General features: G+C 40.9%; 4 protein-coding genes across 8 annotated transcripts; all 4 read right to left on the bottom strand.

Moving 5' to 3' along the window:
* Window positions 1-26,400: 26,400 nt before the first annotated feature.
* LOC146576216 (suppressor of cytokine signaling 3-like) lies at window positions 26,401-28,925 on the bottom strand. Its single transcript, XM_085271299.1, has 2 exons — window positions 28,753-28,925; window positions 26,401-28,256 (listed from the first exon to the last, which is right to left on the bottom strand). The coding sequence occupies exon 2, from the start codon at window positions 28,122-28,124 to the stop codon at window positions 27,507-27,509; it is 618 nt and encodes a 205-aa protein (XP_085127425.1). The 5' UTR covers window positions 28,125-28,256; window positions 28,753-28,925; the 3' UTR covers window positions 26,401-27,506.
* An 11,474-nt stretch (window positions 28,926-40,399) lies between these two features.
* Window positions 40,400-81,454, bottom strand: cyth1a (cytohesin 1a). 4 transcript variants are annotated; one of them, XM_085271297.1, is made up of 13 exons: window positions 81,135-81,454; window positions 53,903-53,985; window positions 52,011-52,075; window positions 50,689-50,755; window positions 50,473-50,591; window positions 49,460-49,540; window positions 49,106-49,218; window positions 47,866-48,014; window positions 47,672-47,784; window positions 44,032-44,110; window positions 43,878-43,946; window positions 43,579-43,733; window positions 40,400-42,381 (listed from the first exon to the last, which is right to left on the bottom strand). In XM_085271297.1, exons 1-13 carry the CDS (start codon window positions 81,151-81,153, stop codon window positions 42,303-42,305), a joined length of 1,191 nt encoding a protein of 396 aa, XP_085127423.1. In that variant the 5' UTR covers window positions 81,154-81,454; the 3' UTR covers window positions 40,400-42,302. The 4 variants fall into 4 exon arrangements, with proteins under 4 accessions (XP_085127423.1, XP_085127421.1, XP_085127422.1 ...); XM_085271295.1 differs by lacking the exon at window positions 81,135-81,454 and adding an exon at window positions 75,999-76,281 and having other exon boundaries at window positions 44,032-44,108; window positions 47,673-47,784; XM_085271296.1 differs by lacking the exon at window positions 81,135-81,454 and adding an exon at window positions 66,628-66,888.
* A 2,227-nt stretch (window positions 81,455-83,681) lies between these two features.
* Window positions 83,682-100,093, bottom strand: usp36 (ubiquitin specific peptidase 36). Of its 2 annotated transcripts, none has more exons than XM_085271293.1 (20): window positions 99,960-100,093; window positions 96,125-96,390; window positions 95,749-95,970; window positions 95,183-95,293; window positions 92,745-92,847; window positions 92,600-92,667; window positions 91,931-92,001; window positions 91,741-91,823; window positions 91,078-91,189; window positions 90,840-90,980; window positions 90,219-90,319; window positions 89,983-90,121; window positions 89,511-89,873; window positions 88,995-89,219; window positions 88,418-88,533; window positions 87,561-88,256; window positions 87,076-87,287; window positions 86,659-86,844; window positions 86,447-86,562; window positions 83,682-85,847 (listed from the first exon to the last, which is right to left on the bottom strand). In XM_085271293.1, the coding sequence occupies exons 2-20, from the start codon at window positions 96,375-96,377 to the stop codon at window positions 85,716-85,718; spliced, it is 3,450 nt and encodes a 1,149-aa protein (XP_085127419.1). In that variant the 5' UTR covers window positions 96,378-96,390; window positions 99,960-100,093; the 3' UTR covers window positions 83,682-85,715. The 2 variants fall into 2 exon arrangements, with proteins under 2 accessions (XP_085127419.1, XP_085127420.1); XM_085271294.1 differs by having other exon boundaries at window positions 87,076-87,284.
* A 1,224-nt stretch (window positions 100,094-101,317) lies between these two features.
* Window positions 101,318-108,250, bottom strand: timp2b (TIMP metallopeptidase inhibitor 2b). The gene is made up of 5 exons (XM_085271292.1): window positions 107,894-108,250; window positions 102,738-102,838; window positions 102,540-102,648; window positions 102,292-102,416; window positions 101,318-102,151 (listed from the first exon to the last, which is right to left on the bottom strand). Exons 1-5 carry the CDS (start codon window positions 108,021-108,023, stop codon window positions 101,954-101,956), a joined length of 663 nt encoding a protein of 220 aa, XP_085127418.1. The 5' UTR covers window positions 108,024-108,250; the 3' UTR covers window positions 101,318-101,953.
* Between the last annotated feature and the right edge of the window lie 210 nt (window positions 108,251-108,460).

Raw genomic sequence — 108,460 nt, 5'->3', positions numbered from 1 at the left:
TCTGCCATTCATCTTTAAATGTAACACCACAACCTGGAATTTGGATGTGATCACAGTTTTTGTTCAAGGGCAGTAGCCAGGTGTTAAAGCAATCATTTTTCCACCAGCTCTTACTTCATGTGTGCTCTTTATTTCTCTCTACTGATATTACATTCTCTTTTCCACTCTCCCTCTCTCTTCACATAAATCTGACCTGAGCCGTATAATTTGCTTGTTTTTTTTTGGAGGGCTTTGTTCTGTCTGTTCTTTTGAGCATTTGAATGATATAGCTATCGGCAATTATTTCAGAGTGTGGTGCAGTCTGTCTAACAACTCTCTAAAAGTCCAATAGGTAAAGGTCAAAGTTCGGAGAAATTCCACTCACTCTCAGATCGCAGTGATCCCACAGATATTTGTTTAAAGTTAATGATTAATCAGCTGGCTTTCTGTTAAATTCATTTTTGACACGGTGGTAACTTGTCATGCGCTTATACTGAAACACCAGACCTGTTCTTGTCTGGTTACTGGGAAAGAGGAAGCAGTTGAGCTAATCTTTAATATTGTGTCACAGACAAAATTCCATGTTAGTTGGTCTTGTAAAGCAGAAATTCAGAATAAAATATGTAAAGTACAGCTGAAACTGTGCAGGCTTGTTGATCTTGAAATAAGCAGAAATGTGGTTGATAAAATGTCCGTTTAATATCAGTTCCCGATCAAAGGAGTTTCTGAGGAAGTTTTCAGAAAAGAGCATTGTTTATTTCTGCTACATCAGCCCCTGTTGACCGCAAACAGTGTCCAATGTTTAACTTAATAACAGTGTCATACATTATGTATATACCCAATATTATTCACGTAGGAATTTTGCAGGACGGGGGGTTAAGCTTACATTGTGGTAAAGATGCTCCTGTACTTTTAGCTATGCAAAATTGTTATAAAGTAGCTATTTAAACAGCTTGTATAGTGGTTACCTCCATTTAATTTAACCCAGATGTATTTTATTTTATTACAACAGCTAGTTGATAAAAAAAAAATGATTAATGTAAAAAAGAAATTGTTAAATACAACAAATAAATAACAGTTATTTTGAATAATTAGCATGATATAAAAGCTAACACACTACAGAGGATGACCAGAACTGAAAACACTTAAAGACTACCACAGCAGACTGTGGTCTTACACTTAAAGATGTAAAATGTTGCTGCATTGTCCCTTTTTCTCCTTTTGTATAACCAAATCTACAGTTTTTAAATAAAAACTGAGTGGTATGAATGGTATGAATGATTCTATATATAGCATTTAGAGTAGAAAAAGTATTTAACACCCTCCTGTGAGTTGATTAAAAATGGAACTGTCTCCTGCTTGCTTGTCTGGCTGTTACCTGATCCACTCGTGCAGCCTGGTAGCTGCACACTCGATGGCATTACCTCAGACCAGAGGATCTTGGATTTCTCTAGGCAGAGCAAATGGACTCTTGCCCAGTCACTTTGCAACAGCAGAGCTTTCTATCAACTGCATCCCCACACAGTAATTTTAATAACCTTGTACTAAAGAATAGTATGTGGCACTAATGAGACAGTTTTGTTTTTTTTAACTACAGGGTGGGCCATTTATATGGATACACCGTAATAAAATGGTAATGGTTGGTGATATTAAAGTCCTGTTTGTGGCACATTAGTATATGTGAGAGGGCAAACTCCTCAAGATGGGTGGTGACCATGGTGGCCATTTAGAAGTCGGCCATCTTGGATACAACTTTTGTGTTTTCAATAGGAAGAGGGACATGTGACACATCAAACATATACCACACCAAACCATCACTTTTGTTGTTCCAACAGTCTTGGAGGGATCCATCCAATGTGGGTTAGCGTCAGACCAGTGGCGGTGGTTTTGTATGTTAACTTCACCATTCACATAAAAGTTTGCCTCATCACTGAACAAAATCTTCTGCGTGAACTGAGGGTCCTGTTCCAATTTTTGTTTTGCCCATTCTGCAAATTCTGTCTGGGTCATTCTCGTTGAGATGCTGCAGTAGCTGGAGTTTGTAAGGGTGGCATTTGTGAGTAGCTAATATCCGCCGGAGGGATGTTCGACTAATGCCACTCTCCAGTGACATGCGGCTCTTGCTGAATGAAGCTAGGACAGCCACTGATGTTTCTTCATTAGTGACAGTTTTCTTGCATCCACATTTTGGCAAATCCAACACTGAATCCGTTTCACGAAACTTAGCAAGCAGTTTGCTAACTGTAGCATGGGAGATGGGTGGTCTCGTAGGGTGTCTTGCATTGAAATCTGCTGCAATGACCCGGTTATTGCGTTCACCAGATATCAACACAATTTCGATCCGCTCCTCACGTGTTAACCTCTTCGACATGTCAATGGCTGTGAACAAAGAGAAACTTGTGAATAACTCAAAGTTACGTTGAAACCAAGCACACCATTGTTTTTCTTGTGACATTACCAATAAGTTTGATGTGTCACATGACCCTCTTCCTATTGAAAACACAAAAGTTGTATCCAAGATGGCCGACTTCTAAATGGCCACCATGGTCACCACCACCACCATCTTGAGGAGTTTGCCCCCTCACATATACTAATGTGCCAGAAACAGGACTTTAATATCACCAACCATTCCCATGTTATCCATATAAATGGCCCACCCTGTACATACTGAAAAGTAGTGGAAAATTCTGGATGAGTTTTCAGGCAACTATCCAACACTTTGGTATCACACTTTCTCTTTTGTTGCCAAAAGGTGAGCAGGAATAAATAAAATAAAATCCTCTCATCATCCGCTGTGGAATTTACCTATTGTCACTGACCTCAGCCAGCAAGTTTCTGCAGCTACATTCTTACTCTGCATGAAAGTCAATAGAGGTTTGTTTTTACAAAATAAAAAACCAGCCTGACTTATTTTGCGGGAAGAGGAAGCTGTCATCTCAAACAAGTAAAACTAAATTTTCACAGCCTGTTGCAATATTGGTCTTTTGAGTGCAAAAAACAAAACTTGAATAATTTCTCAAATGAATAATACTGCCTGCTGACCCACATATTACTCTCTGCAAGCTAACTCTGGCACAGATCTTTACTTTCACTGCCGGATGCAAAACTACTCTTCACTTCCAAATGTATCTGTGTGCGTAACGGCTGGTGTGCAAGAGTTTGCGTTAGTATAAAAATATATAGAGAGACATTTATAATTTTGCTTATTTCACTGAAAATTCTTAAATTACTCAATCTGGTCTTTAAGTCATCTCTAGGCCATCTCTAGGCCCAAACTCCGCTGCAGGTCCCAAAGTCAAACTGCAGCATTAATTAGAGTTGTAAAACTGTCTAAATTCTTTCATCTGTAATAAAATGATCAGCGTTCTGCTCTACAAGGTGTAACAATTAAGTTTAACATCCACGCATCCGTGAAAACAGAATTTATTAAATTTAACGGAGTTAGAAGTTAGCAGGGAGTTAGCTCGCTAGTTTCCATCTAAATATAATATACCATGTTCTGAAACATGTTCTGTTTCTAAAACTAATTAAGACGTACAGCTCTGCTATCACTTCCGACATAAATGAAGACAGGAAAGTAAACAGCAGTGACGTTTGTAGGGTTACTGAAGTTGGGCTAGCTGGTATATAATGATGTGCTACGTGATTGCTAGCGACACAGCTATGTTAGCATAATATAAACAGTGAAGCTGGAGGGCGAACGCTAACTTTTTTCCACTCGATAAAAGTTAACGTGAGGATTCTCAATAGTTAGGGGCAAATGCAGTCGCATGGTAGGATGCTGTAAACTGGCCAAACTTCAATCAAGAGAACAACTGAGATAATCCATCCACAATACGAGGTTACTCATTAATATACTGCTGCGCGGGCTGGGTTGTAGTTACATCATAAGGTTTTAAAAGCTGAGCTTTAAAATGAATAGCGGTAATAAAAACTGAAAGAGGCCGACAGTGATCACTGACTGTTTTTAGGGGCTTGTTGAGATTAAACAGAGCAAGATACAATTCATTAAAACATCTCTAATAAATGCAGGGTAGTTTGCACCCGAAAGCAGGATTCGTCATGCCATCACTTAAAAACCAGATAACGCTTTCTGGGTGAAAGACACTTTCAACCAGCCAAGTAAAGAATTGTCATCGCTCATCTGTTTTGGTCATGTTTAGGGAGCTGCAGTCTCTATACCCTGTCAGGCTGCCTGACCACTTTGGGCCTATTTGCTCAGCAGATAATCCGCATGCCATGTCACCTGGTTGCTATGGCAACGGTGTGGCCATTCTTTCCTGTAAAGAGCGAAACAGCAGATCCATATCCTGCATTAGAAAAAACAAAAAAAGCCCTAGAGGGTTTGGCTGAGAATAATCTCTTGATGTGCTTTGTCTTCTTTGTCTGTTTTCTCTCGCAGTCGCAGTTTGTCTACCTTGTGCTTCTATTCTCCACATCTATTCATCCATTTTACTTTTATTTCTATGCAGTAATTTGACTACAAGCTGTCCTAACAGACTGAAGTGACAGTTTGCCAGTTGATCTTTTTGGTAGGTCTACACATGTGACATCTGTTTCCTGATGATCTGTATACCTCACACTTCTGTGAGGCTTACGTGGAAAAAGAAGAAAGTGTACCTTTTATGGAACTTTGAGATGCGCTATAAAGCTTTCACTCGTCTGCCGATAAGTGAAATGTACTTTTTTGTCTCTCTTTTAGACACTAGCATACTGATCATTTACTTCCTTATCAGAAAACTCATAGCCACCCTGTTTTGCTGCCTTATCATTTACCATGAAGTAATACTTTGAGCTCGAGAAAATAAACTTCAAAGGAACTGATAACAACTACGACTTCTCAGTAATAAGAGGTTCCTCATAACAGACAATCTCAAGTAAACAGTACTGGCCACTACACTCTATGTTCCACAGAAGATGAGATTTATGATAATGAAGTGAAAGCCAGTGCACACATGTAATGTTTGCGTGCATGAGCTTTTATATCACGAATACTGGCCAAATAACTTCTGAGCTGGGCTGGGCTAGCTGTCCTTAATTAGATGAAATCCTTCTGAAAAAAAGATATGTATTTATCTAAATCCAACCGTGCTGCCAGAGAATGACATACTAGTGCTTGTAATAAATTAAAAGGCAAATAGTCAACACATCACTTAATGCAAAATAAAATCCTCATGATAGCTTTGTAATGCACTGGCAGCTGCTTTTATATATTCCGTGTTATCACCATGTGACGTCACACTTCAGGCTAATGGAAACTTGCTATGATATGCAAACAGCCAAAGATGCTTCAGCTGTTTTATCATCATTCATCATATATCCTTCTCCTTCCCTAAGTTTTTCAGTTCTCTAATTTTCAAGACATTCAGCAAATTTAATTCTTTTTAAAGAATGCTCATGCTGTGCAGGTTTTCTTACAACACGAGTCCAGTCGTCATCTTGTGAGGGAATTTTCTGGCGCTTCTCCATAATTCATTACTCTAAAACAGGCAACTTGGATCTGTTCTCAATCAAGAACATTCAGAGGTAAATTTCCAAACAAGCTACAGACACGTGCACACTATAAATTTAATCTGGCCTCCCCTCACATTCATAAATCAAAGAGACAAATTTGCGCACAGGGGTGCAGATGTCTTGCTGCTGTGCTTTTGCAGATGTGCATGGATGCGCTCTCTAGACGTTTAGAAATGTACGACTGGAATGTGTTTATGCAGATAAAAGCGAGAACTCGCTGACCCCTGTGCGTTACGTAGCATTGGATAGCACCATTCCCACCTACATGATGCATCCACGATTCATATTCTAATGTGGGCGACGAATTAATCCGATGTACGGAAAAAACATAATAATAAAATATCAAATTTTAATTTTTGAAAAGGATGATCGAGTGAGAGATAAGTCAGTGACGGACAAACTGATGACAGGAACTAGTGAATGCAAGTACGCTCGTATCATGTGCAGTGGAGTATAATGAGGCATTTCCCTGTGTCATATCTGAGTTACTGTAATAAATGGACATTTGAATGGCACCTGTGTCATTTGGCTTCCAAATAAGGCCATCCATTTGATTTCCAGGAAGGCCACACAAGGAACATAAAATGTGGCCTAAAGTAATTTTAGGCTATTCAAATACAACAAATTAATTAGTCTATTTCCAGCAAAAAGAAACCTTTCTCTACAACTATTTTTTTTAAATCTGTGCCTTGTTTCTTTTCATGAAAGGTAAGTCGTTTTGTGACATTGCAAACCTGTTTATGGGAAGCTTGTACTTTCTGGTTATCTGATGTGTAAAAGAAGAAAAAAAAGTTTTAGTTTTTTGTGATCGGCTCTTCCAGGAAGCAGGGACAGGGCTTCTTTGACAAAGCTCACCTGAGTCAGATTAGCATAAAGCTATGAGGTTTACACCTTTGATGTCCAAAGCCTCAAATGTTTCACTCTCACCTCCCACAATTTGCAGTGCACGGCAGTTTATCTTGCTGTATCTCTCTTGGCGTCTCCTTTGTGGCGTTTCACTCTTCTGTGCCTCCCTTTACCAAACAGGCACGCAAACACACACACACACCGGATGAAGAAGAAACGCGCATGAGAAAAGAGCAAGTGCTGTCTTTCTTTAATTAAAAGCAACAACAACAAAAGAGATTTAAAAAGAAATTCTAAATCCAGTCAAGCATGGGTTTTGTTCCAATGCAGATCATTTTCCTTTTAGGGTTCACAACACATGCATTGATGTCTCTTCATTGTTTATGCGTGACAGAATCCTTAACTGTGTAATACAGAACATCAGATTAGACACGATCACAAGAAAAGATTACAAATAAGGTGATGAGAAATGAAGCAAAATGTAGTGCTTCCAAAAAGGTTACCAATGTGTTGTCAGTACATATGCTTTTCTATATTTAGTGATGTAGTTAGTCATGGAAAGACTCTGTATTTATAACAAAAAAATCCAAAATTAGTCAAACTGTATCTGAGGGGGCTTCTTTTAAGCTCAGTTCCTGTGTTCATTAAACACCACCGGACTCATATATTCAGTTTGCCCACCCAGAAACCAAAGCAATGGAATCATTCACTCTGACTGGATATCACATTTAACTTTATCTGACTAAACACGACACTCGCACATTTGTGATAAAAGACACAGAGTTTAGAGGAAACAAATCATCTGGGAGTGGGCTTCATGTGTTATCATCACCGCAGCTGAAGCACGGGGGTCCCAGCAGTATCACTTCCTATCACTGCTGTGGGTAAAAAACAAAAAAAGCGAGCGGGGGAGGGCTCTTGGCCTGATGTCACATACCATGAGAGAGTGGGAGCAAAGCAAGGGTTTCACAGCATTTCAACACTGCTGTTTTATTAGAAATAGCCACATGTGTTAGGAATAACATTTGCCTAATTTTCAGAAAAGGAAAAAAAAACATGTAAATGCTGTAAAAGTTTTCTGGTGGGATTTACACAGACAAATCTGTCTTTTTTCTTTGCTGTTGTTTCAACTAATGTGCAGCCGGTAACTCGGCCCGACTGCTCTGTTTGCCCCTGTTATGGGAAGTGGGGAAGTTAACTCATCTGATGTGGCATGTGAAGTTTTGCTTCTGTTTCTGTGTTGCCACTTCCAATCACAAACGTGTCGATAACCTGCTTGAGGTTTTAGAGTAAAACTGCAGCGGGGGAGACTGCGCGGGGGCAGAAAGTGGGGGCTGCCCTACCCACGCACCTGGTCTGTGTGAGTTTTGAGAATGTGAAAGAGTTTTTTTCTTCTTTTTAAAGAGAACGAGAGAGGGGTTAAAAGGAGTGTGATCGCTTTGCATAAAGTGTGGTCACATTTGCTTAAGGCACACAGCTTATGACCAACATCTGAAGGGTTTCCTGATACGCAACAGGGTGAGTCATACTTCTCAGAGGCCGCAATCAATTCCTTGAATTGTTACTAAGAGAGCAACCCCCCCCCCCCCTTCATCCCCCTCCCTTTTCTCCTCCTATTCATCTGTTCCAGTCATTTTCTCATTCACATGAAGTGAATTAGACTGTTCTGATAAGGACTGACCATTCAAGGAAGAAAGAAAGTTTTCACAGGTTTCTAGTCCTTTCTGATTCATTCCTATATTTAATATAAAATGAGCTCCAACAAGTTGGAGTGTGATAACGGCCATTATACCCTCATGAACTATGGTGTAATGCTGTGAGATTATAGTTATATAGATGCCATCATTCAAAGAATCACAATTCTCTAGAACAACACTGAGAAACACACATACTTCACAAGAAATCATCTGAGAACCACACCATTCACATTGCCAAAATCACTCCATTTCATCAGAGTGGAAATGATGCACTGTAAGTTCATCATAACACAATTTGTCCGTTTCCAGTGTATTACAGCCACACAAGGCAGCGGGTGACCATTGTGGAATATTTTTGCCTTCTTTCACCACATCAACTGGAAAACAGATCCACTTCCTCTGTTGGGTGTCGAAAAGTTTCAAAAATGCCAAGTAAACCTCGCGGCCACACACGCGCGTTCAAACGCACGTTTAGTGATAACGAAGTTCCCAGAAATTTAAAAAAAAGACAACAGGCCCAGCTGCAGCTGCATTTCTCAGTACAGTATGCCAACAGCTGTTGAGCTCTCAACGTCACGAGCATCCTTTTTTAACGTTTTAACTGTACAATCAGCCGCTCACACATTTTTCATACATAATAAAGACACCTATACTTCCTCGTATGTAAATTGAGCAAGTGTATTTCTGGTTACATGTATTTTGAAAGTGTGTGCTGCACGTCATGGCGTCTTTCTGACGGGATAACTACTGCGACTGTGTGAAGCAATGTCTTTTTTCTTTTTTTTTTCCTTTTTCTGGCCAGTGTTACAGTTATTACATTATTTCCTGCCCTTCTGGAGTTGCATTTAGAAATAGATGGTTCTTGTAGCCAAAAGGCCTTTCTTAGAAATGATAAGAGACCGCGGTCGCTAGAGAACCACGAAGTTGCATTTGTGCATAGAGACAAACTAATTTGAAGAATCCTTTTGAGATTAAACATTTTTCTGCCAGGATGTGTGCCTATGGGTGTGTGTGTGTGTGTGTGTAAATGATGGGAAGAGTGATCAGTCACTGTGTGTACTTTGTGACTCAACCTGCAGGAACAGACTAATAATCAGCCTTGTTCACTCAACGCTTTTATGAGATATCTCAGCGCTCTGCTTTAGACTTTTCTCACACTGTGGTAGAAAATCACTTGGGCCAGATATACCCACAGATCTATTAAGAACCTCGATAAGGCATTCTTGTATGTTTACTTACTTAGCATACTCTACGTTGATTCCCAAGCTGCTGAAAGGCAAAAAAGCGATTTTGTTCTTTATCTTTGTGACCTACTTGTGCTGCAGTTCAACTGGAACAATCAACAAAGATCAGAAATACAATAACAGTAATTATTTAATTAGAAAGTCGTGTCGTAACTGCAGATGATCCGTGCGCTGAAAATGATGGTTGGAAAAAAAGAAACGATCAAGTGAGATATAGGGGAGGGGTGACTCCAGCTTTCCACCTCTCATGTATTAAACACATGAGTCAGCCCAGCAAAAATGAGCCAGCCTGGATGTTTCCTGTCCTCTTCTGACCCATTAGCTCATTTTTTCAAAAGTTACTTACCATCACAGATGTGGAAAGACCATTTAGCAAAGTTTAAATATTTGAAACATATCACTGAAGCGCATCTCAGTTTGTTACTTAGCAACATTTTGTACTTTTGCAGGACCCTGCCGTTTCCAAACCCGTGAGTCACTTCAGTTTAACTATGAATGCTGCTGTTTTGCAAGACGAGTCGGAGGAGGAGCATCCGCATCTAGACGTCGTCTTTGCTTTGTGAATACACACGGCATCGCTTACTAGGATATGTAGCAACTCAGGTTTTAGTAATTAAATTACAGGCCCAGTTTTTGGGAAGCCTGCTTTGCCATTAAGAACGCAGTAAATTCCTGAGAGCTTACAATCGATGTGGCTCCAAAATAGTTTTGCAAAAGCTTGCTCATCCTCACTCACAAATTTCATTTGAATAGCTCAGTGAAGCTGCAAATTGCCTGTTTTCCACCTCAGCCACAAGGTCAGGGTTAGGCCAGTGGCGAAGTAATCTGTGGTGCCATGGCTGCCCATCTGTTCACCTAACTCAAACAACAGCAAAGCCTGTTGGCAGACTACTGTGGCATTATATCTAGCAACTGTTAGCTTCTTAGCTGACTTTCTCTTTCTTTTTTTCCGAAACCACTTTTTGGTCCCATGTGAATAGATTTTAATAGCACAACTGCACCTGATTCATAAGCCCCAATGTCCACCCAAAGACCTAAGTAGTGAAACTATCACCTCTGCTCACAGCAGTAGTGTTGATTGCATGAGTTCGTAAGGGCTTGGAAGGATATGGACAGAAATGAGTCAGCACTTTTTCACATATCTTATTTCAGTACCTTGGTGATGCTAAAACATGTCTCTAATAGTATTGTGGGTTTGGCACTTTAAAAAAAACAAACCTTAAGTAAGTTAAGGAACCAATAAGCTGACTTGATACATTATATTTCTTAAAAATATTCCCTTGTCTGTCTTCACAAACATATGAACTCGAGTGACATCCCATTCTTAATCCATAGGGTTTAATATGAAGTCAACCCACCCTTTACAGCTATAACAGCTTCAACTCTTGGGAGAAGGCTTTCCACAAGGTTAGGGAGTTTGTTTGTGGGAATTTTGGACGATTTGTGAGGTCGGATACCAATTTAAACGAGAAAGCCTGGCTCAAAGTCTCCGCTCCAGTTCATCACAAAGGGGCTCTATTGGATTCAGGTCAGCCCGTTCTCCCATGCCAAATCCATTCATCCTTATCTTAATGGACCTTGCTTTGTGTACTGGCATGCCGTCATGTCGGAACAGGAAGGGCCCATCCCCAAACTGTTCTCACGAAGTTGGGAGCATGAAATTGTCCAAAATATCTTGGTATGCTGAAACATTAAGAGTTTCTTTCACTGGAACTAAGGGGCAGAGTCCAGCTCCTGAAAAACATCCTCACACCATAGCCCCCCCTCCACCAAACCTGACACCTTCAACACACACTTGGCGCAGTGCAGTCAGAGAAGTAAGCGGCGGTGGGAAGGAAAAACTCCCTTTATACAGGAAGAAACGTCAGGGAGGGGCAGCCATCTGTGCAAACGGTTAGGGATAAAGGAAGGAAGATGATAAAAGATACAGTAAGGAAAAGGAAACCGTCACATGCCTGAATTGTGGGCTATTTTCTCAGGCATGATGTGGAAGGTTTGCATAAAGAGCTCAAAGCATCTGCCAGAACAGTCTCATGTGCTTCATGGTTTGGGTGAGAGGCAGACCTTCACATGCCACACCTCAAGACTGGGCCTTAAAAAAACAAAACAAAAATCATATCATTATTTTTTTTTAAGTGAGAGTTGCATCAAAAGGCTTGTTACATATGTGTCATCGACTTCTGCAGTCGTGGCTGCTTACAGTGGGGCAAAAAAGTATTTAGTCAGCCACCGATTGTGCAAGTTCCCCCACTTAAAATGATGACAGAGGTCAGTAATTTGCACCAGAGGTACACTTCAACTGTGAGAGACAGAATGTGAAAAAAAAATCCATGAATTCACATGGTAGGATTTGTAAAGAATTTATTCGTAAATCAGGGTGGAAAATAAGTATTTGGTCAATAACAAAAATACAACTCAATACTGTGTAACATAACCTTTGTTGGCAATAACAGAGGTCAAACGTTTACTATAGGTCTTTACCAGGTTTGCACACACAGTAGCTGGTATTTTGGCCCATTCCTCCATGCAGATCTTCTCGAGAGCAGTGATGTTTTGGGGCTGTCGCCGAGCAACACGGACTTTCAACTCCCGCCACAGATTTTCTATGGGGTTGAGGTCTGGAGACTGGCTAGGCCACTCCAGGACTTTCAAATGCTTCTTACGGAGCCACTCCTTTGTTGCCCGGGCGGTGTGTTTTGGATCATTGTCATGTTGGAAGACCCAGCCTCGTTTCATCTTCAAAGTTCTCACTGATGGAAGGAGGTTTTGGCTCAAAATCTCACGATACATGGCCCCATTCATTCTGTCCTTAACACGGATCAGTCGTCCTGTCCCCTTGGCAGAAAAACAGCCCCATAGCATGATGTTTCCACCCCCATGCTTCACAGTAGGTATGGTGTTCTTGGGATGCAACTCAGTATTCTTCTTCCTCCAAACACGACGAGTTGAGTTTATACCAAAAAGTTCTACTTTGGTTTCATCTGACCACATGACATTCTCCCAATCCTCTGCTGTATCATCCATGTGCTCTCTGGCAAACTTCAGACGGGCCTGGACATGCACTGGCTTCAGCAGCGGAACACGTCTGGCACTGCGGGATTTGATTCCCTGCCGTTGTAGTGTGTTACTGATGGTGACCTTTGTTACTTTGGTCCCAGCTCTCTGCAGGTCATTCACCAGGTCCCCCCGTGTGGTTCTGGGATCTTTGCTCACCGTTCTCATGATCATTTTGACCCCACGGGATGAGATCTTGCGTGGAGCCCCAGATCGAGGGAGATTATCAGTGGTCTTGTATGTCTTCCATTTTCTGATGATTGCTCCCACAGTTGATTTTTTCACACCAAGCTGCTTGCCTATTGTAGATTCACTCTTCCCAGTCTGGTGCAGGTCTACAATACTTTTCCTGGTGTCCTTCGAAAGCTCTTTGGTCTTGGCCACGGCGGAGTTTGGAGTCTGACTGTTTGAGACTGTGGACAGGTGTCTTTTATACAGATGATGAGTTCAAACAGGTGCCATTCATACAGGTAATGAGTGGGGGACAGAAAAGCTTCTTACAGAAGACGTTACAGGTCTGTGAGAGCCAGAGATTTTCCTTGTTTGAGGTGACCAAATACTTATTTTCCACCCTCATTTACGAATAAATTCTTTACAAATCCTACCATGTGAATTCATGGATTTTTTTTTCACATTCTGTCTCTCACAGTTGAAGTGTACCTCTGGTGCAAATTACTGACCTCTGTCATCATTTTAAGTGGGGGAACTTGCACAATCGGTGGCTGACTAAATACTTTTTTGCCCCACTGTAAGTAAATGGAGGCCAATGGTAAGAGTGAGTGGACACACCCAGTCTCTCCACACTTGTAGAAATCGCTTTCCTTTGCCAGAGTTTTGTGCAATTTCAAAGTCAACTGGCACAAAAAAGAAAAAAAATAACAGATTACTTTACGGGTGGTGACATTGTGGCTATTTGCTGTCACTGTTTAATTAATCACAGCCAAATCTGGGTCATTCATAATCATTCATTTTTCATTTTTTTCTATATAGTTGACAGCACAAAAACACTTTCTGAAGCATTTCCCCTGAAAACTGAACCTGACACCTGCCGAGACTTTTCCTAGTGTTTGTGTTTATATCAAAGTGAGCCGTTGCATGTTGCAACAGATGCTAAATTCTACATTGCTGATCAAGTGTAACCATTCCTTTCACTTTTTGTTCTTCGGGTTAACAGAATAAAAGAAAAAAAACTACCCTTTGACCAACATTTAAAGTTAAAGAAGATCTAACATAATCTTGTACACATTTCCTGTCTTGCCAAAGGGAGGTTGTTTTACAAAGCGCTTCTAGCACAAGGTTTAATTAAGCCCTGTCACTGTACTGCGCAAAACTCACGTCAGACTTAAATGTTCAAAGAAGCTTAGATGCACAATTTACTCGTAAAACTTAACTAAAAGCTGATTCTTCTTGGCCCCTCAATGTCAAACACACTGAATTAAAGTCACCAACAGCAACTATGAAACTCAAAAGACTCTGAGCACATTTACCGTTGATTTTTCCCGTAACCAAAACTGTAGAACCTAAAACATGGCCTGAAAAATTAACAGGTCAGTGAGATTGTTAATAGTGACTGTTATTGCCGTGACGTCCAAGGTTGCGTGGGGAGAGCCAGTAAACAAAAAAAGCTTCCTTTGAAGTTTGTGTGTGGGCTTTGGGAGGCCTGTGGAAAAGCCTCAAACAGCACAGCGATTAATTCTTCTAGGCTTGTTTTTGCTACTGCCATTTTCATGGAACTGCTAAGAGCCGTTTCTGGAGAATTTTCTGAGCAGTGTGTTGTTCTCTGATATGAAAGGTCTGTCTCAAGTCTATATGTCCATGACTGTACAAGTAGAGTGAATGGGGTTCTGTCAACACCCTGCCCCCCTCTTCTGTTGGATCTTCCAATAGAATTAGAAATCTAACACCACTGTATTTTTTCCCTTTTCTCTTCTATGAAATGGGGTTTCATGTGCAGATGTCTCTGATGTGACTTTTGGCTCACTTGTAATCCTGTCTCATAGTACGATGACCTATGGTGCTACAGAAATTTTTGTGACTCAAAACACAAAAGAGAGTTTTGATTTGTAGCGTCAATGCTTCTTCAGAGAACTCCAGAGTTGCACAGAGTTTTGAAGAAAATATACAAGTTAGGACCTGCCATTAAACACATGACAGGGGATTGAAAGCAAAATTCATAATCCACACCCTATAAAGCAGCAGTCTGAAAATAAACCACACTCAGGCTCACTCAGGATGCATTTGCACAAAATCCTTTCTTTGTTGTTGTTGTTTTCTGGGGCGGGGGTGTATTTTTTTATTTTGTTTTTGTGTGTTCTCTTAGGCTTACTACATTTCAGTGCCGTTTAAAAGCTAACCACAGGCTAAAGCAGGGAATGAATCAGTTCTAACTAATGTCCTCCATGACACAGGATATCCATTGTTCCTTTTAATGGAACATGCTTGTTTTTTGACAGAAACACAGCTGTGAGAGTGCCCCCAAAAATAAAAAGCTTAATTTCAATAAAGCTTACACACACACATATGGATAGGCATATACTCAACAAGCTGGCAGCAGTTTTTGATGAAAAATACAAGTAGAAGCACTGCCAGAGAGGAGATATGGAGTTGGGTGTTGTTTGTTGTTTGTTTTTTATCCGGGTGCTCTGTAGTGATCAGCAGTAGGCAGATGGAAATCAAAATCAGCTTTCCATTATAGTTGGAGAGATCACCTGGCTGGTTCAGATAAGATTGTCTAGCTTGCATTTGCAAAAGTCCTCAGGAAAGAACAAACAGATATCAAAGAGGCCCAATCTGGTAGAGAACAGCAGAACTATCCAGCCTTTAAGTACCATGAACTTGATATAACAACAGGATACCCAAAACCATAGCTTTCTAGGATAATGGCAAGCCATAGACTGCCATAATATAATGTCAGTGGCATCATTTGAATTGGAGTGCTGCGTGATAGTTTAAAAGTTGCAGGCATAGACTGTAGGTGAACTAATTTGTGTCTAATTCAAGACTTAGACACAATTTAGTTCAAAGTAAGATACAAATAAATTACAATAACTGACTTAACCAAACGGGAGCACAAACCACTAGTCAATAAATTGTGCGGCACTGGAATTTATTTATCATTAAATTTCAATCTTAAACCTCCTAGGACCTGGTGTCCACATATGTGGACATCACATTTTGGGTTATTTAGACCAAAATACTAAATTTTGCTCTACAAGGGCCTGATATCCACTTACGAGGACATTATACTGCTACTGTTCTACTGAATTTTTAAACGAATATCCTCATATGTTGCTCTCATTTTTCTTAGAAACAAAAATTAGGTAAAAAATAAAATAAAATCTGATAATTCTTTATTTTTACATTCATCAGGTCCCAATCAGCCCAAATATCAAAGAGAAATTAAAAATGCATGCCGTGGAAGAGTTTGGGTCTTAAAAAAGACGAGAAAAAAAGAAAGAAAAGAAAAGGCACAGTGGAGAGGCCCGATCTGGTGACTTGAATTAGGTGATGTGAAATATAGCAGACAGCTTCTGTGTACAACCATCAGGTGTAAGTCAAAGTGGTTACAGTTCCTGCTCAGACCACCCCATTTCCTCTCAGTAGTAAACACTGACGTACTAGATGAGGCAGCAGCAGTAGTGAGGGAAAAAATACTGAGAAAAAAAAATACTGAGAAAAAAGCAGTGTGAGTGGCCCCCGCGTCGGAGACAATAACTGTTGGCCTGTTTGTTGTTCTGAAGAAGTGTGGGGGAGGGGGTGTTAGACAAAACTGTTAAATATCTGCATAACTTCAAAATGCTAACAGTTTGACACATGGTCATGGTCTTGTACAAGTACACACACACACATACACACCACAGTTACTACTAAGGCAGTTACTCAATTCTGCATTAGATGGTGTCCTATAAATACCTTGTGCTGCTTTTCAGTTAACAATCTGACAGGTGACTGTGTTAATCGGGGTAGATATGTGTAACTGAGGTTTCACAAATGTCAATGACCTGGATAAAGGTCTCTTTAACCAGTACACACAGGAGTATGACATCGCATGCTATATATCTATTGTGCCCCAGTCGCCTTCTTCAGGGAACAGAAGTTACAGACATAACATTTATTTTCATTCACTAAGTTTGGAGCTACGGTACACAGACAGTAATTAACAGTGCAGGAAGGTGGTTAGCACTTTTACCTCACATCATTGGGTTATTTTCTTTTATATCCACCCAGGAAGATGAACACATCACTGCCAGCATGTCCCGTGTATGTTACTTTCAAGCACATTTCTCCTTTGCTCTTATAGGATTTATTATTGGCCAGTGTCAGGTGTCACGTCTGATTGGTGTCTGCTGCTCTGAACTGATGTCTTAGCTTCACAAACTACAACGCTTAGCTAAGAGCTTTCAATGGAAAAAAACACACGCATGTGGTCCACAGTATGTTCATGGTTTACCATTGTTCAATTCGTGAGGTTCCTTTTAGTTACAGTGTGCTATTTTACGCTATCTGCTCGACTCATGCACCATGCCTCGGTGATGGAAAGCAGCACACACTTGTTTAAATACTGAATAATAATTCTGATGATGATATATTTATAAATCGAAGCTTTGCTGCTGCATTTAAAATTAGCTGGTCCAGCACTGTTTCCCAGCACTGTGTGGGGTCATGCAGGGTCATCACCATTTCCCTGATAACATCTGTTACAGGAAAAACCTGCTGATTCCACCTGACTGAGCATTAATGTTGGTTGTTTTTGTTCTGTTTTTATAAAAATATTGCCCATGTGTGCAGATTCAGAGTAAATAGTAGAACTTCCAGCTAATTTTTAACATATAATTAGCTGCTTTCAAAAAACTTTTTTTTTTGTTGTTTTTTTAATGTTAACCGCTATAAACCGGAACAGTTCTTGCTGCCAAGGGTGGCACAACCAGTTATTACGTTTAGGGGGCATAATCTGAAACATGAGTGTAACAGATGAGCAAAAAATAAGACGTGAATACTTTTTCACAGGACTGTATTTAATACAATAGAACTTTACACTTACATAGAACTGTTACCCATTGTGTGATATTTGGGCGTGCCGGACAAAACGCCCTACTTTGTCAAAACATCCTACCATGGCGTAAATTTATAGTCATGTCTATCAATCCGTGTTACCTTATCAGAATGTACTACCTTACGTGGTTTATGCCTCCATCGTACATATCTATAGGTAGGACGTTCTGATGGCCAAATCACACTATCAAAACATGCCTCCAGCACACATTGTTTTTACACATTAGGTAAGACGCAACGCACATACAGTAAATAAAACGACCAATGTCAAGGTTAAACAACGTTATCGCTCAGTATGTATACACAAGTATGTAGAGCAATATTACTGTCTTCGACATAACAACAGAGCGTGGTGTCCACTAACTGCAGGAGGACTAAAATTAATTGACAAGGTTTACGCTGAATGCCAGTTTACAGAAGTTTAGAAGTACTAAATCAAGACTTGAAATATGACTTCAATTGAGACTCCAAATTGGAGTATTTTTGCACATAAAACAAAACACACGTTAGCTTGAAAAGTTAACAAATTGACAACAGCTTAACAAAAACAATTGTCAACTATAATAAAGAAGTAAAACATATAATACTAACCTTTTTTCATCGGGGTAGGATCAAATAATATGTACTATTAACACCGAAACCATGGCCTTTTTGAGTTGTGCGCATGCGCAGTAACAATAAGTAGGTTAGCTTGATAGGTAGGGTGTTTTGTCAGAACACCGGCCCACTTTTTAATGGTTTCCAAAATAATAATTATGAATTTTATTGCCATTTCAACGTCATTCATCACTTTAGCTCACGTTTAGCTTATCTCTCTGAACAACACATAAAATAAAACAAATTTCCATTGACTTCAGACTGTCCGTTCAGAATTTGACAATGAGTTGGAAGACAAGGATGAGACTGACCATCAATCAGCTACAATTTTCTTGTGTAATTAATGGCGATCAGGAGATGTTTCTAATCTAAATTCTGTTCTACATCCAATAACAAACAGAGGAAGAGCTGTGTGTGTCCAAAATGATCTGGAAGACACACTATACCTGCCTCGAGCACAATACATAGGAAACACACACAGCAAAACTGCTGTATAGGGCTGTGCAAATAGGCTATTTGTTCAGTGGGGCGAAGTTGTGCAAACATGGTAAATATCTGCTATTAACTATATATGTTTTCTGCATGGCTTGGAATCAGGATAACGTAAACATCTGTTACGCATTTTTACATTAACTGTTATGAGTGTATTGATTTAATAACCCAATAATTCAATTTGACTACCAGACCTGCCAACACTGGCTTCCTGTAAGACCATTGTTGTGCCAAAGGTGAAAGGTTCACATAGTTTTTAATTGAATGCAGAACTTAATTTTTAATGCTTGTGGCTTTTTGACATGCCATTTACAGGGATAGAGGTAATTGTGCTATGACCTGCCAAGGAGAACTCAAGTCTTCAGTCCAGCTGGCAGCCTGAAAGCCTGCAGGCATCTGCTACATGTCTTAACTAAGGATTCGGTGCTGTGGTGAGCGAGTATTCACAGCAGCGGTACAGTGTGAGCAAGATTGACTTAAAATGTCATGCAGTGGCCTTGGTTTTCATATAAAAGTTACATGCTGCTGCAATCTAATTAAGAGCACAACAATACATAATATAGAGCATACAAAGCATGCAAGCAAGTAATAAAAGTAGAGTGGGTGTGTGAATGTGTGTGTGTGTGTGCATAAAAATTTATCTGTGCATCTGTTACGTGCCTCTATAAAAAGTCAAGCTCATAGGAAATTACTGAGAAACGACATTTGTGTTGTGTGTCTGCCAGCTGTTATTTTCTGTTTGATATGGTACACCACAGACAGACAGACAACTGTAGGTGTGTTAGATTCTCCTTCGAGGTGTCATGTATGGTGTTGTCATTTAGAGAGCATTGTTGGTATTTGAGTTTGTGTGTTCACTACACAAGAACCATCAGAGGAAATCCCTGGGATAATAATAATGGAAGTACTGAGTACTTCTCTGGAAAAGGGCTTGGCAGCTCTTGCAAAACTATACAATTTCACTAGAAGAAGGAAGTTGCTGAGTGTTCTTCTCTATTTGGCATGTAAATCTGCTGACTTGGGTGGCAGAGTGGTATTTTGGGAGCACACAATGTTTTTATCAGTGCAATTATGAGAACTAAACCAAGACGTCACTTTTGTCTTTGAATATTAAAGAAGCGGCGCTGTCAGAGCCAGATGAGCGTGAGCAGCATGTGTACTCTGTTTTTACTTTTACAGAGTACAGACTGTACTGTACAGTGTAAGTGTTCATCTCTCGTGCGATGACAGCTTGTGCTGCATTTACCAGCTATGTCTCAGTATGCGAACAAATTTCCTGACGCAACAAAGACACACCCAGTTTCAGTAAAAGGTGATATTATGTCATACAGCAAAAGTTGTCGTGCCATGTGTACATTATTTATAGAACAAATGACTATTGTTAAAGGGTTTCTCAGTAAGAAAAGACTAAAAGCTTAGAGTGTCGCGAGAGTAGTGTACAGTACCAAACTTTTAGGTGACCTCACCACATTTTTCCATCTTACACACTCCATTAGGTGTTATTTGATTGCAGTTTGTGATGCTGTGTAAGTGTGCCTTGTGTTTTTCCATTCTGTAACTAATAAAGACTGTGTTTGCACAGTGTATGGAAGTGTCTTGTAAAGCACTGATATTCAACTTTGAGAGACACATCAGGCTTGTTACAGGGTGCTGCCTGGCCTGTCAGCACCCTCACTCGTAAAATTAAGGGGAAGGCTTTGTCTGCTGTTGGAACTCTTTCAGATGTAACCAAATCATTTTTCTTTTTAACTTCGGCTACTGGATGCTATAAAATAGGTCTGGTGTTGAGTTGTTGCGTGGTAACCATGGACAAGAAATATGTCATTTCATTCAGAGCCAGCTTACTGCTACAACAGAGCACAGATCTTTTCGTAGCAATGACTCAGAGGGTGTTTCCCAGCAGTGCAGGAGGACGTTTAAGGGATTTCTCTTCAGCTGACATTGTTTACATTCTGCACTCACATGACAACATCAGCTAACTGTAACTTGGTACCTGGAAATAGAGAAAAGAAAGAAAAAGTATCGGTGATTTACCTGAACTGGAGGTGTTTCTGTAATTGATTGTGATCATTATTAAATGAAAGCAAAACCTCTTTTTATTCACACAGCATTCTCTCGGTCTCTCTCTGATTAGTTTTTATCACCCATAGAGTATCACATGAATTATGACCGGTGTGATTTGTCGTCTTATTGCCCACCACTGACAGCTCCCTGTGCAGGTGTGTGGTAGCATGCACAGGCATGGCTTAATTCTGGCTGCTGTGTGACTCAAGTTGTCATTTTCACGACAAAAAAAGGACAAAGTCTGTGACTCGAATTAAATTACCAAGGAAATGTAAGAATTTCAGAGTGGCTTGTTGTACTTGTATGACTGGTTTCCAGTAAAACTGTAGACAGATTCTCACACTACCTGTGGAGCTATATTAGGAGTGACACGTTGTTGAGTCAAAGCGCTTCTCTATAACTCCATTTTAAGCATGACCACTACAATCGAAAGAACCACGTGTAGTGGTGGCTCCTCCCGGGAGGTGAACAAAAACAAAATCCCCCTAGACAACCACCTGAGCTTGACTTCATGCGTAAACTAACGCTAAGCTCAATCATCACCTTAAGTAAAATCACAAAATCTATTGGTTAAAACTGTGAAACCTGAAGTAAATCAATATAACTGCTTAGTCATGAATTTTGAATCTAAAAAGGCAATAATAAAGAGCCAGCAAGAGGTTACTGATGGCTATGAAAATGACGAACATGCCATCACTACATAACACTAGCAGAATAGCTTAATAAAGCTATAACTCAAAGGTTTATTACTGTAACTAAACCCTCGCTTATGTACTGATTACATAAAATCCAGGGCATGTGTTAAGAATGAAATGACTGCAGCCCTCAGAGAATGCTCGTATGCAAACCAACCAAAGTCAGTGAATGGTTTATAATCAAGGTCTAATTGTGAAGAATATTCTCGTGGGCTTCTTCAGAATTCCTTCCTAGAATCAAAGCAAAACAGGGAAACCTAAACCTTAACCTGCTGAAGCGACAGAGAGTTCCAGTTCTAGTAAAACCTGAATATACAAGTGCAGATTTACAGTATTTGGCAGTGCAGTAAAGCACATGAGAGTGGAGTGCTAACAGTAAGTCCAGAGGTTTGACGGAAGAAAAGAGCCAGCATACCAGGAGAAGAGACTCAGTGGGAGGGATTTGCGGGCTGCGATGAGTCATAGCTTCTCCCCGGTTGGTTTTGATACCTGGCATCTGGAGATCATTGGCAACAGCTCCATAGAAACGAGCAGTTATGGAATTGTAAACAGACTGAGAGAGTGGAGAGATGAGCGGGAAGCTAACTTTCACTGTTTCTCCACAGAGGCCTCCAGAGCTCCAGCTGAGCAGTCAGCTCGCTGTGTGTATGCGTGCTAAGGCCATGCAGGGAGGCAAAATGACAGCACAGATGCAGAATATAGTATTGAACCTCGAGCTGCACTCAGCAACCAGTGGGGGTATTGTTTTTATTTATTTGTTTCCTTTGTTTGTTTGTTTGTTTTTCATTTTTCTGCAAAATGTTCATTATTTTCTATTCTGTGTCAGCGAGACTGTGAAATCTGAACCTTTTTCTAGGTCTGCCTTGCTCAAGAGCAGAAGATAACTTTATCACAGGAAATGTACATTGTGTACTTTTTGATAGCAGTCTGAGTAGAACTCAGTGGCTTAACTTCTATAAACTCTCATTTGTTGCACAATCTGTACTTAGACAACTAGAGAACAATTCCCTGGGGAATAAGTTTTTTTTTATCACATTTATTTTCTTCCCCATGGGAACCCATAAATTATTTCAGTTCATGTCTCAACATCGCTTTGCTGGTCTCGAGTTCAGTGTGGATGTGTAAAAACACATGAAGTCATTTTTGCTTCAGGAAAACATTAAGCTCCACTACATGTCTGCTTGATGGTTCATCACTTCACTAGTTAGTTGGTTGAATAATATGAGACCATAATACTCTTAATAAAAATGTGTACGTTTAGCCAGTTGGGTTTCAGGGTCCAAGTATGCGTCCTGCTGTCCTGCTGCTTTGTTGTATCTAATTGGCGACAGTCATGCTTTTCCTGCCATGACGAATCAAACCGTGTGAGGAGAAAAGGGACTGCTAAGTTAAATAGCTTAGCAGCTGTGCAACGCACTGAATATTTCAACCCCCCCCCCCCCCACCCACCCACCCACTCATCTCAGTGAGGGGAAACACAGGTGTTGTTACTTATTTTGGCTGATTTGACTTCTTCTTAGAACCAGATGAATAGGCTGGGTGTGATTAGCATATATTTAACTGCAACGTTCATTTTGGACATCTTTATATTTGTTAGTATGTGAGGTTTGGTGACACAGATGGTTGACATTGCCTTACATTGCATTTCAAGTATTAAATTAAAGAATTAAAGCCAGAATATGTGTGCAGGGCCTGTGCTACAAAGAGTATAACCCTAACCTACTAGCTACCCATTTTGATCATTTTTATCACACTGAGGAAATGATTATATCAGATTAAAGCTATTTTTTTAGCATCTCAGATTTAAAATGTGACAATATTTGGAATTCTATTAAGTAACAATAAAGTGTAAAGTAAGTTCAAAGTAAGCTTAATTTTCCATCCATTCACTTCTGCTTAAGATCTGTCATCCTTCTGTAGTATGGGATTAAAAAACCACAGCGCATGTATTCTGATTTATGCCATAAATGGCATTTTATATGTAACTATACACTACAACACAAATTTCAGTGAACACCAGGGGAATTTATTTAATTGATGTGGAAGTGTACACGTCACCTATAGCCCCCAGCTGAAGTACATACCTTCTTCAGACGATATGACATGTTGTCCCAGACAGTCCACAGTCGCTGATTTTTATCACTGGTTTAACAACAGAACACGTCATTCCTCTGTGATAACTCAGTCAGCATCAACATTGTGGACATTGTGTTCAGTGGAGTAGTTTTCTCAGGAACTAGTCTCATTTACCAGTGTACTACTTCAAATTAACATACTGTAAAGGTGGTGGCTGTGGCTCAGGAAACAGAACAGGTTTTCTACTAATTGGAAGGATGGTGGTTCGATCACTGGTTGTTCCAGTCTGTGTACCAAAGTATCCATGGACCTGATACTGAAACTCAAGTATTCACTGGAGTAGTGAATGGGAAAGCACTTCCACATAGCAAAAAAGTGCTTAGTTGACATGGTGTATAAGCGTTATATAAGAACCAGTCCATTTCCCACAATAGGGTAATACTAAAAAAGAATAATAAATAAGAACTATTTCCTGTTCAGTCGGATTATATTGTAATACATTTTATAAAAAGAGGATAAAACAGCTTGTTTAAGCAACACTAATGATGAATATGTTTCATTACATTATTTGTTAGTTTTAAGTTCCTCTTTATTGCACAAGATTTTTTTTTTTTTTTTAAAGAAATGTTGTCTTCCCACTATCTGTTTTTCTAGCGTTTTGTGTCAACTGTATAACAGGTTTGAATACAACTACAGACGACATACGGGTACTTCCTGTGAAAAAAAAAAGTTAATGTGGGAGCTGTAATGGTTTCAGATTGGTGCTTCAGACACAGCAGTTGCCTGGGGGTGTTGCCACTATGACAAATTTACGACTGTGTAAGAGCTTCAGAGCTCGTTCTCTAGAATCACGTGACCATCACTACCAGAGAATTTCTCCCGAGCAGCACGCCAAGCCAGCGTGCTTTTAATAGGACTCTACAGAAGGTCAGGCTGGTTTCAGCTGCCATTCAAGACTGAAATATGCCACGGTCTTTTTAGACAGAAATACATTTTAATGTGTTAACTGCAGTTGTAATTATCAGACAATCAATGGCACATACCAACATGGACCACGGGTTTACTTTGGAAATTATTGTCTCATTTCTTTGTTGCTAAATATATTCGTGGTGATGGCAAAGGTTATGTTCCACACTCTGTATTAACTGTGCTAAAATGAATAAAACCAGAAAATTCAAATATAACATCTACAAACATTCCTTTTGACTGTTTTTGAATATTTGAAGGATTAAAGCCGGTTTCTGAATATTTTACACGTTCCCAGTCTAGTCATGCAGTTTTCTCCAAGATATTAAATTGCATTTCTAAGCAGTGGATGAACAGTGACATGATATCACATCAGTATTATTATTAAAAGTAGTAGTAGTATTAAGAGAAAAACTAAAACAGGGTTCTGTACATATACCACAGAGCACACATCACCTCAGTCACCCTTCATCTCTCTGACATCTCTGCACTCAGCTCCAGAGGCAGCGAGAAAACAGCAAAGTGCTGTTGAAGCAAGCAAAGTAGGAGCTGTAATTATGCTGCACATTGAGGTTATTGCACATTCCTGGTCATTTATCAAGTAGCTGGCTGCAATTGTGTATGTGTTCCTTGCTGTAGTCGCTCTGATATTATGTAGCAGTATACACTGTAAGAGATGGTGTGGCCGTTTTTTCGTGTGGGTGGAAAAAAGCATCTTTTATCTTGCAATACATTCAAATATTTTTTTCATAAACATTTATCCAAGCGGGGATGCGATGGGCCTCAACCCTATCCTGGCTGCAAGGTTCCCCGGTGCAGGACCCGGGTCACAAAGAGAACACAAAGAGAGGGGTAGACGACAACTGATGAATCCGAATCATCTGATGGGGATATATTTAAGTCTCACTTCCTCAATGTTGATGTTCCTACTGACTTTGTATGTGTGTTTTTTCCCCCTTCTGATCTGATTAACTATGCATTAAAAAAATAGAGGTAGCAAAATACAGAACTGATCATAAATCATTGTTAATAATGCCAGGAAGGAAATAGATATGACTGTTGGTTACATAACAGCAATGCTTGTGTTTAGGCCCATTTAAATCCTTTGTCAGCCGAGACAGCCTTCCTTTCCAAAGGAAAGATGGCCCCGGAGCTCAGGATGTGTTGCGCTCATAAATAACCAGCGCAAACAGAACTGCACAAGAAAGTCGATCTAATCTCTCGTGTTTGGGAGAATGGCTCACATCTTTCCTGTTTTGTTTTCAATCCTGCAGCCCTGTAGTACGGCTTGCTGACGCAAAACTGTTGTCTTAGAGCAGAAACGTTTCAGACACGCCGTGGTAAAACTTAAGAACTGACTGTTCTTAAGCGGGCTAGCGGCTTTCCACATTATTTCACGACTGACATCATATGAAACAGTGAATACGTCACCTCTCTGAATTTCTCTGTACTAAACTAAACCTCCCGTGTTGACTTATTTATACATTTGTGCGCAGGGTGTTGAGCATTTCTGAGAACCAGACAGAGAACACGAACACTCATCAGATCCATTCGTGTTATAAGCAGACTGCGGCATCATTATGTCTGTGCATGTGCGAGCGTGTTAAGTCACACCAACACCTACAAAGAATCCAGTGAGTCACGCAAGAATAAAGGACGCAGTCTGTACTTCTCTAGAAGACTAGATTGTTATACAGTTCTGGAGTATTTTGTGTGTGGCAGCTTCTCAGTTAGAGGAAGAAATACTCTTAGGAAATAACACTCAGAAATAACTTTTTTGTTTGAAGTTCAAACCAAGCATGCTGTCTTCTGGGGAAGCTAATCTTTTAAAAGAGAAAGTATAACGCCTTTTATATCTTTGTGTTTAATACATCAAAAAAGAAAAGAAAAAAATAGCGTCAGATATAGAGCTGTGGTTTCCCATCTCGGTTAAAGGTGGCGCTTGGTAAACTCTAAGTGGAAATCATGAGTAGAAATCTTGTGACCTGAATTATGTGGCAAGAAAACTAAACTACATGTGTATGTAACCCTAAGTTAAAGATCCAGGTGTGTCATGTCAGCTTTGTGTCCACCACAACTCCCCATCCACACACAGGCAAAGTAAAATAAAACAATGAGATGTCAGTTTTTAGAAAAAATATCACTCTTTATTATAAATTAGTGAAACGTTTGTACACATATAAATAAGTGCAAAGTTGTATCAGTCTGCTTGCTTCGTCAAACTTCTCAATTATCTTCAAGCATCCCCAGCAAGTGGTTGGGCTGGCAAAAATACATCTTTATGAAAGACGGCGCATACAAGCGCACACACACAAAAAAGATCAACCATTTCATTTTAGCTCATGGTTTTAAGGAAAATGATGTTGACATTCATTTGAATGCAGTAATGATCCTGCCTGTGCCACAAATACTAAGACACCGTTCAGCCAATAAAAGGGTGTCTTTGTATTTGCTTAACTTGGCAGTGGTGCTCCTTTCTCAAGTAAAATCTCTGAGGATTCAGTCTTGTTGACCTTCCAACAAACTGTGGTCTTGTTCTGGCAAAATTTGGCGTAAACATGTTCTATAAATCAAAAATATAAATGTCCACATTTTCCATTCTTTATACATCCCACACAAGCTGTTGCACAAATAAACCCAGAAAACCAATCAGTGTCCATTTATTTGTACTCTGGCTTTTTCCATTTATCGTCTGTGGATTTCCAGCGAACACTAGACCAGAAATCCCAGGATGCTAACACATCCAAGATTCTCATCCAGTAACAAAGCCAGTCCAGCTGTAATTGGTGGATCATTTTCTAAGGCTGATGTGTGAGCTAAACAGCCTCACAGTACACTGGTTAGCAGCAGCAGCGGTGGCAGAGGGAACCTATGTGTCACTGCACTGTAGACAGCTGGCTGTGAACCTCACTTCGGTTTTTACTAAGTTTCACGTCATCGGTGAGGCAGACGAAGATAGTGCCACCAGATCACAGCAGTGCTCTCGTTCTCTTGGCCCTCTTTGTGGATTGGTCCTCAATCCAGTGTCTTTTTAAATGTCTTTTTTGAGAACAACACACATCTTGTCAGTACACATGTGGTCCCCCTTCACAAGCTCAGTCCTGGGCTCGATTCTGTCGACTCTACTGCTTCATTACTCCTCAAATGCAGCTCCCGACTGTGTATAGGTGCTCTGAAACCAACCAGGTTTTTTCCATTACACTCTTAACACAGGGATCAGTCAAATGCCACTAGATAGGAGCGTCATACTCCTGGAGGAAGTCCTTCAAATTATGAGGAAGTTGGTCTCTTTTGGAAGAAATGTTCAAATGTCCATTGACGGTTTTCCTGCACAGGTGCTGCAAAGTGGACATGCAGCAGGAGAGAGGTCGGATGAGCTCCAGAGGGATCTTCTGCCCACTGCAGTAAATGTAGTAGATATTCCCACTTTGAATGTTCCCTTTATTCTGAGCCATGTAGAAATGAACCAGCTTGAGAACGCAGTCAAAGTGGGGAACAGACTGAACGTTCTTAGGGTCAGTTTGCAGGTAAAAAGAGTTTGAATCATATTGGATGCGAAGGTTCTTGGTGCCTGAGGCCGTTTTGACACTGAGGGTGAAAAGGTGTCGGTGGTCAGCGCTGTCACGGATCAGAAACGTGCCCACTTTCTCGGAGGCCAGCATGGCATTGGCCTCCTTGCCGGTGATGGTGCTCCAGTAGAAGCCACTCTCCTGGAGCTTTTGAAAAGTGGACAGGACCATCTGATACTGAGTTTTCGAGGTGAAAGTTTTGTAATGGTAAGACAGCCGCATTTTGGAGTCCAAGGGGCTGCTACTCATCGCGGAGTCAAACTTGCTGTGAGTTACCATGGCGCTATGCCCGCTTTCTTGGCAGCTTGAGGAGCACCGGGTGCCGCACAGACGAAAGAAGAGGTGAGGTGGAGAGGGTTGTTTGAGTAGGCAAGAAGCGGTCTGTTTTCAGCCTTTGCCTGAATGAAACACCTGAAGTAAAGAAAGAAGAGGCTTGGGTTAAAACTCAGTTTTGATCACACAGACATTAAAATTCTGATTTAAACTTTAACTACAAATTCAACTTGAATACTCTTAAAACTCCCAGAGGCACTACTGGAAACTTTTTTTTCCTTCCATAACTGTATGTCATGTTTAAAACTTTGGGGCTACCCAGCCTTACTCTGCTCTCCCTGTTTGACTAATATCCTTCAGCTAACTTCCAGCCGTTTCGGGGAAACTTTGTGTATGAGTGTGTATGTGCGTATGTGTGTGTGTAATCTGCCCTCGGGATTGAGGCACCACGGTCAGTTCCAGTAAAGACAGCATAATATTCATTGCGCAATTTACATGCCACGGTCGGCTTCTCTAAACAGTTTGCCTCAGTTAGTTAAACACCCTTGACATGAATTATACATTCTGGTTATATAATAAGGATTTTATGCTACAGAGAGAGAGTGCAAAAATGAGAAAAGAGACTGGTCCGTACCTGTGATGTTTCTCCAAAGTCGCTCTTTTAAGTTAAATCCAAAAGCTTGCTCAGATAGTGAGTTGTCCTGCCTCCTTTTGGGTGCTTGAGAAAAAACTTCAAAGTTTTTTTTTGTCTTGCCTTTTCTTTTTGGCAGGTTAGTAAAGAGCCTTCTCTGTGCGTAACAAGCTGAGTGCGCCTCTCAGAGAGCGGTGAACCTTTTTATACAGACGAGGCTGAGTCTTCAGACCCCGCCCCCTCACTTCCAGTAAAGCTGCTCTCCTGGCAGATTGACAGGAAGCGTGTGTTTATTTTTTTTAAAGGATTCCTGCTATGAGAAGCGCACTGCCCCCCTCCCCCCGCTGCTGTTCCTCCAAATGAAGTTAGTGAGGAGTTCCAAGCAGTCCTCCTGCACCTTTGTGTTTTTGTTCACACAAAACTTTTAACTTCATTGTAGATTTCGAGCCTCGATGCTTATTGACGCCGACCATAAATCTATATTTGGCTATGTAGTCATTTTTTTCCTATTAAAAGTTCCTCTTTTAGTGATTAGCGTGAGGTAATGATTCAGCTGCGACGCTTTGTGCAATCGGTTTCTGAGAAATTCATAGTAACAGAGGGTTGAATGCTCATCGCTGCCTTCCCATAGAGGGCGACAGATTTTGGCAAACTTGATTTTATTTCTCAACCGGCAACAGCTGGTTTCCAAGGGCAGCGGGTTATTGTTTACTTCTTGTCGTCAGATGGTTTAACAGTTTTCCCGTTTGCGTTTGTGCACTTTTAATGAGCGCCCTGAGATATTTGAGCGCTCTCTTATAAACCTTGATATGCTTTAATGTGACGCGGTGATCATTTGTAAGGTATTTATTATGTCTTGAAGCTACACCTGCATAGTTTGTATAATATTGGACATCAAATAGAGCAGTTTAAGTCCTATGTTAAGCTCTTTATACACGTATTAATACCAGTTTCCATTTTGCTTCTCTACAGAGACTGTGCTGCTGTTTTTCAGCTGAAAAAGTGCCTTTGCAATTGTTTATTTGCCCCCTTTTTGGTGGGTACACATGAATAAAAACGGGTGTAAAGGCAGATTATAAAATAAATGTTTAAAATATGTTTTTAGAGACACTTTGAATGGGTGTTATAAGCCAGTTTGTAGAACTGTTAAACAAGGACTTTTTTAAAAAATTCATCAGAAGTCAGTTGTTCAGTTGTGGAAATGCCTATCTTTGGTAAATTGTGACTGATAGAGTGCTCACACTGTCCACCTCATCTTGTTCCCTGTTGACTCAGCTATGACCATCAGCTTCAGCTGGTTGTTCTGCTGTAGATTAACCCCAGGCTGTTTTTTCATGTCAGGATCTGTATACAGCTTACTCATTAATGCTGAGATCTATTAGGCAGGGCCATGGAATCGTACAGGAATTTGACATTTCTCAACACAAACTGGAATCCATAGAAATAAAGAGAGAAAAACCCAATTTTTTTTCTGTTTTTTTTAACAAACTTCAGGACAAGAGGGGGAGCTTGAGGGAAATAGAGTGACGCCAGAGTGCCTGATGGCCTTTGTTAAAGACCAGCTGTGTCCACAGAGGTGAGTCAGGTGCTGTCTAATACAGGCAAGCAGGATGGGAGAGGATCACTAGGATAGCCCTGTAACAGCGTGCTTGTTTCCAGAAAAACTATGGTGTCATCAATGTAAAGTATTAATTTGGTATTCAAAGGCTCCCCAGGGTCCATACTAGGAATGACTGGAACAAAAATGAACTAGTAAGCTGACTGAAGCTGGGAAAAAGAACCTGCCTTCCCAGTGCTCAACAGGAACAATTATGCACACTATCATGGGATGCTGACTTGGCTGTTTAATGTGTGTACTGTAATTTTACAGGTCGATTACAATAAACTGAGGCTGTGCATACATTTGTCAGTCAAGGTGGCAGGCGAACCAAGTGACCTGTAGCTGAGGCAGCTTTCTTCCCTGTTGCTGTAGCACACTGTGGGACTCCGGTTAAACATCTGTGGCTGGAAGGTTTGGCAATGACACATTTGGTTTTTTAGGCTAAGTGTGTGTGTGCATGTGTGTGTGCCATTCCCTGGCGTATATTTATAGTAGTCTTAGCGAATGAAAATACTACACCAAAAATGAGCATTTGTTCATATTTAAAGGTTCGAATGCATGAGCTACTGACAAACAAATACATCGACAACAACCAAATTTTCTGTGTAGTTCTTCTTAGAATTAGTTCTAAGCGGATTAGACAAGGCATCACATGGCAGCGGATGCTAGCTTTTAGCTATAAACCACTGGTTAGGGAGAAAAAAAGAGACAGCTGTTTAGGTTTTCCCAGACTGACTCGGAAATTTACCCTAGCTCGTGGTTCCCGTAAACCCACTGGGTATGAGGGCAAAATAGCAGACCTATCAACTGGAAAGGGCGGCGAAAAGCAAAAAAATATTATTCAACAAAATATTTTGGAGTTGCTTTTCTTTTTTTCTTTTTGTGTTTGCACAGCTGAATGCACTGATCCTGAATTCCAGTTGAGTCAACAATACTGGTAACAGCGTTTTTCTTTTGTTTTTTCCTTTTAAAATCCTATTATGCACAGAAGAGCCAGAATAAAATCGTTATTTCCTAATGCGCTAACTTACACAGACATTGTATTTCACGAAAGGAAGGACTGTAAAAGGAAATCTCAAAAGTTCCCGTAGAACTGCTAGACACTGATGAACTAAGGTAATCTGGTAGATTCCTGGTATGCCTGTCAGTCTAAAATGTGCTAGTCTTTATAATGAATGAACAATGGCACTTTGTGTCTCTACCTGCCTATTTCCCCTGTTTCTATTTGTCCACTTACCGCCATTTGGAACTAAATTACTGTAAAACTTCCTTTTTTTGATTGGGCAGGGCAACTTCTGTGTTATTACCAATCATTCAGTAATGATTTCCTGGTAACTTTTTCAGTGTCTTTCTTACAGTGTCGCTATCAATGTCGGTCTTTGTGCTTCTGTAAATTATGGGAAGTCTTATGCATGACCACCGCAGCTGAGAATGCCACAAAAACCCAGATGGCAACACTGTTTTTCACAAGCTACTCTTCTGCTTCTTCTTCTTCTTCTTCTTCAAATTTATATGTCCTTGTATATGTTGATGAAAACATATCCATGTATTTTGTGTTTACTGTAACCATTGTGGAGTTGTCTTTCACGACATACGAGGTTAGTCCGGGAAATACTTGGGAATATTCTGTTCATGCGCACTACGAATACCATTCATCACTCTGATTGCGCAACTCTTCTGTTGCAGATGTGTTCCTGTATTTTGACAGAGACGAGTGCTTTCTTATTAATATTTACTCTTTCCTATTAATGAGAACTGACGACACTACATGAGAAGTAAAACGTTTTTTTTCAGGAAAAAGAAAGAAATTCAAAATAAAATTCCAAAACCGAAAACACACCCTCCATTCAAAGCTCACAGACAATCAGACTGTGCAGATTTTTTTCTCTTTTATTGAATATGCATACTGCCACATAGTTGACTGTATTTCTCTGTGCACGGGTGATTAAACGTGCAGGTTTTTTTTTTATAAATGGTTGATTCCCACTTGATGATCTGTAAAGTTGTGAAAGCTGGCACTGACATTGGGTGTCACGTTTTGGCACAGGCAGCATTCCTCGCTTAGTATCACATGGTGTCTATTTATGAATGTCATAGCTGCCTTCTGGGAAGGGCTAAAAGCAGAACGTAGCGCTATTAATTTACTCTTCACACTAAAACTATCATTGCAATGTTTGACAGCACTACCATGGGAGATAAACACAACTCTTTAATCATGTTATGCACCCAGTGCATAGATTATTATCTCTGGACAAAGTGTTAATGTTAGGCTTATTAAATTGCTGGGAAAGCTTCATGAATAAATTATTTTCGATTAACGACTGCAAGCAAACGACCAGCAAACTTATCCAGTCCAAGCAGTGTTGCAATATTTACATTACAACACACTATGGTCCATTTCTGTATAAATGCCAATTATTCTTCTTCCTTCTAGATGAGGAAGTGGAAGTGGAATATACTTGCATTTGCATGTTCACTGTTGGCCTTGAGATCATTTTTCCAGACGCGGGTTTGTTTTCATATTTGCCATCATCATGAGACAAAGGGAGGAGTGCTGTTTTGATCAGTTCAATCTGAAATATGCAAATAGTCATTTTAGAAAATTTCCAGTAAGGATGGAGCTCCTACAAGATTCCTGACATCTTTAAATCATATAAGTCATACAAATCTTAGACCCCCTGGGATTAGTGGCTTTTTCTGACACTGACGTGCATAATAAGCGAAAATTGATTCAGGAAGAGTTGGCTCTGCGATTGTGTGATTCATTCACTCTGATTACTGTCAAAATTAAGGAGGAAAGGGAAAGAAAAGGAACAAATGGCATCAAGAGTTGTCGCCTAGATCCACATAATTTTCCACAGAAAGTGGCTTCGGGTTGGATGTTTTTTGTAGGTACAAGTGAAGCTTTCTCACAACTGATCCATACCAGTACATCCCATTCTTCACTTCAAACAATAACAGGCCAAACATGCCGAATCTAATGCAACTAAAATGCATTTATTGTTAAAGAATAGTTTCAATATTTTGGGAAATATCCTTATTTATTTCTGGCCAGGACTTAGTTTGCGTAGCAGGCCCTGAATATGCGGCTACATAATGAAATTCCTGGCTCTGTCCAAAAGTAACAAACTCTGTGTACCAATGCCTGTAAAGTTCACTAATGAACCCATTCTATTTTGTTTGCTTAATCCATCTAAAAACCAGAGTGTAACAAGAGCACTTTTCTTTTTAGTGGCCTAAAAGTCTGGCACACAACCACACCATGAAATGAAAAATTTGGGTTTTTAGATATCAGTTTTTGTCATTATGTTAAGTCAGGCGGTGGCAACATATTGAGTCGTATAAATCATCCAGCTCTCAGCTGCGGGAGAATATCTGTGTTTTCCACTGATTTCATTCAGATAACTTAATGCATGAGTGATGCACAGCTAATACACAACCTGAAAAAAAAACAAAACAAAAACATCACATTGGGTTTCACAATCTGCACCTCCTTGATCACTGCATAAGTATGTTAGGGCATACAACCGTGCACAGACCATGAGCTGTCTCTGAAGAATGCACACGTGGCGCGTTCCTTGAAATGGCCGGTGTCCAGATGTGATGGGTTGCCTCAAAACATTCAGATCGGTGCAGATAATATGATTGATGTGACGCTGTCCGCCTATCTTGGCTCATCTGCCTCTGCCGCCACCATTCTTTTATCAGTATCGAATGCTTGGGGACAGAGGGAGCTAATGACATAATCGGGATCTTCAAAATGGACTTTGATTCCCACAAATCCCAGAAATAGCTGGCTGATGTCATTCAGGCAGCTGGTAATAAATCTGTCTGCGCCATAATAGCAGGTTTGCTGAGGGATACTGTTAACCGAGAACACCTTGTTTAAATGCACTCAACTGAGGGGACGTGCTGCCAAAACACGCATGATCGCCCTTGTGTTGCGAGGAACACACACATACGTGCATGCAGACATTTATTATATGCAGATGCTAGAATGATGTAGGGCTCATCCAAATGCACCAACATGCAAACACAGAAACGCAAACTTCCTCTATAACGCAGTAGTAGTAATTTGATCCCATGCTTTGCCAGTAAGCGCGATATTTCCGGAAGGATTTATTGTGTATATGTGCAACGCTCACACACAGGTTTTGCGGTTACTGTTGAGATAAAAGTGCTGATGGAGCCTTGTGATACGGACTAGGGACAGGACAGGGACATTTCAGTGGATCAGAGGGGGTTAACCTGGAAGATATTCTCAAACTGTAGATCAACCTCATCTCAAATGAGGATTTTGCATTTACTGACATCATTCTGGACAATCTAAAAGATCCGACTCAGATATGTGAGAATACGTCTCGGGATATATCAGTCACACGCGGGAAAGCTTTGATCGCAACTATTCTCTGTATCTGTAAACATTTCCGTATGTCTGTGAGACCTCATTGACCTTGCACGTGATCTCCGCGGATACAATGAAGTCATATCATGAGACTATAAATGGACTAAATGTCATTCGCTGGATTGAATGGAGCCTATTGTTCCTAGCGCAGGTGTGTTTCTGTCTGACTCTCTTTTAGTGTTAGAGGAACGTTCTTTCATCTTTTCCATCATCATCTGCTAGTGTTTGTTTCCTTGTGTGTCATAAATCAACAGCTCAGGACAGATGCATTTCTTCTCCTTTTGCAGTTCTGTTTTCTCGATAATCCTGTTTTTTGCTGCCCTGCATCAGAGAAATGCAACTCCTACACTTTGAGGTTTGCGGCCTCCGAAAACAGCAGCTCAGTGTTTCCAAGAGGCCCTAACAGAGGGAGGCCCTGTCTGCATGGCCTTTCCTGCGTATTTCAGATATGTTTTGTGATTAATTATTTTACAAAGAAGGACTTTTTACGCTGGCTCCGTGCCTAAAATACAGCAACATTTGACTCATTAGCAAAGACATTAATCACAAAAAAGAACAAGTGTTAACCGGCCCTGAGTTAGAGTTCAGAAAAGTGCTTTGCAACTGCCAGACCTTTCCCGTTCTCTTTCTGCAAGGCATTTCCTTTTGTCCTCTTCTAGTCGGGCACTCCCTATAGACAGGAAATTCTTCTGGACTTGTTCCAAACCACCGCCTCCTTTCCCCTCATTTTCCTGTTCTTAACTAAAAATCTTGGAAGGAAGGTACAGCCTGTTCCAAAACATACGCTTGCATGTAAACAAACAATCTGGCGGTTCCAGAAATTACTCCAGCTTATCCCAGTTTCCTGAAGTTCTAATCTCAGGTTCTTCGAAGTCCTGAGGCTGCAAATTATACAATACGCTTCAATCGACATGAGGTAATCTACAGGACATTTCATTTGGACGTGAGATTAAACCACGCGAAACTCGTAGGGAAGAAAAACAATGTGCTTCTCTTTCTCGGTGCACGCACATACTTACTCACACAAATATTCAGTTTCCCAGAATTAGATCCACCCACAGCTCAATGAATGTGCAGAAAAATTCATAAATTCCTGTTTTCCCACTGAAACAAACAACCTTCTGTCTTTTTTTCCTCCTCTCCATTACTCCATTGCTGTGTGTTAGCAAGTTCTACTCCTACTCAGCTGAGCACTCAAAGCACCACTCTTAGCACTGGTTAACATTTGCACTCTGATATATGCACCGGGGTCAACTCATAGTTCTGTGCGTCGCCCAAGGATACTCCAGAATGAGAGCCTCTGAGCGTCAGCATGTTAGATGCCCTGCTCTATGGGTACAGTCCAAATACATGCATGTTAGGTTAACTGGCGATTCTAAACTGGCTGCTGATGTGAATGTTTCCAGGTGGGTAACAAACTGCTTGGTGCATGGATAATAATAATAACAGCAATCCAATTTCAACCATGAGCCCATGCCACCATTGTTAACTCATACTGAGTAAAACTTTATGCAGAGAGTTGCTAACGCTGCTTTGCTGCTCTCCTCTGCTCTCTGTTTTGCTCTGGAAGCATATATGAAAGTTTGCACTCAAAAAAGTCAATCACAAAATTAAAACCGACCCCTCCGTCACACAAGAATCGTTAGCCCACGCTAAGCCCACTGTCGTGTTGAGTCTCTGATGCGGCTTTGCTGCTCACCTCTGCTTTCTGTTTCAGTTTATGTGAAAATATGAAAGCTTTCAAGAAAAAAAAAAGAAACGAAACAGTCACAACCATTAGTCCGTGCTTGAACACTAAAGGATGCTGAATGGCTGTGATACGCTGCAGAAAGCCCACTGATGCAAAGGCCAAGCCCTTTGACAAGAGTCTGCTCTATAAACCGTCAGGCGAGGAGAGCAGCAAACCCCAGCGCAGAGCTGAAATGGAAAAAAATGGCCCCAGCGCAGGTTTTGCGTTCACTTTAACGCTCTGTATAATTATATCCAGAGCTACCAGTTACAAAGGAAAGAATTCACATGTAGATGAACTCGTTACCAAAACAGAAGTCAGAGAAGTTTTTGTTATGACACGAACAGAAGGAGTGTAACCTCAATTACTCCACTATATCACAACTGTGTGTACAGACAAGTGGCTGTCTCATTTCTCAGCTACAATGCCGGTAACTGCAATCAGCATACTTTCCTTACAGGTACTAATCAGTTACGCATCCTTTAGTGATCTTTACAACTAAATCATAAATCTACCAGTAGACATTGTCACCTTGTTGATTGTTAAGAGGAACCTGTTTGTGAGCACTTTTTATTTCCTCCAAGCTCTCACAACTGGGTCACTATGTCAGCGATAAAGAGGACGTCCTCAAAATGTATGGGAAAAACTATATTGTTCAGGGAAAGTAAGCAACTGTTAGGAAAGAAGAGGGTTTTTAAGCGAACATGTCTGCTGTTTTGATTTTATCAGAAAGGTTTTTTGTCACGTATCTTAAATAAAAGCTGGAACACAGATCTCCTTCAGTTGGTGTTAATTAGACGTTTTCTGAGATTTTTTTGTGCAGGAAACTTTTCAAACGTACACAATTGCATGCTTGAGATAAAAAACACACGCACAAACACTTTGAAAGGAGATGAAGTGAACTTTTTGTTCCATGCAAGCTATGTTTTCCTGCTGTTGACCATCACAGTTTTAAACAGGGCTCCCAACAGCTAGCTTATGCACAACTCACTGCACAGTAAATATGCTGTTTGCATAGTTATAGGGGTATGTCAGGCAGAGTGAGATGTAAGGGGAGAGACAGTTGAGGGTGTGTGTGTGTGTGTGTGAGGGGGGGGGGGGGTTGTGTGGGGGGGGGGAGTCTTGTCTTTGTTGTCTCTTCCTTTTAACTCCCTTTCTCAGAAATCCTGCCCTGAGGTTATATTCATTGTCCTTTACCAGAGAGATTGCTAAAGTGATCTGAGCGGGATCTTTTCTTCCAGTAAACCACCGACACATGTGTCAGCACAGCACCTAAAGTGTACATGCACCTTGAACGCTGCACAATCCTGCATTTGAAAACATGCTTAATTGCCACCTGCAAACGGCTCCAGCCTGTCTGTGTGTCGTGCTTTGTCTCTGTGTGTATTTGTGTTTGCTCAAGCATGATTCTTTTTTTTCTTTTTAGCCATTTGAGATCAGGTTCTTCCCATTGTAGAAGAGCAATGCTGCTTAACATGAATGATGACTTTTAGACTTACTAGATCAGCTTAAAAAATCCCAGACAAACAACACACTCCTGTTTTGGGTTGACTTGGTAATTTTATGCAAACCCGAGGCCCAAGAGAGCAGTCAGAGCAAATGCTGTGCAGCTGTGGATGGGTTTGGGTGAAAACATCCACAATGCTGTGTTGCATCTCTCTTTGCATGTCACAGTGTTTGTATGCGCATGCCTTTCTATGTGTAACATTCTTTGCTTGCATGAACCACTACGAGAGAAAGCCCATTTCATGCCAGCTGAGGTCAGGTCTGGACACCGTGGGGTGCACCCTTCTCCCACAGAGGTGGGCTGAGAGGCAGGGGGAGGATTCCAGTGCTTCTGGGAAATAGTCTGGGCCTAATTGGAGCCTTACTGGTCTCACATGTCTCCACTTACTTGAGAAGACGGAGGATCCTTCTCCCTGGCCTATAAGAGCTGCAGTAGGCCCAGACCTTCCCCCTCCTTCCTCAGCTTAACCACAGAGAAGTGAATCCACCAAGCAAGCCTAAAGTGACAGCACAGCCGAGTGGTGTGTGTTTCAGCGCACAAAGGTCGGCTATGTCATACTGAGCTATGCCATTTATACCGTGCCTTTGTTTTTTTTTTTAAGAATATTTGGCTTTGAATAATATTTGTGAATACAGTTTGTTCCCGGGATCTTCTTTCAGTACAGCCCGTCCACTCCTTTCTCCACTCCTAATGAAGAAAATATCACCTTTCCCTTTGTCACGCACACTCCAACGTCGAGTGAGACATGCGAGAAGCGAAGAAGAGTGCAGAAATGTAAAAAAAACAAAAAAACAAAGACTTCCCTGCTTCTGCCGCCGCTTCGCAACCACCACACGTTCAGTTTTTCACTTTTTTTTGTTCTTTCAGTGGCAGCGTGCCTCTCATTTCCCATCAGTCACGATCACCTCCTCGCTCTTGCTCTGCAATTCTCAAAAATCACCCTGTTTCACAGCACGGGTGCAAAATATTACTTGAATGCGGCTATGCAAAGATGATCGGGGGCCATTTACCAACCACTTTGATTATACAGTAATGCACTTAATAACAGAATGCATTGATGCAACGCAGGAATTCAGGGCTACAAATCTCTTGTCTTTGTCTTCAGTGCACATCTGGAACAAATTGTTGCATAATTTGTACCCATGTTTTCACAAAACACTGCAGGCAATGGCCCAGAGGAAAATATCAAACAAATAAGCAGAGTTTTATTTAGCCTTGATTTTAGACATCGCTTGTTTGAAAGGAAAAAAAAGCAACAAGGTTTTAATCTTCCACAGATCACAGAACTTCTGTTTTTTGAGGGTTTTTTGTGTTTTCAGTTCAGATAAACACGTTTCAACTTTAAAACATTTCGACTATCTACATTAATTAAAGCCCGAGAAGAAACAATATGTAACTTTATCAATCCATGTACTCAGAAACAGCTCGTATGCGCGAGGACAATTTAGCATTTCCTGCAAATATTTAGATGGGATTGATTTGTTTAACTTGTGTTTTTGCAGCTGAAATGTTTACCCAAACTACTTTGAAGGGTCTTGTGTGAAATTACACATGGACTGCTGAACATGATGGAAAGAATAGGGAAGAAATATGCAGACCATTCATCAAAGATGGTGTTTTTTTCCCCCCACAGAAGCAGCAGGATTGTGACTTTTTTTTGCTTCCTATCATTTACTGCTTTACAAAGTCATTAATAATAAGAAACAATCACTTTTCAGCCAGTTCTTTCCCATGACACTATGACACACGGCATCAAAATGGAACACAAATCCAGCTGCATCTTAGCCTTTGTGACCCCAGATGTTCTCCCTTTGCACTGCATCCCAACAGTTACATCCTGCTGGTTCCTGCATGCCTGCTCCATTGAGAAAGTCATTTCTATTGATTTGCCTTTCCAGGCATCACTTAATATGATACATATTCACTTGTGAATATCGACCTTTCCCTGCTGTCCTGACATTTCTGCCATAAATACTTTGAAATCAAGCCCGTGAAAAGATATGAAATGTTATAAGGGTAAATAAGGCCTGGTTTTAAACAGTAACAGAAGGGGAGGGTGGATTTTATAAGGGCAAATGTTCTTTGGGACTTGTGTGTTCGTTCAGGACACAGAGGGCATGATTCAAATTCAAGGCTGCCCTCAAGTGGAAGTTATAGTCACAGCCATATATGTGGCTGACTGGCAACATTTAAACCATAATTTGATTTAGCCATCGATTTGGGGAAAGTGCATTAATTAGCAGCATAAAAGTGCACAATAAACCATTTGCAACGGAAAAAATAGCGCGCCTGTCTTTGCAGCACAATGGCCAGTGATCCTTATCACATACTGCCACCTGGTGGTGTCATGTTAAAACTATGATATGCTTCAGTGCTCTATTTAAACGAAACAGAATACAACAGTCAGCATTGTGACAATTCGGTCTTTATTACAGCTTGGTTAAATGGCATTGATAGAAACCTTAACTCAGTCATTCTAACAGAGTGCCAAAGGAAAATGGCAAAACAAATAAACAAAATTAGAAACACAATACCCACTATACATTTAAATATGTACAACTTTGATAAATAAACCAATACTGTCTAGAATTATGATTGTTTTGCATTTTTGCTTAATCCTCTAGGAGTAGTGCGCTGGGAAGAGCAGAGAGGAGAGGAGGAGACCAGGAAACAGGACGGCTGGGGGTGGGATTAGGGACAGCAGGCACAGATGAGATGAGAGACAACTGTGGAGCAGTCGAGACGATGGCTTGGTGTACAAATCAGACCCTATTTGTTTAACTGTACCCTCAAAACTAGTTTTTGCTTTTTTGGTGCCTCGCTAATCAGCCATTCTGCCCTCTCTCTCTCCATATATATATATATATTTTGGTTCACCACAGTACATTCTTCAGTATTGTTTCACCTGGCACACTGGATCCTGAGACAGGGACTAAGACAAGGATCAGATTGTTTCTATAATACAAACTTTTATTTCTGCTCCTTTAAAGCAATATTCATAAACTACAGTGTGTCTTAAACATAACGATGAATGAGGCTGTGCTGAAAATGTTGTTTAATTATAACAGTAAAAGCAAACCTCTAAAGAAGCGTGACAGGTGGGATGAGTGGAACAAAGGAAGAAAAATATATATCTAAATTACTTTTGCTAACCAGCAGCATTTCTCATCACATTTCATCTAGGGCACCAGGCACTGTGCAGCAGTAAAGTAAGTTTTCTGACATTTCAATGACTTTTGCATGATACGGGAATATAATGATTTGGTTTTAGAGTCGAAATGAGACAACGAGGGGGGAAAAAAATGGGCCGACTTTTTGCTTCTCCCCCCCCCCCCAAATCCTCAGACCTCAAAAGCCCAAAGCGATAGACAGGCCCATAATCCCCGGGATGCATCCCCTCCCAGACAAGCAGACGCCTTCTCTGCAGTTTCACATACAAACACAGCTCAGCCCGGGCCTCCGTCGTGCCTTTGAATGCATCTCTTGAGTTGTTTACATGATCCAAGTCAACCCACCCTGTAAAGTCTCTGAACATGGTAGCAATCTCCTGAGTGGCAACTTTTTTTTCTCCTTTAAAAAAAAAAAAAAAAAAAAGTTTGTTTTCTTTTTTCTATTAAAAAAAGAAAAAAAAATCACTAACAGTTGGCAAATTATAACCCTCCCTCCCTCTCATAGCAGCCCCTTTACAGCTTCTATCTGAACATTTTATTCTACAAAAGCAAACAACAAAAGGCTCGAGAGGACTTGACAGTAAAAGCTGTAAAAATAGACACGTATTACCAAAACATATTAAAGCACGTCAGAAAAGATCTTTGCTTTTCTTCCACACAGTGAGGAATATTCTGGTTGGGGTGCCACACTCGGTCAGACCTGCTGAGTTAAAACAATGTGTGCGACGGGGGAGGACTCCATGAAAGTATGCTTGTTGTGATGTTGCGTATGTATGCAGTGTATATGAGAACTGTGTTGTTTTAACGTGTCTTCAAAAGGGACTCTGAGTTGCACAGTAACACTCCCTTCCGGTCTCATAGACAGAGCACATATAAAAGCTGAGAGAGAAAGCAACACATTCAGACAGGAGGTTAGAGGAGGCGCTCAGCCCAGACTCTTATCTAAAAACCCAGCATGCTTTCCTGTTTTTTGTTTTCTGGCCTGCAGAGTCCAAAAGTCAGACCTGTTGTGTATCCTAGAGAAAAGCCTTGGGGAAGTCAGAGGCAGACCTTGGTCATGACCTCTGCAATGGCCCAGGAAGGGCAAACAGACCCCGCGCCCCTTATTCTGTCAAATGCAACGTCCGGAGAGCCGAGTGCCCCTAATGTCTCTTCATGGATGACACCTTCTTCTTCCTGGCTGCCAGCATCTCGTAAAAGGGGTCCCTGCTGATGGCAGCTCTGTGGGTGCAGAAGCAGAGAAAAATGTCAGCAAAATTTCATAAAATGTGCAAACTGACGCACTCATAAAACACTAATGTTAGACATGGCTCAGCTGTGCAAGAAGGTCAAATTTTTCTCTTTTTTGTCTGGAAAAAAAACATTCTTAGGATGAGTCTAATTAAAGTCATTTGGAAGGCAAAATTCTTCTTCTGTTTAATTCATTCATTTAGGAGCTAGTCAGCATAATCAGACTCAATATACTGTTCTGTACTTTTGAAAGAGCGAGGACAAGAAATCAAAATCTGTTTAGAAAAATATGTGCCTCTGAAAACAAAATATTTTGGGAGAATTAAAAGAAATGTGAAAAACGGACAAAGATTTTACACAAATATGTTCAGATTTAGCAGCTTTAAAAGTCGTTTCATTGCTTTGCATGGCTTTCACAGATATCAGCAGAAAATAATCCACCCAGTAGCGGTTTTTGATATGGGCGACACGGGCGGTTGCCCGGGGCGGCATCACGGGCATCGGAAAAATTTTTTTTTTTAAATTTGCAAAATTAAAACCAAGAGGAGGAGAAACGAAAGATACAGGTAAGCAGATGTGTCATTGGATAATGGCGGGTTATGTATCCTGAAACAATCAGAATAATACTTTTTTAATCCCTAAGGAAATAATGTGGGTTACAGTTGCTCCAAGAAGAATTGGTAAAAATAGTAACAAACAATACATTATGTTACAGATTTTAATTACAGCCAAACAGGCTAGGACCGCCACTGAATCCACCAATAGTGTTTTTGTACATTTCAGGGCACCTTACAACTGAAAGGTAAAAACTGATTTGTTCTCACTCTGTGGTTGGGTCACTCTTCCACTCTTTAACACCTCTGGGTGTTAAACCCTTATTTCTATTTTCTGAAGAGAGCAGTTTCTGTCACATTTAAGGACTGCAGACTCCAGAACAAATGAGTTTCAATCAGAAGTTAGTGAGGGTGTTTTCTGCCTATACAGCTTACTAGGACTACTCTTGGAAAAACCCTAAACCTTTATTTATATAAACGGAGCTGTCAAAATGTATCATTCAGGAGATCAAATGTTGACTTTAATGGGAGAAAGAGTCAAAAACTCATGTTTTGACATGTGGTGACATTCACTGCCATCACTGAAATTAAGCTACCTCAAAAGAGGTAAAGTAATTAAAAACATATAAATTACTTGATGCTTTTCATCCAATCTTCTTTCTCCTCAGCTGTGGGGGCTGAGATGCGGTAGAAGGTGTGGTTGCCCTCCACGACCCGTCCGTCAGCCTCAGTTTTGCATGCCTTTATCACCTGGTCCTTGCTGTCAGGTATGAAAAGCTCAAAGCAGTTCTACAGAAGTGATGATGATTTAAGTTAGAAATGACAATGCCACAAAAATAACTATTTTAAAAATAACTGTTGATTAAAAATGCTATTTTGAGTCTCTAACTGTGGGTAATCCACAGATGAACCACTAGAGGGAGCTGTACGTACAGGCTTCTTGTCCTCCACCTCCTTGATACTCAGGTTCTCCAGTGGGATGATTCCTCTTGGCTCTTTGTCCTGCACAAATATAAAATGAGAGCACTGCACGAAGGAGCAACAACAGCAAAGGAGGGTACTCTAACAGAAAAACAACTGTACTCACTGTGGTGTACTCGAAGTAGTACAGACAGTTGTCTGTGAGAATGAACCACCTCCTCTTCCAAGTTTTAACTCGTCCCCCTGTTGAGCACACAGCAAGCATCAGAAATGCTCAGCAAGAGAAAGCGATATGGAAAGAGAAACGAGCACCAAAGCACCGTATCAAGCAGCAGACAGGCAGACAGATGTATGAGCAGACAGACAGATGACGGCTCCAGAGGACTCCCTTTACCTAAGGAACCCCACAATCCACGTCCATGCCATGTGCTCCCCATCACCACACCACTTGTAGCTATAATAACTATTTTATCATTTTGCTTGTATTTGTTGATTTATGGGCCTGATTGCTATTTTCCAGTCTGATATACTGTTCATATGATAAAGAAACTCCTTATAGGTGATAAATGCATATAAAAACTACCCAGAGTTTACATCTGGGGATTGAGTTGAAAGCTGTTTGCTACTTTTCAATCATATTTTGACATGACTGAAAAAACTGGCATCTCCTCTCTTGGCTCAACACCATTTTACTCAGAGGGCTAGAGAGCCAGAATCAATAGGGAGCATACAGATCTATATGCTCTGCATTCACTAAGCTTGATGAACCATGTATGTTACTGGGCAACAGTTAAAAAGCTGCAAAATCCATATATAAGGGCTGAACATAGAAAGTGAGGAGGGACTGTGGATTAAGTTCTCTTCTTCATTTTAAAGTGCAGCAGGGGCTCATTACTTGACTCTGCTCTTGTTGATCTCTAGCTGAACTCTTACCCCCTTTGTCACCCTGCTTCCTGTGAGGGGAAACATGATCGCAGTACCAGATGGCAGCCACACTCTGGGAGGATAGGATGCCAACGAAGAGAGAGGCAGGAAGCTCAGTGCCTGAAGTTATGCTTAGTCTCTCCACAGGCATTTCAATCTTAAATATCCTGTTTGGGCTTAGTTAAGCAATTTTGCATCTATATAGAAACAGTATTTAGTTATTGGGGAGGGGTCCTTCTAACGATGACAGTCATAAGCCTACTAAGCCAAGTCTAGACTAGGTTTTCCCACCACCAATGTTAGTAAAAAGCTGCATTTTGAAACCCATTTACCAAAAGCAAGGGTTTGAAGATGTTTCTATTGACATGTAGAACACACTTGTATTATCATATAGCAGCAGACACGCTGTATATGATATCCCATCATATTACAGACATCATGACAGGCACAACACTTCAGTCTACGTTTAGTAGCTACAGAAACTGTCGACACGCCTGAACTGGCACACGGAAATGGAGATATAGGGCTCTTCGCCGCACCTTGACTCGTCAGCATGTTGCAACAGCAAAAAAAAAGAAAAAGAAAAAAGAAAAAAAGACAAAAGCAGACCGACAGAGACCACAGACGCGATGGCAGAATCACACAGCTGACGGGCTTAAAAGTTGATTGGGTTGGCTAAAAGTAGCGATTGGTCTGATGGCCGTGTCAGTTCCTGTCACTCTGAGAAAAATAAAGAGTTCACTGCCTCCTGTGCAAGAATGTCTGGGACGAGGCGGGACGTCCCAGCAGATTGTTGCAGAGAGGTGTGTGGACGGTGCAAGGCCCGAGTGGGGCTGAGTGGAGTGAGTCACCCATGCAAGATGGGACTGTGAGAGGCTGGACGAGAGGAGGTTAAGAGGTGGTTGTTTATTTGAGGATGATTTTTCTCATTCTGGTCAATTAGCAATTGATGATTAACAAACCCCGAGTTGAATTTAGTTACCCCCTTTTTTGTAATTTAAAGAAAACATGCACCACTAACACCAATATATAAATTTATCATTAAAACAACGTCTGGCTCCTTTCAGCACACTCCTCTGTCCATGCCATCTTCCCACAGCTTGGTCCAGGCCAGGCCAGCACCACACCAACCTGAGCCACAACGTTAACCTTCAGATCCACGTGTAGGAATTATACAAGGAGATAAGGAAAGCTGCATTGATGAAAAGGTGCAGTATTCCCTTTCCATTCAATCAGAGAGCAAACAACAGCTTCCAATGTGTACACTGGTTCATGATCAATTTTTCAAAGCTAAGTCCTTTGTTGCGCTCGCTGTATGGAAAAAAGGTATAATGCAGCTTCCAAAAAACAGGAGATCAAAGAGAGTGACCACCACAGTGCAAAGAGAGAAAAAAAAAAAAAAAGGCCAAATTGCTCAGTAGTGTGGTCACAAAGCAGTAGCTCCCCGAGTCGAGTCCACAGGGTGACAAATGCACCTGGCGACTGCCCGACAAAGATAAAAGAGCATGGACAAAACCACCAGCTCCATGAGAGACTGAACAGACAAACAAACATCTGAAGTTCAAATGAGTCAATGGGGAGACAAAAAAAAAAAAAAAAAATCTACACACAAAATAACTCTGTATGAATGTAATAAACGAGGAAGAGAACGAAAGCATGGCAGGCCACCGAAAGCACCTGAGAGCTGAGAGACGGACTAGCGTTGGGGAAGAGCAGGTGTACATACCTCCTGAGGAAAGACAACAGCCAAAATCATGGGAACAAACAAACAAACGAAGAGGAAAAGAAAACAAAAATAATCAAATTAAATGATAAAGAAATATACCACCACAGTCCTTTTAATCTGGTCGCAGTGAGGCTTCAATGCACTGCTTCACAGCTTTCGCCATCAGCAAACTTTCCCATCTGCTGATATCAAGCCAATCCACAAGAGGGCGATCTAGTCTATGTGGACTTAAGAAAGCTACTGTGAAGCACTACATGAAATATATCCCTCACTGGGTTCTCACCTTATTATATCAGGTAATTTTTTGACCTTCCACCCTGATTATTTTACTCAAATCTGCCATTTAGGAGGAATTGGAAAGAGATGATTTCTGACTCCCTTAGTACAGTCTGTTGTAAAGATTCACAGTGACTGAAGGTCTTCACTCTATACATTCATGCATTCTTTTGTGAATTTATACAACAGAGAGAGATATGTCAGAGGAAACAGAAGATGAAGAATTGGCATCCAGGAGTGATTTGAATGTGACCACTGAAAGGTTCGTTACCATCCTGTAAACATTTCTAATGATACAGGTTATGCCTTTGCTTATGTCAAACTATACAGTTGATTTACACATGAGGGACAAAAAGGCCATAGAAATGTCACTAACATTTTCAGATTGTCCCAATCTACACATCTCAAATATCAAATTCAGTTATAAAATGCACAGAAAATGAGAACAGCTTCCTGAAAATGTCTGAACTTCAGAGTGTGTTTTGTGTGTGTGTGTGTGTGTGTGTGTGTGTGTGTGTGTGTGTGTTGACTTGATTTACAAGTTTTGAAACGCAGTATTTGTGTGCATGTCAGGCGTGTCCATATGCATCATCGTAAATAATTCAAAGATCTCCACATGTGGTGGTCTGATCTCAAGACCACATTTATAATACATTAAAGCGGGGAGACGTGTCTCTAGCCATTCGCGTGTGTTCACAGTAACCTTTAACACACACCCACACGCACGCACTCAGAGGCGATTTACCTCGGGGGGAGACACTGGTTATCGGGTTATGCAAAAATATGTGCAGCTTTAATGACACAACAAAGTCATCTATGGGAGCAGTCATGAGGGTGAAAATAGCCTCTCTATGTTCTCGTGTAGCTGTGTACACACTCACCCAGTTTTAGCAGCCAGCCCTCTCTGTCCGGGTTGAAGAAAGTGTGTGTGAGGTCATTGCCGTCGTCTTCTGGTATTTTGAAAGGCTCGTTCTTGATGCTCTCATACAAATTCTAAAACAAAGAGTAAAGAATGTGTGAGATTAAGGAAAGAAGGGTGATTTCAGGGAACAAAGTTTGGGAAGGGCTACCCACCCTGAGCAGATCTTCAGGCAAGTCACCTCCATCGTTTATGCCTCTGTTCATGGAGATAAACCGTTCCACGGTCGGCTTGTCCTTTACATTTGGATTGTGGAGGCTGGTGTTTAGCATGATGATGGCGAATGACAGAATGTAGCATGTGTCTGTAAGAAAAAAAAACCCAAACAAAACAAAAGTGGGATCGCACTATGAGAGGGGGTGAGGTTCGAAAGGCAGTGAAAGGTTGCCGTTTACCATAAAAATGGTGTGGGTGTTTAATGTTGCGTTTAAATATGAATGTAAATTAGTCGAGCTGAAAGGACTGCACTTAGGGGACTGCAGTCAAACTGGGAGGAAAAAGGCAGATGTAGCTTCATTAGGGCGCAGAGTGGGCAGGAGAGGAGGACTGCATGTGGGCAACCAAGTATGCATGTGCTGTCTAATGTATGAGTGTGTATACATGCATAAGCTAAAAGACATTGAGGCGAAGCACATGGCTGAAACAGCAGCACTTTATAAAAACCTGTTAAGGAAGTCCCGTGCATTATTTACATCCACCAGCATCCATACTGGATGGAGTTGTCTGTCTGCTAGTGTCATTATTTCCCAAAAGCCAGACACTTCCTGACACAGTTCACCACAACAGACTTTGTGTCTGCTAAATGATCCAGCTTTTACATGACTTCCATTGACCTGTCACTGGATTGCAGCTCAACATGAAAAGGTATGAGTTTAAAGAGATACTACTGATTAATTGGGGTTGCTGTGGCTCAGGAGTAGTGCAAATCGTCTACTTATTGAAAGATGGATGGTTGGATCCCAGGCTGCTCTAGTCCACACGTCAAAGCATCCTTGTGCATGATGCTGAACCTCAAATTGCTCCTGTTTATCATACTGTGAATGTTAAATAGAAAGCCCTTATATGCAGAAATAAGTGAAAGTATGAATGAATGAGACACATTGCATAAAGTGCTTTGAGTGTTCAAGAAGAGTAGAAAGGTACTACATAAGAGCCAGTCCATTTAATCAGGGTAACACAGAAGACATTTGAGGAAATTTACATTCACCAACTCCGTTGGCAGATAATGATCTATTCAACAGGCCAAGTTTAACATCTAAATCTGTATTAAGATATTTTATTAGGAGAAAGTATGAAGTGAAGTCATTTTGTTCTGTTTCACTGCTCTAACATTTATGGTTATTTCTGTTTTTATGACAGCACTAAAAGCTGGGCTAGAAGACACGACGGCTATACCTGTAGACTGGAAAACACCAGGGTTGCAATGGCAGTAGCGCTGAGCAAAGGTTTCCATCATGCGGTCGATCTTCTGGGCTTCTCCCGGCAACCGAAAGCTCCATAGGAACTGTCTGTCAAGGGACACAACTCTGCAGTGAGCAACAGACTTCCTTCAAGTGTCAAAGAATTTATTTATTTATTTCCTTTTCTTTTCCTCCTCGAGACTGAAACTGGCAGCTGCATCCTTACAAACTGCAAATGAGGCTGTTCGTGAAAACTGATGTTAGTGCAGGTGATTTACATAAACCTGCAAGGAAGCAACAGTATGAGGAGTCAGCCGGGTGGCTAACAGATGTTAGGAGGATATCTTACCTTAACGCCTGAACCAGGTTGAGGTCTGTGAACTCATGAAGCTCCACAAAGGCTTGGAGTACTTTGATATTGAAATCATCTCTAAGGTAGATAAAAAAGGGTAAATTGTCCTGTCAGTGAAAATGTCCATATTATATTCTGCTAATAAGTCTTAAAATAATAAAATGGTAGTATGCGTTTGATAAAATTTAGCATTAAATGGGGGGGGGGGGGGGGGGGGGGGGTTAATCTGATAAGCAAGAGGTTGTGACGATACAATGGATGCTCCCAGCAAACCCCACATAACGGACCACACACACTTCCCAGCCCTCTTCACTTATCTAAACTAGAGCATGACATCATCCCCGACCTTTATGCCCTTCACAGAAAACAATCTGCCCCCTGGGATCACAGCAAGGCTTTAAAGAGCTCAGAGTCATATCCACTCAACACCATCTCAAGTGGACAAATGACCAATCGTGTCTTAAGACTAGCATGCTGCCACAGCCCCTCCTTACAGAACCAGATAGCTTGATAACAACCAAAAAGCATACGTCAACAGCACTCCAGTCCCCGCTATGGCCTTACAGACCACACCCTGCCTGTAACACTGCCATCCCTACAGTCCCCGAGCAGTGCATACCGTACATTAAGCCCATCAATATTTCCTGTATTATGTGTTCACTCTAACACGGATGATCTCTTCACTCGAGTGAAATCTTTAATTGCTTTCAAACACACACATTCCAAAATTGTGAGTCTATTGACCAAGTTACTTGTGAGTAAGATAATCAAGCACAGATGTTGGCTTTAGAGTAACGATCATTGTCTTGAGAGGAAGGTCTAAATGTGGAACCAATAACCTGTGTTTGGGAAAGGATGGGCGTGAGCTTGACCAAGAGGAAATACAGCAATAAGGAAACTATGTGTTCTCTATTTGATACTTTTATCAACCACGTGTATGGTTGCTGACTAATGGGCCAGCATGAATGGAAGACAGTTAGAGAGAGAGTGGATAAAATCTTCTTTCTGACCTCTCTCCGAGATAATCTCCGATGGCTGTTTTGTTGAGGCCCTCTCCTTTGTAGAGGAACTGAGCAATGTCGTCGCTGGTATTCTTCAGTAAGTCATTCTCAATCAGAAACTGGATCCCCTGAGAAAGAAAGTGAACCCCAGGTTATATCCTGATTACGAAAACCACAACAAACAAATCATATTTCTAATTGAGCCACGGTATCTTTTTTACCTACCTTTTTGGGGTCCATGTTAAACTTCTTACGGCCCATGGCCACCTGTTTATTCCTCTGCATATTTTTCCTTTAAAAGAGAGAGTTTGTGTTGTTATTTATACTAACATGAACATAATGCAGAATAGTTATACTATGATAACCTGGTGACACAATGACAATGATGGACATAACAGATATTACTTCATTATCAGTTATTTGGTAATTATTTACTGATCAATCAACAGTCTTGTATGCAAAAACAACAATCAACTGATCTGAGGAGAATCAGGCAGAGCTTAAATGAGTAAATCATGACTACAAAATAAATTAGATTTAAATTGCATTGTAATATGTTAATAAGGACCCAGAGCTGCACATATCAAATGTTAAGGAAATCTCTACGTTTTGTATGTTTGAAAGAATAAAATACATATATTGAATTTATACATCAGTTAATATCGGTATCTGTCAGGCTCTATCACCTATATTAGAAGATGGTGAAAAATGCTTGATCAATAAATAATAATCAACTAAAGCAGTATTTTTCAGATCTAGTATATATGAAGCAGTGACAAGAATTTGAAGCTCAGAGTTTTAGATAAACTGAAACACACTCAATTTACTGCTCAATTCACCTATCTCAGTGTCTGTCTCTTTTTAAAAAGGTCTGTCAGGAGCTTTCCCATACTCCGTCTCAACTGTGATGACAAGGTGTTGGTCAGACACAGTTGTTAAAGGTTAGCATGGATATGGGAATGTGTGGTTTCTCAGGCTTTGAGTAATTTCAGGGTCAAAGTGCAATCCTAGAGTCCGCAGTCACCATGGTTACATTTCCATCTCTCCCCACCGATTCAGTCACACTAGCATTCCTTTGGCTTTTGTCAGCAAAAGTCCAGCACTCATGTGAAGAGCAATAACACACACTAACTACTATGTACCATCTCCAATCAATGGATCACAGAAATATCTGATCATAAGCACCCCTAATGGGGTTTTAGGTACCACTGAGAGCGTTTCAGAGATTTCCAGCAGCTGATGGAATCCCTATCCACTAGAGTAGACCAAACCCAAGCACTCCCTCCCCTGAGACCACCTATTGTCTGCTTCTGCCCGAACACCCACTGCATTATTCAATGAGGCCTCCCATCATGAGGGTGTGCCTGATGAAACATTTAAACGGCTTTAAAAGCATAGCCAATTTGGTGAGATGGGAGGCCCAACTTAGCCATCAAACATGAATAATTGACAGCTTCATTTGCTAAGTTAATAGAAAGCAAGCAACTTAGACACAACAGAGAAAGAAATGTGTTTGCAGGGGAGGAAAGTCACTCCAGTTCTCTTACCTCTCCTCAGTGGAACCCAGGTTCTCAATTTCACTAGTAACTTCTGCTATCTCATTCTTCAGCCGCTGCAAAGGAAAAATATATATATATATTAGCCTTGTTGGGAGTCAGGAACAGGTTAGACATATGTCCATCAACTTCCCTCGAAGAGGCGTGGAAAGGGATAACCGATGCAAATAACATGCAAAGCATTTGTATTTACAACCCCCCCCTGTCTGTAAGTCAGGTGGCCTTTTGTTGCATAAATACTCACATCAGAGCAAACAGTTTAACAAAGAGAGAAAAGTCACTTTTTGGCCTCTTCAGATAATGCTGCACATGCAACACTGTGGAAAAGGATTATATTTTGTGTGGTATTTTACCGATTAATGGTCTCAGAGGCAGATTTAGTTGCCAGACCTGCTGGTGCCAGACTGGCACAGTAAAGGCAGAGGATGCAGAGGATGAGATCAGCTTGATCAAAGCATGGGAGAACAGACAGTAGCATAAGAGAAGTCAAATATAGATCTCGTTTGCCTACTAACAGTAATCATCAAGCCTCTTCCTTTACCATGCGTGACAATGCAATATTTCTTGTACACAATGCCAACTTACCAACTGTGAAACCACAAAGACAACATCTGTCCATTCAAGGCCTGCGCAATCACAACGCATTCCTCAGATGCTTATCTGCACAAACAAAGGCTGTGCTCATACAGAAAGTAGAGTGGGTGTGGTGCTGAGGCCTTCACATGCGGGGCCAGCAGAGGAGAGTGTGGGAGCCAGTGAGGAGGAGAGGGGTCAGTGTGCAGAGCACCGAGAAAGAGACGAGGACAGGATAGAGGCAGCGCCGGCAGCCATAGAGGGGGAAGGGCAGTGATGGTGGCCTAAGCTCATAAAAGAAAGGGTGACAGATCACACCTCAAACATCCACTGGGGTCAGCAGAAGCCAATTTGCCCACTGGGAATTCAGGACACCATCATAATTCATTTCAGGGCATGACAGTCTCTCACCTTTGTTGCGAGCTATTTGCTTATTATCGCTGCTTACTGAGTGAGAGGACTGACCTACAGATAGAGCTAGATTCACGAGCTATGCCCTGGTCTCAAGTTTGAAGCCAACAAACATCATCGTGGGCCATGGACAGGAATCAAATAAACCACTTTATGGAAATTCAGCAGAGCTGCTTTGAATCCTGGCTCTGCTTGTAAATCAGGAGGGATATGCTACTAGCTTCCTGCAAACGTGCAGTCATAAGAACATAATCACCTTTTATCTGTGTGTGGAGCCGTTTTTGTCAGATTGAGATTAAGATAACTTTATTTATCCCCAAGAAGGGAAGCTTACCCACTCAACCTAGTCATACAACATACAGTCTTTAAGCTGTGGTCACAAACACTGTTGCACTGTTAGCACAGATCAACAAACAATCAGGATAAAAATAAATAAATAAAAAGAATAAAAAGGACAAGTCTAAAAACGAACAACGCCAGAAAATAATGAAACTAAAATAAACCCTGTTCAGGTTTGATGATCTAATAACTGAGGGAATGAAGGATCCATTTGTTCTACACTCGGGGTATAAGGTAGTGACGAGCAGAAAACAACTTCCTGAACTCAGATGACAGCACATGGTCAGGATGGTTGATGTTTTTTGCCTTCCTTGTCACCTGATTTCCCCAGAGTGAACGCAAATCTCTCTGTTTGAATACCAAGGTTTTCAAGCATGAGTTAAGAATGCTGCTGAAGGAGTTTCTATCCTTGAAAGATAAAACACTAAACTGGCAGATAAAAGAAAATGTTAAAATGTTAACACTTTCAATAAATGAACAATAAAAACGACATCCAATTTCCTTACTAACATTAAAAGAGTCTCTTTTGACGCTGCCTACATATCCTCCTCTAGGATTACCTGAATGTCCTCCAGCAGTTCTTGCTTACGCCGGCGGATATTCTCCAGCTCCTGCTGCTCCTCTGGAGTGAGGTCGTCCGGCACTAGAGACACAAGAGAAAGAAGATGAAGGGTTAGAATAACCAGTGAAATACTGTCCCAGTGTGTGAGGGCTGGTAATGATCCACTAGGGTTAAAGTAACAGCAAAGTCATGATCCAAGTGTGTACATAAGGCTGTACGCAGACAGAGGCATACCATGCAGACGTGCCTGCACAGACACAATACAAGTGCCCTGAATGTGCATCAGTCCTCCACAAGGAAAAGAAACAATACAATAATGGCAAGTTGTCAGCATGCATAGATGACCATGTGCACGTCCACTATGTAGCACAATCCCTGCCATTTTCTATAAATAAATGTCCCTGAAGCATTTCTTCAACATTCCAAAAAGTGATTACACACATAGCAAGGAATGTGGAAGATGGTACGAGGAACAATGAAAACCAGCGGTGATTTATGAGAAGACATTTTCAACTGCAGGGGCTACCGTAAGTCGTAAGACAATACAGTGAAAGTCCTTCTTTGTTAAAGTGTTAGTGATGGCTCAAATAAGCCTTTGCATTACAAACACTAAAGAGTTCAAAACGCCTACACCAACAGAGTGACCTAATCAGCAGCGGTCACATGCGGATCAAACAGGAAATCAGCTATTGTGGAACTACAATATTTTTTAAAAAAATGTCTGGTCAGCCAATCAGCACTGAGCATCAGTGCATAAGAAGCACAAATGTGACAGGTATCAAAGTGCTGACAGTCCTCCTGTCACTCACACCTTAGTTATTATTAGCCTGTTTGATGGACAACGTGCCTGCTTGTCCACTTGAGCGAAAACTAGATGCGTGGACACAGAGCACTGTAAGCACAGCAGCACTCCAAACAGTGCGTTTCATTTGCTTTACATTTGAACAAGAAAGTTTACATTTTCTCTTTAAAAAACAGTGACAGTTTCTTAATAAAGCAATCAGGCTATTCTGTCAGCAGCCCTATTAAGACCAAGCATAACTTTAAAAATATGCTAATAATGACTTAGCTGCATCTTGTGTGTTTGTGTAATTTATATATTTAACATAGTCAATTTCTAAAAACAAGTATTGATTAACTGGTTTACTTGATAAACAAAATGTATGCTATACCATGTAAAATAACAAAAACTAATGGTATGGAGTAAGGGAAGTAGTCACAAAGTGTAGTAGTAGTAGTAAATGTCATTAATCTGCATTGTTCGTAAGGTGGATTCCCGATGGGAAACAACACATAATGACATTTCAATATAAAACAAATAAGACATTGATGTTGACGTTGCTATTCAAATTGTTTCAGTGGCTTCTCTCATAATTAAAATTTTTTCCAAGAAAAAGGTGTGTGCCCAAAACTGTCTGCTCTGCTGTAAAGTGTTGCTTGATAATCAGCTGCCTTTAAATACTTGCATTAAAAAGACAGAAGATACATTATTTGGCATGCGAGGCCATTTCTCCAGTTCCTGCAGTGGCTCAGCACAAGATCTGTTCTGTAACCTCCTCGTTTCATTTCCTCAGCAGAGTTTAAAGGTTAAAGGGGGTCAAAGGTTGGATGACTCTATGGATCTCAGTGAGTCTTCAGCAGTTAACAAAGTAACAGATATAAAGAGACGAAAGCTGAGGACAGAGGACTCAACATAACTGTAGAGGTAAAATTCTTGATTCAATGAGACTGGGTAACACACAGTGTACCACATGTAGAGCTGGGCGATATGAGATTTTTTCATATCACGATATGTTTTTTTCATTTCAGGCGATAACGATATCTATCATGATATAAGCCAAATAACTATATTTGTAAGATTTAAATGTGCCGTTGCTCATAAGTAAAATGTGAAATAATCAGCAGCTTGTTTTTATTTAAATATTTATTTCCCATAATAAGTTCAACAGGGTAGATGTACTTAAGGAACATGAGACTTTTTCAGATAAATAAAGGCAAATATTGCAAACTACACAAAAGGCAGCCGCTAAAGCGTTTAAGTTTCAAAATAGAACAAACAAAACAGACTAAATTGTCAATTCCACTTAGAAACAAAATATTAATTCTAAAAATAAATCTTAGTTTGTTTTACAGAAGAACAGACAAAACTGACTAACTTTTGTCAATATCAAATAAACTGAGAACTAAAAGGAAATTCTCAATCTCTCCTTGTTGTATAGCTGAGCTTTTCAAACAGTTTTAACAGTTACTTTAGTCTGACAAAAGCCGAATGACGAATTAGCGCTTCCAGTCAGAGACTGAGGCTAAACTGAGATTTTCCGTTTTCGTTTTAAAAAATAATCCCGTCCACACATAAAGGCAGAAATGAAGGAAAATGCTGCTATGAACATGCCAAAGCAGCAGGTGGCGCTAGATTCCTAACCGTGCAGAAATGTTGGCCAATCAGAAGTCTAGAAGCCTTGGTGGGGAAAAAGTAAACAAAGCTGGGGCATAGAAGCAGAACCGAGTCGTATGTGTGGAGGGACAGTAACTGTGTGTATTTGTAAGCATTTAAACACTGCAGAGTAGAATTAACAGTAACAGTATTGTAGAAATTCATTTCACCGAAACAATAACGTGGCGCACAGTGTGACGCATGCACCAGTTTATTGTATTTCCAGACTTGCTTTCGGCACAATTTACAGTGCACGCTACTCTGTTTTTTGTCAGACTTGAAATAGCCGAAATACCTTCCCACTACGGAACTTCTATGGCTCTTCCGTTCGACAATCTCTCCGGCATTGGAACCATCATCTGTTTTCTCTTCGGTCACGCTCGGTTGATTTTTCTAGTCGGCACACTCATGTCCTCCATTATGCGCTGGCTCCATTACCCGCTGGCTGCTTCCCAAACAAACACGTGCGGCTTGGCACTTGTGCTGTACCTAACAAGTCACGCGACGTGACGCTGCGGCTGTGATTGGTTGGGCTCTGCGCTACTTAATTTGGATTGGCTGACCTTTTTTTTTTTTTTTTTTTTTTTTTTGAGGACAAGAGCGGCGAGGTCTATCGCGATAGCTTAATTTCTCTATCGAGTAAAAGTTATATCGCGATACATATCGTTATCGTTCTATCGCCCAGCTCTAACCACATGTAAAAGTGTTAGTGGAATGATGATGGTTTTATATTAAAAAAAAAAAAAAAAAAAAAGAGAAGCAAGCAATCGAAGGATACAACTGACATTCAGAAATTATCCTAAGCATGTCACTCATAAATGACGAGACACAAACATACAAAAAGCAAAAAAAGAAGAAAAAAAAAAATCCAACTTTAAATATATAACCAGCAGAAAGAAATCTGTATAACTGAGGATGCTTATTTTAATAAAAGAAGCGAGTAAACCTAAAGACATTGGGGTAAATAACTATGGCATTTCCCAGAATTTCTGATAATATTTAACACAGGGATGATAGACGATGAAAGTTAAAAAACAGGGACTGCTTTAGAGCAGACTGAAGGAGCACCAAAACAATGCCATGCTGTCTTCCTGTTTTGCTTTCAGACAGCTGGGGGAAAATGGGAGTCCACATGAAGCTGACCTTTCACACATCAAACCTCGACACCTTAAGTAATTCTGGCATACCGGACATATACATACCGAGCATTCTGCTATTTAAAGTCACAGTGGGGTCTGAATAAATTTTGTTTATAAGCGGGAGCTGACAGGATGATACTGAGCAAAGACAAACCCAAATATATATGTGCATTTTTTTAAAAATCTGGTCACAATTCCTCCTCGCAGATGCACAAGAAGGCACCACCTAACACACAAACAAAGTGGTGATAGGTCTGAGAATATATGGCCCTCCTTGCATTTAATGACCTTATCTCCTGATTGCCTGGATGAGTTAGTGTCACAATGATGAAATCCAGAGCAGGGGCTTGTGTTCAACAGCCTAAAAAAATAACAACAGGGAGGATGATCTCAAAGACGAAAATTCAATTGTCTTTCTAGAAACACGATGTCAAGTAGGGGGCCTGGCAGACCCTAAAAAAAATGAACAGGACACAGCACAGGACAGCAGGTCCCAATATGAAACAGCCACATTGCTCCAGGCCTTAGAGGAGGACTGACATTAGAGAAGAGCTGCATACAGGACTGTAATTTCACTCCAAGGAGAAAACTGAAAAAATTAGCAAACTAATAATTTTAAGGAAGGAAACTGTTTATACACTTTCCTCTTTTGAGAGCACATAAAAATAGTTTGTGCAAAATCCATATGACAGATGCACGATGGCACCCAGATCCTGCAATCAAAACGTACACTGCATCCCGACATGTCATCTGAATCCGCATAATCACGGAGCAACGTGGTTGAAACCATCGATGCTTTCCTTGCTCCACCCAAAATAACCATAACCACAGCACAGCAGGGAAAGGCCCTAAACATGCTTGCTTCAGAGGTGGGCACCAAGTGGGTGTAATTTCCCAGAAACCAGCAGATGAAGAGGGAGTTCATCAACGTAAGAAAATGCTTGGAGCACTGCTTGGCTCGCATTCAGCAAACCTCTGCACTGACACAGCCGATGAAATGTGGCTGTCATCAGAAATAGGCAGGACGTTAAAAAGAGAGTCAGAGAGGGTAGAGGAAGAATGAAGGGACTATTTGTTTTTGGAACAATGAAAATAAATGGTCTTATTAAAAGATACTTTGTGATAACCACCTACTATCCATATTTTATTGTTGGCATTACAATATTATAGAAAAGGGATAAATTAGGCATTTCCTTCCACGCACACCACGCCTCCTCATCTGTCTGAATTCTTACTCTCTCACATGCAAAAAGGGCAGGGTCGAACCTGTGATGACCACAGGCTCCACAGACTGTTTCACAAGTAAAACACATGACGCCCACATCTCACTGCTTTCGGAATTGCAATGCGTGAAAAATAAGTCATCTAGGGGAATTACATGCAAACGCACATGGGGGCGTGTTTGCACATAGTGCCGTCATGCAGAGAGACCAGGGACAAGTAACATGGACTTGCACACCCACATATAAACTAATGATCAGCACTCTTGCAACTTGCTTTTTGTTTCATTTTACAGCACTAACACCATCTGACTGTCATTTCCAGCACATCATTACGAAACTGTCACTCCCAAAGTGTGTTCACCTCTATTCAGAGGTCAGTATTACAAAGTACTAAATTTATTTTATTTTAAACCAAAGATAATGCTTTCCATTTATATACCTTGCTGAAAAAGATGACAGTGTGAAGCAATTGGTTAATGGTACTGACATAAGTGCTCTTTTGCTAAATCTGGCATATTACAATCAGAGCTCTGTCCTGCAGTGGCCTGGCCCTCATTACTCCTGGGTGCAGTTCAACCCAAATGCATGACTTGAAACACTCAATGCACTCTGCAAGAATAATCATGGCACTTACTCCTGAACTGGTACATCCCACTTCTTGTCAAATACATTCTGTACTTTAGGTAAAGTGCTTAAGAAGTTTTTTTTTTAGTTTCCCCAAAGCTTCATTTGAGCCCTAAATCAGGTATAAGAATAATACCTTGTCTCGGTGCACCCTTACTTTTTTAATCTAAGAGTGCAGACTTCCTAGATGGGTGAAGCATTTTTTTTTAGTGAAGGCTGGGTCAGCAGAGCGCACCAGGGAGGTGGCATCAAGAGAGATACCAATTATAGATCACTCTCCCAGGGCAGCAGAAGCCACTAATACTCATCCTGATTGCCATCCTGGCAAAAGAAGCAGACGTCTCATTTCCACCCAGATCACTGAAGAACTCTCCTTGGAAAATACGGAAATTAGAATTCCGAGTGCTCGTAAGATCTTTTAGCTCACCCTCCCTGCTGATGTGACCCAATTTAGGGAGCTCCTCCAAGCACACAAGGACCAAGAGAAAAAAATTATTAACTAGGTAATTTCCTTACTCAGGCTGCTCCAGCAACACAGATACTAGACATACGTACGTATTGCATGTAAGGAAGAAACTAATGCTGAGTGATCTTTATAGTAAAATGACAGTTTAGTAGACATGTGTATTGGTGTTTTACAGCAGCAGATGAAGACGTCAGGAATATATTTACACCTACAATTTGCTGAGTGAGGGAATATGCGAAGACACACAGATCACTGTTTTTATTTTGATGAAGTGCACACAGTGATGGAGGTAAACAAATGACACTGTCAGCAGCAATCATTCTTTGCACAAGGTTTTGTTGTTGTTTGTGTCTGCAGGTTTTCTCCTTCATGCACCATCCTTCTGGTCTGACCAACTCCTATCTAGGCTTTGCACTCCCTTCTTATTCCAGCCGATCTCATTTGAACTGAGAACATCAGTTTTCTCGAGTCAACATCTACCTGCTCCTCTCCCCCCATTCCATCAGGTTTCTGTTGCTGCTGTTCAACATTTGACCTTATATTTACACTGACATTCCTCCCTTTAAAACCTGGCCACTGGCCTCAAGAGCCACGTAGGCTCCAATCAATTGACCCCTAGCCAATACCAATAAGACAATGGTCAAAAGAAGCAGTCCACTTCTTGATAAGGTTTAATTAATTCAGCACAGGACACACACAATCGATTATGGTGCTGATTTTCAGTCTAATAAATAACTCTAAGCTTTCTGATTCTTGCTGTGGTCTGCTTAAACAGAAAGTGATTTAAAATGTGACTATCTCATCCACATATCTCAGACTGAATCTCATTACTTTAGCAAATCCCACGGGTACCCTCTCTCATTTATATCTAAAAGCGCACACACACACACACACACACACACACACACACACACACACACACACACAGGAATAGACATTCTATAACAAAGCAGATCAAAGGCAACAAAGCTAAGGCTGTTTTGAATGTGGTCACCAAAAGGAGAAAAAAAATCATTCATCTCTGACCTCCTCCTCTAGAGCACACAAAGAAACAGAATCCACACACCGGACTGAAAAGGACCACCAGTTATGGATTAATAAGAAGAAAAAGGCCCAAATCCATTCATTCTGACCTGTTGGTATGAAATGTGAAGGGGGACTGGCAGAGGAGAGACAACAGGAGAAGAAGCCCTGTGTTTAGCCAGGGAAGCGTGGGACAGCAAATGGCAGAAGAACACAGAAACTGTGAGAAGAGAGGTGGGATGATCACAGCTCTCTCTTTGTGTCGACAAGTAGCTTCATTCCTTAACAAGGCCCAAACACATGGGCTGATGATAAGGAATCGCCTTTACTTTTACCAGCTTGATCCTTGTCAATTTTGTTGAATGGACCTATCCCATGTGCGCCATACAGACCCCTGATGATGTGGTGTTTAAGTCCAACTTCTACATACATCCGTCATCAAAAGGGCTTCATTCATACCAACAAACTCACCACTGCTGACATCACTCTGTTACCCAGTTTTGGGGCTCCAGCTCTGGTATACAGTCAACACAACAGGCCAGCCAGGAGATTTAAAACACATAAATATTCATATATATGAATCATCTCCCAGCAGTTTATTTATAAAGCATGCATTTTTTCCAGCTTCATTGATTTTACCCTCAAAACTGTCAAAGGGCAACTGCAGGCACAGACTCAATGAAACGTGACCAAAGTCCCACATGACAGCAACATGACAGCAAGCAACAGAAAACAGCCTTGCAATTAATTAATCAGCTAAACACAGAAGCATCATCAAGATTTGGTGCTAACCTGAACAAGAAAATCTCCCAAGTGTTACTTTTCTGGGTTTCTGAAGAACTCCACTTCTTCACTCCACCTTGTTGTACACAAACAGGCTCACCAGCCCTGGCTCCTGTCAGATTCTACCGCTTAATTCTGGCGATTCAAAACATCCACACGTCAAGTAACAGAAGGAAGAGTCCTGCTCCTCCTGACAGGGAGAGAGACACTGCCTGATTTCCTCAGCACAACTATCAGCTGCCAGCCGGCTCAAGGCACACAGCCACTGATACAGTCCATTTGGGAAGGAGCCTTACTCACTAGCTCACCACCTCCTCGCCCTCCCTCTTTCTCTCTCTCTCTCTCTCTCCACATGCTTTCCTGTCTCCACGACAAACATGGTGGCTCCACCCGGTGGTCATTCCTTTAGCTGCTGCCCCTTCTCCCAAAAATATGCTGCATACACACCTGTAGGCATACGTTCAACCCATGCTTATAACTCAACATGCTGAGTCCTAGTTAGAGGATGAAATACTTTTCAGGTAGTAATCAAATTACTCCCCCCCCCCTCCATTTCAGATTTTTTAAGTGTGGAAATTTGCCCTATTTGTATCAGGAATAATGAAATTAAAAAGCCCAGAACCATAAGACTGAAAAAGAAAAAAAAAAAATCCAGCCTTTCTTATGTTCGTAATGATGATTAATAGTTAAATTACCAAATAACTACATGATGATTGGTTCCTCCTCTGCCGTCATCTCCCACAGAGACAGCGATGATATATTCTACTATGAGCTGGTGTTGTGAGTAAGCAATTCAAGCCAGTTCTTCATTCTCCTGACCAGTCATGCAGCCAAAATTACCACCTCCAAACTCCACTTTAACAACGGACTCTGTGCTGGAGGCGAGTATGTGTTTATTGTTAAGTCTAGGCCATGAGTATTATCCTGAGTCTAATGATCTTTTAAGAGAATGGTTCTCAGCACTGCTCCTCACTGTGTGTGTTTTTACAGTATGAGTGTACACTTGCCCCGGGTACGTCTGCAGCACAGAGCAGACATGAGCGCTTGTCTGGTGTCTGTATAAAGACGAATGAGTCATCCTGGAGCCCTCTGCCGTGCTGAGTGCACTCTGCAGCCTCGAAGTGACTGAGCTTCTTCTGATAGCTGTCAGGATGGGATCCATGTGCTGGTGAAGTTACACCCATTTTTCACATAATCCCATCTTAGACAAGAATGGAATAGCAACAGTAAATTCACTTGTAGCATGCCTCAGGATTACAATGATCTATGTTGGAGAGTCAAAGGTGTTATTCTCCTAATGAATGTTCCAATAAAACATAATGCAATACAAATGTAAAGTGATCTGAGAAAGCAATAAGACTGACAGATCCCTTTCTTCTGCTTGTGCCATCAGTGCCAATCTCATTATTATTATTATTAAATTCCTAAAAACATCAGTATTGATTTTAAATAAAATTCTAAATTTGAGGGGCTTCAGATGTCACCTACTGGTCACTGAAGTCCTGTGGTGAAGCCAATGGAAACTTGACAAAAGTCTAACCCTGAAGCATATGCTGCTTTATCAACATTCTCGACATTAATGGGGAAATAATTTAATACATACACACCATATTGTACTAATATACTTGAAAATAGTGACTGTGCCCATAAATACATGAGGAAAGGGCTTAATTAGGTCACAGACAACTGATCTGAGGAAACATCATCTCATGGACTTCTCTGCATCTGGGGTTTGTTTTGCAATCAGAGGACACCCTGACGTTTATTAGAAGGAATGCCACTTTAAGGAGGAGCACTAGTTTCACTTTTCAGTGGATTTTTCCCCTCTCATGTAGTCCAACTTGGTTGTCTTCCAGAGCTCTCAACAGGTGAAAGTGCAAAGCATTTTGTGTTTGTGTGAGTTTTTGTGTTAAGAGAAGATGTTTTACACCCTTTAAAAAGGCACATTAAAAAGTCAATGCCATCGCAAAAGAAGACTGGTCAAACAGAAACGACCCCGTCACTCCCCTGACAGCCCAGACATAGTTCACAGTGGGTTGGCTAGCTTTGTTGACGCTGCTGTGCAGGAATGTAGAGACCCAAGGATGTGAGGGGGTGGGAACTGAGCCTGAAGAATGTATAGCAAGGCCTGCCACCCTACACACTGTGTCAGCGTCAGATTCAGTGTAAAGCAAACATGCAGAGTGCCCAACAGCAGCATAGCAGCTGCATGCACATACATAGACATAATCCACGGTAGCAAACACAAAAGATGAGCTTTTTTTTACATAATCCCTGCTCTGTTTTATTGACATTAACTTGTTTTTAGAAGCAACCGAGGAGGCAACTCTGTGTTTTCCCTCAAAAGCGGAAGTGCTATTTCTTCCCACAATACATGCCTTTGTCCTCTGATGCCGTTAGCCTTGATTCTAATCAGGGCTTTCCCACTAACAACATCCTGCCTTCCCAGTATAACACACACGTTCTGAAAAACATGTGGTGGAAAAGCTGGAAGAGCCAAAAATCTTTATCTTTTAGCACCTTTATTTTTGCCTCAGTGTTGCTTTTTCTGCTGTAGAAGAGTGAAAAAATGGACCCATCACACAAATTGTAGGATGCCTCTTCCTGCCAAGCATATCATCAAACCCTTAGTTTCCTGTTTGGGAGCTGCTCTAACAGATCGGCGGAGGAGTGAAAACTGCGGCGAAACCCTCCCATCCTGTTGGGAAGGGAATAAAATAGGCATTGGTTCACTGTGCTCTGAACAGTGGAGAAACACCAGGAGTAGACCAAGTATGCACAGCTCAAATCCTGAGCTGCTGCACAGCTGCTTGATTGGCAAATCAGCATACTCCTTTAAAAAGGCATCTATCAAGAAGTTCCTCCCAGCCGCCATTTTGGATTCTTTCACATTACCAGCAGAAGTCAGACTTTTTTTTCCTCCCCTTCCCGTAATAAGACAGCAACTCCAGGCATGTCTCTACCTGTTGCAGACGAAGCTGAGTGTCACTAAAAGTCAGTAACTTTGAGAGAGGTGAGGAATAACAAACTGCTAAGCTTTGAGATTGCAGTGTGATTTCCACTCCTAGAGAAAGAATAAAGGAAAAAAAAAAGAGAACTTGACACATTTCTTTCTGAGAAACCGAGAAGGAAGTGAAAACAGCAGTTCAAGTCTTGCTACACCCTTATCTGCACTCTCAGCATCATGACAAGATGTCACGAAATGTGGACAAGAACACAATACTTTTCTTGATTAATCTGCGAAATTTTTAAAAGGAGCTCAATTTATGATTAATAAATGTAAACTACGATAGCTGAAATGCTTGGCCAGAAAGACTTGGACTTCATTTATCTGGGATTATAATAATGACCTGACCGCAAGACATGACAGACTTCCCCAACTAATCATAGCTCGCCATCGTGACGTTACGAAATCATGATGTGCGTCACATGATGTCACATGAAGACCAAGCCCAGTACCAAATAGAAAGTCAGTTGTAGTTGACCATAATAACAATGCAGGTAAATGACAATCCAAAACAAACTCCCCCCCCCCCCCTTGCCTTGACTAATTAGAAAGAAAAAAAAAAGTTTGTTCAGCACAGACTCTCATGAAACCATTGCAATATTAATGTGACAGGTCATAGTTTTAAATCTGCACACCCTTCATTTTCTCTCCTCTTTCAGTTGCGAGATCACTATCAACATCAGCGAAAACAGCCAACCAAGTGCTGCTGAGCTACCAAACAGACTTTCAACAACACCTCACTAGTGCTCTCTGCTCTAAACACATTTTCCATTTCAGCACCAACAACGCAGAGTGAACGATGGTCTGAGTGGAAAGGAGCGCTGCAACTGATGCAGAAAGAGAGCTAAAATATGATTATGGCGAGATGATGACGATTATCAAACCACGGGGGCATTAGTGCCAGGGAGGGTACACTGTACCAGAGGCCCCATTAGAGCTCTCAGCGCCACTCATTAGGGAACCATTAGTGACAACTACTTTAATTTCCCAGACCACCCACCGCTAAGTGGCAGAGACAAATGGACTCAAAAGGAATCGAATGGACCTCTCGCTCACCTCGCTGCCTCCAAAAAACAATGCAGCTGTGTGTGCCAGCCAGGTTCAGCCAAGGCTATGGAAGGAAAAGAGAGAGGGGGGCAAAGTGTGCAAGTTCCCAAGAACAATAAAGGAGCAGCAGCATATAACAGGATCAGCCACTGTTCTCTAACAGGATTATTAGTGACGCAAGGCAAAGTTCCTGATTAATGCTGCCAGGCTAACCAAGTCAAAGAGAAAAGATGAAAGAATGATGCTCAGCAACAAAGGCTTTCTGTCTCACACCAAAGGCTGCACACTGGCTCATTATGACTGCACATCATCAAACTGATGTAAAGGAATTACAGCCACAAATGTAATTTGCAACAGTTAGCAAGGCTTCTCTGGCATAATTTCAACTAAAGGTGGCCCATCCAAAGGCTGGAATGATGAAGTATGACTCATGTAAAGCTTGCTGGAGGAGTGCGCGGTCTGCTCTCACACCTGTTGCTGAGTATTCAGTGAAAAATGACACCGACGATATTTACTCTGACCGTGTTAGAGTCTGCATTAAGTCTACAGAGTGTTACTACTAAAGTGCTTGATAATGTTGACACCAGCACTGCTCAAAACTAAATGTGAAAATACAGCCAGCTCTTTGATTTAGTGTACAAATATGTGGTAATGTGCTGAATTTTGTAGACAAGGATCAGTCAATATGATATGGATAAACAAAAATAGACTTTAAAAAAAACCCCAAATGATTGTGTATACATATTTTTTATTTGCTATATAAGGCTCAGAAAAGTGCCGCGCTTACACAAGCAGCAAAGCAACAATAGGAGAATAAACAATGTCGCCAAGGACAGTTACAGTCCACTGAGATTTTCCATTTTCATACCGTCAAGTTATTATCTCTGATATATATATGTATATTTTAAAGGCCATGTGGTGCCATTTAAATTACTTTCACACGAAGTAAAACGTCTCTCCCTGAGTAGCTCACTCACCTACGCCGTCTTCCGACTTTAACACCATGATGTCTGTGCCTCAAGGTTTCGAGTCCGAAAAGTTTCTAGAAGATTTCCGAGAGTCAAACCTTTCGCCGAATACAATTAACGACAGCTTTATTGGCTTTTCAACTCTCAATTGGCGAGTTAAAAGTTACTCCGAGGATTGACTTCTAGCCTAAAACAAGACTGTTTCGGTCCACGACTCAAGGGAGTGGTTTGAAGTGACGGACTTTGACCAACCAGCTTTTGCTCCTGAGAGCGAGAAAGTAGCAAGAGGAGCAGGCTTGGCACAGAGGAGCGCTTCCGGTTGTGCCTTTCAAATTAAAACACGTTTTAAAGAATGTTTACAAAAAACTTTATTTGGATTACACAGTTACAAATTTTTGTTGTTTCGACTCTTTCTGTGATTTGGTATTCATAAAGGCACCATTAGCCAAACCAGTTATCTTCAGGACAGTACAAAACTTAATATAAATTCAAGAAAACACTACTCTTAAATTACAAGAACTTTATATTGATTTGAATATTGAGGTGTATAATGAGACTGACTCAAGACATTGTGGCACCCAAACAAGCATTCAACTGGCTAAATCCCCGTCATCCTCACATCCAAATAATTTCAAAGAATAACTGTCAGTTATTAGTTTGGAATTGCCCTGCAGCATTGCCACATAAACTTGGAGAGGTATACCAATTTACAGAGCTCAAAACTCCTGTTTGCATATGTGTTGGTGCTGGTATAATCAGACCATAACTTTCAGCACATAACTTTCTTCTTTTTTTTTTTTCAAATTAGGCTTATCCTGCAGGATCCTACAGGTTTATGTTTTATACAACAGTTTTGATTTGTGTCTTTACGATGCCAGTGAGTAGATGAGAAAAAATAAACAAATATATAAATATATACATGTGCATATAAATATATAATGTACATATTACATTTTTAAATGATTCAGTTCTTCAGCATAAACGACTTCCCGTTTGGATTACTGCATTGGTCTTTTTACTTGTTTTAACAAATTAGCTTTGCATAGTCTTCAGACTTAGTTTTAACCTTTAGGGCCCTACATGGTCAAGCTCCCCAGTATATATCTGACCTGCTGAAACCACATTCATCTTTCCAAGCTCTAAGGTCATCAGCTCAGAGACTGCTGGTGGCCCCACGCGCTGGATTTAAAACTCATGGAGATCGGGCCTTTCTAACCCTGAAGACTAGATTTCAACTAATTTATTGTTTTATGTTGTATTTTACTGTTTTACATTGTTATTTGCTGTATTTCCATTCTTTTTCATTTTCTTTCTCTTTATTGTGAAGCACTGTGTGATTTTTATGTGTGAAAAGTGCTATATAAATAAATTTTACTTACTTACAAAAAGTAAGGTAGGTGTCAGTAGTTCATATACTGGACTTTGTAATTGTAAGTGAGACTCTTATTTTGAAAGGAATTCGTTGCCTATCTCCGTCTCCTGATTATGCAAACTGATTAGAGCGCAGCGAACGTGCCCTATGACGCGTCTGCCCCACTGTGTTGCCACCCTGTTGCCTTCGGCTCTCTCCCACACACGCACACACACACATGTGTTGGGGTTTGAGTGGGGGCAGGGAGTGAGTTAGACTCACCGAGGCAGAGCAGTTTACTGCTGCTGATCTTGCTCTTTTTAAGGCTTTTGATTCACCACATCCGCCGAGAGTAGACGTGTGTGTGCAGTCAAACGTTTACCTCAGAAACAAATGTTAAACCGTTCTTTTAAAAAATAGCAACAACACCTGCACAGACAAACACTTGTGAACACCTGTTGGATATTCAAACTCGCTGCACAGCCTATTCTCACATGATATTATTGCAATAAATAAACAAATAAATCAAAATGTTTCAGTCTAGTGCTTTAATGGCTCTGGATTTATTTCCCACATTATCCTGTATAATCTTTTGTTGTTGTTGTTGTTGTTATTATTATTATTGGGGATGATTGAGTGATTCTGAAAAACAGCTGATTTTCATTGCACTCTTATGATTACACCACAACAATGCAGGGGCCTACCAGTAACGATGAAACAGGTTTGGCTACATCTTGGTGATACTCACCAGAATGTTTGTGCCTAATGCAGCTTTACAGTTTTGATGTCATGACCTTCACCTTTTCCCCCCCCTGTGATCAAAGGCTGATCAAAGGTTTGTTGAAAGGTCGTTTTTTCCTAGTAGAGAGATATTTCTTGGCGGCATTTTTTAAGGAAACTATGAGGGATTTACAGCCCCCTGTTGAAAGTGAGTAAATTAGTCTTCTGTTTGTGTAACACCTGCACAGCCATACTGCTGTCAGATAGCAGAGGATTGAGCCTGTCCTTGCCTGTTGATGAATACCTGAGAGCCAAGAGGAATGCTCCACTCACAGCCAATGACAGAGGCCAGGTAAGGGGAGAAAACAGCTCATCTGTTTTGTTTATCTGACGTACGGTAGAAAAATGTGTATGAGCTGTCCAGCTGCATTTTAAAAAGATTCTGAGCACCGACCCAGGAATCAGGACACAGCTACTAAGAAGACTACGGTAAAGTGCTACAGTCTGCACTGAATCTTCATTTAGGGGGGATCTCAACTTCATTCTGTGACCCATGAATGCTTCAGCTGTGTCGCGCAAACTCAACAGCTGACAATGCAGCCTGTGTGTAGCGACCCCCGTACACACAAAGTTTCAACTCATTGTTAGAAGTGCATCCATTCCCCCAAGCAATGCTGTAAATCTGTGCTCAAGGACCCAGAACAAGAGCACACAGGCAGCTGCCTGACCTTTAAATGAAAAGATTATGAGATGACATAGACACATGAAGATTACAGTTATCCACAGCTTCCTGAACGAGCTAAAGTAGAACGGATCAGCAGATAAATGGAGGATTTATGCAAACTTTAAATCAAGACCAAAAAAAGAATAAAGACTGTGCTAAAAGGTGCAGCAGATTTTGAGTTTCAAAGGAAAAGAGAAATTCCTCAAATAGACAAAGGTCTGCTCGTCTTAGAATCTGTAGGACGTTAGTTCTTTTTTTCAGTTTTAAAATTAAAATACCATTACCGCAAAACCTTTAACTATGACCTATAAAAGTCTCAACTATGAGGTCAGCCACAACCAAATGGGGAAACTAGGTTTACCTGTGTAACGCAATATTATTTTCCAGTAAATGCAATAAGATTTATATGAATTGGTGTTGATGATATGACACATTTACTGAGGATATCTTTTTATTACAATTTTATTCATATATTATTTAGAGCATGTATGTATGAAGACCACAAGACAATATTAATTTGTCTTCATGTCAGTAAGTTTGTGTGAAGTTGTTGGCTTTGTCCAAGAAACTGCATGGTGTCTGTAACAGTGCTGCTACAGCAAAGGTAAACATTTACTTTAACACTGCTTAATTATTTATAACTTCTAGATATCCCACGCATGCGTTATTGCTGCAGGCATAAGATTACATTTTATGCAGCATTTTGCAAGATGTACATGCAGGACACATTATATATAAATCAGGCTGTGTTGGATTTGTAGCAAAGCTTTTTCTGACAGCTTTCTGGTATCACCCTCTAAGTCTACATAAGGTGACTGTAGCTCTCTAGCCTCTAGGAATGTTCTGACCTCACACAAGTCTGGCTCGTATTGTGAAATAGCTGTTGTTCAGTCTTACGGTGCTATGTTAAGAATGTGGATTTCAGGTGTGATTGCAAGTGCGAGTCTCAAAAAAGCTTGTGGTTTTAAAAGGTGCCCTCAGCTGAGTGTAATGAACACATGATTGAATGTTTTGACTTCGATCATTAGCACTCATTACTGATGTGCAGGTCACTACCAGGTTTTTAGTATTCAGCGACACCATATAAAGTTTCGTAAGTAGTGATTTCAAAATATGAATCAAGGTTGCAGGATGTGAAAGAAAACGATTGTCAAGATAATTCCAACAGAGGGGCGAATTTTATTTTATGTCTGACCGAGCTCCAAAACACTCCACTTCACAAAAACTACAATTTGCGACTCCCTGGAAGAGGCCCAAAACCAAAGTCCTAGTTTATAAGGCAGGCTTGCCATAAAAATATAGCCTCCTAATCCAAGAAACACTGATGCAATACGTTTTCAAACATCAAAAAAAGTCTTCAAAAACACAGAAGTTGGAAAGCAAAATAATGTTTTGCTTTTTGTGTTTCTGTGTGTGTATATATGTGTAAAATCGGTTGTGGGTGTGCCGGGGCTATTATAAGTGAAACCACAGAGTCAAAACAATATCCTGGCAGCTCCTGAACTAAAAATACATCTTTATTTTAGGCTTTAAATTGCCTGAATTAGATGGAAAATTGCTGTGTGAGAGAAAATAATCCCCATCATTAAGACAAAAGGTACCAAGAGTGACTCCTGCTGATCATTTGTATTAATTACAGCTGCAGGAGGGGAGAAAGAAACCCACAAAGGAAAATTTTAGAGAAATTTATCTTTATTATCAAACAGCAATGATTTCAACCAAAAGCATTTCAAAATTAACTACACTGCGTCATATTGAAGTTGGGTCACTGTACAGAGTCATGTTGCTTTTTTCTAACTTACAAAACATGCAAACAGGAGGTTTATTGAGAAACAGGAGGTTAATATCCACAGACGAGCTCGAAACAAGGCATGAAAAATGGTTCTGCCACCACGACAATTACAAACCTGCACGGCAAATATTCTTTGGCATTAGACATGGCTCTGCTGATCTGCTGCTCGACGCATGAGTCACTGCACAAGTTGACTTTGAAACCACTGCTTTCCTTTTACAGGTGCAATCACAGGTAATGAGACCTTTGGTTCTATGCACTCTGTAATTTTCTGGGTTAGACGGAATTCAGGACTGAACGATTAATTACTGACATGAGTCATGTGCAAAACAAAAAAAAAAAAAAAAAAAGCAGAATACATCTAACTCTGGTGCTATTTTTCTGATGTTTGCATGTCAGAAAGAACTCTGTGGGCGGCCAATCAATTTGCAATTAAAATAGAGAACTCTACACAGCTTACAGCAGGACCCACCTACACGCAGTAATACTGCTGCCAGAAACTGTTTCAGGAGGAGCATGCAAAATTTCCAGAGCTTCTGATAAAACATGACAGTTGAGAACCTGTTTGCATAAGAAAACGTACTCATCTCATGCTAGTCGTGCAGCGTTCTGCACCGCACAAAGTTTTGACATTTACATGGTGACCCCAACAAGAGATGGCACACGGTGACAAAGCGACTGCTTATCTTTGCTGAAAAATTCATGAGTTTGACTAATAAGCACTCCAGAGAAATAACTAAATATACATTTTGCTCTTTATAAACAGGATTCTATCTGAGTCATAAAAACTAAAAGATCGAGGGCAGCAGGTGCATGCTGCTAAGCAGTTAGCGTTAAAGGTGAAAACTGACGGTCATGTCAGATATAGCCAAAATAGCACAATTATGAACATCAATTCTTTACTGTCCTATCCGTTGCTTGTTCTTTCCTAGAGCATTTATCAAGACATAAAAAATATCTTGAGACATATCCTCCCATAACACCAAAAGGAACCCACTTAGTTAGGTTTTGTGAGTCTCTCTATGTTTTCATACACTCTTCCCTGAAGGAACTTCCTGTCAGACTTCTCACTGTCAAACTCATTCAGCATAAACACTCACAGGACACTTTATTGGGTACTCTGTGCAACCCATGCTTTTGCTTCCAGAAATGCCTTATTTCTTTTTCACACAGATTTAACAAACACTGGAAACACTCCTCACAGATATTAATCCATATAGATATGATAGCATCACGCGGTTGCTGCACATTTGTCGGCTGAGAATATCCTGTCCACCACATCCTCCGGGTGCTCTATTAGACTGAGATCTGGTGACTGTGGATGCCATTTGAGTGCAGTGAACTGTACATGATGTGAATTTTGTGACATTGCGCGTTATCCTATTGGAAGCAGCCATCAGAAGGTGGGTACACTGGGGTCATAAAGGGATGGACATGGATGGACAGCATTACTTGTGTTTCTAGGCTGTGGTATTTAAAAGATGCTCAACTGGTACTAAGTCCTCCAACGCGTACCAAGAACATTTTGCACCATTACACTGCTGCCTGCCTGAAACAGGGCCTATATGCACCGAGTGGCTGCCATGTGATTGGCTGATTAGATATTTGTGTTAACAAACAGCTGAATAGGTGTACCTAATGAAGTGGCTGATGACAGCATTTATAGCTCTAGCTCAAAAAGAGCTCAACCTGTAGTGGTTCTGGATGTTGTTCATTGTACCTTTTTTTTCCGTCAAAAAAACTATTGATTTTATCTGACTTGTGAAATATCTCATTATTTTAATAATCAATAATAAACTGATATAAAAGCTGTTAAAATAGATAACAGTACAGTGTAAGGCTCCCAAACCAAAAAAGGCTGGTAACTGCTGCCATCACTACAGTCTCATATATAACAAGCTGATAGGGCAAATATTCTCAAACACACGCTGTTGCTGACGGCCTTGTTGTGCTTTCGCACAGATCAGTGTGTCCTCAGCTGTCCCTGGAGCCCACGAGAGTAATTTCCGCGTCAGAGAGCCTCGGCAAATCCGGGGCACACCTGGCTCTCTGCACAGATGACTGATGGAGCTGTGCTGATATCACTCGGAGAAAATTTCTATCATGTCTTCTATAAACAACACAGTACTTGGGATCGCTGTCATTCTGTGGGCTATGATGATTATTTAAGCATGCCGACTCACAGTGACTGTCACTGTGAGCGTTTGGTTAACAATAACAATTACATTGTGAAAGGTGCAAAACAGTGTGCGTGTGACTCAGTAATTTAGATGCAAAAGGGAACTGAAGAAAATAAATGATAAAATAAAAGTCTGTATTTACTTTGGAGTCTGATATTACTACATGAGAACAGACTAAGAAGGAAGTAATTTCTTTTTACTTCTTCAAAAGACAAGACTAGTTTAATTTCAATATACATTCTCCTCTTAAATAAAAGCATTAAGTATTATTAACATGTCTTATTAGAAAAATCTGATGTAAACAGTTATTGTGGGCAGAATACACTCATTAACCACTTTCTTAGATACACCTGTTAGATACACAGCCATTTGTCGAGTGGCAGTTCTCTGGGTCAAAATGCCTTGCTGATGTCAGAGGTCAGAGGAGAATGGACTGATTCAAGCCACAACAACAGAAGACCACACCAGGTGATATTCCTTTCAGTTAAAAAAAAAGAAAACTGTGGCTACAATTTGCATGGGCAGCATGTTTGGAAAACAGAAGACTGGAAAAATGTTGCTTGGTCTAATGAGTCTCCATTTTCACTGCAACCTTTGAATGGTGCGGTCAGGAGTTAGAGTAAACAACATGAAAACATGGATCCATCCTGCCTTCTTTCAGGCAGGTAGTAGTAGCTCCATCAACCGGGGTTTAATGGTCCGGGAAATATTTTCTTGGCACACTTTGGACCACTTGGTACCAACAAAGCATCATCTAAACACCATCTACCTGAGTGTTGTTGCTGCTGACCGTGTCCATCCCTTTATGACCGCAGTGTACCATTTTCTGATGGCGGCTTCGTGTCACAAAACTCAAATCATCTTAAACATGACATTGAGTTCACTGTATTCAAATGAACTCCACAATCACCAGATCTCATTCCAATACAGCACCTTTGGGATGCAGTGGAATGGCAGATGCGCATCATGGATGTGCAGCTGATAAATCTACATCAACTTTGTGATGCCGTGATTTCAATGTGGACCAAAACTCTGAGGAATGTTCCAAGCAACTTGTTGAACTGTGAAGGTAAAAGGAGTGTAACCCAGTACTAGAAAGGTTTAACTGACAATGTGACCAGTGAGTCAGTAGATAAATTATAGTTTCCGTCAAGCAGTTTTTAAGAGCTTTATATGTTGTGTGTGCAAGAGAGTAAAGCCACCAGATAAAAGTACACCATTTCCTACTGAGATGTCATAACAGCGAAATGTGATGCAATTTGTACGCAAGTACAGAAATCAAATAATTCCCCAACTTATTTCAGGAGTGGTTTACAGTGATAGCTTAGATGACACAACGTGAACTTGCCTAACAACAGTTGGATGAGACACACATGAGTCATTCGTGATTCACCATTAAAAGCAGAAATACCAACACTAACAGTATCAGCCAATGTCATTACATCACAAGTGGCCCAAACTCTTAACGGTTGCCATCACAACACAAACTTCGTTTTATTGCCGTTTAATCAAAAAACGTGACACAAGGCAGGCAGTTGGCAGCTTTGGTAATACGCTGCCCACAAATTGCAGGGAAGGCTGAATGTACAAATGCAAGCCAGTGTTTTATCTAAGTGACTAGAAACACCCAACATGCCATTCAGTTCTGTTGGCCTGACAAAAAATAAAATAAAATGAGCAAAAGTCTGCTGTCATCACATTTAGTACCAGAACAATCCAGATTACTTCCTCGTTGAATATCCAAATCGACAGGCAGAGCCCTGGTGCTGATGTGGATATTTTGAAATGACTGAGGCAGCAACGCTTCCACATGCTTCGCACAAAGTCAGCTGATTCACTGCCACCCAACAAAGCTTTTTAAGTCATGTCAACACGCAGTTTAAACACCCCCAATGGGAACCTGCACACCATCCTGCAGTGCAATGTCATCGCGGCGCTTAGCAACCAATCCAAAACAACAAACACGCGCACATCAGCTCCATCGCTGTCCAGATGGTGAGTAGCAAACTTCTAAAGAAACCAACATCTTAATCTGTGTCTCTCTGTGTGTAATTAAACCGAGAAACACAGAAAATTCATTTTACCCAGCTTTAGGAGGCGATCACCAGTAAGCACAACACTGCCAGTCCTCTTTGTTAAAGGACGGAAACACAAGTCTTTGGCAGAGCTGAGAAAGTCTGGCTCGCAAGCTGAGATTTCACATGTTGTCGGCCAACATAAGGATTTTATGTACATGTGTGAAAAAGGAATGTGAAGTCATCAAGAAGGAGGCAGCCCTGCTGCAGATTCGATCAGCTGAGTGAGTAATAACATTAGCTCACGCTCTATTAGAGTGCGTGCACGCACAGGGCAGAGGTTTAAGCTGTGCTAAATGAGAGCCTCCCTGAGCCTCGAGAAGCTCCTTCTATTTCTGTCCGACTGTTTGTTTTCATCTCTGGTTTAGTCATGTGTTCGTGCCAGTGGTCACAGAAGCACACATGACCACGCTCACAGGTTGAAAACACATTCAAAAAACAAATGCTCGTGATAGTTTCAACACTGTAGGTTTATAGTAATGATGCCAAAAGCCAGCAAAATGAAAAATGATCTTCCTGAAAACAACTTTTACTTTACCTGGAGCTTCCTCGAGTGGCTTCACAGCAGGGCACAAGAAGGTCTGAAAACTGGACACACATAGTTCACCGACTGTCCCCATAGCTCCGGCGTGTTAATCTCCGTATCTGAGTGTATGTCTCAGACTGCAGCTGTGTATCGTCCTGAGTTCCTCCCTCCTTATGACTGTGATGTGAAAGAAAAGTTGTGAAGATCCCAGTCTCCCCAGTGCACCTGTCACTCCTTGCTCCCAGCTGTTCCCTCCATGGAAGGATTCCAACTGTAAGATCCTGCACTGTGTCACTTTGCTTCACCTAATCCCCCCCCACCCCAAGTTGGATGACGCTCCTCGGCCAATGTCTTACACTAACCTACTTTCTCTTCCCCTTTGTTGAGAATGTGCAACTTGCTATCGGATGCTAAAATCACTTCTGCTTTCTCCCCCGTTCCCCTTTTCCGTTGGTATCTGAACCTCGCTCTTATCCTCCTCTGCTCCCTCTCTCTCCCTTTCTCTTTCTCTCCCACTAGCTACCTCACATACTAATTCTTGACAGGCTGCACACAAAATATATTAACGTATCTGCGACTGCTGCAGCAACCGCGTACGACTGGTCCAATCTGAAAAGTCGCTTGAAGAAGGGATGGAGTTCTGTTGTTTTCATGGAAATTATGGCAAAAATAAATAAATAGATGAAAGTCAGCAGTATGCTTTTTTTTTGTCCACTCCAGATTTTTATTTCCATCTCCACCCTCTGCTGCTTTTAGCTTTTAGTCACTCTTGGTTTTTGGCTTGAAAAGCATTTAAAAAAGAGACAAGATTTCATTGTTGCTTGGCAACAGGATAGAAGAAATAACTAGCTCCTGGGCCAAACACTGTGAGCCATTTGTTTTGATTAGATTATTCTCACACTCGGTGAGGGTTATTCGCAGTGACACGATCGCATTTTGGGGCTGTATAACGCACATGGGTTTCACAACAACAACAACAGCAACGAAAATGTGCTCGTCAACGATCTGTTTCAGATTCTCGCTTCCTCTCGTGGAACAAAATGCAAACGATTAGCTTCCCTCTTGAACTCGTGTCACCTGCCACTCTGCATTACCCCACTTGTCAGTCACTCCTTAATTACTCCTTCTCTGCGAGTCATTCATTAATCCTTCAACTCCGCCCGCTCTGTCAATCATGTTTCCATTGAAAAGCAATATAGGGGTGACTTGATAAGGAATGCAATAAAGTAAGACGTGCTTCGTGGTTATGGAAATCATTATGATCTAACAAGCACTGCCTAGTTCATTATCTGAGGGCACAGTGCTTCAACTTGACCTCTGTATGAACTGCAAAGTCAGTTCTGGGTACTTTAAATGCTGCAGCTGCACATCACCTAGACAGAACAGCTCTGTCACCAGAGGAACGGCACACAGTGAAGTCAGCACAAATCTTCCGCCTCTTTTTTTTTCTTTTTCTAAATGCATATTCCTCCCCCCTCGCTCGACAGCACAACACAAACACACTGAAAATGTTTAAATCTGTGTATTCCACTGAACTTTTATGGAGCTATTCTAGTCCACAGAGCAAACTTTAAGTGCTCTAATGAAACTCATAAAAGCCAATTAGCCAAATCGACAACAGTTCATTTGAATTAATTATTTTTGCACTGCAGTTTATTATGGACTAACGAGGACGTCAAGTGCAACACGCAATTAAGCTGCAAATGCAGTCATTCAAAGAGAGATCCCCAAGATGCCCAAACTGTCACAGTTTAAATGCTAATACTGATTTGTTATATAACACACTTTAGATTGCTTTAGTCAAAAAGGCACATGGTAAGTCACTGATTGATTCCTCATGAACCCCAAATGGGAGAAAACATCTAATGACCCTCAAATATGTGAGTAAACTAAAAATCTACAGCAATGCATTGATTACAAAGTAAACTGCACTTTTTCTGCAATATGTAGGATGGCATCGCAAAAGAATTCCCTAAACAAATCAAAAGAGTTTAAATTATACAAATAATTTAATGCATCCATTCCTAAGTGATTAAACCACTAGGAGGCTAACGACTATACTCTGTCACACCCGATCCAACCCCTACTTGTCTTATAGTGACGGTGCAAGAGTCTGGGTGTTGTCAAGGCTTAATTGCTTATTGTGTTCATCCAACAAAGTATGGATGCCACTTCTTGGCCTCATGCTCTCTGGGCTGTCATTTTTAGCTGAAGTCAATCAAAATAATACCAAATAAAACCAGATCTGGTGTCAGTCTCCACTTTATGTTGTGCTATTGAGCCAGTTCGTAACAGCTGAAGCAGTTTGCTTTGATATGTAAGTCTTGCCACGTACAGCATGAAGGCCTTTTGCGTTTAACTGGCCCCAGATGAACCACTTCCTTGAGCATGGCATGCCATCATGTGGACACTGCATGCAACAACAACTCTTATTTTCACCTCCCCAAGCAGGCTACAAGTCTTCTGGAGTTAGCAGACCCAGATTTAATCTAACTATGAAATCTATGTGGGCTGAGTGCAACAGTCATGAGTAAAAATTGCAATAAGAAAACCGATAACTTCCCCAGAAGATTACACGATTCTGATGTGAATCAGTCATCAGTAAACGAGTAGACAGCTACGGAGGTGAACGTGTTTTCTTTTTCGATACAATCATTTCCCAGGTGGAAGATAAAATCTACAGGAAGCTTCCTGATCTGTGTTGGTGGAACTCCTACATGGCAGCCTAATGATAGCATCACCTCTGGTGACTAATAACTGGCTGAGTGGGGGCAGAGCCAGTGTCTCTGCTGATACAACCAGAGTGAATATGAAGGCTAGAGCTTCTACACCTGAACAGGCTGAATGAGCTTCACAATATCTCCACAATAGCAACATGCAGCACTCGTTGCTCAGCTTTGAGCACTTCTCTTCATCTGCGTCTCTTTTTGATCGGTGCAAATGAAATCCCATTAAACAAACCATTAAATTCATTTCGCTTCTTATTTCTGGAGTTATTACACGATCAAGAAAGTAGAACAGCTGTAGCATCTTTGGTGTGATTTTTATGTAACTACTTATTTCTTGTTATTAAGAACAAGTTGTGTCTGCATAAGCCCGCTGAGAGTTTGCTGCTTCCGTGACAGTGTCAGTATGCTTTGAACATGAGAGGAGCTTAGAGCTGGAGTAAATGTGTCACATGGCTGAAGAGTGACAGTTTAAGGGAAAAAAACTACAAAGAGAAAACAAGAAAAAATACACACACACACGCAGCATTAAGACCAGCAGAAGCATCTCTATTTCTCAGACGAAATCACTCAGATAAAGAGGAGAGGTCAAACTGACAGAGAGAAAGATGACACCCATAACCACAGAAACCACATATACCTGTCACCCTAGAGCACCAGCGCACCACACCTATGAGCAGTTGCACTGTTTCCTTTGTGCACATTTTATTATGCAAAGAGAAACCGAACTGCGCTGACAGGTGCAAGTAGATGGGAGGGGGTGCACACAAAAGAAAAAAAACATTTTGACACCCTGCAGCTCAAAGCCTTTTAAGTAAGTCTTGAAACCCAGCCACGCCTCGTGAATCCCCAGGTAGTTGATTTAGGGCGCCAGCACCTAGCAACATCACTGGAACACAGTTCAGAAACCTGTTTCAATGATAATCCTGCTGTAAATGTAAGAAGGCAGCTACGCAGGTGAAGCCACGACGCAATAAATTATACAAATTACATTAGAAATATAGGCAGCCTCCAGACGAATGTTGTGTTTTGTTATATAAGTCCAGACTAATAATAAACTGCAGTGGGGGGAAAAAAATTGTGCCAAAATAAAACGACATCTCCACTTTTACTTCCATCTGCTTCCCGTCTTCTTGCTCACAGAGGAGATGATATGCTTTGCACTTCTTCATTCAGATTCTCAAGCTGTCGATTTGACTAAGAAGGTGTCGGGGACAGCGAGAGTGTTATCTGAATGCGCTGGGTGCTTCAGCGTGTCTCTTTTCTTATGCCTCACACTTCAGCAGATAATTACATAATCACCAACTGATTCTTTCAGCTCCTTTGCAAATAGGAAGTCGCTGACGGCATATCATTATCCTGTTCTGGGGCTGACAGGAAAACACCCTGCACGGGCTACCCAAAGTCACCACCTATGGACTCTTTATAGCAATTGCTCCTTTGTTAGGAGCTGTGATACTTCCATTAGACTAAAACTTCCCCTCATTTTTGGAAAAGAGATGAGAAGCATCATCCCCCTCCTTCTCCCTTCAGCAGAGCATCAGTAGAATTTTTTGCAATGAGGCCATTGCTGGAGGTTCTATTTTGAGATGCATTAAGCTCACTAAAAAAAAAAAAAAAAAAACTAAACTACTAAATAATTGAGACGAAGGCTCTATCATATTCTAAGCTGAGCCACCAGCTAGCTCATCCCGGTCTGACATCATCAGGGATGTCACCATACACTTGATGACATGATGCTGAATTTCCAGTAAATATGGCTCACATTTTTTTCAACACAAGTAGTTGTATAAGAAGGCATTCTGTAAAAAAAAGAAAAAAGAAAAGAAAAACTATGTCAGCCTCAAAATAGATCCCAGCCTGATATCCTATAAATAAATCAGTCCGGATCATGTAAACTCCCAAAAGAGCAGGAACTTTTCTGTTTCTCCCTGCTGTTGTTTTTGAGTGTAAAAATCCGATTTATTATTATTATTATTGTTTTCACAGCTGTCACCCTGCTGTCATAGCTGCAGTGAGATGCTAAATCATTAATTGCGTCGACCTTTTTATATGTGTGCATACCACAGAGACCACCTGTTTTAAAGCTGGCTTTAGATTGCATCCTTCTTCCTGTTCCTGTGTATGCGCTTAGACTACATAAACACGGGCAAGTGTAGGATGAAAACAACACGGCATACAGGCCTGCTGCGGACTAGGACTTACTTTGAAGTGTGACACGTTGTCATTTTTTAACACTTTCACCAAACAGACAGGTAGTAGTGTGGACATAGCTCAGTGGGCTGCATTTTTTTTTTTAATCTCTTGGCACAGCAGGAACACGGACACGCTACGGCAGTGCTGAAAAGCATGCGCTCATGCAGTGTCAGGCTTTGGATCAAAGCGTCTGCTACATGCGTGAAACAGTGCGATGAGGACAAACCGTAATTCTCCCCCTCCATCCCGGTGGTGCTGATGCTGCTGCTGCTTCTGCGGCTGATGAATGCGTCTCTGTCCGGGGATGTCTCTCTCGAAGCGCCCGCAGCAACTCCGTTACCTGCCGCCCTCCTTCCCTCCCTTTCTCGTCTCTTCTCTGGCTTCGCCTCACCTCCCAGCTCTCAACTTGAAAGCAGGCGTAAGCTTACTTTTTTTTTTTTTGTTTTCTTAGCTTGTTGCTTTTCTGTTTGTCCCTTTCTTTTTGCCGTTTCAGAGGTGTGTGCTGCCGATGCCTGGCTGCTCCGCTGTTATGTAGCTCTCCAGAAAAGCCGGTGCACATGCTGGCCCCTCCCATCCCAGATGTGATGTCACGCTCTAACTTAGCTTCAAGTTTACTAAATGTCCTGCTGCTAGGTTTTATAACTTGCTGCTTATTTGACGGGCCCTGTAACGTGTGCATACAACTATTCATATAATCCATTAAATACAACATCCAGTGAAAATATGAGAAAATTACTAAATGTAATGCGAGAAGCAAAACAGACTTAGGTGATCCTCTGTTTATTGGAGCGTTATTCAGTCTCTTTTAGCTCCAAGACGTAAATAAATCTTCCTTTTGAGCTAATGAATAGACTTCAGTTGCTCACCAGAGCAACTTCATCCCTGTTTTCCAAGAGAAAAACACAGATGGAGTAGAACAAACTCAGTGGCCGCTGCTAACGATAGTCCTTTGTGGCATAAAGTGAACACGGTGCAGAAGTGGCACCTGGTGTGGTCTTCTGCTGCTGTAGTCCATCTGCTAACATGCTCTACATGTTGTGCAATTAAAGATGCTCCTCTGGAGCTAATGAGTGGTTATTTGAATTACTGTTGCCTTCCTATCAGCTTGAAGCAGTCCTTTTCCTCTTACTTCTTCCACTCATAAATATTTGCTGTTTTTCTGACCGTTCTCTGTGAACCTTGGACCCCTGGTCTGACCCCAACATGCCATGTTCGAAATTACTTAAATCACATTTCAATAAGGAGAGAGCTAAACATGATTTACTGAGATAAAGAAATTAGCGTATTGGGCGATTAGACACCAAATGACCCATCATGGCAGAACAGAATCCCAGCAGTGATAGGATTTAAGACAGGACCTCCACAAATGGTGGTAAAGATGAAGACTGAGGCTTGAATAGAGCTGTGGCTGAGGTAACTGAAGTGGAGATGGGGAGGAGGTGGGTTGCATGAAAGAGAATCTGAAAGGGAGAATGGCAGGGAGCACAGATTTAAACCATGCAAAGCCGAGGCTTTTGGCTCAAAGAAGGCAGGCGAGAATTGATTGGACTAGAGTAATGATGTCAGAAATGAGATTGACAGCATGGGAAAGCAGTAGTCCTGTAAACAACAGAAAAGCAGCTGAATACACAGGAAAACAGACAGATGAGTGACTACAGATACCTCCTTATTGAACTTACACTTAAGCTTAATTTCTGCCTCATTCTGATGCTTACCTTGTTTCTCAGCAGGTGATCTTGACCATCTCTACATGGCTAAATGCATTGGGTTACTGCTATGTGATTATATGATGTTGGCATTAAGAAGCTGCTGAACCACTCAAAACACTATACTGCAGCAACATTACCTTTGCCACACATATTCACACAGCACTTTATTCTGTACTTGCATGCTTCATCTACCTTGCATTTACACCTGCAGCCAACTGAGAATCACCAGTTGACATATTTTTGTAATTCAGGAGGAAACCAGAGTAATTGGACAAATCCCACCCAAGCACAGGAAGAGTATGCAAAGTCTGCTCAGGAAGCCCTAGAAATCTGGAAGGGATTGGGCATCCATAAATCCAACTGGTATCTCTCATACATCATAGCCACAGACTGGAGGTAAAAGATGGGTTGGTCTGAAATGTCAAATAAAAAAAACAAACCAAAAACTCCCCAACTTAGTTGGTCAGCAGCATCTCCCCCTATTACAAAAATAAGTGATTATACAAAAGTGAATGAGAGACTTGATCTATCACCCACAGTAAACGTCCTGCTAATGAGATCTGGTTTCCATCTGTAGTTTTAGGACTTGTTAGGTTGTTCATCCTGTAGATTAGAGTCCTTTTCAGACAGAAAAAAGACAAGAAAGCAGTGTATACTTTAGAGCTTTGCCTGTGGGTTACAAGTTTTTGGTTTCCCAGTCAGAGCTCACCCTAATTCGTCAGATCTGTTTAAATCAAAATTTGAACATCATGCACAATTTCTTGCAATTGCATTGAGCACCATGTTTCCTTGAAATGGTACACAAATGGTTTTGAGGTCCATTTTAAATGTAACCCAACCAGCAGCATGCTGTATTAACAAGAAAGTGCAGTAAGTGGTTCAGCTTCCATAGATAAAGGCAATACAACATACATGCACCTCTTTTGGTAAGTCAGACTTTCTTAAAGAAAGAACCCTTCTTAAACAGTGATGCTGACCCTATTTGTGCTGTTTACCCACATACCATTTGTATATTTGGAAAAAGCAGAGGAAGACAAAGAGAAAAAAAAACCCCACAATCAGCTCACAAAAGTCACAACTTTATTGCACCTTTTCAGTTAGCTATTACGAGGTAAGAGCTACTTTCATTATGAAAGCTCTCTTCTCTGGTCAGAAAAGGTGGTGCAAAATATGGAACCATCAATGCAAACATGTGGACTGTCCATTCACGCCAGTAAATGTTCATCTGCCAGTCCACTTCACAGCTATCCTTTGGAAATGACACTGCCCCTCTTGTACTGTACACATTACAGTGACATAAGGAAGGACTTGCATGAAAAACAAATGTCTCTCTTACACACAACTGAACAAACACACTTGTAGATAAATTCTCAACACCCACCGACTACTCTGAGTATTTAGTAGCACAGTAAAGATCTTCTTTAAATTACATATTTATAACATTAAAACCTATGCTTTTTATAGCCAATTCAAGGCAACATCTCTAGAATGAAAAGAAATGCGTGGGTAAATCTTTACAGCGTTGTCGGGGTGGGGGAAACACTGGTAGCACAAGATGGACTGTACAATCTACACTGGCAAAGCATTTGTTTATTTAACTTTAGTTTCTCTACACATCTGTGCCCAAACTGGTGCAAGATGATTAGATGGATTCCACACCTGATATATTTTGTATAAAACAGTTGTTTATAGGATGTACAGGATGCAACGAGGCGGCTTAGGTCCAGGGATGACTCCTACATGAAATGGGGTCTGATCAAGGGTGGAGATGGGAATACAGGAGGTTCTGGGTTCCTGAGTCTCAGCCCAGTTTCTAGACGGCGAGCATGACTGTCAGAAAAATTGCATAGAGGTATAAGATACAAGGGGACAAGAAGATCTCATCATGTAGTTATCGCATCATAACACAGTGCCAGAAGTATAAAATGTAACCCTTTAATTGCAGTATAGTGGTGAAGGAGTTTTTTTCCTTCTTTACAGAAAACAAAAACATGTTTCCAAACTGAGCTTCTCTAAATGAAGAACTGATGAGATGAGCTACATAGTTGGATAGCTGCACAGTAGAAAATTAACTGCGCCAACGAGAGTTCCTCCAGAAACGCCGGCCTCTACGACGCACACAACAATTGCACCGAGCTGTAAGAAAACAATAACTCATGAATAAAAAATAAAACTAACAGCATCCGATGCGTTTCCTCCATATCGATGACACCGAGCATTCCTTTGTATTATTAATGTATTAACATTAAAGCTGAACTTGGTAAGGAAGGGAAAAATCACGTGTGTAACAAGAACTGCGCAACTACAAACGACCCTTCATTTAAAATGGGTTTTGAACCAGTTTAGGCATGCGTAATGAGGAAACAGTGGCTATTTTAAACCTCAATTTTACCAACAATATGCAGGCAAAACTCGGTCCTTAAAAAGAAGCAGTGTGGTACAGACACTAGAGTACAAAATAAAATCCCAACTTATGAGAAAAAAATAATAATAACATAAAAATATTTAAGAAATCTAAAACAAGAATAATGAATGAGTCCAGCTTTGTTATTTGACATAGAATAATTTCATTTTTTGTTAAAAAAAGTCACTTTTTTTGCTCAGATTGCGTTTTCAGCGCAGTTTTCAGCGAGGCCAATGAGTCACAGCCTACCTTTCACAATTACGGTAAAGCTTTTTGTATTTCATGGTAGCACATTTTCAGGGAAATAATCGGGGCTCAAAGGACACAAATCTAGCGCGATATTGACGTGATGTTCGTGATGTAAGGATTTTCAATTAAATACTGAATGCATAGAAAACTTTAAGCTGCTCATGGCGGCATCTAAAGGGGAGATAGTGAAATTCAGCTGTCTGCTGAAAACAATATTTCACATTGATTAGTTTAAAAGTTGTGTTGGCAGACTGCTGATGCAGTAATGTGTACTGCTTTTGGCACATATCTTATTCTTGAATATGGGGGATTAAACAAACAAAAGACAAAAGAAAAAAGAGAGAGAGAGAGAGGGAGAGAGAGAGATTGGGTAAATGAGTTTGGTAAGAAAAGTATTTTCTGTCTCAATTTCAAGTCAGCAAGACTTCAGCAGCAATCTGGACTCTCAGCGTCGGACTCCAAAAACTCTCTTCCCTCCGGGTGTTACAGACCACTTGTTCCGCCTGTCCTGAATCTTCTGGAACATGCTGCTGGCCCCTCTCCACTTCTCTCTTTTATACTGCTTTACTTTCTTCACCTGTTAATAAGAGGAAAAGGGGACAAATTAAAATTAAATAATTGCATATCGTCTCGGAGAAGTATTTCAGTTGTTAATAATCAAAATACTAAACAGGAAAGCAGGGTAAAAACTGGCCATCATAGAGAGAAATAGGGGCGCTGTGTTGTTTAATAACAGAGATTACAACAACACATTTTTAGACAATCTTTCCAGGGATCGTACTTGATTGCACAATATACATGCAAAGTGTCACAAGTAACTGTTTAGGTCCCAAGAGCAACAACGTGTCTGAATCAGAATCAGAATCAGAATACTTTATTGATCCCTGGGGGAAATTATTTTTTGTTACAGTGCTCCATTTTAAACCAACATTAAGACAAGACAGACAATACGCTAACTAAGAATAGTACAATAAAAAGTCTGGTTAGTGGCACTAAATTTGCCTGTGAAATGACAAATGTAACTTTGACCTCATGCACGTTTTGAGTAAAGACCCATTAGGTGATCACTGTGTGCAAGTTTCACTGAAATCTAACTAATTCTAATGCAGCAGTACAGATTCTTGTGAACTGAACAGACAGACAATGACTTTTTTCATGTTGCATTTCACCCCTCACCTTTCCCCTGTCGAAGTCTTCATCCCACTCGTCGATCACAGTGTCACACCTGGCATCGCGGGCATCTTCAATGGCATCTCTGCTGACAGCAGAGACCTCACCATCCCAACTGAGGACTAGTGAAGACAAGACACTGACACCCTTTAGGGTCTTTAAAAACACATTTTCTTTAAAATTGCATTTAAAAACACAAATATGACTCTGCATCTCACCATTGGCTCCGTAGGCTTTATCCGACGCGTTCCTGAGCAGCTCTTCTACCACACTACTCGTCTTTTTCCCATCCCAAGCTACGGGTGCGGCGCGGGTCGAGCCATCCGATGTACTTCCATCAGCCGCTGGTGCCACGCTGCGCTTGTAGCCGTCCTTCACTTGGCTGTCCCACACTACCACTGTGGCTGGGAATTGAGAAAAAACAAAACAAAACAAAATCACAGAACTGTGATTAAATCTGACATTCTCAAAATGCAATGAGTCACACTCTGCACAAAAGTAGAATGACTGGTCACTCCACAGAAAGGCTGAAAGGCTGCAGAGGTGCAAAGTGATTTTGTCAAATGGCTCCAATCAAAATTTTACATTGACACTCCACAGGTAATCGATGTAATGTTAAGTTCTCGCTCACACACCTGTGCTTTCTTTGTTTATTCTGTCCTTCTCCATCGTTTTCTTTTTGTACGGGGGCTCCGATGCTTCAGTCTCAGCATCAGGACAATGCTTGCTCTCCTCCCACTGCTGCATCTCTTCTTTTAGCCTCTTCTTCACTTTTAATTTCTTTTTTACTTTTAATAAATCTCCTGTATCTTTCTGGCTCCCTGTGGGCTTCATCTCAGAACTGCTTCTGGGGAAAAAGCAGATGAGAGATCGAGGTAATGAAAGGCATATAGCAGAAGCAACTACTTAACCCTCACTCTTAACCCTTAAGGGTGAGAAGATCAAATATTTAATGAAAAAGAATCTTATTTCAAGTCCTTTATGAGAGTTATGAATAATGATAACACATTTAGAAAAGTTCTTGATTCCTAGAGTCAAGCCAGTAATGTAGACTTTCTGAGAGCTTTACACACGAACTCAACTTCAGGTGAAGAACAAACATAACCAGACTCGAACCAACCTTTCTGTTGTAGAGCGTGCAGACACTGTATCCTGCAGAGCGTCTCCTGACTGACCCACATTGTCTTTCTTTTTCTTCTTTTTCTTCTTCTTCAACACATAATCCGTTTCCTGCTTTTTCCGGTTTGACTCACACTGCGATGGAGTTGTAGCGGATAACTGAGGCTTTTTCTTAGACTCTTCTGCACTGGACTGAGGGGTCAGGCTCCACATGCCACTCTGACACCAGTCCTCCTCCTGGCTTGATGTGTCCAAATGAGACGAGACACACGCCCGCTCCTTCGCCTTCTCTCCGTCTTCGTCCAGCCGCTTTCGCTTCTTCTTTTTCCTCTTGCACCTCTTCTCGCCATCGGACTCTGCTGCAGTGCACTGTGTCTGTGGAGCTGGGGATGTGACTGGCTCTGGGACGCTCTCCACCTCAGAATGCCGCCGCTTCCTCTTCTTCTTTTTGTGTTTGACATTTTGAGCGGGAGGGTCGTCAAGGTCTGGTTCTTGAACCACTGAGTTGAGCTTGTTGGAAGACTTGGGACTCTTTGGGCCTGGACAGTGAAGACCGTTTGTTTTAGGAGGAAGGCTCACGCTTGGCTTTTGCAGTGTGGAGAAAAGGGACTGTTTCTGAGGACTCTGCAGTTTGAAGGATCCAGTTAAATGGGCTAAAGGTGATGACTGGACTTTACATGAATGGAATGGATCAGCTCTGGAAAAGAAATAAGGATCGTCTTTGTTTTTGGGTGTCAAAATTTGAATGGATACACTCACATTAAGAGTATACTGACCCCCTAAGTGGCAGAGGACTGTACAACTCAACCATGCCTAGTGTGAGTATTCGCAATACGAAACAGGTTTCCATATACATACCTGTGAGTGGGAGTGGGTGAGGCAAGGGTGAGGGAGTTAAGTTGATTTTGATGCATGGGGTCACTGGACGGCAAACGGGGCAGAACATCAATGCTGTTCGGACTCCGGCTGCGAGCCTGCAGTTATCGACATAAATAAAAACTTGGTGGTCTAAAGAAAATAGCCATGAGTGTGACAAAAATAAGGAAGAGAGTAAATAAAGGAAAAAAACAGGGTGATTAAAAGGATGATTGGGGGGGGGGGTGGAGAGAGGAAAACAAAGTAGAAAGGGTATGGCAGAGAAGAATTAGAAATGATTAGGAAAAAAGAACAAACTAAAGGAAAAGAAGACAAACTTTAAACAAGTGCTAACATGTGGTTGATTAGACGGTACACTGGAGAAATAAGACATTACATAAAAGGCATAAAACGTAACACAACACCTCTCTTTAACTTGCCTGAATAAAAAAGACTAATTGAAATCAACGGTGCAATTTGTGACAGCAGGTGTGGCGTTACACGACAGGAAGCAGAATTATTATGAGTTTGTAGTAAGACAGGAAGTGAGGCAACTGCTGTGGATGGGGATGACGTTCACCTTCTTGGCCGACAGGGCAAGCTTCTTGGCAGGTGGAGGTGACATGGTGCTGGTGGCTTCAGATGTGATGTTGCCGAGAGCCGGGGGTTTAATTTTTGCCGTCTTCTGCTCCTCTGTGCTCTGAGAGCGCTCCACGCTCCTTGCTGGAGACGCCAGGCCGCTGGAGCCTTTCCGAGGAGTGGAGGGAGTCTCTCCTACTGGTGCACTTTTGGGACCAACGGAGTCCTGGTCCAGAGAGAGAAAACCACAGGTGGCGGTTATGCTTTTGTGAAGCTGCAGATCTGATCTTTTACATCAAACATGGCTTCTGAAATGTGAGAGAATCCTTGTTTTCATGCTACTGTAGACTGAATCTCTGTAGGAAAGCATGTTTCCCTAAAGAAATGCCACTGCTTTTCACAGCACTCAAATATTTTGAGTATTTTTTATTACCTGATGATCAAAATTAAAAATCCCTGTCAAGATTTCACCCTTAATGTAACATTTGTATTCATGCTTGTTGACTTTATACCGTACCTTTGACTCAGTGGTGTCAGCAGAGGAGGAGTCAGACAAAGACTTAAATGAGGTAGACGCTGCCATGCCTCTGCCTTCTCCACCTTGTTTTTTATCTCCCTCCGTTCTGCTGACCCCGTTGTTGGAAGGGGTCGGAGTGCTGCTGCGGGATGGCAGCTGGCTCTGCGAAGAGGGCTTCTTCACCTTCTTGAAAGGTTCCTCTATAACTGCGGGTCCACCCGGCAGCTTTGGCAGACCGTTGGAAGAGGATGTCCAGTTGGACAGTCGGGGCTGTGGCTGAGTGCTCACACCGTTCCTGGAAATGGGCAAACCCAAACCACCGTCCATCGACTGGATCTTGCGCAGCTGGGCTGGCTCAAGTTTCTATCAAGAAAACGAGGACTTTTCTTACATTTTTTATCCAGAATGTTAAAAGCTAGAAAGTTTAACACATACATTTACTATTTTACAAAAAGCCAAATATTTCTTATACCTTTTTCACCTGTGGGGAAGAGAGAGGCCCGTTCAAGTTGGACCTCTTTATCTGTTCCGATGGTGCCGTATTCTTCCCGGAATACAACATCCCCTGCTTGGTGGTCTGCCCATCTGCATTTTTCTTGGTTTCAGGTATCCTTTAACACACAAACACAGACTCTAGTTTGTTGGACTGCACATCCAGGAGGTACAGACATCTTTTTTGATCTCTTGCATCACTCGCTACCGTCTCACCTCAAGTAGAAAAGCACATAAGCCTGCTGGTTCAAGACCACTTTGATGTTACTTGAGTGCACCATTGAATCATTCATTTGGTACCATTGTCCATTGCTTGCCTGTGAGGATAAAAGAGGGAAGAAACATAAAATAAAGCCATTTTCCCTGTAAAGATAACTAAAGCTCTCAAATCTTAATCACTAGTTTAGCTGTGAAAGGGATTTGTTAACTTTTAGCTTTTAAAAAGGAACTGAGAGAAACCAATGTGACCCTGACTTTTGGTGAAGATCGATATTTGGCAAAAACTGGCAGCTATCTGTGTAAATGTGTTGTACTGGTATATTCGATGGATACAGCTTGTTATCCAGGTCTGCTATGGTAAGCTATTAACAATCCACTCTCTTGTCCACATATAGTCACTTCTGACTCCACAAAACTGACGTATTAATGGGAAAGTTTCACAACAAGCTTTCACAAACAGTGTAGAAAAGGAACTTTAAATTCAGATCGCTGACACCTAATTTGTCACCTTTCCCGATCGGAATCCACAAGACGGAGTGGAAGGATTTTTAAAGCCAATTTTCCTTCACGTTCCTGTCACACGCACACTAAAAAGATTGTTTATCTATACCGTCTTACCTTCACATAGCAGTAGTAGTGTCCAGCATGACAACTGTAGCCTGAATGCACCAGAACAGCATAGAGGCCGTACATGACAGGATCGCCTGAGCTCTGAGACATGTAAGGGCGGATGTTTAGAAATTCTGGGTAACCAACATCCTGAAAAAGAAGAAGAAAATGACAGAAAGGTGTGAGATATATAGAGGAATGAGGCAGTTTTGCTAAAAATCAGTCCGTGTCGTGAAAATTCTTTAACCTTTGTTATTTTTCCACCGCTGAAGTTTGCAAACCTCTTCAGTGAAAGGGTGAGTACGTTGGATGTTCGATGCACTGTGAAGCGCTTGGTGGCCGGCACTTTCTTTTTGCACCTGAAGAGGACGAAAAATAAAAATTATGACGACACTCTTTAATCTTTTTTTAATTTTAAGACCTTTTCCCCAAAAATTTTAAGATTTACACTCACCACTGACTTTGTTAGATACACTTGTTCAACTGCTTAATGTAAACATCTAGTCAGCCATTCACATGGTAACGACTAAATGCATTTAGGTACGTACACATGGTCACAACGACCTGCTGAAGTTGAAACTGTGCATCAGAATGGAGAAGAAAGGTGATTTCAATTACTTTGAACGTGGTTTGGCCCGTCTGCCATCAACAACCAGTCTATTTCGGAAACTACTGAGCTACTGCAGTTATACTGATCTGCATCACGGATGTGCTACCAACAAATCTGCAGCTGTGTGATGCCATCATGTCAATATGGCCCAAGAGGCACCTTGCTGAATACGTGCCACAAAGAATCAAAGCAGCTCTGAAGCCAAAATGGGGTCCAACCCAGTACTAACAAGGTGTACCTAATGAAGTGTCTGGTGAAAGTATTTTGAATCATTTCTGACTACATGAGAGGGGAACTTACTTGGCACACATGTAGGCATTCTCTCCACTTAAAACATCTGGTTTAACAAACAGTTCCAAGGCTCGCACTATGTTTGCTGCTTGCTAAAACAACACAACAGAAATTACGTTACCAAACTTTCCAAAGACAGAAACATGAACATTTCCATGAAAATAAACGTTATACAATAAGGAGATATCGTGCAACATACCCGAATCTCAACGGCGATATCCAGGTAAGGATCGTACGTATCTGAGACACTTTTACAAATAGAGCATTTTACTGAAAGGCAAAAAAAACAAGTCTCACTCTTCTGACAGTACTTGTAAGTAAAATCTGTTGAAGCTGCAGCAACCTCAGTTCAATTTCCTGTAAACATGAAACTGTCAGGCACCTCAAACAACCTCATCTGACTATTAGAGCAAACTTTAAGGGGAAATTCCTTTTACATTTTAACTCGTTTCTATTTTTCCATTATAGAACAAGCGAAACTCTTGAACCCACATAAAAGAAATTACACAAACTGTTCCTTAACCTCTCACTTTCAATATGAAAGTTAATCATAATGAATGTCTCTTTTAATAAGATTTAAATTCAATTTAAATTAGAATATTTGAGCAGTGGGTTCTTAAGTAAAACACAGAGATTGAATAGTTAAATAAATTTTGACAATGTAGTGTCTTTTTCTAAAAAAATAAATAAAATAATTACACAGGATACCTGCATCTTAAGCCAAGGTAAGATACACACATATGACACCTCTCTGTTTTCCATGCATGACTAAAAAGATTATATTAGCCTAATTTAGTATATTGAGTATTAACCTGCATCAAACCATTAAGACTTAATCTGAGCTGCGTGTTTATTCATCAGTCAATACCTCTTGACCTGAGGTAACCTCCAAAGATCTGGTGAACCAGTGTCGTGGCCTGGGTCTGCCTGTCAAGCCTAAAAACACAAAGACAAAAGTTATTCATGTAATGACTAATGACTAAACAAATATCATAAGAAGCATAAATGCTTACTTCGGATAGCCATTGAGACAGGCTTTCTGCATGGCATCGATGGTGTACCGCAAAAATTCATGGGCGTCCTCTTGACTACCAAAGCGAAAATGTCTTGCAATTTCTGTGGACGACAAAGAGCCTGTCAGATTTCATGCTTTACCAGAGTTACATTTTTCCTCTAGCCTCGCACTTACTGAGACAGGGAGGCTCAGAGAAAGGCGTCTCTCACTTTCCAACTTGTCAATAATGTTCCTTGTATTTGATAAAATGTTGATGAACTGCAATGACCCACAGGCTCATTAAAGAAATAGATCAACCACTGACTACCCAGATTATCTGACTGAGGTCACAGACATTTGTTACATATCGTGATTTCTGACAATAAGTGAAAGCAAAGCAAGAAACTGTAGAGGTTCATTAAAAATAAAAAAACCTAACAAAAAATTCATTTCTTATTTATAGCATGACAGCTTATCACTTATGGCCTGATAGACACCAAAGTAAACCATTAAAGGTCACAAATTGAAGTAATATTTTCATTATTAAATAACAGAAAAGTTATTGTTTTCCATAATTTTCTACAGAAATGTTTTTATTTATACACAAACAAAATGTAAAAACTGAATTTTGCTGTTAATTCAAAGATTTTTTTCTATTATTTTTTTATTTTTGTTGCTGTTTTAATTACACGTCAAAGATCAGGAAGGAGTTACAAGTGCTTTTAATGTTTACAACTTTATTTCTTATAGACAAAGTCTAACAGCAATGCTTTTTACTTTCATTTACTACAGCAGCATTTCTTTACAATGCAGAAACATGAAGACTTAAGGAGAACACATCAGGTTTTTTTAAATGGTCATTAGGTGATTAACCGATTTGTCTGACCCACTGAGATTTAACTGAACTGGCCCACAACGTAAAATTAGGTTCTCTCTATAGTCTTCATAACAAGAATAACTGATTATAGTCATTTAACTATTAAAATATGACACGGCACATGTGCACACTTATAAAGTGAATGGCTAATACAGATAGTAGTGATGTACAACAATCAGTGAGCCGATTCATCGGCTCTCTCTCGGCACTCAAAGGAAATACACGCATGTCGAGGTAATATGATAAATACCACTCCTTTTATAGGCTGGCACTATACTCTTCCTACACTGGCAAACTGGACAGTACAAAACTCTAGCAGTCCTTTGTTTCTTCCTTTAGAAACTAGCACCTCCTGTCCTTTGTGTCCAGTCTCTTTAGCTACACTCCAGCCATCCAAGTTGTCATTTTCCCCAGGTTAACAGTCACACTTTTTTGTAACTATTATAGAAACAGGTTAGGTCAGCACATTCATTTCAAACAGTGGGCTGGCTGTTTCACTGTAACTACATAAAGGTCCTTTATCAGGAAATACAGTACACCCTGCAGCCAATCAAACTAGAGCTTTCACCCAGACCATGGCATAATGACCCAATAAACATGTTATGGTTACAGAGCGGCGTCTAATCTGCAGTAAGAGTCTCATAGTAGAGATAATGTACCCTACTGTTATTTCCTAATGGAAAACTGGATGAGCTATTAGAATGTGGTCATCAACATATTCCCAGCATAGCACCCCTGCACATTCACAACAATGAGTCACCCGAGAGTGGGGAAAAAGGAATATAATACATCAAGCACTAATGATCTATTCCAGGCACTTCCAGGAGAGGAGAGAGGCAACATCTTGAAGACATTAAAGCTGTGGGCATTAATACTGGTGTGTCGTGTTTTTATTTTGTTTGTGAAACCTCAGCTGTGAGATCTGGTGGCAGTTCAGGAATCGGCAGCAGTAAGCTCTTTTGTTTTTGTGCAGTGATATGGCACTGTATTAATGGGCTTTAGAGTTGGACTAGAAATACCGAGGTTGATATTTCAATGTGTGCATTTAAACTGTTCCAGCATTAGCGGCACATTTTAAGCTACAGAGGAGGCCACTAGCTAAATCAATGTATAAAAAACCTGAACACACATACAGCGCATCCTGAGCTCTGATGGGGGGGAGAAAGCAGGTGGCCTGTACATTTTTGTGCTAAAGCCCGCAGTCACAAGGAGACAGAAAGGGCATTGGGAAAGGAGGGAGGCAGAGAAAATGAGGCACAGGAGGTGGAGACATGATTGCAGCATCACATAAGGAGGAAGCAGCCAGGTAGGGAGGGGACTAGGGTGCAATGAAACTACAGCACAGTAACTCGCCGTGTCAGGGCACTACTCACACCTCATCGCTACTGTCTACGTGGGATTCATTCACTAACTGCAGTCTCACTGCTCCACTTCTATACTGCAGTTACTGCCCATTGTTGTCATACGGGACACTGTTGCAACACATTACCCTTGAGAGTAGCCAACCAATAAATGTGACGTCTGAGATAAACCTAGAAGGCATAAACTGCTCAGGCACTGTTAAAGGAGGGCGATCTTACTTTTTAAGTCTCTGATGAAGGAGACGGGCTTAATGGCGTTGCCTGTGTTGGCGAAGGCTTGGATGATATGGTTCTGCATTACACAGATCATACAGAAGCCTGACTGGTGACCTGAACAACAAAGAGGAAGAGGAGTTACACATAACATAAAAGTATAAGCAGGTGTTAGCATTAAATACAAAAACAATACCTTTAACTCAAATTTAAGGGGTTAAAAGGCATTCCACAAACCAGCTGCTGATATTACAATATGTTAATCTTTTATATAGAGTCTGTTTGAATGAGATGATCAAAACGAGTTAAAAAAAAAAACAAAAAAAAAAAAAAACGCTCCAAATAATAAATGTCTTGATGCATGCACAATCATCCAGGTAAGGAAATCCCTGGATGATTGGGAGCTCAAAATAAACTAGCTGAACCAAATGAAGCTACACTTCTTGTTTTTCCTTCTTCAGGCACACACAGGGATATAGGCCAGGTAAAAGTAATTCCCCAAACTGTGTGAGAAACTGTTAGTGTTTAAAATAAAAAAAAAAATAAGTAAATAGGATAGTAAATCTACTCACAGACACGGCTGTGCTCCTTTGAGAGTAAGTAGTTGGCAAGTGGCGGCGTGTAGGTGAGACACTGCACTGTGGAATTGAGGAAGCAGGTGTTTCCAAGGTTATGGAGGCCGGCTCCCACCCTGTACACACGCTCCCACTTAAGGGTGATCTTGTTCCCCGGAAAGAGCATCTTCTGCGGAGCAGGGATCCCATCGCTCTGGCCCCCGACCACATTCTCTAAGACTAAAGAAGGGGTACAGGCAATTTTGTGACATTAGCCGAGGACAGAACGCCAGAACTGAGCTTTCAGGGTAAGCATCAAAGAACAAAAGGTCAAACATGGAAAATGTCAGGCCATCAAATTCTGCTCAATTTTCAGTTCATTTTGAGAGCTTACCTTGCCTCTTAATTTGAGCAGGCTCTGCAGCTTTCTGTGCTGTAGCACCCTCAGTCCTAGGATTGAGGATCACATACTTGTTCTTTAGGCTGTCGAGCTGATAGGAGAACCCCTTGGTGGCAGGCTCAAACTCTATTTTCTGCAAAAGGACCTTCTTGGCAGAAGAGGCCAATAGCTTGTTGAGGTCACCCTCATCGCCTGTGTCCTTTCGGCCAGGTTTTAAAGCCTCCTTGAGTTTATCCACTATCGGCATTGTTGGAACATCACTGTGGGGACAAACAGATTGAGTGTCAGCATCACTTCTCAAGACTGCACAAAAAAATAAAAATGTACCATTTCAATGATATCAATGACATGCCATCCTTTTTTTTTTATATCTGCAAAAAATGCTCACACAAAATTACTTTGTTTCAGAGTTAAACATGAGCAAAATTAAACCTGCAAATACAAGTTAAATTGCTCTCATAGCTAATAAATTAAGCCCGTTTGTTTGCCCTCCAGTGGGCACCTCTCTAGGCACATTTTCTGACATCACCTTACAAGAGAGATAAGGACTGAGTGCTTCCAGCTGGGTCTTGGCAGCTGTCCCTGCAGTTATGCAAGGCATCAGATGTAACATAGGGTGGGGGAGTGTATGGGATAGGAGAGGGAGAGCATTTATGCTTACACATAAGGTGTGAGCAGCTGTAGTTAACTGCCAAATTACATTTATACAAGTCACATTTTGACCTAATCAAATTTTTTGTCATCCTCTCGACTCCAGTGAGTGCATAATCAGCAAAGCTGTAGCTCCTTAAATTTTGTCACAACAGTTAGAGATCTACAGTAACAAGTAATAACAGTAAACCTAAAAGTGTTTTCCATGTACTGTTTCTACACATAAAAAGCAGCTTAATGTACACAAAGACCATTTTAGTGGAGCTCTGATTCAGGCTGCTAAACTAAACAGCTGATGAAGGGTGTTAGTCGATCAAGTTGACTGGCCGGCTGACTGCAGCGGGAAGAAATGAGGAGATCAAAGTCCAAAGGAAAGAGTGACACATTGTTTACACAGCTGATCATTGCAGTTAACAGAGAGCAACTCCAAACTACGGGAGCATTAGAGGGTCGGAGAGTAGGTGACCTGCAATCCCTCGAGTAACACATTCAACTATCAATCGCTGAACCTGTGACTTACTTTTTAAACTTACGAGTAAGCTATTATTACACAGCATAGCAACGCCATATTTTGATGGTGAGTGTGTAAAACATTCAATCTTCTCTCAGTTTACCCATACAAATGATACCGTCCCCCCCCAGATAAAGACAACAAAACATCTAAGGAAAAAAAAACAAACAAACAGAAGCGAAGGCTACATCATAGAGACAATACAGCACTACGACTTACTCATCAGAGTAGGCAGTGACGTCATGAAGAGGGAAGGAGGGCCGAACATGCATTGTATGCACAAGGGCATGCTGACCTTCACGTGCTGCTGATACTGATACAACTAAGAAGCACAGAGCCCACAGGGAGAGGGAGCTAACTGCAGTGATGCAACCGTCCAAACAGGCAGCTCTGCTGATGCGCTGACCAAAACACGGATGTTTAATCCGATTGTGTCACATTACTGATAACACAGAAACTTTCTGACTGCTGTTTGGGATATGCTGGTTGCATAACTAACAAATGATGCTATTTAAGACACGGGTCATTTTAAGGTGAGTGAAGGTTTTCACAAACAGTGATAATCTGGGAATAATTACTTACACCGATGCTTAATTTGAGAAAAAAAAGAAAAAAAAGAAAATCGATTAAATCCAAAAATAAAACAAATACAATTCCTCGTCTTGTCAACTCAAGCTTACATCAAGCATAAAATTACACTGGTAAAGCTTTTTAATGTTAAGAGTACTTCAGATATCTTAAAGCCAACTTTAATAAGTTTTCACTTTATGTGGTAATTTATGTTAGCATGGCTTTGTTTTCTGTTCCACTTTCCATCAATGCCCTTTGCCTTTTTCGTTGTACATGTACCATGACAATAAAGGGCTATTCCATTCAATGAAGGAAGGGATGTACACAGGCAGACAGTCATTAAGCGTAAGGTCTTGTTAAGCCATTTTGCCTATGTAATCAATATGTAGTGCAATGTCAAACTAAACAATACGACTTAAAGCCTATTTACAGGGGTTTAAAAACTTATAACCTGGTTGTTTCCGATTTTAAAAGGTAATCCTCACACTGATATGAAAATATTTCATTCAATTTGTAGGAACACAACTGATATTGAACTTAAATTTAGATGTTTAGAAAACTGACTCGTAAAGGATAGATTGACTCCATATTGCACAGTGAAAGTTCGGAGAACCTCAGTTTGATCCTGAGAGTTCCTTCTGGGATTGCATCACGAAGGGCATCCTGTGTAAACATGCGGCGCGATCCTTTCCGAATAAGTGAGCAACCAAAACTAGCTTTTACTTTTGTAGGATAGATTGCAGCTGAATTAGTTTATTAAGTGCTTTTATGGACAGTCAATAGCAAATTATGTTAGCTACTAATATTTAAACAAAGAATAAAAAAAATAAAAAAAAATGTAGAGACAGTGGGATTACTTTCAAGTACCCTCCAGTGAATACTTGCATTACCCAATACTGACTCTTTATTTGCATTTCGTAAACTATGCATACATAGATCGTGCACATATCCTGCCTAAACTACTGCTGGATGCAGGTGACTTCAAGGGCTACCAAAAATGTTGAATTATGACACAAAACAAACTATGAGAACATTTTTAAAAAATGATTCTTTTTGAATATATATATATATATGTATGAGGCAATATATCATTAAAAAAGGGCATTTATTTACAAGGGGTCACCACAGCGGGTAGCTTTACATGTTTTATTTATTTATTGTCTTGTTGAGCCACAGAAGCTTTGGATAATTAACATTACTTACTCAGCATAATTTATCCCTGAAATAATTCATTCTCAACTACTACTCAAACGACAGAGGAAAAAAAAATCCATAAACTATTAAAACAAAACACCAGAATATGAAAACATGCATTCAGCCCTCACCTTCTCCCATATCTAAGTCACCCACCACCACTAGAGGAGCATTGGGCCATCCTATATGTTTTTAAAACTGAGGGTTCAGATCACTCTTAAAGAACTTGCTGCAAAGGTTTGTCTAATGACACCAAAAAAAAAAAAACCCCAAAACTGGACTACTCCAGGTTTAATATATAGATCTACAAAAAGCTACTCACTCGCTTCAACACACTCCCACAAGCACACTCAAAGTGTAGAGATTTCACTTCTTAAATCCCACAGCTTATTGTTTTGACCTGCTTATAAATCTACCTGGACGCATAATTTAAGCTAGTTTGAGGTCTTGTTTTTTCTAAAGGTCGTTAAGAGCTCCATGAAGTAGCCGGTGTAGCTGCTCACCTACTGGTCCCACCACTATGGGCCAATCACCAAAGCTTGAATGCTAGTTTGCTTATCTACAGCCGCAGCTAATCTCGCCCTGAACCGTTTAAAATTTATACAGGAAGCGTCGCTAAATATCGCAACTGCTCGATATTTAATCGTTTATCTGTCCCTGCTGTCGACTGATTCGTGTTCTGCTATTCAATCGTTTAACAGTGGAGCAACGCGGTTAGCAGCCAAGCTAGCTTAACGTGGCGAAAGCCAGCCTCCCTCAGTGCTGCAATGTGGTTAGCATCCCAGCACCCAGGTAGCTAACAAACCTCCCTAACCGCCACATCTCGCCTCTTAGCCCAACGACAGCACCACGTAAACAAGCAGCGAACAGATATTACACGAATACGCCTTTCCGTTCACTTACCTTTCACTCAACGGGACAAAATAATTTAAACTAGAAGCCTCTGCTTCCTCAGATGAAGCTCTTCAATCTAGTATTTTCGCCCATGCTGCATTATGAGAGGGCGATAGAAAAAAAATGACTGACAGGAATCACGGACCAATCAGAGCACAGGTCACGCTGTAGCCGAAAGGTTCAGCCAATCGGCGCTTAACGTGACGTCGATCTGTCGGGAGAGGGCTACACGTGACTTCCAGCCAGCGCTGTTTACCATTGATGCGCGATACCTGATTATGTTTTTATATAACAACAAAAACGCGCGGAAACATGGCAGGGCCTGAATCACACCGCTACTCATGCTCATGAAAATTCCCAGAGGAGGGCAACCCCCCCCCCCCCCCATTTTACATTTTTAATGATGCTTTTTCATTTGCTTTTCTTTCTAAGATTGCATTTCATTCGATTGTCATTGCAAAGACCAGCAGTGTTATCCTAAGAGTAGGACATTTTAATGTTAGAATAGTAACGCATTTAAAATCTACAGTGAAAAAGGATTGCATGCTGTGAAATGCTGAATGGACTCATGTTTGCTTGATCTGGGCACATGGATTGGCTCGTGAATGTCACGTTGCTGTTGTCTCCAGTAGGCGGCAGTAGATTGCCTCAAACGAGTCTCTAAATTACAGATTTAGTAAGCTAAAATGATGCATGATGATCTGCACTAAATGCACATTCCTAGGCATTTAGATTTAGCAGCAAAGTGTGCTTGCTGCATGTACTGGTATGAAAATACTGAGCACACCGAAAGAGGTTTATGAATTTAATTGTAAGGGTCAAATGTACAGTAATGTTTCAGATGGCTATGCATACAAAAGTCATCTTATCTTTTAAAAAAAGTCCCATGTGAAACCAGCACATCATACTTGACTACAGTTTCAAATGACGAATCTTTTTACACTCTCATATTAATTATTCATGTCACATTTGCGCCACACTGACGGCAACCTTAGTACCGTCAGTGCGAGAAAAATGATTGGTTACAATCTGTTATTCCCAACAAAAATGTATTTTACTAATGTTAAGAAAATATATGGTGTTCTTTATTTAAATATACTGCAACAAAAATTAAGGGAACAATTCAATGATCTTGTTGTTTTCCACTGACCAAGCCGATGAGCCATTAAATTTTTTTCCCACAGTATATACATACACTTACATTTACATATTTTATTTATCAAAAAAAGAGAATTTAAGTGTTTTCCCAATAATTATTATATGTAGTACCTTAAATAAAATATGTGCTCACACGTACTAAAGTATAACAGTGCCTAGAGCTGTGATCTATATATGCAGAAACAAAACAAACAAAACAACAAACCATGGAGGATTTGATCCTCTTTTAATTCCAACATGTTTTTTTCATTACAGACAATATGAATGTTGCGATATAATTATGTTCAAAGTGCCTTCTTGTCTATTCAGGATTATAGTATAAGAAAAGCAGCGACTGTGGTTAAAGAGTCGTGCTTTAACACAAATCAGTTGCCACACATTTAAAAAGCATGCTCCTGTTCCCTGTGATAGCTCTGCCAGGATGATGGTTTCCTGGTGTTATTTATCAAAGCAGATTCACAGAACTTTGATCAGTAGGTACATGTTATTTTAATTATAGAACCCTTTAAAACTTGAATAAAGAATTACAGATTAATAGCTCAGGAAGAAATTGTATCATTGAATTATGGTGTTTTCCCCCCTTTGTTCCAGCTGGAGGAGAAGTGGTTTATGAGGATGTGCTTCAGATTCAGGGGCCGGTGTGGCAAAAAGCGCTGAGCTCATAGGAATGATAAGTGAAAACATGAGATCTGCAATTAAAACCTTTTTTTTTTTCCTTTTTTAAAAATCCACTCTACAGCTTTTTTGATAATTAAAAGAAGGGGAATTTGATGAGTTTTTTATGTTTGTTTTTGATATTTCTATGGTGGCATATTTAAACTGCAGACATGTGCACAGTGGTAAAGTTAAGGGTCTTCGATGTCCATGAAATCCTTTTTGGGCGCTGCAGAGCCTCTGTACCAGGCACAAGAGTTATCACTCCTCTTGATGCATGCATAGTGTTTAGCTTGTCTTCCATTTTCAGTCTTCTCCATCAACCAGTCCAACCAAAGGCACTCGGATGGGCTGTTGATCATGCAGGGGATGGAGCTGCAGGAGGTGATCTGAGGATCAGAAAAAGCACAGTGATCGTTACAACATCGTGCATCTAGCGGTGATTTGTTTTATGCAACTGGGAAGTGATCATCTGGTAAATGTAAACTTTAACTACTCCCTTAGACTTTTAATCATAAATTTTCCATACCCTGCATTCGCAGCCCATTTGATAGCGCTCAGTCAGACTCATCTTCTGAGTGGTAGTCAGGTTGTCCCAGGGTTCAAATAAGCCACACAGAGTGACGTGCATTGTCCCATCAGCCTCCAGCATTCCTACAGTGGAAGGAGAGCAAAGTGTAAATCTAGAGGATATATAAGAATCTATATGAAGCCACATTAAAGAACATGTTTGTTATATTACACAACATGTGCCTTACACTGCACTGAAAGTCATACCTGTGATTAGATACTCTTTCCTGCCGTCAGTCTCCAGAGACACTCCACACATCGCAGAAGAGCGAGCTGTGTAGAAGGCATCGATAGCGTTGCTGGGACCTTTGAACATCTGGGAATTCAAGCAAAAACATTTAGATTCCACTGAAGTTTTTACACATGGAAGAAAAATGATAAATGCAATAGCTTTGTCCTAAATACCTTGATCTGTTTAATGTCGTACTTAAGCCGTTTGATGGAATCCCCATAGACGTCATTGCCAACATCCACCTCTTGCTTTCCGACTACCTTTGCCCTGATAACTGGATAAAGACAAGAAAAAAAAGAGAAAAAACAAATTGCATTAACATTCATTTTGTGTGAATGCCAGCTTTGTAACTGGAACGCTGCTTTGTTATGTTAAAACTGAAATGAATCCGCATCTATCTGTATCTGATCTGAGCCCTGCCCAGGTTTGGCATGCTGGAGTTGGCCGCAGCACATTGCTGTGGCTTGAATCTGAGAAGTTTGCATGTGCCAGGTCCTGGGAAGACAGAGGCGCATGAGTGTTTCATCAGCTGCAATCAGAGGGAGGAATGCATGCTGCCTGTTCCCAGGTTCCTGGGCCGACACAGGAGGAAGCCAGTCAGCAGTCTTTGAAAAAGCTGAACTAGAGTGCCCCCCGCCCCCAGGCCTCTCAGCCAGCCTGCCTTTCTGTCTGGAGAGAGGTGCTGACATGCAAATCAACCTCCTCCTTTCACATGTAGCCTCCTCCTTTTCTCTCTTGCACTCTGAAGCTGGAAGAAAAGAGCTCATGTGGAAAAAAAACAGGCTTTAATGGAAAATTACTATTAGAGCCATACAAATGAGCCGTTGAGCTAAAATCCCGAGTAGTCAAAAAACAAAAACAAAAAAACCCCAAATCAACTTGTGTTTTTCAAAGTTGCTGCTCTTTCCATGTGTGTTCAAAATGTGGAAGTGCAGTACAGTATGATCACATGTCAGCTGCAACCAGACACCCGGCAGTTACTGTATATTCACAGGACTGCAAGGAAGCAAGCGACAGAGCTAACACTAACCAGATGTTCTCTCTCAAGTTCCACTTCAGTCCTTGCTTTCCCAAGGTGGCAGCTACTGACTGTCTCTGATCGCTCCTTGCCAAATAATATCAAGCCCTTTCATTTGCCTTTTTTATATGAAGCTATGAAGATGTGAGCCATATGTGCCCTCATTCATGAGGCTTAGAGAACATCTCCTTTTAAGGGTCTAAAGCATCAATCCCAGACAAAAGGAAGCAAGAGAAAAAAGGAGAATGTGCGCACACATGGAGTGATGGAGTGATGGGTCCTGAAGCAAGCACGGGAAGGCAGTCACATTGCTGAAGTATTCTTAGCGTAACAATGTGCTGTGTATACAAGGAGAAGACGGCCCTTTAAAGTCAAGAGGGATACAAAAGAAAAGCTGTGTTAGGGATAATCTACACCAGTCACCGGATTTCTCTTTTTCTTTTTCGTTGTTTACATATCACAAACTCCCTCCCTCCCTCCCTCCCTCGCTTTGATGCAGAGTGAGGTAGCCGTGCCGAGAAACTCTCCAACTTCTCAGCAGAGTGTATTAGCGGTAATCCCCCTTTGCTCCAATGTGTCGAATCAAACAGAGACCTCTTCTTCTACGCCTAAAAGCAGGAATTAGAGCAGGTGGGAATAACCACAGGATGTTAAAGAGGCATAAAGTGAAAAATACTGAAAATGGGGTCTTATGCGCATACTGATATATAATCTTAGCATGTTTTAGAATTAGGTGTAGCTCTTGAGTTACATGTACATGAGAAAATAAGGCAAGTTATCGGGGAAAAAAGGATCTTTAAGCTAATTAATGTGATATTCCTTTGACATGCCACCTATTTGATTTGATGGATTTTTCCTCCACAAACTGTTCGAGCGGTTTAGAAGTACAACTTTATTCTCTGTGCTGGTATATAGTGTGTACGCAAGTTCTTGCCAGAGCCTGGATGTTTACTGGAACAGGCTGACAAAGCCCTTTAAAAATCATAAGTTTCACAGAACTGGAAACCGAAGGAACCATCTAATTTTCTAGTTACTCAAACAATAAACACAATATTTTGCATGCAGTATTGTGGTCATGGGAGGGTTTTAAAAACAAAGAACAAAAAAGCAAATGCATGTCATGTAATTGAAGAGCATGTGCCCTCGTCTTCCTCTCCGAGGAGCCACAAAGCGGTCAGAGTGCGAAAAAGTCAAGTACAAATTCAAACTGACTATCCTGCTGATCCTGTGCAAAGAGATACAGACTAATCTGAGGTAATCCTTTGTTTTCCTTTTAAAAACGGACAATTGTAGAGTTTAAATACTCATCATCTCATTGGTGTGCGTGTGGTAAGCAAAAGGTCCCCGGTACGATTCCAGCCAGGGATACAAATCGCCTTCAGGGAAGAGCATCCGATGTAAAACGCAAACACATGAAGCTATGGACGAAGATAACTTTAAAATCTCATCACCTACATTAGCCGTTAGTTTTGTTATGCCTTGCATAAAAAAATGTAGCGTTTTTAGCGTTTTCTCCTGTTTTTTTACAGTCTGCATGTGACTGAGGCCATGGACATAACGTTCACATGCAGTTTCCTAAAGGGGAGTTGCAAGTGTCGCACTGCACGGATCAATCCAGCGCGCTATTGCAAGTGGTGCTGGAGCTTAAGGCAGCTGCTGTGGTTATTTGCACAAATTCTGTCCAGCTCAAAGGACGGAAATCTGGTTTTAATATCAGCTGTGTTTGCACAGCTTGCAATTTATGGGCTGCTTTTGTCCCAGAAGTCGTACCCACTACTTTCTGTTCAGGAACCAATATGACTCATTTTCTTTCTTCACAAAAAGCAGCACAGATAGTTTTTAAATTTAAAAAGAAAAATAAAAGTAAAGAATAATGAGTGTGGTTTATGAATACCCAACATTCCTCTGCCTCCGCCAAGGAACCAGAAGATAGATTTCCATTTATGAGGAAAGATTGCTCTGACTGTTTTGACAGTGGAACTGTTTACAACAAAACTTGATCCTAGGCGTGCACTACAAACCAGGCTCTACAAAGCCAGACTTACTTTGCTGGATAAAACCATATACACCAATCAGTGGCAGTTACCTTTTTCTCCTAATCACATTTTCTCTATCAGCCTCTGTGCTGACTCCCAGTTAAGGGGGGTTCTGACAAGACATTAGACTCTTCTTCTGCACAAAGTTGACCAACAGCTGACTTCAGTAAATAGGAACATAATGGCAGATGGCTGCCCCTCCCTGGTTCTGGTTTTGCCCGAGGTTTCCTACTGTTGTGATTTGGTCCTGTAGACATAAAACTGAATTGAATTGAAAATCATTGTTGTTCCAGATACAAGGATAAAAGAAGTCTCTGATTTTGTGTGTGTGTGTGTGTGTGTGCTTTTTTTGTTCCTGTAGCACCCAGGAGTTGCAATAGATACTAAAAGGTGCTACTTATCCTTAACTATCACTGCTCACTGACATCAAACCAACCCATCTCCATGTTTATCCAAATCTCTGAAAATAAGCTGGTTAAGTCTGCACCATAAGTTACCATGGCGATCAACTGAGGTTAAAAAAAAAGAGAACCACTGTTATGAGATTAAAAACTCTGGCTCAAGGCTTAAGCCTCCATTAATCTTAGTATCAAACTTGCATCTGGAATTTTCATTTTATATCGACTTTCAGGTTATACGAAGGCCCACCTTTAAAAATGACATCACAAGTGGTGTAATGATCTTCCTGCACTGTGGAAATGAACTGCTCTTCAGTAAGTATCTGTAATCTCCAAAAACCAAAACCAGCACTAGCTATGTGAAACTTTAGCAATACTTCCAAGTCAGTTAGCTGTCTGGCACTTATTAAGATAGTATCTTGACTTATTTTAATCTACATAGGAATGCTGTATTTAATACACACACATCATTTATTATAACACAAGTGGCCCATGGTTCAAAGAAAAACATGATTCACCTTCATTTTAAGCCCAAGAAGAATAAGAATTTTGAATGAGCTTGCTTAATGCAAAATTTCATCAACCCACTGAGGTAGCAGTCAGTTCATGGGCTGGTGAAGTGGAATGCCAACGATTTCGTAAATTCCCGAAACTTCTCTCTGACGTTTAAATAAGTTGTGCAAGTGTGCAACAGTTGACTGCCCTCTCTGTGACCCAGCAACTTGGTGAAGTTTTGCTGGCGCTTTTCTTCTCCAACTAGCTTGAGCCCACTCTTAAACTTTGCCTAAACCCCCGAAGACACGAACTCAAGAATATTTGGTCAAGAAACAGATTCCCCGAGACTCTATGGTGGTTTATGTTTATGTGAGGGTCTATCCATGGTGCTGAAGCAGGAGCGGAGGGTCAAGGTCATGTTAGAAACTGACTTAAGAGATGGAAATGAGGTGAATCAGCTGTGAGGCTGAGATGACTGCCAGCATCTTCGTTTTTCTAGAGTTCTGCACAATCTGCCTAATCACAAAACAGAACTTATTTTAATAGGTTCACTTTGTAAAGCCTAAAGCACCAAAATAGGGTAAAAAGAAAGAAAAATTGTCTTCCCTTTTAGTGCGGTATCTGACTTTCCATTTGTGTACATTCTCAGGTAGCATAATAAAGTTTATTCATCCTCTTGAGCAATGGAATCCAGTGAGTAAAAATCTTTGAATAAGTCACCTTCTGTCCACATGCCACACACTCAGCCATCTCAGAAGCAAGAAAAAAGACCCGGAGCTGGACAGGCTGGTCACTGTTAACAGTCCTGTTAGCTTAAGGTCTGTGTTGAAGGCAGCAACAAGTACTTTTTTGTAACAGGCGAAATTAAAGGGAAATTATCCTCAGGAGCGTTTGAGTAGGATTAAATGAATTTGCCTTTCAGTAAACTATATGATCACTGAGGTGATACTGATGAAAGAAAATGAAGTTATATTCATGTTGTCATAAACAAGCACAAACACAAATGATTTTGTTTAAAGTCTCCTTAGCAACAACAAGGAATAATGTGGTTTACTGTAGATTTAAAAAAAGCCTAAAATGGTATTGAAGAAGACAAAACTCCAGACAGTATATTGATGTGTCTATGAAAGAGCATTGAAGCTATCAACAGAAGATTAGAGAAAAAGAGGAGGGCAGTGGAAAGAAAGACTGGGGGACAGAAAATTCCATCCTCCTCCCACTGCAACTGTAAACACGGGAGCTGGGCAGTCTCCCTCTCAGAATACGATGGTTTCCTTGTGGGGGGGAAACCCAAACCAATTTATCCTAGACATTGCTAACTAATACATTAATGGCAAAAACACAACTTGATGTGTTGATTGTTAGTCTAAAAATCAACTTACCGACGTCTGAGTTGCAGAACACCTGCTGGGGATGCCTCGGGGAGCAGCTGCAGGCTTCTGCCAGTTGTTGCACTCGCCAAAGACACAGGATGGCCAGAGTGACAAAACATCTCTTCATCGTCCAGGTCATCTCTGAAAACTACGCTTTCTAACTGAAACTGGAAAAGTGAGTGAGGGTATAGATATAGACCTGCCTGTCGGGTTTAAAGGAAACGAGTCGCTGTCCTTGGCTAGAAGTCGACGCACGACGGTGCTGTGCATAAAATGATGCACAGGGCACGAGAGAAAGTGTAATCCTGCTAAAGACTGCACACCAAGTCTGTTTTCCACTACCCTCAGCAGCAGCAGCCACGTTTTATTAGCAGGCAGCAGCAGCAAACTCCTCCCCCCCCCTCCGGTGGCCAGAGAGCGCAAGAGCGCGACAGAGGTCAGGAGCTGCCGACTTTACACACGCACCCCTTAAACTACGTAAATCTCAGGCTGATGCGTGAGGAGGCGGATAATTGTTTTTAGGAAACGACGGTGATAACAAACAGCATCACCCTGTGACACACGTATTTTGGGACT

Source organism: Mchenga conophoros, linkage group LG4, assembly GCF_057382185.1.
Source record: "Mchenga conophoros isolate Kocher_MC1m ecotype Shallow Benthic linkage group LG4, M_conophoros_male_GT1.1, whole genome shotgun sequence".
In the NCBI taxonomy this organism is placed as follows: Eukaryota; Metazoa; Chordata; class Actinopteri; order Cichliformes; family Cichlidae; genus Mchenga; species Mchenga conophoros.
The sequence above is the reverse complement of the archived record's forward strand: the minus strand, read 5'-3'. Positions and strand labels throughout refer to the sequence as shown.

What these genes read in the sequence shown, in the direction of transcription:
- LOC146576216 (XM_085271299.1), bottom strand. Translation starts at nt 28,124, where the DNA reads ATGGTAACTCACAGCAAGTTTGACTCCGCGATGAGTAGCAGCCCCTTG.
- timp2b (XM_085271292.1), bottom strand. Translation starts at nt 108,023, where the DNA reads ATGACCTGGACGATGAAGAGATGTTTTGTCACTCTGGCCATCCTGTGT. An exon ending in ACGACATTAAACAGATCAAG is followed by an intron (nt 102,649 to 102,737) that starts GTATTTAGGACA and finishes TTGAATTCCCAG; the next exon opens with ATGTTCAAAGGTCCCAGCAA. An exon ending in GAAAGAGTATCTAATCACAG is followed by an intron (nt 102,417 to 102,539) that starts GTATGACTTTCA and finishes CTTCCACTGTAG; the next exon opens with GAATGCTGGAGGCTGATGGG.
- cyth1a (XM_085271295.1), bottom strand. Translation starts at nt 76,080, where the DNA reads ATGGGGACAGTCGGTGAACTATGTGTGTCCAGTTTTCAGACCTTCTTG. An exon ending in TGGTGTTTTCCAGTCTACAG is followed by an intron (nt 48,015 to 49,105) that starts GTATAGCCGTCG and finishes TTTTTCTTACAG; the next exon opens with ACACATGCTACATTCTGTCA. An exon ending in ACTACTTCGAGTACACCACA is followed by an intron (nt 43,947 to 44,031) that starts GTGAGTACAGTT and finishes ATATTTGTGCAG; the next exon opens with GACAAAGAGCCAAGAGGAAT.
- usp36 (XM_085271293.1), bottom strand. Translation starts at nt 96,377, where the DNA reads ATGCCGATAGTGGATAAACTCAAGGAGGCTTTAAAACCTGGCCGAAAG. An exon ending in CTTCCCCACAGGTGAAAAAG is followed by an intron (nt 89,874 to 89,982) that starts GTATAAGAAATA and finishes TTTTCTTGATAG; the next exon opens with AAACTTGAGCCAGCCCAGCT. An exon ending in TTGCCCTGTCGGCCAAGAAG is followed by an intron (nt 88,534 to 88,994) that starts GTGAACGTCATC and finishes CGATAACTGCAG; the next exon opens with GCTCGCAGCCGGAGTCCGAA.